Source organism: Bubalus kerabau, chromosome 8 (genome assembly GCF_029407905.1).
Source record: "Bubalus kerabau isolate K-KA32 ecotype Philippines breed swamp buffalo chromosome 8, PCC_UOA_SB_1v2, whole genome shotgun sequence".
NCBI lineage: Eukaryota > Metazoa > Chordata > Mammalia > Artiodactyla > Bovidae > Bubalus > Bubalus kerabau.
Genome location: NC_073631.1, coordinates 117,306,238 through 117,411,125, shown reverse-complemented (window position 1 = coordinate 117,411,125; position 104,888 = coordinate 117,306,238). Strand labels below are relative to the sequence as shown.

The window sequence follows — 104,888 nt, the reverse complement described above, 5'->3', positions numbered from 1 at the left end:
ATGTCTTCCGGTCTCCCAGAAGTGGCTTTGAACTAGGGCAGAGCAGGGCACCCTTGGTCAGTGGGGCCCGACACTGTGTAAGCCAGAGGATGTCTCACCCCTCCACCCAGAAGGTTCAGGCTCCCACTGGTCCACAGACAGGCTGCCTTAGCAGAGCACAGGTTCTGGCTAAAGGAGCTCCCTCTGTGCCTGTCCAACGGGACCCAGGCCAGTGGTCTAAGCCACAGATGGGGAGAGGTCTTTATAATTCACACACACCACCAAGGGATAGAGAATAGGTTAGATGGCAGGTTAAAACATGCATGGACACAACAAGGGAATAGATAACAGGGTAACATACAGACACGAAAAGGACAGGATAACAGGCTGATAGACATACCAACCACAGAGGAATGGGTAAGAGGTTGAGGCTAACACGCACACACCAGTCAGGAAGGACTCGGGAAAAGCGGACAAAGGATGTGAATAAGCAGTATACAGTGGAGCAAACCCAGATGTGTCAATGTACTGGTGGACGATGTTGAGCAGCTGAACACAAATCCACAGGTCGGGGGGCCTCTCCTGCATCCCGTGGAGCTGAAGGTGTGCTCATGCGTGCCCCAGCAATTTCACTAAAGGTGTGAACCTCGAAGGGGGCAAGAAAGGTCCCTGGGATCATTTGGAAATTTGAAGGTGCCTGTCAGAATGACAGAGGGAGGGAAGCCTTCAGTTGGCAGGGCCCAGGGGTATTTGATTCCCTGTAACCGGCATGAGCGTTTGTCCCCTTGTTGTTTAGCTGCTAAGCTGTGTCCCATTCTCTTGTGACTCCACGGATTGTAGCCCGTCAGGCTCCTCTGTTCATGAGATTCCCAAGGCCAGATTACTAGAGTGGGTTGTCATTCCCTTCTCCAGGGGCTCTTCCTGACCCAGGGATTGAACCCATGTCTCCTGCATTGAAGGCAGATACTTTACGGCTGAGCCACCAGGGAAACTGCAATTGTCCCTTGGTTTTACCCATAAACACAGTATTCGTGGGACTTTCCTGGTGATCCAGCGGCTAGGACTCCAGGCTTTCACTGCAAGGGGCTCGGGTTCAATCCCTGGTCAGGAAACTACAGATCCTGCATGCCACTCACTGCTAAGCCAAAATTAAATTAAATTAAATTAAATTTTAAAAAATTAAATAAAAAAAAAAAAGAGGTCAGTGGTTGCCGGGAGTTGGGGCACAGTGGGGAAAAGCAATGAATAGTCAGGGCCCAGAGGATTTTTAGGGCAATGAAAATATTCCATATTTAAGATGCTATGATGACAAATACATATCATTTTATATTTGTCAAAGCTCAACACCAAGAGTGAATTATATTGTAAACTATGGACTTCAGGTGGTAATGATGTGTCAGTATAGGTTCATCAGTTACAAGAAATGTACCATCTGGGGTGGTGGGATGCTGATGGTGGAAGAAGCTGTTTCTGTGGGGCTGGGGAGGACGTGGGAACTCTCTATACTTTTACTCAATTTTGCTGTGAACCTAAAACTGCTAGAAAAAATAAAGCCTATGTTTAAAAAAATAATAAAGGGTTTAATTTTCCCAGTTGAATACAAGGGAAGAGACTTCCCTTCCTTCCTTTTTCAGAATTCCTTTCTCTTTTCCTCATGTATATGCATCAGTTTGACGGCTAAATAAGCCTCTTGCCAGCCTAACACTCTGAAGGTTTTTCCTCTAGCAGCTGGGAGCTATCTCTTTGAAACAATAACATCCCACCTCCCAGGTTCCTGGGAGAAGAAGGGCTTAACTTCAGCCATCACCTTACTCTGAATTGCAAAGCCTATCTCTGGGCATACAGATACGAGAAAATTAGCAATTTTATCGTGAACACACGTGCATGTACGTAATGAGAAAGTCTGCCTGACTGTATGAAGGCTGAGATGTCCCTGTCTTTGCAGTCACTGCTGCAGATTGCCTGGGAGGCATCCCTTTTTGGTTTAATGTCAATAACATGACTATTCTTTCTCTTTAACCTGTATGGACAGGCTTTCTGGGTTGGGAGAGCTTGCTTTTAATTATATTCCACAACAGGACCCCTGTCCAACAGGGCCCGTGCTAGAATGTGTGGTTTGGCCAGTGTGGATGCCTGTGGGGGGCAAGGGTCAGGCCTGGGCCCCCTGGGAGGCCTGCCCCTTGGATGCAAGGTGACATGTGGGTCGTAGTGTACGTACTACACCGCCCGGATGGACATGAGTTTGAGTAAACTCCAGGAATGGTGATGGACAGGGGGGCCTGAGGTGCTGCAATCCACAGACATGACTGAGTGACTGAACTGAACTGAACTCTATCCATCTATTTATCTATATCTATATAGTCAAGGCTATGGTTTTTCCTGTGGTCATGTATGGATGTGAGAGTTGGACTGTAAAGAAAGCTGAGTGCCGAAGAATTGATGCTTTTGAACTGTGGTGTTGGAGAAGCCTCTTGAGAGTCCCTTGGACTGCAAGGAGATCCAACCAGTCCATCCTAAAGGACATCAGTCCTGGGTGTTCATTGGAAGGACTGATGCTAAAGCTGAAACTCCAGTACTTTGGCCACCTTATGCGAAGAGTTGATTCGTTGGAAAAGACTCTGATGGTGGGAGGGATTGGGGGCAGGAGGAGAAGGTGACAACAGAGGATGAGATGGCTGGATGGCATCACCAACTCAATGGACATGAGTTTGTGTGTACTCCGGGACTTGGTGATGGACAGGGAGGCCTGGCATGCTGCAATTCATGGGGTTGCAAAGAATCGGACACGACTGAGCAACTGAAATGAACTGAACTGAACTACACGTGACAGGCTCCAGAGCAGGGGCAGGGCCCCCCGAACCCTCAGAATCCATGACCTCTATTTCCTGAACCTCAAGTGTCTCGTCCATGAGATGGGGATAACACCTGCCCTCCCGAGAACAGCTCAGACCGCTCCCACACCTGCTCCTTGCTGCCCTGTGGAAGCCCCCCGAGGGCCCCCTGCTCCAAATGACGTCTCTTTCCTTCACGCTCCTGTGGGCCCCTTGCCCCAGCTGACCCCCCTGCGCTGTTTCCTGTGTTCACATCTCATCTCCCAGCAATTTGACGGCTTCGCATCTTGTGGCCGCAGTGTTGACTCTGTTCATTCCGCAAACCATCTCTGAGCCTCTCTCATGTGCCAAGAACTTCCATGCCCTAGAAAGCCCCATGCTGAGGCGGGGCTGCGTGTTTCTGTAAACCATCCTTGCCATCCGGGGTGGTCTGGGTGCCGAGCCCTGCGGCCCATCGGCAAGGGCTGGGTGGGGTTCAAGTTGTGGCAGGTGATACTTTGACAGATTGAGGGTGAGCATTGACTGGGGCTGGGAGACGACAGGATTCCGGGAGCAAGACAGAAGAAGTGGAGGCTTCAGGACCACCGCCAGACACGCAGGTGTGTGTGTGTGTTTTGGGGGGTGGGGGGCAGACCAGGGTACTGCTGCGGCAGAAAAGATCCGGTGGGGCTGGGAGCTAAGACCACAGTGTAAGGGAGCAGGACCCTAAGGGGCCTTCCTGGGACAGACCCCCTCCTTCTCCCATGCCCCCTGCCTGCCTCTTGTTTATAGAAAAGCTGTTGTCTCCCAGGCCTCGGCTGAGTCCCAAAAGCCTGGCTCAAGAATTCATGATTGGGGGACTTCCCTGGTGGTCCAGTGGCTAAGAAGTCGCCTTCCAATGCAGTGGACGCAGGTTCAATCCCTGGTCAGGGAACTAAGAGCCCACATGCCCAACCAGAAAAGGCCTATGGATACAGCTGAAGACCTAGCACAGTGAAAATAAATAAATTAACTTTAATTAACTAAGACTCTGATACTGGGAAGGATTGAGGGCAGGAGGAGACGGGGGCAACAGAGGATGAGCTGGTTGGATGGCATCACCGACTCAGTGGACACGAGTCTGCACAAACTCCAGGAGATAGTTAAGGACAAGGAATCCTGGCATGCTGCAGTTCATGGGGTCTCAAAGAGTCAGATACGACTTAGTGACTGAACAACAACAAATTAATTAACAACAACAACAAAAGAATTAGTGATTGGAAGGATGTGAACATGTAGTGATAAAAATGGATAGTAGTTGGGCCAGGAGAACTGGTAAGAATTTGAACAGTACATCAGCCATATGGCAGTCACAGAATCTTTAGTTCCTCCCCGAAGTACCTAGGTAACAGTGTCTGCGCACCTTTCCTGAGTTGTTTTACAGATGCTAAAATCCCCATCAAGTGAAAGAAGTTAACTACTTGATGACCGTGAGCACTGTAGCCCCCAGACCTACTGGAGCCTGAGGACTGATCATGTTACCCCCTGTGACACTGCCCCATTACCTCACCGTCAACCAATCAGAGATTTGTCCCGGAGATGATCACACCCTGTGACTCTCCTCCTCACCTTGCTTTAAAAACACCTGAAACCCACCAGGGAGTTGCAGCCTTTTGAGCATGAGTTGCCTGGTTCTCCTTTGCAAGAAACCTTTCTCTGTGCTAACTCCATCCCTGGCTTTGTCTGGCTTCACTGTGGGTGGGGTACACCAATTTGGGTTGGCCAAGAGAAGAGGGCAGGTGGCGGGCACGGGCTGTCGTCTCTGCCCTCTGGAGCCTGGGGTCCATCCTTCACCCAGAGAACGACTCAGTAACAGGGTGAGCCCGGGTCCGGGTGGGAGAGGGCAGTGGTTGGCTGTCTGGGAAGGCTCAGGGCTCGGTGAGGAGGAGGGGAGCCTGGAGACCCCCGCCCCAGAGTAGGGGCGGGGCAGCAGGGGGCGTGTGGTCCTGACTCAGCAGGGCCAGCAGGCAGGCTGAGCCCGAGAAAGAGTCGGCTTCGGGGGCTGAGCCGAGCCGAGCTGGGCACGGTGACCCCCGTGAGCACCGGGGAGACCCCCCAGACGGGGGCGGGGTGAGTCCCTCCGGCCGGCGGCCCCTCGCGGGCTTAGCACGCCCGACAGCACTAACCAGCCGGCCCAGCAAATCTTTTGTCGGGGCGGCGCTGAGCCAGCAGGGCGCCGCCCGCTATATCTGGGGCCCCCGCGGCCCGCGGGCCGGCACTCCAGGCGGCCCAGGTGCACCATGGCGCAGCGCTCGGGGAAGGTGAGTGCCCGCGGCGGGGCCCTGAACCCCCTTCCGTGGCTCTTGGTGTTCGGGCTGGGGGCTGGGGGCTGGGGGCCGAGGGTGGCAAATTGCTGCTTGGTGCCCTTTGCATCTGACAGCCCGGGGGTAGCCTGGCCCTGGCTGAGCACCTCTGTGATGTGAGGGTTAAGAAGTCTCCCCAACACTCCCTCCAGCCCCTCCAGCAAGCGCTGGCTCTGGGGCTCTAACCCCCACCCCCAGCCAGGAGCAGGCAGTGGTGAGCTGTGAGGGGTGCCTGGGTTGCGGTGGGGGACCCCTGCCTTGCCTTGCAGGCCCTGGGCCCCACTTCTTTCCCTGAGGCTGTTCTAATGTGACTGCTCCTTCCTCAGAATCCGCCCAGGGACACTTGGGACTAGTTCTCTGCACAACTGTTCAGATCTGAGGGGGCCTCTGAATTCTATGGGTGACCAGTTGTCCTTGAATATCTGGGGGTGGGGAGAGCCCTCAAACAGACTTGTGCAGGAAGGAGGGTAAATTTGGACCTCTCCCCTCTTCTCTAGCTCCCTGTCTTTTGGACCCCAGGGGTTACATTCAAGGTTAGTGAATGAGAGTATTACTGCATCTGTCTGCGTGGGCTAGGTTATGCCTCAGTAACAAACAGCCCCAAGAGCTCCCTCCACCACGGTCCACACACCCTCTGTGCTGCAGAGTGACACCCTGACAGCGGCAGAGGCAGAGAGGAGAAATGAGAAGTTTTCAGAGCTTGTGAGTCCACGCACATCCCTCTGGCCAAAGCCTCTGGCCTCACTTAACTCCGAGGGGCCCAGGGAGGCAGTCGTACCATCAGTAACAGCATACATACAGGCTGACCACAGTCCCTGGACCCAGGTAGCATTACTTTGCCAGGCCCCTTCTAGGAGCCCAAAGTATTAGTTGCTCAGTCGTGTCCAGCTCTTTGTGACCCCGCGGACTGTAGCCCACCAGGCTCCTCTGTCCATGGGATTCTCCAGGCAAGAATATTGGAGTGGATAGCCATTCCCTTCTTCAGGGGATCTTCCCAACCCAGGGATCAAACCCAGGTCTTCTGCATTGCAGAGGCAGACTCTACACCTGAGTCACCAGGGAAGCCCCTGAAGAGTTATTGAATGGTCGGAATGTTAGGTTCCTCTGCAGAAAGTGAGTTTGAGGTTGATATGGTTCATGTTTGTTTTTGTTTTGTTTTTATTGAAGTACAATTGACTGACAAGATTGGCTTAGTTTCCGGTGCATAACATAGTGACCGGATATGTTTATCCCTTACCAGCTGATCACTACAATAGGTCTGGTTACCATCTGGTTCAGTGTGAGGACACCCTTCAGTGCTACATCACCATGGAGCACGGTGTCTGAACTGACCGCCGGGCTAGAAAAGCTCCAGATCTAACACATGCATGTCACCCGGAGGAGTGGCCCAGGGCACAAAGGGACGCGGCTACATTGAAAAAACCTGCTTTTGAGCCGTTAATCCCACGCCGGGCCCTGACGTGGCTCTGTTGGATTCAGTCTGTCCGGTGAAGCAGACGGATCCCAGAAACCTGACTTTCTGAAAACAGTATTTGTTTATATGGCAAGTCCTGAGTGAAGTGTTTTCTTTTGGAAGCATTTCTTTGGATGTTGTGTTTTAACGATGAACAAAAATTGAGTTTAAAAACTGCAGTGGCAGTTTGAAAAGAGCCTGTTTTCACAGAGGCCCCTGGACAAAGGGGAAGTGGCTGTCTCCTCGGATCTTCTGAGATTTGTCTGCTCAACCGTGGGCCCCCGGGGTGGGGATGGTGGGGCACTGCGGCTGATCTCAACCTGCCGTCCGTGCGTTCTTTCACCTGATCAAGAGACAGGGTTGAGCACCTAGTGTATGCAGCAGGTCTGGGTCTGGGGACTCAGGGTTCAGTCGGGGTGTTGGGCCCCATGTGTCCATTCCCAGAACTGAAAGGAGAGGCGCACCCAACCCTGTGCCCTCTCACCTGGCTCTTCTAGATCACACTCTACGAGGGCAAGCACTTCACGGGCAGGAAGCTGGAGGTCTTCGGGGACTGTGACAACTTCCAGGATCGAGGCTTCATGAACCGGGTGAACTCGGTCCGCGTGGAGAGTGGGGCCTGGGTCTGCTTCGACCACCCCGACTTCCGGGGCCAGCAGTTCATCCTGGAGCACGGCGACTACCCCGACTTCTACCGCTGGAACGGCCACAACGACCACATGGGCTCCTGTCGGCCCGTGAGGATGGTAAGTGGGCCGGGGTCCTCCACCTGGCCGGCGTGGGGCTGGAGGGCTTCCTGCTGGAGTGATCCAGGGCTCCGTGAGCCTGCTCAAGACGTGTAACAGGTATTGGGAGGGGGGTGACCCTCCAAGCTTTAGGAATGGGTGAGACCATGGGGTCTTTAAGACGGCGAGATGTCCTCACACAGACCTAGCCACTCCCATGCGTGGGGACCAAATCGGAACGCCCCTGGGAGTTTTCATGACCGGGTTTTCAGCAGTATATCAGTTTCGATTTCCGAGGCCAAAATCTTGCTGAATTTTCCACTTAAAACGCTATTGGAAACATCAGAAGTGTGGATTTGCAACCAGATGGGGGAAGCATTCAGCTAAAGTAAGGCTCATGTGGGCCTGGTGTGTCCACCAGGCAGATCACCTTGTAACGCTTTTCGGGAGCCCTCGATGGAGTGGCTGATGGAAGAAGCTTGGGTATCCTTGGCCAGGCAGCGGGAACCAGGGGACAGGACCCAGCAGACGGCTGCCACTTCACAGGGTGGACGACGAGGGGTGTCACTCCTCCTCGGCGAAGGACTGTGTGTGTCTGGTTGTCCCTAGGTGGGGTTTGAGGACTGGGCATTCCCATTCCTTGGGAGTCGCCCAAGTTCAAGTCCTAACCAGCCTGTTGTGAGCTCTGGATGCTAGGGCAGGGACACAGCTGGTTCTGAGGAGCCAGGCGAGCAGCTCATGGGGCATCTCAGGCCTTGTGTCTGCAGGAGCGCCTCCCTGGACGAGCGTCTGAGGACCCCAGGGGAGGGGCCTCCTGAGTAGAAACCCCTCAACCTCTCTCTTTTCCACACTGCAAACCCAGCTGGGCTTCAGCCTCTCAGATTGTAAGAATGCTTTCTTAGGCTTCCTATCAGGTCATGGACATTTGGAAAAAAGGAATTGCCATGGCTGGCCCTGGGTCTTGCATAATGCTATTTGTATGAAAACTATCCCGGGTATCTTTTGAATGCTGTTCTCATAAAGAGCTGTCTTTGGGGCCAGCTCTGGCGTAGACCCAGCCCCCGCCGGCGCCAGAGCCCAAGGGGAGCTGGCCCGCCTCAGGCTTTTGGAAATACAGGGGACTCTTAAGAGGGTATGTCCTCGGCCCTGTGAGCCAGCAGGGATTTCAGCAAATGAGATCTCTTATTTGTTTTAGATTTTTGGCTTCATGTTTTAATAAAAGGTTCTGTTACAGTTTGTAAAATATTATCCTTTAAAAGCTGCCCGTGGCCTGCAGCCCGGGGTGGGGTTGCCAGGGTGGGGCGGGGGGTGGGGGTGATGGGCACAGGAATGCCGTGGTATGTCTGGGCAGTGGGCAGGAGGAAGCCCAGTGCCCCAGGCCGGTCCGAGGGAGGCCGCTGTTCCAGGCGGGCTGGCCCTCTCTGGATCCTGGGTTCTTTAGTTAAAGAAAGAGGAGAGTAGACTGATTTGAGACCCTGAATCTTTTTAAAGAAATAGATGCCTTTCATCCAAACAAATCTTATCTGCAAGTTCTGGGCTGAGGGGCGGGTGTTGGGCTGGGAGGGGGTGGGCACTCACTAGCTCCTTAGCCCAGGAGCTCTTGGGTGCTCCCGGGGCCCTGGGTGAGTTTCTGCTCCCACCCACACATGCTTCTGTGGGCACTCCCTTCACCCTCTTCCCTTCCTTGCTCCCGGTGGGGGCCCGCAGCACGGGGAACACTTCCGCTTAGAAATCTTCGAGGGCTGCAACTTCACGGGCCAGTGCCTGGAGTTCAAGGAAGACTGTCCCTTCCTTCAGAGTCGGGGCTGGAGCAAGAACTGTGTCAACGCCATCAAGGCGTACGGGGACGGAGCGTGAGTAGAACCCACCTGGCTTCTGCCCATGGGTCCCTGCCTGCCAGGGTGGGTCGGACCCCCAGCAGAGGGGCAGCCTGTCCCCTACCCTGAGACCCTTTCCCTCCCTCCCCCAGCTGCCTCCCTGGCCCAGGAAGGCCAGGGTGAGGGGACGTGGGGCTCCAGAGGGCCCCCGCCCACCCACCCTGCAAAGGGCAGGGGGCCCTTTGCAGACAGTCATTCTCTAGGATTGGGCTGGGCTATGGTTTGCTTGAGCCAGGGGAAGCCTGCTCTGGGCAGGGTGGCCCTGCCCACTTGCCCACCCCTCACTGACCCTGCATTGGACCTCTCTCCTACCAAGCACCCAGCCCCACTAGGCGAGCCTCCCTGGGGAAGAGGTACCTCACGGTGGCTCACTTCTGGTGGACCATGTGGCTGAGTGGGTTTTCCCTGCACGCCCTGTTCCTTCCACCAGCCGAGGAAGTCTCTGCGCCCACTGTGCACATCCATTGGGCCAAGTTTCACAGCCCCTGCTCGCACACAAGCTGGCCATCTCCTCCCCATCTACCTGGCTGGGTGGAGAGTGTGTCCCCATTTTACAGATGAGCAAACTGAGGCCCAGAAAGTTATCCCTACCCTGCAGTGAGTGGCCCTGCTGGGATGACAGCCAAGCCTTTGGCTCCAAGTCAGACTGCCCCTGCTCTGGAGCTGGGAGTCTCCCCAGACCTCAGCTCCAGCCCCCAGAAGAGCCCCAAAACATGGGTGCCAGGAGCCCAGCTCTTGTCACAGCGTCTATGGGATCCTTTAAGGCACGGGGTCAGGGTGCCAGGGGTGGTCATGCCAGGAACTGAAGGAAGACGCCCCCCACCTTTCCTGGCATGACTGATGTTGGCTGCTGGGCCCTGGACCCTGGGCCCTGACCCAAAGGTCTTTCAGAAATTCCAGGTTTGCCCCAAGCTGATGGCACCTGGGAATCTGGGGGAGAATTCCAAAACAACCATTTGCTGGCTAAATTGTGTCTTGTGAGGCCAGAGCCATACCTTTGGGTAGAAGATGTCCTGAGCCCTGAGGCTCAACCTCCACTCACTCTCGGGGGTCCCAGGGGCTTGTTTAGAAAAGAAGGCAGGGAGGTAGGAGCTAAGATTTGACTACAGGGACTTCAGGCCCCAGTTTGCCTAAGAGGAGATGAGGCTCAGAGGGGTGAGGGGTCACTGGAGGCTGCCCATGGTGGATGATACCTCTGGACCTGGGCTCTGCTCACTCCCCATGGAGCCTTCATCCTTTGCCTCCTGTGACTTCAATTTGAAAAAGAGATATGTAAGCCTGTGTCCCGGAGAAGGCAATGGCACCCCACTCCAGTACTCTTGCCTGGAAAATCCATGGACAGAGGAGGCTGGTAGGCTGCAGTCCATGGAGTCGCTAAGAGTTGGACACAGCTGAGCGACTTCACTTTCACTTTTCACTTTCATGCATTGGAGAAGGAAATGGCAACCCACTCCAGTGTTCTTGCCTGGAGAATCCCAGGGACGGGGAAGTCTGGTGGGCTGCTGTCTTTGGGGTCTCACAGAGTCGGACACGACTGAAGCAACTTAGCAGCAGCAAGCCCGTGGCCAAGACAAGCTGCCTGATGATGCCCCAGGATGTGTAGTCTGGGTGGGAGGGGCGCGGGGTGGCGGCTGTGGGTCGGGGGCGGGGGCGTGGGGCTGCCATGCCAGGATCTGGTCAGCCCCGGCCCCTGACCCGCTCCCCCGCCGCCACCCTCCACCCAGGTGGGTTCTCTACGAGGAGCCCAACTACCGAGGCCGCATGTATCTGGTGGAGAGGGGCGACTTCCGCAGCTTCTCCGACTGGGAGGCCCCCAGCGCGCGCGTCCAATCCCTCCGCCGGGTGGCCAACTTCTAACCGCCTGCCCACTGAGGTCTGGCCGCGACCAGGAGCCGCACCCCTGGAGGAGAGTCCCCTCTGCCCACCCGGGACCATGGGGAATAAACGTCCTAAAAGCCAAGCGCTGAGTGACTTCTCTGCCCTTTGTGACCAAGGGACAGTGTCGGGGGAGGTGGCGGGGCGGGGCGCCCCAGGCCCTGGAAGGACCGACCAGGAAGGGTGGAGAGGGACGCTGTGAGGCACCCGTGGGGAGAACATCAGGGCGGAGGGGACCTGCAGGTTGTGGAGTCCAACCCTGTCGTTTCACGTGTGAAAAGCCAATGACGCACGAGGGGAGGCACCACCTTGGACCTAGGACGGGATGAGGTGTCTCCTCTACCCAAAATGCCTCCCCGGGCCAGCTAGGGGAGAAGGGGAGGGGGGTCGTGATGGGGGAGGGTGTGATGGGGTGGGGGAGGGGACCGAGGGGAGGGAAGTGATGGGAGAGGGACAAGAATGGAGGGTGATGGGGTGGGGGAGGGGACCATGCCAGGCGGCCTGGTCTGGTCCACTCCACCACCAAAGCCTGACCCAGGGCCCCTGAGTTGGCATCTCTGGGAGAATCTCATAGGGGAGAACCTTCTAAAAGGATGGGCTTGACCGCGGGGGCAGATCACCCCTTACATCCTGTAAGGAGAGAGAAATTAAAGGGCTTGGAAGAAGCAAGGATTGTTGCCTGATCAGGTGGGCTCTGAGGAGGGGAGGGGAGGAGACAGGAGGCGCCTTCAGGGCTGAAAGCCCAGGGCGGGGGAAACCCCCGACTCTCACAGTGCTGCTCAACCCAGGACCGCCACTCTCCTCACCCCAAGGAGAATTCACAGAGTTTCTCTGTACTGTGGGCCCTCTCCAGGGCAGTGGGCCCACCTTGGTGGGCTGGGCTTGATGGGAGGGGCATTCACACACACACACATCCCTGCCAGGGGACAGAGAAGGAGGAACCTGGCCTGGGAGGGAGTGGGGTTTCCAGGAATAAGAGCACCGTGGCTTCCCTGCTGCCTTAGTGGTAAAGAATCTGCCTGCCAATGCAGGAAACACAGGTTCTGTCCTGGATCCGGGAAGATCCCACACGCCTTGGAGCAACAAAGCTCCGCTAAGCGCCACAGCTATTGAGCCTGTGTGTTAAAGCCTAGGAGCCAAAGCTGCTGAGCCCCTGTGCTGAAACGACTGAAGCCTGATCTCCACAGCAAGAGAAGCCACCGCAATGAGAAGCCTGCACACCGCAACCAGAGAAAGCCCGTGTGCAGCGACAGAGGCCCAGCACAGTCAAAAATAAATCAATCAACCGTAAAAAAAGAAGCTCCTGACCCCTCCCCGCCCACACTTCAGTGTCCAGCCTACCCCCGTGCCCTCCCACTCAGTGAGACGACAAGTAAGCTGCTGGAGCCCGGGAGTGACCCAGGTAACGCGCCTCCTGCCCATGGCCGACCGCCAGAGTCCTGAGCTCTCTCCATCTAAACTAAGGACTTGAAGAAACAACCATGAAACTCACCGCAAACCAGTGTAAGACCCTGAGCCCACAATGCCTTGCCACCTGTGAGTCGAGAAGAGGGTTAGCCGAAAGCCATGCTCTTGTTCTCTGCTGGTTTGCTCGGGGAGGCTGTCTCTCTGGTTGAGCTCAGCCATGTTTGTCTTCAGGTGTGGGAGGCCCTGCCTGAAGCCAGGCCCCTGTGCCTGCTCAGCTGGTCTTTCCTGCAACTGTCTGACCCTCAGAGCTCCACACCAGGCCTGGGAGAGGAGGGGTCAGCAGCCCAGCTGGCCCTCAGCCCCGCAGGACCTCACACTCCTTTCCCCAACGTTGATGTTGATGATGCTTCCATTGAAGTTTTTATCTTATGCACTGACTTGATGCCGGGCTCTCTAAGAGTGGACTCTGTGTCATTTTACTTACGTACGAAAGCGAACTCACTCAGTCGTGTCCGACTCTTTGTGACCCCCATGAACTGTAGCATACGAGGTTCCTCCATCTATGGAATTTTCCAGGCAAGAGTACTGGCATGGGTTGCTGTTTCCTTTCCCAGGGGATCTTCCTGACCCAGGGTTTGAACCTGGGTCTCCATCATTGCAAGCAGACGATTTTACTGTCTGAGCCACCAGGGAAGCTTATGTACAATAACACCGTTATTGTGATAAGCTTATTATTGCCACTGCAAAGGAGAGCTAGACACAGACAGGTTAGGCAACTTGCCCAAGGTCACACAGCAGTCAGGGTTCAAACTGGGCCTGGCTCATACCTTCGCTCCTCATCACTCCACTAGACTGCACACACATTTGCATATGTGGGTGTATTTCACAAGAGTTAAGGTAACAGTAGTCCACCCAGCAGCAATCACACACGCAGAACCATAGTCCCTGCGTCACCTCATTCAAACTCCCAGTGACCCGTGAGGAAAGGGGTCAGGAAGAAGCGGGGCCTGGTGTGAACTGGGAGCAAAGCATATCAGTAGGTTCGGGGCTAGGATAATGGAAACTGCTCTCTCATAGCTCCGGAGGCCAGAAGTCCAGGATCGAGATGCAGGCTCCTCCGGCTTGCAGGTGGCCGTCTTCTCCCTGTGTCCTCACCTGGCCTTTTCTCTGTGTTGCCTGTGTCCAAATCTCTTCTTAGAAGGACACCAGTCATATCGGATTAGAGTCCAACCTAACAACCTCATTTTTACATAATCACCTCTTTAAAGACCCTGTATTTCCAAATGCAGTCACATTCTGAGGTTCTAGGGCTTCCCACGTGGTGCTAGTGGTAAAGAACCCACCTGCCAATGCAGGACACCTAAGAGACTCGGCTTTGATCCCTGGGTGGGGAAGATCCCCTGGAGGAGGGCCTGGCAACCCATTCCAGTATTCTGTTCTGGAGAATCCCAGGCACAGAGGAGCCTGGCAGTCTACAGTCCATGGGGTCGCAGAGTTAGACACAACAGAAGCTACTTAGCACATACGCACATCTGAGGTTCCCATATGAATTTCAGAGAGACATGTGGCAGCCCGTAACATGAACCAAATAGCCTCTCTGGACCTCAGTCTCCTGCTCTATGATAGGAGCTCTCATGTCTGTTGTTCTGTATGGTTGCATGTGTGCTGAGTCACTCAGTCGTGTCCTACTCTGCAACCCCATGGACTGTAGCCCACCAGGCCCCTCTGTCCATGGGATTTCACAGGCAAGAATACTGGAGTGGGTTGCCATTTGCTCCTCCAGGGGATCTTCCCGACCCAAGGGTGGGATCCCCGTCTCCTGCATCTCCTTGCATTGGCAGGCAGATTCTTTACCACCGAACCACCTGGGAAGCCCTGTTCCAGCTGTTTACACAGCTGTAAAAGCCAAACAAGTAACTCTGAGAAGGTGCTGTATGAATACTGGTTATTAGCTGTAAGGGACACACTCAAGGTCACCCAGGACCCCGGCAGAGCAAGGGTTAAGGGCCAGCTTGGGGTCTCCACCCTGATCTTCTCTCGGTCCCTTGCTAGGCTGTGTCCTGGACAAGTCACTGCCCCGTGCCTCAGTTTCTCCAGCTGTACAATGGGAATAATCCCTTCCTAGGGAATTAAGGGAGACTCGCCCATGGCCGAGGAGCTCTGTCCAGTCCAGGGACCCTGGGGAGGGGCCAGGCCTCGCAGCCCTTCCGGAGTTCCAGAGGTTTCTCTGAACTCATCCTGCTCCCCAGCACCTCATTAACTGGTGATTTCGGGCCTCAGCGATAGGCCTGTGCTCCTGGGTGACCTCCCGTTCCCCCGGCCCTCTGCTGCCAAACGTGCCCGCCAATCTGCTTCTCAATCTCAGGAAGAAAAACAGGATTCCCAGCAAAATGCTTGTGGGCAGAACTGTAATTTGTCTGAAGTCAGGCCAGGGGGCTGGTGGACCGAGGGCCAGCGCCTTCTGAAGAGAGTCACACATGCTTCACATACTTGCGTCTCCACTCTGTGGCTTGGAGAGCCAGGCTTTCACCCGGCCGTCCCCCGTCCTCAGCCCTCTGACCCTCCCAAGCCCCCTGACCACCAGGAACCGCATGTGATCAGGCCTGTCTCACCCCTGGAAAACATTCCCTCTGAAATCCCCACCGATGCTCTCACCCTCTCCCCACTGTCCCCTCCCCATCCCTGCTGCTGCCCCCGCCCATCCCCACCCTGCCTGCAGGTGCCCCCGCTCCGATCCTGGTGAGTCCCAGGATCCTCTGCGCCCCTGGAGACCAGCCCCTCCGCCATGTTCCCTGAGACTTCCTCCCGTCTCTTCCTCCTGCTGCTGCTGCTGCTGCTAAATCGCTCAGTCGTGTCCGACTTTTAGCGACCCCATGGACCGTAGCCCACTAGGCTGCTCCATCCATGGGATTTTCCAGGCAAGAGTACTGGAGTGGGGTGCCATTGCCTTCTCTGTCTCTACTTCCTACTGCTACTGCTAAGTCACTAAAGTCGTGTCCGACTCTGTGTGACCCCATAGACAGCAGCCCACCAGGCTTCCCCGTCCCTGGGATTCTCCAGGCAAGAACACCGGAGTGGGTTGCCATTTCCTTCTCCAATGCATGAAAGTGAAAAGTGAAAGTGAAGTTGCTGAGTCATGTCCGACTCTTTGCGACCTCATGGACTGCAGCCCACCAGGCTCCTCCATTCATGGGATTTTCCAGGCAAGAGTACTGGAGTGGGGTGCCATTGCCTTCTCCGGTCTCTACCTCCAGGGCTCTGCAAATCTGTGTTCCCCTCGAGAAAGCACAGAGATTTTCAATTTAAAAAAAAAAAAAAAACCTGTTGAATGAGAGAATTTAGCTAAAAAAAAAAAAGTGGTTCCTCAGTTTCCGTTTGGGAAGATGAGAAGGTTCTGGGTGGTGGTGGTGGTGGTGATGGTTGCTCCCGAAAAACTTGAAGGTATTTAATGCCTGGGGCACTGGAAAATGGTTCAGAGGGTGAGTCTTCTGTCCTTACCATGTTACCCCAGTGAAGACACATGATCTTTCTCGTTCCTGGGGGGCTGGGGGCTGTCGGGAGGTAATCTGCATGTAGAAGAGCCTCCAGCATTCCGGAGGACGCCGTGGTTCCACCTGCCCACCCCTCCTGGCGCCTGGGGAGTCTCTCACTCGGTCCCCAGTTCCTCCCCCCCACACCTCCAGTGCCGGTCGGCGGCTGCTGATGGAACTGGAAATGCGGAAGGGGACGGCCGGGGCGAGGACCTGGGCTGAACCCGCACTGCCCGAGCCCCTTCCCTGCCCAGCCACAGCCATCTGGGAAGCCCGATGACCAGAGGGAGTGAGTGCACTGAGGCCTGCGAAGCCCAGACCTGTAAAATGAGCTTTTTGTAAACAGGCTCCTGGCCTCCCTGCTGACTGCGGCTAAAAGCCCTACTCTTCGGAATCAGTGATTGAAAACATCCGAAGAGGAGAACAGACGGTTGTGGAGCCTCGCCCTGGCCTTACCAAGGGGGGCCAGACGGTGGCTGCCCTGGATGGGCCTGTGGGTTTGGAGCAGGCTTTGCTGGACGCTGAGAACAGCCCCTTGGTTGGGTCGCGGGGAGCTGGCTGAGCGGTCAGCGATGAGAACCCTGTTCCTGGCCAGGCGGCCAGCCTCCAGGCTACCAGTGCATGGGAGAGCAGCCATCTTACTAAAAAAAAAAAAAATGAGATGGGAAAGGAATGTGAAGGCATCTTTGGGCTTTTGGAAAAGGTAGAAGGACAGAGGTGAGGCCAGGGTAAGGTGAGCGTCCACAGTGTTCTGTGCAGCAGAGTCCTGCCTCTCGGCCAGAGAGCAGCTCCTGAGTGGGCCCGAGCGAGCTGGGAAATCCGTCCCGTGATGCTGAGTCGGAAAGATAAACCCGTTTCCCAGGAGGAGCTCAGTGATGCCTGGGACTGGGGCCAAAGAGGAATTTCTTCCCCCTGGGTCCTCAGGACCCGTACTGAACATCACAGGCTGCCTTCTCAACAGATCCCCCACACAAAGAAAAGAGCAAGTTTCTTTGGATTTTTTGCTAATCACATCCCACAGGGTTAGGCCAGTGGCATCATGCCAAAGTAAGCTTTCCATGGGGGGAGAAGATTTAACATCACTTGTTTACATAGGAACTTTTAGCAAATTCTAAGAGAATCTGGGGCACTGAAGCAGGGCCTGGCCATACTTGTTCAGTCACTCAGTCATGTCCGACTCTTTTTGACCCTAAGAACTGCAGGACACCAGGCCTCCCTGTCCATCACCAACTCCCGGAGCTTGCTCAAACTCTTGTCCATTGAGTTGGTGATGCCATCCAACCTTCTCATCCTCTGTCGTCCCCTTCTCCTCCTGCCCTCAATCTTTCCCAGCATCAGGGTCTTTTCCAAGGAGTCCGTTCTTCACTTCAGGTGGCCAAAGGATTGGAATTTCAGTTTCAGCATCAGTCCTTCCAGTGAATATTCAGGTCTGATTTCCTTTAGGATGGACTGGTTGGATCTCCTTGCAGTCCAAAGGACTCTCAAGAGTCTTCTCAAACATCACAGTTCAAAAGCATCAATTCTTCGACTAAGATAAGCATACCTTAAAAATATTCTTCTCTTCGTAAGTAGTGTAGGATTTTGGTGTCTGATTTATCACTTAGTTTATAGGTTATAGGATATTAAGACGGTATCTTGATGGGAAGTGAACATGAGTCAAACTCTTGGACTCAGAGCTCAGCCACCCTATCACACCACTTCAGGGCATGTTACACTGGCGGGGGTGGGTGGGGTGTCAGTTGGATTGTCCCCCCGTTGGGAGTGGGGCAGTGCTCGGGTGGTACTCACGGGGTGGTCCCTGGGGCCTTTCTCCTCAGCGACCACTGGGACAACGGTGTTTGTGTGTGAGCCCTGGGCAGCCATGGGCCAAGGGCAGTGAGCACCTTGGATTCACGACAGTTGCTGTGGGTCCAATGAGGCGGTGGTCACAGGGTACTGCTCCCAACCAAGTGAAACTCAAGGTGGGGATTGGACTGTCTCTTGGGAATGATTTCCGGTGCCAGGTCAACCCGGGAGAGGAGGAGGCCGGAGCCAAGTGTACTCACAGCCTCATCCAGACACGCATTCCTCAAGTCCTGGCTGCCAAGAAGCCGGCTTTTCCCGAGTGCTTGACCTTCTTTAACCTGGGTGTTCATCTCTCTTTCACTTGCTATCTTTCCAGTAAATCCCCCTTTCTTGCTTAAACCCACCAAACTCAGTTTCTTTTGCAGCAGCCGAAGAATGCCGACCTCCCCCTCCCAGTCGACCCTTCCTTTCTGCTCCCAGGAAGATAAAGGCAGGTGTGGAGTTAGCGGTCCACTGGACCTGGCCTCCACCTGAAAGGACCTGAAATTCATGTAAATACCATTTGTAGGATTAGCAACTCCAGTATGAATTACCCTTGGCTTCAGAATCCACACAGAGAACAAGCAAATACATGGTTTTGCGGGCAGCTAGAAATCTTCTGGAATGAGTGAAAACAGATGTTGCTAAACCAGGCTCCCCCATTGTCCCTCCAAGTCACACACAGACACACGCGCACACATGCACGCATGCTCTCTAACCAGGGTGCCTTGCTGTGGCAGATGAGGCAGAAGAGAAGAGGCGCCTGCGTGCAGAGGCTCTGAGGTCTCTGCCCCGAGGGTGGCTGTCGGCTTGCTTATCTCATCCCCAGAGAAGTGCTGGGCCAGCAGCATCCACAGACCCTCTTCTGAATATTCAGGGAAAGGCACTCTTGCCAGATGTCCGCCCAAGATCTCTCTGGGGAAATTCTGCGGGACTGGACAGGAAGGTTGACCCGTGAGCCTCCTGTGCATTGGCACAGAGGTGGGCTTACTCCTTTCAAGCCACTGACTCCCTGTCATTTCACGGACACGTCCTTAGACTTGGTGTGAACAGAGCTGAAATCTCAGATCTCCACTCACTAGCTGAGCCACTTTGCTTAACTGCTCGAGGCCCCAGTTTCCTCATCAGTAAAACCAGGAAGATAATACTTACCTTGAGTTGCTGTCACGGAAGCTAAAAGTTATTGAAGTGAAAAAGTGTTAGTCTCTCAGTTGTGTCTGACTCTTTGCCACCCCATGGACTGTAGCCCGCCAGGCTCCTCCATCCATGAGGTTCTCCAGGCAAGAATACTGGAGTGGGTTGCCATGCCCTTCTCCAAGGAATCTTCTCGACCCAAGGATCCAAGCGGGGTCACCGGCATTGCCTGCAGATTCTTTACTATCTGAGCCACCAGGGAAGTATAATTGTACCTGCCTCATGATTGCCACTTGATTATAGTGAAATCATATAAAAATTCCAAAACATAGGAATTTTTGCTTCATGCTATGGGTGTGTGTGTGTGGGTGCGTGTAAAATCTGTAAGAAAGCTTCTACCCTTCTTGGCAATGGTCACTTTCCTATTGGCCGGTGAATACAGAGGCCTGGCTTTATCTCTTCATAATCTGTTGCAGACAAGATGCTGGCGAAGAGTGTGAGTGATGGGTTAGTTTTAGGTAACTATTAATACTTGCAGGAGTTGGCAGAGTTGGCCTGAAACCAGAGATGGCTGCCACCTGCACTGGGAAAATGAGGACGCCGAGGAAGGGGTGTGTGTCAGATATTCCTCCCTGAGGCTGAAATCTGGAACGTAGGGAAAGAGACCCTCACTGCCCCCCCACCCCACCCCCCTTCCTCGCTTAACAGCAAATGGAAGCCTAGTAATTCCACTTCAAGAAGAATTGTGAGATGTTTAATCATTGCATAATGGGAGGGACCCTGTGCTGGGGTCAGAGAAGGTAGAAAGGATCAGACCAGGGCCCTGAAGGAAGGAGAGATGGACCCCTTGGAACAATAGGAAGGTCCCTGCAGGCCCACCGCCCCCCCACCCCCTGCTCCCCCGGCAACAGAGTGGATGCTAAGGCAGCATTTGCTCAGCTAAACTCTCGAGTGGACAATTCGGGTGTTTCCAGTTTGTGAAAACTGCAAATAAAGCTGCTATGAAAATTCACATGTAAATCTTCATATGGATGGATGCTTTCGTCCTCCTGGGTAAAGTAGAATGGATGAGTCATGTGGTAGGTGTATGTTTTACTCTCTAGGAAACTGCCAAACTGTTTTCCAAAGTGATTGTACTGTTTTATATTCTTATCAGATGTGCAGGCATGCCTCTGAGATATGGGTTCAGCTCCAGAGCACAGCAATAAAGTGACTATATCAAAAGAAGTCACACAAATGTGGGGGTCTCCCACTCCGCGTAAAGGTTATGCTTATACCATAGTGTCCTGTGTGCAACAGCATTCTGTTTTTAAAAAGCAGTGGTGGAGTAGTCCTAAGTTGTGTCCGACTCTTGCGACACCATGGACTGTAGCCCACCAGGCTCCTCAGTCCATGGAATTCTCCAGGCAAGGATACTGGAGTGGGTTGCCATTTCCTTCTCCAGGGGATCTTCCGGACCCAGGCAGACTCTTTACTGACTGAGCTACGTGGGAAGCCCCTTTTAAAAAGTACACACCTTCATTTTAAAATGCTTAAAAATACTTTATTGCTGAAAAATGCTAACGACCATCTGAGCCTTCAGCAAGACCTACCTACTAATAACATCGAAGGTCACTTGTCACAAATCAGCGTAATAAATACAATGTCCCCTACCACGAACCTTCAAGTTGTGAATTTTCAAAGATGTGAATGTGGAGCTTACGAACAGAGACCTGACGGAATTGGAGGTCCAGGGAAAGGACGAAGAGAGGCAAGAGATTCACGACGCAGGAGATGGCAGGGAGGTTTTCTTTCTTTGAGGAGGCGCTGTTGGGTTTTGAGGTGCAGGACTACATGAGAGTTGCCGCAGCCGTGCAGAAAGCAGTCCAATGCTACTGTGTCATCGATGATCGGAAGAAAAGAGCTGCTACCCAGACATCAGTGGATCTTTGTTTCAAGAGGGTAGATAGCTTTGGATCCAGCAAGAACCCGTGGCGTCGACTGTCAGGCGTGAGTGACGCTGCACCCCGCTCTCCGTCTCCCGTCGCTGATGACCCTTCAGCTCTACCCTCTCCCACCTCCCCTCCTTCTCCAGTCTAACTCTTCCTGCCTGTTCACGCGGTGCCAGCCCCCATATGCCAGCTGTTGTCCTGGACTACTGTACTTTTCAAGCTACCGAACAGCAAGATTAAAAACGTTTTTATTCTTCTGTGTGTTTGTGTTTTTTTTAAGTGTTATTTGTGTGAAAAGTATTATAGACCTCTTATCGTCAGCACCATGTAGCTGAATGTGTTAGCTGGGTACCTAGACTCACTTTGCTGAACTGAGGAACAAACTGAACTCACAAACATGCTCTCAGAATGGAACTCATTTGTAGGTAGGGGACTTAGTGTATGATAACAATGAAAAAAAAAAAAAAAAAGGAAATATTTTAAGAATTACCAAAATGTAACACAGACACACAAAGGGAGCAGCTGCTGTTGGGAAAATGGGGCCTATAGACTTGCCTGACACAGGGTTGCCTTGAGACTTTAAGTTTGTGAAAAGCAGTATCTTCAAAGCACAGTGAAGGGCAATAGAACAAAGGGTGCCTGTGCATGCAAGTTCATGTTCTGGCCAAAAAGAATTCCTGGTGTGAATAGGCTTGTTCGTTTTAACCATTCAAATATGTGTGTAGTGGCATCTCACTGTGGCTTTAATTTTAATTTCTCTAATGACCCGTGATGTTGAGCATCTTTTCATGTGTTTATTGGTACTCTTCTTTGGAGAAATGTTGTTTAAATCCTTTCCTCGTTTTTAAGTTGGGTTATTTGTATTTTTATTGTTGAGTTGTAAGATTTTTTTTAAAAGTATATTCTGAATACGAAACCCTTATCGGAGATATGATTTGCAAATATTTTCTCCCATTCTGTGGACTGATTTCTCACTTTCTTGATTGTATATTTTGAAGCACAGAAGTTCTAAATTTTGATGAAGTCCAATTTAAAAAAATTGTTTGCTTACATTTTCAATGTCATGTCTAAGAAATTATTCCCAAATCCAAGGTCATGAAAATGTACACCAATGTTTTCTTCTAAGAATTTTATAGTTTTAGCTCTTGTGTTTTAGGTCTTTGATCCATTTTGAATTAATTTTTGTATGTAGTGTGAGATAGGAAGTCCACATTCCTTGTTTTGCGTGCGGCTATCTAGTTGTCCTGGGCTTCCCTGGCGGCGCTAGTGGTAAAGAACCCACCTTCCATGGCAGGAGACATAAGAGATATGGGCTCGATCCCTAGGTTGGGAAGATCCCCTGGAGGAGGACATGGCAACCCACTCCAGTATCCTTGCCTGGCATACCCCCATGATCAGAGGAGCCTGGTGGGCTACAGTCCATAGGGTCACAAAGAGCTGGACACGACTGAAGTGACTTAGCATGCACGCACGCCTCTAGTTGTCCTAGCACCATTTTTTAAAAGCATTGCTCTTTCATTGAATTGAATTTCTCTCAAAAATTAAAATTGAATTTCAACCCTGTTGAAAATGCATTGACCCTACTTGTATACAATCATCTCATCCTCTGTCGTCCCCTTCTCCTCCCGCCTTCACTCTTTCCCAGCATCAGGGTCTTTTCCAATGAATCAGTTCTTCTCATCAGGTGGCCAAAGTATTGGAACTTCAGCATCAGTCCCTCCAGTGAATATTCAGGACTGATTTCCTTTAGGATTGACTGGTTTGATCTCCTTGCTGTCCAAAGGACTCTCAAGGCTGAATGTTAAATCAACTTTGAATTCCTGGAGTAAATCTCACTTGGTCTTAATGTTGTATGGTTTTTTATATATTGCTAAAGTTTATTTTAGAACTTTTGCATCTATGCTCATGATGACTACTGGTATGTAATTTTATTTTCTTATAATGTCTTTGATTTCGATAACAGAGTAATACTAGCCTCACAGGATGAACTGAGAAGTACCCCTTCCTCTTCAATTTTCTAGAAGCATTTGTAGAGAATTGGTCTTTTCTTCCTTAAATATTTGGTACAATTTCCCAGTGAAGCCATCTGGACCTCAAGTTTTCTTTGAGGAAAGGTTTTAACTACAAATCCCACTTTTAAAATCAGATCAGATCAGTTGCTCAGTCGTGTCCGACTCTTTGTGACCCCATGAATCGCAGCACGCCAGGCCTCCCTGTCCATCACCAACTCCCGGAGTTCACTGAGACTCACGTCCATCGAGTCAGTGATGCCATCCAGCCATCTCATCCTCTGTCGTCCCCTTCTCCTCCTGCCCCCAATCCCTCCCAGCATCAGAGTCTTCTCCAAGGAGTCAACTCTTCACGTGAGTTGGCCAAAGTACTGGAGTTTCAGCTTTAGCATCATTCCTTCCAAAGAAATCCCAGGGCTGATCTCCTTCAGAATGGACTGGCTGGATCTCCTTGCAGTCCAAGGGACTCTCAAGAGTCTTCTCCAACACCACAGTTCAAAAACATCAATTCTTTGGCACTCAGCCTTCTTCACAGTCCAACTCTCACATCCATACATGACCACAGGAAAAACCATAGCCTTGACTAGACAAACCTTTGTTGGCAAAGTCATGTCTCTGCTTTTGAATATGCTATCTAGGTTGGTCATAACTTTCCTTCCAAGGAGTAAGCGTCTTTTAATTTCATGGCTGCGGTCACCATAGACACACGCTATTCAGATGACATTTTCTTCTTGGTGGAGCTTGTATCTTTTGCGTTTCTTATGTATGGAATTTGGTGAGTTCTTGGATCTGTGGATTTATAATTCTCATCAAATTTGGAAACGTGCAGCCATTATTTCTTCAAATATTTTCTCTCTTCCCTTCTTCCCTCGTCTTCAAGGACTCCTTCTTGTTGTTCAGTCCTTAAGTCGTGTTTGACTGTGACCTCATGGACTGTAGCCCACCAAGCTCCACTGGCCATGGGATTCTCCAGGTAAGAATGCTGGAGTAGGTTGCCATTTCTTTCTGCAGGGGATCTTCCTAACCCAGGGAGCAATATATAAGGCTGCCTGAAGTTGTCCTACAGATTGATGATTTTTGCATTTTTTGAATTCTTTTTCTCTGCTTTTTGTTTTGGATAGTTTCCACAGCTGTATCTTCAAGTTTGCTAATAGTTTATTCTGAAATGCCTACTCTGTTGTTAACTCCATCCAGTGCTGCTGCTGTTTAATTTCAGACATTGTTTTCATCTCTAGACATTCAGTTGGGACGCCGTGCTTCTACATCACCTCTTGAAAGCCTGGAACCCAGTTGCAATAACTATTTTCATGTCCTTGCTGCACCACTCAGCCCCGTACAGTGGGGGTTGGGTACACCCCTTTCCCACCTCGGAGAGTTTCCTCCCATGCCTGAGTGGATCTGTCTCCGGCTGCAAATGGAAGAGGGGCCTTCCGTAGATATCCAGGGGTCTCTGCTCTCTGGGACTCTATCCAGTTAGCTCTAAGCAGTTCATTCATCCTGGACGCTCAGCTGCTTCTGAAACTCAGGGAGTCCACTGGGCTCAATCCAAGCTCCCCCTTCCTGTTCTGAGGTCTGGAAATTCTCTCAGAGCAGTAAGTGGTCCTCTCGCAGAACTCCCCTCATTTGTCCCTGTCTCTCAGGAATTACTATCCTTTATTGCCAGGTGCCCAGTGTCTTGCAAACTGTTGTTTCACATACTTGATGTTTGGTTTTTGGTTGTTTTGGGCTTCCCAGGTGACGCAGTGGTAAAGAATCCTCCTGCCAATGCAGGAGATAAAGGAGACTCAGGAAAGTTGGGTTCAATCCCTGGGTCAGGAAGATCCCTTAGAGGAGAAAATGGCAATCCACCCCAGTATTCTTGCCTGGGAAATCCCATGGTCACAGGAGCCTGGCGGGCTATAGTTCATGGGGCCACGAAGAGTCAAACACAATGCACGCACTGCTTCTGGTTGTTCCAGGTAGCAGGCGGGAGACTAAATCCCATCCCTGTTTCTCTGTGTGGGCCAGACTTGAAGTCAAAACTAGAGAATTCTGAAAGCTCTTTCAAAACCGTCTTCCCTTTGTCTTGTTAGCCTCTGATATTTCTCTGAAGCTGCCAGGAATAGTCTGTGGGAGAGATAAAGTGAAATTTGGAGGGCTGGGATATCTTCCAGCTGGCTTTGAAACTTCAGCATAGCCATGTCTTTGCTAACACAGCCCTGGTGAGACACCCAGGAAAGAACCAAACGTTCCAGTACCGGATGTGGGGTGAGCTTGGAAAGCCGTGGGTTTGTCAGGTCTCTGAACCTCCCTCAGGGCCCATCTCTGAGTGGCAGCTCTCTTACCCAGAAGGCCTGACTCCTGACTTTTCGGGCCAGCAGTTAGAAGCCGTGGCCAAGAGTGGCCTTGTACAAAGGAAATTTTCTTGGCGTGAGAGGGGGATTCGGTCTTTTAAGCCTGCTTCTTTTAAAACCTTGACCCTTTCTGGAAGGGACAGTGACCCCTTGGAACAGATTGGATGCATGGCGCCCTGGGAGTGATGGGAGTGGGGAGTGGAGTCTGGTGGTCCAGCTCAGCACCCTTGCTCAGAGACCAGGGACTCTCTGATGTCTCTTGCTGGTCCCATCCTTCTCTGGACCCTGGCAACACTCCCAGCCTAGGACACGTGTATATACGGCGTTCTAACGGTGTATGGGCTTCCCAGGTGACTCAGAGATAGAGTATCTGCCTGCCAGGGAGACGTGGGTTTGATCCCTGATCTGGGAACATCGCCTGAAGGAGGAAAGGGCAACCCACTCCAGCATTCTTGCCTGGAAAATCCCATGGACAGAGGGGCCCAGCGGACTACAATGCATAAGGTTGTAAAGAGTCAGATACAACTGAGCACGCAATGCAAGGGTTTGTGGCCATGTTTTATTCTCCAAATAATTTTAATTCTCTGGCTAACATTAATTATAATAGTAATAATACTGCGGCTTCACAAAACCCTCTTTTTTTTTTTTTTCATTGACACAGTATGTTTTGTGTTTGTGTGTGGTAAAATACCCGCAATAAAAGTTACCATTGTAACTACTTTAAATCCTTCAAAGTACCTTCACATTGCTATGCAACCATCACCGCTCTCCACTTACACTTTTTCACCACCCTGTATCCAAACCCAGCGCCCATCTGCCTTTCTGGCTGCCCGCAGAGGCAGCAAGTCATTGAAAGAAGTCATTGAAAGAAGTCAATGAAAGAAGTCATTCTTTCTTGCAGGTGGGATTGTGGCTTTTTGTGTGGCGTGTATCTGGGCGTCCCCAGCATAGAGTGGCCTCCTCCATGGCTCTTAGTGCCAGGAGTCCCCTGCCAATCTTCAGGAAATCTTCCTGTTTTTTCTGTAAGGTCTCTGGGCCCTTGGAGGGGTCTCTGGAAGACAGTTAAGGACATAATGTTTCAAGGGAATTAGGCATTGGTTTTTCCAGTAGTCATGTATGTTTGTGAGAGTTGGACTATAAAGGCTGAGCGCCAAAGAATTGATACTTTAGAACTGTAGTGCTGGAGAAGACTCTTGAGAGTTGGACTGCAAGGAGATCAAACTAGTCCATCCTAAAGGAAATCAACCCTTGAATATTCATTGGAAGGATTAATGCTGAAGTCTCCAATACTTTGGCCACCTGATGCAAAGAACTGACTCATTGGAAAAGACCCTGATGCTGGGAAAGATTGAAGGCAGGAGGAGAAGGGAATGACAGAGGATGAGATAGTTGGATGGCATCACTGACTCAATGGACATGAGTTTGAGTAAGCTCCGGGAGTTGGTGATGGACAGGGAAACCTGGCGTGCTGCAGTCCGTGGGGTCGCAAGGAGTTGGACACGACTGAGCGACTCAACTGAACTGAACTGAAGGCATTGTTTTCGGACTTTGCCACCTTCTTGCACTCCTATTAGATTTGGGCAAAGTTCACCAAAGCAGAGTCTGTAATGCTTGACCTGGGAAGAGAAGCCAACTCAGGACAGCATCTTTATTGCACATGCACACACCCAGACACCCCACCCCATCTCACACACATGTTCTCCCCACCCCCATAAGGAAGTAGACGGGCTTACTTACCCTGTACCGGTGGGGGGGCGGGGGGACCACTTTGTGCCAAATCAACATTGGGGGAAGGGGAATAAAGGAGAAGGGCAAGTCTCAGCTTGGACAGAAGAAGATGGTGAGGCGAGCAGTACTGGACCTTGGCCTGCGGACGTTGCGTCAACATCAGCAGCCTTTCTGAGTGGGCTCTGAAACTACGCCTCCCACCTTGCTCACTAATAGGTGGCCCCCTGAGAGTTGAACTTTTCTCAAACCCTAGTAGACAGGCTCCTTGAGGGTGTGGCCATGGTCATCTCACCCTGCCTTGGACCTCCCCACTTCTTGAACACCCCCCTCCTCGGGTGTCCAAGATAACAGATGCCTCTGCAGACCGTTTGGGTCTCCCCTGACTCTTTTCCTTTGTCTTCTCACTCTTTATTTATTTTTGTTTGGCTGTGCCTGGTCTGATTGCAGCCCTCAGAATCTTTGTTGAGGCATGTGGGATCTAGTTCTCTGTTACTGTTGTTCAGTCCCTACGTCGTGTCTGACTCTTTGCAACCTCACGAATTATAGCACGCCAGGCTCTCCTGTCCTTCACCGTCTCCATCTCCCGGAGCTTGCTCAAACTCATGTCCATCGAGTAGGTGAAGCCATCCAACCATCTCGTCCTGTTGTCTCCTCCCTCTCGCCCTCAATCTTTCCCAGCCTTGGGGTCTTTTCCAATGAGTCAGCTCTTTGCATTGGGTGGCCAGAGTACTGGAGCTTCAGCTTCAGCATCTGTCCTTCCAGTACGGGGGCGCCCGGCATTGGGAGTGTGGAGTCTCAACCACTGGACCTCCAGGGAAGTCTCTGTCTCCTCATTCTTCACCTCATCTTCCCCAAAGGCTGCAGCTCCCAGGCATGCCCATGACTCCCGCCCTCTCTCCTCAGCCCCAGCAGTAGGCCATACCTGTACAGCCAGATACCATTAGTCTTCACATCTGCATGTTGTAATGGCCCCTGTAAGGACGTGGGTCCCAAAGTGAACTCGTGAGCAGCCGGTAGAAGCATCTCTGAACCTGTGTCACCGGCCACCGTCTACCCCGTCTCTCTGTACAGTGGGGACCCCCAGAGTCCTTCCTTCCTCCCAGTGGGCATCTCCTTTCTGAAGAGTCCACCTTGGGAACATCCCTGCCCTTTCCACCTTCGTCTCTCCTGATGGTGCCCAGCAGCCTTCTTTCTCCTCCTTTCAACCCACCCCACCAGTCTTTTCCAACAACTTTAAATCTCATTCCAAAGCCCCCTCCCAGACCCTTCACTGGCCCCTGTCTCTTAGGAAGTAAATTCCCTCTACTTAAGCCTAGCTGCACAGTGATTCAGAAATTTGGGTAAAGAAAGAATGGGTTTCCTCTGGTTTTGACCAGTGGAGAATAAATGGCCCAGTGCTCCATGGGATCCCATTCTGGGGTTTTCTTTCGGAGTCTGGACACGGTGAATCATTGGGAGAACGTCTGGAGGTCATGATGAGGGTTGGGTTTCTAAAGCCACCTCACTCCCCGCCCCGCGTCCCCCAAATCACACAAACACAAATCCGATCTGAAATTTTCCGGGCTGGATTCTCTAAAGGGACCCAGAGAGTTCGGGAAATCCTGCTGCCTCTAGGACCTGGAGGATCCGAGTGTGTCGGGGGTGGGGGGGCGGGCGGGGAGGTTGACCCTCCCCGCCCCCCGCGGAGCCGGCGCCGGAACTGCCAAAGGGGAACTGGCAGACCTGCGCTGCAGGGGGCTGCGGCCGGCCGGGGTTGCCGCGGGGACGTGGGATCCCGGCCGAGACCTCGGGGGACCGTCAGAGGCTGCCGATCGATCCTGGGGACGCTGGGCACTCCCCGTCCCCTTGCGGGACTTCCTTAGGATTCGGAATTTGCACGCGATTCCCCAGTTAAGGCGAACTAAGGGCGCTCTCCAAGGAGGACGGACCCCAGGTCCCCCAAGAGTGCCTCTGCAGGGTCCTTAGGGTCCTCGAGGAGCCTGGAGGGAACCAACTTTTCGCGGGCCTGAGTGAGCTCCCCGCGTGCGCGTCTCCCCAACCCCGACCCTGCAGTCCACCCTCTTCTCCTCGTTGTCCCGGCCTTTGGTCCAGGCAAGGGTGGCGAGGGCTGGAGCCCTGAGGCGCGCGCGGGCCGGGCAGCCCGGACGATCGCACGCGGAGCGGTCCGCAGCGTCCCCGGGAGCAGGCGCGGGGACCGCGGGCTAAGGTCTGTCCTGAGAGATCGGGAGCGGCGGTCGGGGTGGGTGCTGCGGGAGGGCAGGCCCGAGAAGTGGGAGGGGACAGGTTGAGGGGTGGTCTCTGAGGAGGAGCCTGGCTGGACTGTATTGTTCGCCACTCGGCCGCCCGGAGCGCGCGGCTCTGGCCGAGGAGGGCGCGTGGGGCGCTTCACTCCCCAGGTTCACCGGTCCCCAGCGCCCCGCGCTCTCCAGCGCGCCCCGAGACAACCGTGCGCAGGTGGGTGCGGTCTCCCCCGGGGGGCGCGGGGCTGGAGGCTTTCCGCGCCGGTGGAGCTGCGGCTGCTTCGCTCTCTGGGACGCAGCCCCCGGCGAGTCAGCGGGCCGGGAGGCCGGGTGGGCGCACGGTAGCGAGGGTCCCCCACCTCACCCGCGCCGGGTGCCTCCGCAGAAGCCCGGAGCGGAAGGCCCCGCGATGGCCTTGGGACGCAGCCGCAGGGAACCGCCGCGAAGACACCGAGGGGCCCCTCCCTAGCGGCGCGCAGACTCCTCCGAGGGCCCCCCTCCCACCCGCGGGATGGGGGGCGGAGGGTCTGCCCTGAGGGTCTGCGCCGACCACCGCGGGGGCATCAACTGGCTCAGCCTGAGCCCCGACGGACAGCGCCTGCTGACGGGCAGCGAGGACGGCACGGCCCGGCTCTGGAGCACCGCGGACGGCACGTGCTGCGCCCTCCTGCAAGGTAGACCCTTCCGGCCGCGTCCTCCGACCGCTCGCTCTGCCCTCCTGTCCGCCGCTCGCCAGCCTCTGACCTGTCCGCAGACCCCTTCCCCCAAGTCCAGCGCGCACCCACCTTGGACTCTCGTGGAAGAGCCCCCCGGGGGGGTGAGGGTGGGCGTGCAGAGAGGCCGCGATCCCAGCCAGCGAGGCTAGGGGCGCGGCGGCGAGGGCGCAGTGTCCGGTCAACACCTGGGTGAAACCACTTCCGTCCCCGCAGTGGTGACAAACGGAAAGAAAACCGCCCCTCTGCCCCTTGAACTGAGTGTCGCCCTGCCTTCTCTCTCGCTGGCCTTGTGGCCTGTGGCCGCACGTTTCCTGTCCCCGAGCCTTTGGACACAGCAGGGGCTGGGTCGGCGGCCTGGGCACTGCGGCGGCGGGGGTGCTGTCTGCACGGTGTAGTACTCTTGGCCCATTTGTGCAGGCGGGGAGACTGAGGCACGGAGTTAATTACGTAGCTTGCCGGCGATTTACGCAGCCCCACCCCGCGAGGAGGGGCAGAGTCGAAAACCCCCTCCCTCAGGCGACCACCCGGCCCTGCTCGCTCTCTCTCGCTGCTTGGTCTCATATACTATTTGGAAACGCCGCGAAACAGCAGGAGATACACTTCGGCTTAAGTATTGCTTCATAAAAGAGCCCTGCGGATACACCCGTGCCGATTTATATTTGTGTACTTACTGGTGGGGAGGTGGATTCCCACCCCCCCGGGGGGCTGTCACATGCCTGCAGCTGCGGACTGCCAGCCCCTCCGCTCTCCGAGCGAGCGGCCCCTGTAGCCCCTGGCAGAGGCACCGGGCTGCCTGCCGTGCGCGCGAGGTTGTTTGTCACCACGGATTTTCCACCACAATCAGCAAATCCTGGGTGGCCGGCCTGCCCCCTCCCCGCACCCCAACCTCCTGCAGGCCCGGGGAGGAAATTAGCTTCAGGACGGGCTGGTCCTGCCCCTGCTGGTTTTAAACAAGAGCAGTGGAGGGGTGCCCTTTGGGGCTGCCTGCTCTTTGGGAGGCGGTGTGGATAGTGGGGAGTCAGCCACCACTCGGAGACAGTCACACACTTGGCCAGACGTAGATCTGTTAGAAAATTTAAATCCAGTTGGTATTGTTTCCCAAGCATGACACTTTTATCTGGAGGGCTTTCAGAAATGCAGATTCCCACGTCTGGGTTTCACTGAGCCCTTGGGGTGGGACTCTAGAATTGGCATTTCTTTCTTTATTTTTGGTGGTGTTGGCCTTCCCAGGTGGCCCTAGTGGTAAAGAACCCACCCGCCAAGGCAGAAGACACAGATTCCATCCTTGGGTCGGGAAGATCCCCTGGAGGAGGAAATGGCACCCCAGTCCACTATTCTTGCCTGGGAAATCCCATGGCCAGAGGAGCCTGGCGGGCTACAGTCAGCGGGGTCGAAGAGAGTCAGACACGACTTAGCACACACTCAAGCCGGGTCTTCCTTGCTCCTTGCGGGCTTTTCTCAGGTTGCAGCGATCGGGGGCTACTCTCCAGCTGTGGTGCTCGGGCTTCTTGCTGCTGTGGCTTCTCTTGTGGGGGAGCAGGGTCTCTAGAGTTCGGGGGCTTCAGCAGTAGCCCTGTGACATGCGCGATCCTCCCGGACCAGGGATCAAACCCGTGGCCCCTGCATTGACCGGTGGATTCCTCACCACCGGGGCCCCAGGGAAGGCCCGGAACTGGCATGTCTGACACACTGCAAGGTGGCTCTGATGGTCGGCTGGCCTGGGGAGCCCTGGGCCTGAAAGCCCTTGTAGGAGCTCAGTTTATAGGCCGGTTTCTGCTCCGGCAAGCTCCGGTCCTTTCAGGAGTGATTCTGGCCTGATGGGCACCTGGCTTTGCCCAGGGCCCCCGTCCTTGCCCCAGCCCTGCCCTGCCATCCTCACCCAGCTCTGTCCTGGTAAGTCCCCCGCACACCCTCTTTAGTGGCCCTTCCGGTGGCTCACCCCCACAGGCCAGCAGCACTGCTTTTAGTGAGGTCACCTGGACCCTCTGACCAGGGGCTCGTTGGGGGCCGTCCCCCCGACAGGAAAATGCTGTCAAATGAGATGACTGCTGCCAAGATCCTTTCCATCATGATGGAGTCGTCTGTTATAAAGGTTCGCACTTCAAGAATTGTCAGGGACAGACGGGACTTTCCTTTTCCCACAGTTGCACTCTTTGACTTGACTTGTAAGAGACTCATTTTGAGTTTATGATGATCCTTGTGTGCACCCCCGCCTCATGGAAAGCAAGGACTTGCCAGCTCCACCCCCCACCGTAGGATTTTTTTTGGATCAGTGAAGTACTAATAAGATGCCCTGAAATTTTAGTTTCCTATATTTTATCAACACTCTTCTAAGTACATATGTTCTTCTGTTATTAACCCTTACAATTATGAGGTGATTAGACTTGACACCAGTTTATTTATTTTATCTATGGGCTTCGAGGCGAGGCTTATGGGACCCTACTTCCCTGACCTGGTACTGAACCCACGCCCCGGGCAGCAGATGCTCGGCATCTCAACCGCTGGCTGCTGCTGCTGCTAAGTCGCTTCAGTCGTGTCCGACTCTGTGTGACCCCGGCAGCCCACCAGGCTCCCCCGTCCCTGGGATTCTCCAGGCAAGAACACTGGAGTGGGTTGCCATTTCCTTCTCCAATGCATGAAAGTGGAAAGTGAAAGTGAAGTCGCTCAGTTGTGTCCGACTCTTAGCGACCCCATGGACTGCAGCCTACCAGGCTCCTCCATCCATGGGATTTTCCAGGCAAGAGTACTGGAGTGGGGTGCCATTGCCTTCTCCGCTAGACCTCCAGGGAATTCCCTGTTTATTAATTTTTTAGGCTTTATTGAAGCATAGTTGGTTTACAATGTTATGTTAATTTCTTCTATACAGTAAATTGACTCAGTTGTACATATATAGACTTAAATATATTCCTTCTCATTTTCTTTTCCATTACAGCTTGTCACGGAATGTTGACTGTAGCGCCTCTGCTATACAGCATGGCCTTGTTGAGCTGTCCTGTATATGATAGTTTGCCTCCCCGATCCCAAACTTCCATTCCTGCGCTCCTCTATCTCCTCTCCCCTTTGGCAAACACAAGTTTGTTCTCTGTGTCTGCGAGTCTGATTTTGGTTTCATAGATACGTTGATTTGTGTTGTATTTTAGATCCCACATATAAGCGGTTGCATATTGTACTTGCTTAGTCTGATAATCTCTAGGTCTATCTATGCTGTTGCAAATGACATTATTTCATTCTTTTTTAAAAAAAAATTTCTAGGCCATGCCCCATGGCATGGAAGTGCAGAGTCTTAACCACTGGACCTCCAGGGAAGTCCTATATTTCATTCTTTTTATGGCTGAGTAAGATTCCATTATATGTATGTACCACACGTTTACCCATTCATCTGTCGATGGACACTTAGCTTGTTGCTTCTTGGCTGTTGTGAACAGCGCTGCCATGACGACACCAGTTCATTGATGAGACAGACAGGAGGTGCAGATATTTACCCACCTGCTGCACATTCTAAGTGTTTTGTGCATACTCACCTCGCAAGGCAAGTACTCTTGTCAACATCCTTGACCCACAGTGTGGTTGCAGCGCTTGTCCAGGGTCACACAGCTGGATGGGAAGGCTTCTCGCCCTTGGCCCTACTCTTGCCAGGACAGAGCTGTAGGACAGCCGTGCCCTCCTGGGGCCACGCGGCTGGTCAGCGGCAGCCTGATCCCTGGAGGTCTCCTGACTCCAGATCCAGGCTCTTTCCACTCCCATTATGGAAGGTGCCTCTTCGAGGTGGGGATTGGCGCCCTGCACAGCCCTGGGCCCATCGAAGGCAGCGAAGGGGCAGCCCGCTGGGGCACCCTCCTGGGTTTGTTGGGCAGAGCAGACTGGGTTGGCAGCTCCTGCCTTGTGTTTCCTTCCGCAGACAAGCTCACAGCGGCAGAAGCAATTGGGGGCCAGAGGCTGTTCTGTGAATCTTGCAGGGTTTAGGGAGCCTGTGCCAGGGGGTGGGAAGAGCCAGGCAGTACCTGGTGACACAGAGGCTCAGCGGGCACACTGTCACCCACGGGGACCCCTGGAGACTAGGCTGCAAAACCAGTCCCCTGAGCTTCCCTCCCACAGCAGCTCTGCCCCCGAGAAACTGTGAACCCCTGGACTGGCTTTCAAATGTAATGGTGAGCTCGCAGTGAGAGAGAAGGCTTAATTGCCTTCTGTAAAGGGAAGAATTGTTTTTACTGTAATTCTTCCCCTTCGCCTCTTTTTCTCCTTTAGCCTTTGGTTGCCTATTTCTTTGGGGCACTTCACGGGATCAGAGGGACCAACAGCGTTTCCCCCAGTGGCGGTTCCTATCCTGGTCTGTTCTCACTTAAGTAAGGGACTGAGCCTGAGGTTCCAGCCCATGATTACTGTTCCCCTGCAAGCTTCCTTCTAACAGCACCTTTCCACGTGATGGGGGTGGTGATTGTTTTCTGTTCCGTGTAGACAAACAGCACGCTCCTATCTACTTGTGGGCGCCTGCCCTTCTAGATGACCCCTACTTGCTACCAGGGAGCAGAAATTTTCGGACCATTGATGGTCCAGAGCCTGAGCTTTGGAGCCAGGCAGCTTGGGCCTGAATCCGGTTACATAACTTTTCAAGCCTCAGTTGCTTTATCTGTGAATTGGGGATGATAAGAATAGTTACCTAACCTCAGAGGGTCATGGTGGGCACCAAGCCAGTGAATATAGAGCTCCTGGTTCCTTGCATGTGCTGACTTACCCTTCACGCACAAAATTAGAAACAGCATCCCCTGGGCCCTGAACTGTGCCGGCTCCAAAGCTCTTCCGCATTTGCTTCTCACAACCCTGTATCATCCCATTTTGTAGATGAGGAAACTGAGGCTAGCCCTCCCTCTGCGCTCCTCCCTGTGAGTCCCCTCACCTGCCAGTCGGCTTGACTGCACTGGGTGCCTGTGCCGGATTCAGAGGTGCCAGAGACTCGGATCCCAGCCCGGGGAGTTTGCAGATTGGATTGCTTAACTGAGGGGCTGTGTGCTTGAAGTTCAGATGAGTAGGAACTCGGTGAGCTGGGCTAGTCAGGGTTCACTTCTTGTCTGAGGTGGGCCCGGAACTGAGACAATTTTTAGTTGTTATAAAAATAAAACATAACATAAAGTTTACCATCTTAACCATCTTTAATGTCCAGCTCAGAGATACTAAACTTCAAAAATGTCATGCAACCATCACCCCACCACCTCCAGGACTTTTTCATCGTCCCCACCGAACAACAACCCCCCTTCTCCCTCCCCAGCCCCTGGCTCCCACCATTCTGCTTCTTCCTCTGGGAACCTGACTCCCGTGGGTTCCTTGTGTAAGTGGAATTTGTCTTTTTATATTTTTATTTTATACATATTACTTTCTCTTTTTGTGATGGGCGTGTTTCCCTCCGCTCAGTGTCCCGAAGGCTGTGACACGGGGCAGAATGTCGCTCCTTTTGAAAGCGGAACCCTCTTCCCTCGTGTGGATCTAATTCATCTTCATCCGTCACCCACCCTCGGACACTTGCACTGCTTCCGCTGACTTTGTGAATGATGCTGCTGCAAACCCAGGTGTGCAAATCTCTCTCCCAGGCCCCGCTTTCCCTTCTTCTGGGTGTGTACCCACAAGTGGGATTGCTGAGTCATCTCATACGTGCTTTTAAAAGGGCACGTAGGCGCCCAGGGGAGACATTCAGACAGAAACAAAATTGTTCTTAGCTTTGTCCCGGTCAAGGAAGCGTTCCGTAAAAAAGCAGCCCTGGATTTTCAGCACGGAAGGGAAGGAAGCCCACACTGGTGACTCATTCTCCAGCTCTGTGGAGACCTCCGTCCTCGGGAGGAGAGCTCCCCCATGGGAGCGGATCAAGGAGAATAGGATGGGAGCAGACAGCAGTTTGGTCGAGGTTGCGGGACCAGAGAGGCTGGGGCTGAGGACGGGCACTGAGGTGGCAACAGAGACCAGCGCGGGGGTGAGAGCCTGGTGGGGCATGTGGCCCACGCCGGGGTTCCCCGTGGCTTTGTCAGACCCCGTCCATTCCGGCCAGAGCTTCCGTGCTCCGGCAGCAGCAGGAAACCAGCGGCCTCTCCCAAATGGTCACTCACGGAGTTTCATGAAGGGACTTTGGCAAATGTGGGCAGAGGGTGGGAAACCGCAGAACCTGGGTCTCAGCGGGGCTGACCCTCCCCAGGCGGCCGTGGAACGGAGAGGGCTTCATCCAGGGAGGCAGGACCCTGGTTTGTGGGCCTCGGGGGACATGTCCTGAACTGGAGGCCCCTCCTGGAGCTCCCGACTGCCTGAGCCCTGATGGCAGTGGGGAGTGGGGGGACAGGAAACCCTCAGAGAGAGGGGACAGGGAGCCCCCAGGGGGGACAGGGAGCCCAAAGTGGGTATAGGGAGCCCCTGGGGGGACAGGGAGCCCACAGTGGGGATAGGGAGCCCCTGGGGGGGACAGGTAGCCCCTGGGGGAGACAGGGAGCCCACAGGGGGTATAGGGAGCCCACAGTGGGGATAAGGAGCCCACAGTGGGGATAAGGAGCCCACAGTGGGGATAGGGAGCCCACAGTGGGGACAGGGAATTCACAGTGGGGACAGGGAGCCCACAGTGGGGACAGGGAGCCCACAGGGGGGATAGGGAGCCCACAGGGGGTGACAGGGAGCCCACAGGGGGTATAGGGAGCCCACAGTGGGGACAGGGAGCCCACAGTGGGGACAGGGAATTCACAGTGGGGACAGGGAGCCCACAGTGGGGACAGGGAGCCCACAGGGGGGATAGGGAGCCCACAGGGGGGGACAGGGAGCCCACAGGGGGGATAGGGAGCCCACAGGGGGGATAAGGAGCCCCCAGGGGGGACAGGGAGCTCACAGTGGGGGACAGGGAGCCCACAGTGGGGATAGGGAGCCCAGGGAGGGGATAGGGAGCCCGGAGTGGGGACAGGGAGCCCGGGGTGGGGGGCGGGACAGGGAACCCCCAGGGTGGGGGGCTGCAGAGAGCAGCTTGGACAAGGGCAGGGGGCCCCACTGCACAGACGGAAGACTCCAGGGGCATCAGAGCTTGTCATGCTGAGCTGAAGGCGAGTTCAGCAGGGCCATGCCCGCCCTGGGCCCCTCTGCCCCTGCAGACCCTGGTCTCCAGTGGGGTGAGCTGCTCCTGCCCATGGAGGGGTTACTTCAACTCTGAAGCCCCCAGCATGTCCAAGGGCGTGCGAGCCGGGAGGCCGGGAGGGCCAACTACCTTGGCAGGAAACGCTGAGCCTCAGCATATTCTCTTGAACAAAATAACCGCATTTTATCTGCATTCTGCAGCCCTTCAAAAATATTTATTTTTCGTTTGGCTTTCTTGCTTATTCTGCACAATTCCAACAGCTCGTGGCCGAGGCTCTGTGGTCCCCGGGGACGCGAGGGCCCCTCCCGCCTGCATCCTCGGTGACCCTGCCGGGGTGATGGGGCCCTGTTGTTGCTTGGTGGCTTCTCGTCTGTGGGTTACAGCCAGGGGCTTGCTCACAGTCCCCAGGACCCCGGTGCGGCAAGGACTCCAAGCCCGGAGGGCTCCCTTTGGTGTGAGATGGGCGTCTGGTGCCGGAGAAGGGGCATGTGCATGGAAGAGTCTTGACCGCTGCAGGGACCCCCGCCAGCCCAGCAGGCCCCCGAGAGGGTGGAGGATCAGCCCGGCCCACCTTCAGAGATGAGCTTTTCCATACTGAGAAACTTGTTTTCGTTGTTACCTCTTTTCTTCAAGCCTTTGTTTATACTTCTGTTGATTTGCAGTCAAGTGTCCATCGTGGTTTCAACTTCTACAAATCAGAGGAGCGGCCCCACTCTCACAGTCTTGGTCAATGACTACAGTTCCATCGAGCCGAGGTGCCAGCCTTGGGATTTCAGTGCTTCCCTTGGTCTGGTTGGTGGGTCCACTTGCGCTCTGCCTTCCTGCTGTCCGATGCTGCTGAGAAGGCACGGAAGGAGCTTAGATTTTGGACTGGGAGTGGTGCCCTGGGGGAGACTTTCCTAGTCTTGGTGGGCTTTGGGGGACCCCTGTCTCGGAGCTGAGTGCTCCCAACCCCTCCTGACGGCAGATCCGGTCTCGAGGAGAGCGCGTTGACAACCCTCAAATATTATATAAACATTTTGGGGTTGGCAGAAAGCTGGGCCGCGTTTTGCCAAACACATTTTGCCCTCGACTTTTAAACTGACGTGCACTTTGATGGAAACAATCTCATGTTTACTTAATTCACAAACGTTGTTTTCCTAGAGGCCTGGTATATGCTATCCAAGAAAATGTTTATTTCTTACTTTACAAAAAAAATTCTGTTTCTTAGAACCCACGAAGTTGGGTTCTTTCAAGAGTAATTAAGCTTGAACCCCAGGCCAAAAAAAAAAACGTGAGAATCAGTTCGAAACTGCTCAGGAGGATCTAAATCCTTGTCTAATTGATACCAGACATTGAGAGGAAATTTTAAAAATCGGGTCAAAATCTTTAATGTCATAAACACATCCCTCACATCGTTCTTGTTTTGAGTTCATCACTCGCCTTGTCTGTGACATTGCTCTGAGGTCTCACATTCCTTTGATTCCATTGATTTTTCTGGTCCCTGAATTCTCCTCCAGTAGAGTCAGCTTCAGTTTACTGTTGGATGTGGTTATATTTGAGATGGAAACACTTCTCTTTTTTTTTCTTTTAAACTTTTATTTTTTATTGGGGTATAGCCATTAAGGGCTTCCCTGGTGACTCAGGCAGTAAAGAATTCGCCTGCAATGCGGGAGACCTGGGTTCGATCCTCTGAGTCAGGAAGATCCCCTGGATAAGGGAAGGACTACCCACTCTGGTATTCTGGCCTGGAGAATTCCATGGACAGAGGAGCCTGGTGAGCTATGGGGTGGCAAAGAGTTGGACAAGATTGCAGCAAATTAGCAGGCCCGCAAACCTGATAAACAAACTATGTTGTGCAAGTTTCAGGTGAACCTCGGAGGGATTCAGCCCTGTACATACAAGCAAACGCTTACCTGGAAAACAGGCTCTTTTGTGTCCAGGGATCAAGGATCCCCAGGGCTGTATAATAAGGCTCACGGCGTAAAGATCAACCCCACAGCCAGGGTGAGAGCTGAAAGATCAGAGAACTGCCCCGTAAGAGCGATGGCCAGGTGCACTTGGCGAGACCCCGGGCTACATGGCTCTTGCTCCATCCCAGACCTCTGCCCTCGCTCTGCCTGCTTCATCCACCTTCTCTACTGAGTGCCTGAGTCCTGGCCCCGGGGCCCCTCCTGCTTGGTGTGTGCCATCTCCTTGCTCAGACACTTCCTCTTCTCTGGACGGACACCGCAGAGACCCTTCCTCACCCACCACACCCGGCATCTGTTCTGCTGACCCTTGTCATGCACTGTCCCTGCACCCGTCACTCTTGGCCAACTGTCCCTCCTTCTGGCCTGGCTGCTCTCCTGGAAGGCAAGTTGTTATTCAGTCATGTCCAACTCCTTGTGACCCCATGGACTGCAGCACTCCAGGCCTCCCCATCCTCCACTATCACCCAGAGCTTGCTCAAACTCATGTCCATCGAGTCGGTGATGCCATCCAACCATCTCATCCCCTGTCCCCTTCTCCTCCCACCTTCACTCTTTCCCAGTATCAGGGTCTTCTCCAATGAGTCAGTTCTTTGCATCAGGTGGCCAAAGTATTAAGAGTTTCAGCTTCAGCATCAGTCCTTCTAATGAATATTCAGGACTGATTTCCTTTAGGATTGACTGGTTGGATCTCCTTGCAGTCCAAGGGACTCTGAAGAGTCTTCTCCAACACCACAGTTCAAAAGCATCAATTCTTCAGTGCTCAGCTTTCTTTATGGTTCAGTTCTCATGTCCATACAGACTACTGGAAAAACCACAGCTTTGACTATATGGACCTTTGTTGGCAAAGTCTTTGCAGGGGACATGTCTTACTTATCCCTGCATCTGTACCTGTTTCCTGTGGGTGCTGTGACTGATGATCACACTGGATTTCCTTGAAACAAGTTTATTACGGCACAAGTCTGGAGGCCCAAAATCAGTGTCACTGGGACAAAATCCAGGTGTCTGCGGTTTCCTCTAAAACCTGCAGGGAGACCGCGGTTACCTTTCCAGCTTCTGGCGGCTGCTGCATCCCTTGGCTTGTGGTCTCATTGCTCGAGTCTTCAGGGTCAGCAGCCACACGTCTCTGCTCCTTCTTCAGCATGCCTTCTCCATGTCCTGAGCCCTCCCTCTGCCTTCTTATGAGGATGCTTGTGAAGGCATGTAGAGCCCATCCTGATATCCAGGATCATCTCCCCATCTCAAGGTCCTCCTTAATGAGTTGCATCTGTAAATGTGTCTTTTTCCAAGAAAGGTAACATTTCTAGGTTCCAGCAATTAGGAACCAGCTCTCTTTGGGGCCCGTGTTCTGCCTACCAGGGTCTCTCCCCAAACGTAAGGACAGCTCACAGCTAGCGTTTACGCACCCTGTGCAGTGGCCCCGTGACTCAGGCAGCGGCACTCTCCCCATTTCAGGTGAGGAAATCGAGGCACAGAGAGGGAAATATAACATGGGGCTCGTTGAATGACTGAGTAAATAAAAGGAGCTGAAAAGTTTGAAGAAAAGGAGGGACTTCCCTGGTGGTCCAGTGGCTAAGACTCTGCACTCCCAGTGCAGGAGGCCCAGGAACAAGATCCCACGTGCTGCAACTAAAACCCGGCACAGCCAAGTAAATAAGTAAATAAATATTTTCTTTTAAAAAGACTAAAAGAAGATGGTTAAGAAGGAGGAGGGAAGCAGAGGAGTGAGGAAGGATTCCGGGGCAGGCTGAGTGCTCCCTGAATTGCTCCTGGCTCCCCACGATTCCTGAGAGTCTCCCAGAATTACAGCACTGTTTTGAAGTGCTGGTCCCTTCTGGACTCAGCCCAAACTGCCCGCAAGCTGCTTTCTTCCCTTCCTTCGCATCTCAAACACGCTCAGGGAGCAGGCCTGCCCCGCAGCACTCACGTGTCCTCCCCTCGTCTGCAGGACACGAGAGCTACGTGACCTTCTGCCAGCTGGAGGACGAGGCCGCCTTCACCTGCAGCGCCGACTGCACCATCAGGAAGTGGGATGTGCTGACCGGGCAGTGTCTGCAGGTGTTCCGGGGACACACGTCCATTGTGAACAGGTCAGTGGGGCCGGGGGGTGAGGACTGGGGACCGAGATGTAGGCTGTGGGGCCCCTGCCCTGGAGGAACTTAGCTTCTGTGGGGAGCACCTGTGGACGTGTGGGGAGGTGGCCAGGAGCACAGGGCAGTGGAAGCCCCAGGACAGAAGTGTCCCCGGGCGTGACAAGTGCCAACTGCCCAGGGCTGCAGGTGTGTGTATGTTGGGGGTTGGGGGGGGCAGGTTGGGAGGCGGAGATGTGGACAGGGAGGCATCACCAAGCCTTAGACTAGTGCCTGGACATCCTCGCTGGCCCTACAGCACAACCGCCCCCAGCCGGGTGCAGGGAAAGGCCTTGGAGGCTACAGCTCCTACCGATGGGAGCAGATTCCAGAGGAAACAGTTTAATTGGTGCCTGATGCTGGACTGGGCACTTGGAGGAGGAGCAGAATGGGGCTTGTTCTGCAGAGGGAGTCGAGGGTGTTTTTCAACTTCTCCTTTCCCTGTTGCTGTTGAAAATATCCCAGCCGCTCCTTCTCACAGAGGTTTGAGTTTTTCCAAAAACGTATCGAGTTTGGGTCTGAGCTGAGCCATGGAAATTCCTTGCTGATCAGATCGGCTGGACAGTATTTCTATAACTTGGGGCCGTCTCAAACCCCTCCCCCCTGCCCCCTGAGGGACTGCCTAAAAGTAGCTGGAGTCTGGGCACCTGCCCTTGGGCCCTCCTGACCTCAGGGGCCAGGAAGGGTGCCTCTTTGGGGAGTTAACTAGGCGAAGAATGTGCAACCAGGAGCTATGGGGCCGTGGTTGCAGAGGACAGGGAGCAAAGGCTGTTTTCAGCCAGTGTGGGCTTTGCGGAGCCTGGGCCCGGGTGGGACCCGTCTAGCCGGCTGGTCCGGCACACAGCGGGTGGAAATGGTGGGCCGGTTTGGTCATTGACGGCCCCCGATGGACGAATGCTCACACAGGGCAGGAGAAAGGCCAAAGTGTCACACTGACTCAGGATGGTGCTGAGAGGAGAAGGACCCCAGTGCAGCTGAGCTCTGATTCCCCTCCCCCAAGCCGCCACCCCCCTTAGCCAGAGCAGGTGGGGACCAGGGACCTGGGAGGCCAGGCCCGGCCAGGCAGGGGTGGAGGAGGGCTGGGATGAAGACTTGGGTCTCAGCTACTGCTGGCCTCTGCCCAGCCTGCTGTCCCATTTATTTATTTAAATATATATCATCATCATCATCATTATGCTCAGTCGTGTCCGACTCTTTGAGACCCCGTAGACTGTAGCCTACCAGGCTCCTCTGTCCATGGGATTTTCCAGGCAATAGTACTGGAGTGGATTGCCATTTCCTTCTCCAGGGGATCTCCCCAACCCAGGGCTTGAACCTGGGTCTCCCACATTGTAACAGACGCTTTACTGTCTGAGCCACCAGGGAAGTCCCCCTTTTTATGGTTTTGAACCTTGAGGAATCCTCGTTCTCCAACCAGGGATCAAACCCGGGCTCTCGGCAGTGAGTGTTCAGAGTCCTGACCACTGGGCCGCCAGGAAATTAATTCCCAGCAGTGGTCTATCTCGAGAAAGAAGTCTGTGACTGAGGAAGAGTGTGGGCCTGGGGGCAACTCCTCTTGTGAGGCTGGGTGCTGCTGGAAGGGCCGACAGAGGAGGGGGCAGGTAGAGAGGGTCCCATCTCAGGTGGCCAGCCAGCCCTGACTGTATCCAACCGCTCCTCAGAAGTAAAAGTGGAAGTTGCTCAGTGTCTGACTCTTTGCAACCCCATGGACTATTCAGTCCCTGGAATTCTCCAGACCAGAATACTGGAGTAGGCAGCCTTTCCCTTCTCCAGGGGATCTTCCCAACCCAGGGATGGAACCCAGGTCTCCTGCAGGCAGATTCTTTACCAGCTGAGCCACCAGGGAAGCCCAAGAAGACTGGAGAGGGTAGCCTATCCCTTCTCCAGCAGATCTTCCTGACCGAGGAATCGAACCAGGGTCTCCTACATTTGCAGGTGACTCCTGAGAAATACATCTGCACAGAAATTATGCTCTGCTGAGCACACATGTTCACAGGCAAACACACGTATGCACTCAAGCACAGACACACACACACCCAGAGACTCGTTTTGAGCAGTTGGCTGTTCTGAACATCGCGGGTGCGTGTTTGCCTTGTTACACAGCTGTGCTCACAAACGTTCCGTGTCCCTGGGTGAGGACGTGGACTTCGCTTCTCATGGTTTCAGAGCAGGGCCAGGTGTGTGAGCTTCTGGGGACACCGGCCTGGCCCAGCGTCCCTACCATCACAGGCCTCTCAGGCGGGACTCAGGCCCCCGGGACGTCACCCCCGGTGCCAGGTCATCACTTGCCTTTAGAAGCACCCACACGGTGAAAAACCGCACCTCCCGGCATTAGGGAAGAAGCCGGCGCCTATTGAGAGTGTGCAGGCTACTTCCTTAACGACTCGTGGGTGGGAGGACCATCCTGGGTGAGAGGCGGGCGGAGGGTCTGCTCCGCTCCATGTCCATCTCTCCCCCTGCCTGTGCTTGGCTCACAGGCCAGACCTTTTTACAGTTTTAACGTTTACATTTTTTGGCAGCACGGCATAGCACGCGGGATCTCAGTTCCCTGACCAGGGATGGAACCGTGCTCCCTGTAGTGGAAGCTCGGGGTCAACACAGGACTGCCAGGGAAGTCCCCAGGCGAGACCTTTTGAAAGAGGGGGCGTGAGATGACTAGCCTGCATACCTGATAGACAGGAGGCCCCCACTTGCTGCAACTAGAGAAAAGCCTGCAGCAACGAAGATTCCGCACAGCCAATACATAAATCAACTTTAAAGAAAAGAGGGGTCACAAGGTTCCTCTGACTCTGTGGTGGGGGGTCCTGACCCCTCTGTCCCCACATAGATGACACACCCCATTCCAGCTTCAGGCAGCTGCCTCTGGGGGTGAGTGTGTAAATTAGGGTCCGCTCTCATGCCCTGTGAAGTTACACACAGAGTTCTAGTGTATTTTCTGCAGAGAAATGCTTAGCGTACATCAGAACAGGAGTAAGAATCAGGAATATTTACTGCTTGGGAGGCTCTGCTCCCCCATGACCTCCCCCAGTCGCCTCACTGTCCCTTGAAAAGGGGGTTCGAGATTCCCTGGCCTTGAGATTTTTCTCCGACTCGTGTCTGCCGATCGCTGGGAGCATTTCTGGTTTCTCATCCATTCTCCTGGGCTCATTGAACATGTCAGTCACCAGTCACAGGGGACCCCGTGCCGGCCTGCTGGGCAGCCCTTTGCTGCCTGACCCCTGACCCTTCCCGTCTCACCACCAGGATCCTGGTCGCTGACAACCAGCTCTTCAGCAGCTCCTATGACCGGACGGCCCGCGCCTGGAGCGTGGACAGGGGGCAGGTGGCCCGGGAGTTCCGGGGTCACCGCAATTGTGTGCTGACCCTGGCCTACGCCGGGGCCCCCTGTGTGGAGGAAGCGGTGGCTGGGGGCCTCCTGGTGACAGGCAGCACGGATGCCACGGCCAAGGTGTGGCAAGTGGCCAGCGGCTGCTGCCATCAGACACTGCGGGGCCACACGGGCGCCGTGCTCTGCCTGGTGCTGGACGCGCCGGGCCGCACGGCCTTCACGGGCAGCACGGATGCCACTGTCCGCGCCTGGGACATCCTGAGCGGCCAGCAGCTGCGCGTGTTCCGGGAGCACCAGGGCTCCGTCATCTGTCTGGAGGTGAGACCTTCCTGACTGCTGGGGGCCCCCCGGCACCTTCCCCGGGTCAGGCTCCAAGCGGCAGCCCACCCTGTGTACCAGTCAGCTCAGGCTGTGTAACAAAGTAACCGCAGATGGGGCAGCTGGAACAACAGAGACTGGTTGGCTCACCGCTCTGGAGGCTGGAAGTCCAAGAGCAGGGTGTGGGCAGGGTCGGTTTCTTCCGAGGCCTCTCTCCTCCGCTTGTAGATGGCCCTTCTGTATCCTCATGTGGTCTTCCCTCTGCATCCGCATTTCCTCTTGTAAGGACACTCGTCACACTGGCTGAGGTTCCACCCTAGTGACCTCATTTTAGCTTAATTACCTCTTTTAAAGTTGTTGTTGTCCAGTTGCTCAGTCGTGTCCGACTCTTTGCAACCCCATGGACTGCAGCACGCCAGGCTTCCCTGTCCCTCACCATCTCCCAGAGCTGGCTGAAACTCATGTCCATTGAGTCTGTGATGCCATCCAACCATCTCACCCTCTATCGTCCCCTTCTCCTGCCTTCAGTCTTTTCCAGCATCGGGGTCTTTTCCAGTGAGATGGCTCTTCGCATCAGGTGGCCAAAGTATTGGAGTTTCAGCATCAGTCCTTCCAATAAATGTTCAGGGTACTTTTTTTATTCTTACATCTATCTTGGCCATGCCTCATGATGTGTGGGATTCTAGTCCCCCAATCAGAGATCAAACTTGCGTCCCCTGCCATGGAAGCGTGGAGCCCCAACCACTGGACCACCAGCAGGTCCTAATTGCCTCTTTAAAGACCTGTTTCCAAATATGTCACATTCACAGGAACAGGGTGAGGGCTGTTGTTCACACGTGAATTTTAGTTTCCTTCCTTGTGAGATGAGGATCAGGTCTACCCACAAACAGTGGTCTCTCCATGCATGCTCAGTCACTTCAGTCGTGTCAAACTCTTTGAGACCCCATGGACTGTAGCCCATCAGGCTCCCCTATCCATGGGATTCTCCAGGCAAGAATACTGGAGGGGGTTGCTATGTCCTCCTCCAGGGGATCTTCCTGGCCTGGGGCTTGAACTTGCGTCTGCCTGTGTCTCCTGCATTGCAGGTGTATTCTTTACCCACTGAGCCACCTGGGAAGCCCAACTGTGGTCCATAATTCCTAAATCCAGAAGTTCCCCAAAGAAATGAAGTTTTTTCCTTAGCCTTGGCATCAAAACTCACTTGGTGGCAAAGCCTGGCCTGAACAGACATGAGACTGGTGGTGGGTCAGCTCATCCCACTTCCTGGGAATGCACGCATACACTTTGCTGTGGAAGCATGCGTGTGTTCCTCGAGTCCAAAAGCTCCCGAAACACCTCGGGCCCTGTGGTCTGGATCAGGGATCCTGGACCCGGAGCTGTATCTCCCCTCGGCGGTCATGAGGATTTCCTGAGTTGACGCAGACACGGTGCCTGCCATGGAGCCTGTTCTTGACACCCGTCAGCCCATGATACTTGCTCTGGAGCCTCTGGGGATGCGCTGGCCACACTCAGTGAGTGCATCTGCTGGATGTGGTCCCTCCCTCTGTCAAAATATCAGGGTCTGGGTGTTCCTGGTCCCAGTTGTGGCCACGGCCTCTTCCCTTCTCCAGGCTGGTTCCTGCACCCGACATGAGCAGGTTGGGGTCCAGGGCTTGGTGACACTGAGGCTCTAGGAGCCACCAGGGCAGCGATGGGGTGTGCTCGAGGTATCAGGAAGCAGCATGCGGCCGTCCCCTGGAGAGCCAGGCCAGGAGGCCCGATTTTGGGTTCTGGGGGTGAAGGGCAGCCCTGGGACCTCAGGACCAGTGGAGTAGAGAAGGTCTTCACTCTGCTTGGACAGAATGACCTCTGACCCTGGTGAACCCCAGAGTGGCCGTGTGTCTTTGGTTGTATTAACACAAATGGTGTCTTTCTAACTCAGATCCTGCTTGAGGGAGACTGGTGATGGGGGCGTGGGTGCTGAGCTGAGAGTTGGCTGCCTGGTATCTTTTTTTAATTAAAAAAAAAGTTTTTTTATTGGAGTCTAGCCCCCTGGGGGGCTGCCCTGTGTACACTGTGCCTGGTCAGGTCCTTCTGTGTGTGGAGATAAACTTGTGGCCGCCTTTTCAAAGGTTAGGAGAACAGATGAACCTGCCTCTGAGCCATGGGCCTGCATGGATATTGTACCCACCGTAGCATCCTCCACCTGCAGCCCACTCGGAACTTTCTGGGAGCAGAGGGGGGGCCCGAGAAATCGGCCAAGCCCCGCGGGGCCTCTGCCTTTCCTCTTCACTAGGGGACGTGTATCCTGGGTCAAGCAAGCCAGCCCTAGAGAGTTCCAGAAGCCAGGTCAGGGTGGAGCCAGGTGTGCACGGGCCTCCTGTGGAGAAGGTGGGCCAGAGCAGAGGCCAGGGCTCACTTCCAGGTAGCAAATTCAAGGTCAAGCCCGCCGACCACCAAGGGGGACTGCTCCCTTACCCCCACTCTTCCTAGAAGCTCCCAGGGTCTGGGCTCGGGCAGGTGGTCCTTGTGAAGAAAGAGAAAGTGGGGAGTCTTTCCTGTCCCTTCATATGTTATGCTTTTTAAATTTTTCATTGTGAAACATTTGAACCATGAAGCATAGCAGACACTAAGACAGACTCTATGTAGCCGCCTCTTGAAATGAGATATTAACACTCTGTCATGCTTAGTTGATACCTTTTTGAAATACTTTGTTTTTTTTTATATTTAACTTTTTAAAATGTAATACACACAAAAGTGTACAAAATGGATCACAGTACTTCATGTCTTTTTAAAGAAATATTTCAAAGACAGCCAGACAGGGACAGGAAAGGCGCTGTTGAGTGTGGGGCAGTCCAAGGGCGATGGGGTGCCTGCCTGACCGTCCGGGGCGTCGTTGGGGGCACTCCGTTCTTTTTCTGAAAAAGCCCCTGGGTAGGGGGCGTTTGGGGGCAGAGGTTGCTGTTGCCTTATAGGTGTATGTTCCAGCCCCTAGGTTCGACCAGGCTGCCGACATGATTGAATTGATCCTCACGATGGAGGTTAATTTTTCTCATTTGGTACACGAGGAGACGAAAGCTCAGCGCGGGTTAAGCAACTTGCCCAGGGTCTCCCAGCCGGTAGGGGTAGAGGCAGGATTTGAACCCAGGACTGAACGTGTAGCCTGGGCTTTTAACGAGCAGCTTTTCAGGGCGTGTCAGGGTCACACGATGCTCTGCACCTGGCCCTGCGCACCGCCTGGCCCGGGGGATTCTCTCCCGCTGCTCTGGTACAAGGCCTGTCATGAGCCGAGGCGAGGGTGAGGCCTGCTCCCCCACCCAGGGCCATGGGTGCAGACCCCCAGGCCTGCGGGCCTCGAGCTGCCCTCCATTTGGGTGATCACCCCACAGGGAGACGGCCTCAGGTCCTGTCCCTCGGAGCTGCCTTGGCCGCCGGGAGTCTCGCGAGACCGGCCCTTGAGACTCGCCCTGTCAGGTCCCTCCTGCTGTCTCCATCTGCCTGCTGGAGCCTCCCTGGTCTCCCCTGCTGCCCCCCGGGGGTCCTTTCAGGAAACCAGCCCAGGCGAGCCGTGAGGCGTCCGCCAGCTTGTCAGCCTCTGGGCTTGGGGTTTGTGCTTTGAAAGTGTGCTGCTTGGTGCTTTCTTTCTTTTTTTTTTCTTTAATTAATCATGTGTTTATTTTCAGTTGGGTCTTTGATGCTCTTTCTCTCACTGCGGTGAGCAGGGGCTGCTCTTCCGTTGCAGGGCACGGGCCTCATTGCAGTGACTTCTCTTGTTGCGGGGCGCAGGCTCTAGGGCAAGAGGGCTCAGGAGTTGTTGCTTATGGGCTTAGTTAGAGGAGAAGGGGACGACAGAGGATGAGATGGTTGGATGACATCACCGACTCGATGGACATGAGTTTGAGCAAGCTCCGGGAGTTGGTGATGGACAGGGAGGCCTGGCGTGCTGCAGTCCATGGGGTCGCAAAGAGTTGGACACGACTGAGCAACTGAACTGAACTGATGGGCTTAGTTGCTTCATGGCAAGTGGAACCTTCCCGGACCAGGGATCAAATCCGTGTGCCCTGCATTGGCAGGCTGATGCCCATGCACTGCACCACCAGGGAAGTCCCTGCTTGCTGGTTCTGGGGCACATGCGCCAGGCCCCGCATCATCAGGACCCCTGCTTTGAGCAGGAGGCGTCCTCCCTTTGCCATAGCCGCTGTGGACCCTCCGTGCCTCCTTTGTGGACTGGAGGGGGCAGAGGTGTGGAGGCCATGGGGCTCAGATGCACCACTGGGGTCTCCGCCTCACACACTCCCCTTGAGAGGTCTGGGAGTCCCAGTGGGCAGTCTGGAGAGTATAGTCACTGGAGGTCTGGGGCTGCCTCTGGGAGGGACACAGCGGCGGGGTACAGTCAGGAAACACGGGGGCCAGTGGCGATTGGCTTGGGGGGCAGGAGGCAGATGGTGCTGGGCAGCATGAGGAGGGGCCCTGGAGGGCGGATCTCCCATAAAGAATGAGGGGGATCTGCTTGGGAGCACCTCCCGGGCAGAGAGGACTTGTAAAGGGGAAGATGGTGTGTGTCCAGGGTCCTTTAGGGACAGTGGGGACACAGGAGCCTGGGGAAGCCGGCCACATCCCAAACTCCGTGTACAGGGTTCGGGGGGCACCCGAAAGGCCGAGAGCAGGTGGGGCGCCAAGCGGGAGCCCTGCCGCCATCAGTGCTGGCACAGACGGAGGGAGGACGCGGGTGAGGTTCTGGATCCTGCTGGAGTGCTCGGGCAGGCAGATGTCACCTTGGACCTGTCCTGGGGGAGTGGACGCCAGTAGGAGAAGCCAGAAGCCAGGCTCTGTTGGCCGGGCCGGTCATAACCCCAGTAGGACTGCAGGGCAGGGCCTAGGAGGCACAGGCCAGGCTGGTTGCCCACTTGGTCCACAGGAAACCCCCCGAAGCCTCTGTCTTAGCGACTTGCCCAAGGCCAAGTCTGACCTGTGCGGTGGCTGGGGTGGGAAGACGAGGTGGGCCAGAGTCCTATCCTCTGGGATTTAAACTAGGTAGGGGCCATTGAGTCAGGAGTGGGTTGTGGCAAAGTCAGGAGCGTGTGCTCCGGCCCACCACCCATTGCCCCCGGAGAAGGGCCTCCTCTTCCCTAAGCCTCCAGGGGTTCCAGGCCCCAGCAGGGCAATCCCTGGCTCTCTCCGGGGCTTGTCGCCTGGCCCCCATCCTCCTGGGCTCTGCCACGTGGAGGAGACCTGGTGCCATAGCCAGCTAATGGCAGCTGGGGACCCACCCGCCGGCGCCTCCTCATGCCCCCCTGCCCTTGTCTCCCCAGCCCGTTCCTCACCTCCTGCAGCCCCCACCAGGGGTGTGACTGCCACTCCAGTGGGGGTGGGGGGGAGCACACGGGAACTGCGGAAGCCTGTCTCCAAAGGCGGGGGCCAGGACCCCGTGATGGCCCCTGGGTGTCCAGCTCTGGTCCCAGCAGAGGGCTACCTCACACACGCCACAGCCAGTCAGGGTATTTCTAGACCTTTCTCTCTCCTGTGTGCCCTCCCTGGAGCGGAAGTCCAGCGTGAACGCCCTACCCTGGGAGCCCTTTTCTCAGCTGGGACAATCCTGGGACCTACAGTAGCTACAGGTGGATTCCCATGACCTCTCCAGGGGCCAGGCTGTTCTTCAGTAGGAAACTGCTAACGAGAAACGCCTGGGGGTAATGCCGGCAGCGGCAGCAGACATTTCCTGGCCCCTGCAGTTACGGTGCTGAGTGCTGCGTGGTTGGGTCTGAGCCCCATGAGGAAGGGGCTGGCGTGGTCCTCACTGTGGGTGAAGCGGCTGAGAGCAGAGTCAGTGACTTGGCCAAGGGCCAGTGAGGCTCTGCAGCCGGATCTGTCTGATGCCTGCAAGCCCGCCTGACCCCCACTGCCCTGCAGAGGAGGTGGGAGGTGGGCAGCATGACCTCAGGCACCAGAGTGGGTGAGCGGGTGGGACCCCCGGGCAGGGGCATTTCTGGCTCATCCACAGTTTCTCCACTAAGACCTGCACGTGCCCCTCCCTGCTTACACACAGAGGTTTGGAGGGGCTTCTGAGCCGGCCCACTGTGTCCGGTGCCAACCTTCCCCCCTCCCCCCGCCCGCAGCTGGTAAACCGGCACGTGTACTCGGGCAGCGCCGACAGGACGGTCAAGTGCTGGCTGGCAGACACCGGCGAGCGCGTGCGCACGTTCACGGCCCACAGACACAGCGTGAGCGCCCTCAAGTACCACGCGGGCACCTGTAAGTGACCCCATGCTCCCCAGAGCCCTGGCCTGCCTGTCCCGTCGTGCCTCACCCCCTGGCACGCCCACTCATCCAGGCCTCTCTGCTTCCGCTGACTCCATTCTATCCTCCTCGAGCCTCGGCTGTAGCTCAGTTTGGGTGGCGGCCAGGAGTGGCAGCCGTGCCTCTTTTGTGCACGTTTGTTCCTCCAGCCAAAGAAGTTCCAAATAAGCATGTGGGGGCCTCTCCCCACCTTTGCCCACCAGGATGTACAGCGACCTGCGTGTTCAGAGAACCTCATGTTAACAGCGGGTCTCAAGGGCACATTCTAATTCCTGAGTGAGAGTGACACTGCTTAACTCCTGCCAGACTTGAGGGGCACATGGGTTTAGCTTCACTTGACATTAGGTTTGACTACAGATAAGAGGAAATCCAGATAACAGGGAACTTAAATGAGATAGTGGTTTATTCTTCCCTCATGTAGAAGAATTTTAGAGACTGGTGATCTAGGCTGAAATGGATGGCTTCACAAAGTTGTTAGACACCCAGTTTCCTTTCTTCACTTTGCTTCATCATGCTTAGTACATATCATCTATCTTTAAGGGGGAACTTCGTGGTTCAAGAGAGCTGCTGGTGTGCCAGCCATCATGTTTTAGGCAAGCGGGAAGAAGAGGAGGAAAGGGCAAAAGGATATGTCTTCTAGATGAGTAGACCCCTTTAAAGATCTTTTCTGGAAATTCCACCCAAAGACTTCTGCATACATCTCTCTGACCACTGCCTATAAAAGAGACGGAATAATAAAACCTCTTACTGGGGATACTGCTGCCAGGACTAATCAGGGTTATTTTGGAAGAAAAGAAGGGTAGAGTGGCTTACTGGGTAGTCAGCAAGCACTCGGTCCCACAGATCTCAGACTCATATCTGGGCTTTCCTGGCTCTCTCCAAGAGGCTTGCCATGTTTACACCCAGAAGACAGGCATCGTGCTGGGAAAGCAAAACGCACAACGCGGGGCCCCACGCTCCTGGACATTCTTTCCTAAAACGATCCCCAATGTTATATTTTCCCATCAGCACCCTCCTTTTCCCAGTTATTCTCTCTCTCTCTCTCTCTCACACACACACACAGCAGCAGCAGCAGCCAGAAGCCAGCCCCACGGGGAGCTGAGCCTGAGAACCGTCCTTCCAGCGCAGGGATGAGGGAGCAGACTGGGCTGGAGGACGACTCACAGTGGAAAATTCAAGTGGACTTCACAGCACAGGTGTTAGATGAAGATAGAATGGATTTCCAAAAATAGTGCCCAAGATGCCCTCAGGACTTAGGTGTGTGATGCACAAAGATAATTTTTCCCGCCCTCCTGTTTCTGTGTCCAAAGCTCTAAGTGTGATTACGGCTCTGCTCCTGCCCGTCTCAAGTTTATAGAGAAGAACGTTGCCCAGAGCGCCTCCCTGTGGCAGCAGCTGGAATGAAACCTGCCGCTGCAGCAGATCCCATAGACGCTACTTGCTCGCTGCCGGCTGTTAAGTAACTTGGCCGTTGGTCTTTGCCATCAGGCTGCAGGATAATCAGACCAAATTCCAGACCCTCTTCCCACACTCAGGATGCCCAGTAACTACCTGCATTGGTGGAAGGGGCGGCGGGAAAGGAACTGAAAAGGCCGGCAAACAAAACTTCCCTTTCAAGCCCACATTCACTGGTAGCTTTAGCAGAAAACCTGGGAATGGCAGGTGACCCAGGACGTGGGATAAGGAATAGACAGTCCAAGAACAGGGAGTCCCCGAGGGTGCTTCCTGCGGCTCACTCAGGCTGCTGGGTGGCTGGAGCAGGTGGTCTGGGTACCACACTCAGGGGCACTTCCTGATGCAGCCAGAGGTCCTCTGGCCAAGGACGACTAGGAGTTGATGGAAAAGGAGCCCAGCGCCCTTGTCCCCAGGTGGGACAACCCAGACACGGGCCACCCCTTCTTTCAGGCACCCCAGCAGTCACCTACCTGCTCACTAACACACCTGCACGGGGAGTCCTTCCTGTTTCTCTCCCCACGTCTTGGAATGCCCTGCCAGATGAACTATTTGCATTCAAGTCCTAGTGTCAAGGTCAGCCGCCGGGAGAGCCCAGGCTAAGGTAGTAAGTGGACAAGGGAGTGCTTGTCCTCTGGCTAGTGCTCTCAGTGGGATCCCTAGCCACCACCAGCATCACTTGAAGCTGGCTAGCCTGGAGGGTTCTCAGGCCCCACCGCAGACCTCCTTAAATCAGAAACTCAGGTGGGCCAGCCATTTCTGTCTCAACAGGACAGGGCAAGCTGACCCGAAGCCCAAGGGCGGTGGGCCGCCTCAGCCCTGCAGAGCCGGCTGCGGTCCACATGGGGCGCCCGGGTCCCCGGCTCCCCACGCTGACCTTGAGGGAGTCGTACTAAAGATAGTGAAGGTGCCACCTCCTTCCTTTCAAGGGGCTTGGGCTGTTTGCAATTACGACATGCCTGGGAGGCGAGCGGACGGGGCCGGGAGAGGGTCTCCGTCACTCTCCGTCCCCCTCGGCCCCCCGCCCGTCCACGCCCCCCGCGCCCCGCCCCGCAGAGCCCGGAGGGGACGAGAGCGCGAGGCCAGCGGCCCCGTGTGTTCACAGTGTTCACCGGCAGCGGGGACGCCCGCGCGCGCGCCTTCGACGCCCAGTCCGGAGCGCTGCGGAGGGTGTTCCGCGGCCACGCCTTCGTCATCAACTGCATCCAGGTAGGCGCTCCGCTCTCCCCCGGGTCCGCGGCTGGTTGGCAGTGGTTGGTGGAGCGCCCGCGGAAGGGAAGGGCTGAGGGCCCCCACCCCACCCTCCCGGCAGCCGCGCGCCCCCGCGGGCAGAGCCTCCCCGGGCCGAGGCCCGGGCTGAGCCTTCCGCTTCCGTCGGCCAGGGCGGGCCGCGTACAGGCGAGCCCGGAGCCTCGGGAGGAGCCGGGTGGGGGCGGCGGGGCGCCCCCCGCTGCCGGCCGCCCACTCCCCGCGCCCGCAGGTGCACGGCCAAGTGCTCTACACCGCCTCGCACGACGGCGCGCTGCGCCTCTGGGACGTTCGCGGCCTCCCGCCGCCACGCGCCGCCGCCCCCAAGCGCAGCCTCTCGCGACTCTTCAGCAACAAGGTGGGCTGCGCCGCCGCCGCCGCGCCCCTGCAGCCGGCTTGAGACGCCCCGACGGCGCCCCCCCCCCGACTCCGAACCACGAGGAGGGGGCGCGCCGCCCGTCCCCCGGACCCCGAGGGCAGACTAGCGCGGCGGGTGGTGCTTCGCCCCCGCGCCGTTGGCCTTCCGAAGCCCTCGCCGGGCCGCCCTCCCTCCATCCGTCCCTCCCGGGACCCTCCCGCGACTCTCAGGGTCTCCAGCCGCTCAGGCTCCGGGTGCCCGAGGTCCCCGGAAGCCAAGTCTTTTCCTGCTGAGCCAGACGGACGCTTTAAAAAAGGCACGGATTGGGGTTTTCCCCTGGCGGTCCAGTGGTTCTGACTGTGCACCTTCACGGTCGGGACCCTGGGTTCGATCCCCGGTCGGGGAGCTAAAATCCCACAAGCCGCGCCCAAGACAGAACCCCACGGACTGTCGTTATTTTGGCAGATTGTCCGCTTGTGAAGGATGAAATATAGGTCCTTGAAAGTGCCTTGTGCATCACCTTTTGTTCTGCACACTGAGTCCCGCTCCCTCTCAGAGGGCAGGAGAGTGCCCGTGAAGCTGGGGCCTGGCCCACCCCCAGGGGTGAAGTCCTCTGTCCCTCCAGTGTCACTGCAGTGTCCCTGAGTCGGGGGGTGGCAGGAGGGAGGCCAGGGGGCAAGGAGTCAGCCCCTCGGTCTGCCTGGGTGACGGCAGGGACCCGCTGCTCCTCCCGCCAGCACAGAGGCGACCCCTTCTCTCAGGTGTGGACAAGGCAGGCCCTGGGGGTGTGCAGGGGAAGCCCCTGCCAAGAGGGGGTGAAGGGAGAAGTGGGGCTCAGGCTCTGAGAGCGGCCCCCTCACACCCGGCAAGGGCCCTCTTCCAGCCCCTCCGCTGGTGCCCAGTCCACATCCATGGTGCCCTCCAGGCCTGGCCCCGGCTGGCCGCTGTTGCAGGAAGAGGAAATGCTGCAGAAGACAGAGTCCGCCCTTGAAAGCTGAAAAGTTAAAGTGAAGTTGCTCAGTCCTGTCCGACTCGCTGCGATGCTATTTCTTGTAGCCCAGCAGGCTCCTCCGTCTGTGGGATTTTCCAGGCAGGCAAGAAATCTGGAGTGGGTTGCCATTTTCTTCTCCAGGGGCTCTTCCCCACCCCTGGGATGGAACTCAGGTCGTCCACATTGCAGGCAGACTCTTGACCCTCTGAGCCACCAAGGAATCCCCTTGAGAACTGAGCACCTTGCTAAAGGTGAGCCTCCCCAGGCAGAGGCAGCCCCTGATGCAGAGAGGTGTCTTGATGCCAGATGCAGCCCGGGGTGCCCAGGTCCATGCCTGGTGGGTAAGGACGCTGACCCTCTGGCCACATGAACAGATAACAGTACTGACTCCAGGGGTGGTAGAAAGCATGGTGCTACCTCTGACTGTGCTCTGCGCCACACCCCCAAACTCTGGGAAGCCACGGGCCTTGCCAGAACAGGCTGGCTGGTGAGAAGGACCCGCAGAAGCAGCATCACCCCACCTTCTTCAGGTGGGACGCGGCACCCAGGAGAGGTGAGGGGTCCCTGGGCGCTGCCCGCCGGGTCTGGGAGCTCTCACTTCCTAGCGGTTTTCCAGGGCCTGAGGCTGCAGCTGCCAAGGACAGGCCCTCCCAGTCCTGAGGGGCTTTCCGGGAAGCTGAAGTTCATTCCAGGGAGAGCGGGCAGAGAGAACCCCCTTGAGTACCTGCGCTGATGTTTATAGTCACCTTCTCGGACTGCGTTGCTGGCAGAGGCAGCGTGAGTGACCAGATGCTCACTCCTTGGTGCTCACAGCTGCTGCTGCTTTCCTGCCTGGACACCGTGCACACACGGCGTCTTATCCAACCACATGCATCTTCCCTCACTCTACCCTGAGAAACAGCCCCTGGGCGCAAATCCTACAGTGGGCTGCAGCATTCGTTTTCCTCCAGCCTCCCTCTCCAAGAGTTAGAAATGGAAAACTATTTTGCATGTGTACAGCATGATATATTTGGGTAAATTTTATTTCAGTAATTTGTGTGTGTGTGCACATGCTCTCCTTGGTTTGGGCATCAGGGTGATGGTGGCCTCATAGAATGAGTTAGTCTGGAGGTGTTCCTTCCTCTGCAGGAACAGTTTGGAATAGTTTCTGAAGGATGGGCTTAACTCGTCTCTAAATGTTTGGTAGAATTCGCCTGTGAAGCCATCTATCTCCTCATGGACTTTGTTCAGTGAGTTCAGTTGCTCAGTTGTGTCCGACTCTTTGCGACCCCATGGACTGCAGCACACCAGGCTTCTCTGGCCTTCACCATCTCCCGGAGCTTGCTCAAACTCGTGTCCATTGAGTCATGATGCCAAAAACATTTGGTTGGGTGTTTTTAAAATCGCAGATCCAATTTTAGCGCTTGTAAGCAGTCTGTTCGTATTTGCTGCTTCTTCCGGCTCAGTCTTGGGAAGCTGCACCTGAGAGGCTGTGCGGCTCTTCTGCACCTGAGAGGCTGTGCGGCTCTCCTGGACTCTCCTGCACCTGAGAGGCTGTGCGGCTCTTCTGGGCTCTCCTGCACCTGAGAGGCTGTGCGGCTCTCCTGCACCTGAGAGGCTGTGCGGCTCTCCTGGGCTCTCCTGCACCTGAGAGGCTGTGCGGCTCTCCTGGGCTCTCCTGCACCTGAGAGGCTGTGCGGCTCTCCTGGGCTCTCCTGCACCTGAGAGGCTGTGCGGCTCTCCTGGGCTCTCCTGCACCTGAGAGGCTGTGCGGCTCTCCTGGACTCTCCTGCACCTGAGAGGCTGTGCGGCTCTCCTGCACCTGAGAGGCTGTGCGGCTCTCCTGGGTTCTCCGTCTTATTCCTGTGCAGTTGTAGTCGTCTCTTACGGTCCTTTGAACTTCTGTAACTTTTCCTTTTTCATTTCTAATTTTTACTGATTTGGGCCCTCTCCCCTTTTTTCTTGATGAATCTGGCTAAAGGTTGATCAATTTTATTGAGTAATTTTCATTTCAGCAGCCTAAGGCGGCTTTGCTAGATGTTGAGGAAGCTATAAAGACCAGATAACCACAGGTTGTTTCTTTGCCTTTGGTAAAATATCCTTGCCTCTGATAAATCCCTTTAGTTGGGCAGGGGAAGGACAGGAAGTACTTACAGGATTTATGGGCGGGAAAACAGGGACAGGGCATGGTGGTGTCACCAGAGCCAAGAGCAGGCAGAACTTCATGTAGGTGATGGGATCGGATCTGACCGCGGGCAGCACGCTCTGGCCACAGTGCCCGCAGCCTCTGGCTGACCCCTTGGCCCACAGGCCTGGCCATCCCACCCCTGCTTGGAGCCCTCCACGGCCCCACTAACGTCTGGACCCCTGCCTGCCTTTCAGGGTGCTCTGTAGTTGGACTCAGCAATCTTTCCAACCTCAGTCTCGCACCCTCCGGTGGGCTTAGGACAGCCCCTGTGACTTCATGAACATGGCACACTCAGCCTGTTCCACCCCAAGTGGAATCTCATTTGTCCCACATCCGCAGTGTCCTTTCCCTCTGACTCTCCAAGGAGAACCACCCCCTAAAGCCCGTCTCCTCTGTGATTTCAGGCTCAGCACCCTTCCTCCTGTTTAACAGCTTTTTCATCACAAATGTCCTTTGCTCTTTCCCTTGCATCCCAGAGCAGGGAGCGATGCTCGATCACCGCCTGTCAGGTGTCACATGACCAGCTGGCGGCACAGCCAGGGCTAAGGCCTGTCAGCACGTGCAGATGGGCAGCCGTGCTGGTGGACAGCGCACACCCCGCCGTCCTGAGCTCCAGAACGGGCTTCTCTGTGTCTCCTCACACCCAGGTGGAGCGCGAGGCCTGCCAGTGTGGCTTGGCTTCCCTAGCCTTTGCCATGATCAGCAGCTGGGGAAACGAGAAGCCACACCCAGCCATGCCCAGGGCAGTACCTTGTGAACCAAACGCTACAACCCAGGCCCCAAATCCAAGCCTGACTTGGTCCTACATGAGGCTGGGACCCCCTCACGGTCTCGGCCATCAGGTGAGGAAGCGCCCCCCACCACCCCCACTCCCTCCCCGTGACCCAGAGCCTCTGTACACTTGACCTTTTAGTAACAGTCACTAATGATCCTCATGGGAAGTCAATGGAAGCTGACATCTCAAACCTAAATGGAGCTCTAGATCACCCGGATATTGTCATCACTCAAACAGTTTGGGAATTTGAGTAACTTACCGCAAAGTTAGGCTGACAATTTTGGAATGTATCTTCCGTCTTTTATTTTCACCTGTATCATCCATTTTTGAAAGAACGACAAGAAAGGATTTCCACCCGTTCACACTAGCCTGCTGTCCAAGCTTTATGATTTCTGAAACAGCGGAAGCATTTCAGCCAGCCCCTCAACAGCAACTGTGTGACCCATCTGCCCTCAGTTGTGGAGCTTCCAACTGGCCAGGAAGTCTTGGGAACACACCTGGCGTGTGTTTCTTTCCACACAGGCTTCTCCCGGCTGTGCCCTGGTGCTGCAGAGGGTCTTCATTTAATAACACGTTTACAGAGGAAGGCATGGTCAACTCAGAACGGTTACTTGAGCCGTTAAGAGGCTAGTAACTACATACCTTTAGAAAGAGTCTTCTGTATTATACCCAACCCCCCCACAAAGAAATGGAGAAAATAGATTTTAAATCTCTGATAGGCATCTCAGCCAGCAATGGATTTACTATGCAGCACTGCATCTGAGAATGCTAATTAAAAGTAAGTTGCTTTGGTTGGCATTTAAGACTTTCCTGTTTAATAAAAGATTTTATATCTGTAAAGAAGAATTCTGAATATATATACATTCTGAATTTCCACCCGGAATTTCAAGTGCCTACTTTGCTAAGTGTTAGTTGCTCGTCGTGTCCAACTCTTTGTGACCCCACGGACTGTATGGAGCCTGCCAGGCTCCTCTGTTCATGGAATTCTCTGGGCAAGACTAGTGGAGTGGGTTGCCATGCCCTTCTCCAGGGGATTTTCCCGACCCAGGGATTGAACCTAGGTCTCCCACATTGCAGACTCTTGACTGTCTGAGCCACTGGGGAACTTCTACTTAACTAAGCTAAGCACAAAAAGCACTGCTGTTTCAGGCTGAAGGCCTCTGTCATAGTCTTGTGTGGCTGCTATAGCTGACGCCTTGTCTCTAAAAGGCCCCCAAAGCGGTTCAAACAGTTGGGGATCTAAGGGACACGTTCAGGAAGCGGCAGAGGGTGAAGCAGGAGGCAGGGCTGTCGTGGGAAGGAGGAGACGACCAAGCAGTGGGTTCCAGAGGGCAGAAGCGCAGGGCGAGGGGAAGAATGGGAGACACATCCACCTCTCCCTCCCTAGCCGCTCTTCCTGCAGCCCTCCCCGGGAGCCACACGAGCAGGGAGGGTGGCGCTCAGGCCGCAGAACCTGAAGGCAGCGGGCGACAGTAAGGTCAGGCCAGAGGCAGCTCAGTTCTCAAGGCCACCCCTGGGGACCGGCACCCTGTCCCACCCCCCATCTCTCACTCTCTACATCCCTGTTCCCTACCTGCCCCTCCTACACCCGAGAAAGCAGCACTCTGCAGCAAAATCAGTAAAAAGGAAGAAGAAGAAGATCTGCATTACACCTTCAAAACGATAGAATATTTATAAGCAGAAACTTAAAAGTTATTTCTATTCATCGCTTAGTTCTTCTTTGCTGCCAACTTTATGTTCTCTACATAGGATAAGTACTCTGCAATAATAATCTCCTCGTCTTCCAGAGTTGAGTCAAGGTAGTCTTCTTCATGTTCTGGGATGTCTTCCAGGATCTCATTGACAGCCTCTGTCTCCATGTCTTCGTCTGTTGAGGCACTAGAGGTGCCTGCAGTAAAGAAGCGTGGGCATGGAGAGCTCAGGGAGAAGAAGAGAAAGGCGCGTCCATGAAGAGACTGAGCTGACCCTCAGCTCCACCTTCACTGGCCACAGTACCAAGTGGCACACGGGGCGGGCGTCTGGGGACGCCCTGCTCAGGCCCCGACGAGGCACCCCCTCCACCCGCCGGCTCCCACTTGGTGCCCCCAGACCCCGGACCCACCTGCAGAGTCGGACGGGGATGTGGATGGTGTGGACGAAGAGTCTTCTGCCGAGAGCTGCAGGTCAGGAGGAAGTCTCCCTTCATTGTGGACCAGGGTCTGTGCCGCCAGCTGGACGTTATCCCTGAACACCCTCAGGGCCGCCTTGGCTGCGACCTCATCGAAGCCCATGTATACCAGCTGGGGGAACAGGGAGGAAGCGGCTCTGCAGAGGGCCCGCCGCACAGAGCGGATGCGCCCCCCATGCGGGGCCAGGGGAGTCTGATCCTGGTGGAGAGGGTATGGGGGGAGAAGTTTAAAACCCACTGCACGCCTGGACCACCGGCTTCCTGTGCTAATGGGCGCATGGGGAGGCTTGGGAAGGAAGGAGGGGGAGCTGGGCCAACTGTGTGGGGCAGTCACCTCGGAAAGCAGCCAGCTCAAGCCAGAGGAGGTGCTGTCCGTCTGCCTAGTGACCAGCTCGCTGGTTAAGTGTTGCCGGCAGGCCAAACCGGACAGTCACCACAGTGACACCCTTGCAGGTCACAGGCAGGGAGATGGGCGGTCAGAGACGGGTCAACGCACAAAGTGTACAGAAGCGGAGAAAGCCGAAGAACACCTTCGTGTTGCTTCCTGGGTGTCCTACTCTGAAGGGAATGCAGTGCTCTGCTTCCTCAGGGCGGGCCTGGTCACACCTGGAGCCGCAGGAGCCAAGGACTCGGCCCTGCCGGGCCACCAACCTTGTCCCCCCAGCCAGGCCCACGCGAGGCGGCACCTGCGGAGGGGGCACGGTGCACCTTCACTTACTTGGTCAATCTTTTCCTGAGACGGACTTTGTTGACGGTTGTTGCTTTCCGGAGCTGAATCATTTAACCACCACATCTGAGGATTATGGAGAAGAATCTAAAAACACACAGGAATACCCTTTGCTCATCACTAACGTGTGCTCAGTCCCTCGGGCGCAGACTGCGCACCCGTCACGTGCTGAGCAGACACAGCTGTAGGACGCACAGACAGGTGCAGCAAAGTGTGGTGAACGAGGCCAAGGGTGCTGTGGGAGCAGAGAAAAGGGACCCGCGACCAGGCGGGGGCTGGGGAGGAGGCTGCTGTTCAGAGAAGGCTCCTGCCAAGGGGCCCGTCCGAGTCGAGGTCTGAAGGATGGACAAGATTATTCAGGCAAAAAGGTCTCATCTGAGGAACCAGGAAAGGGTTTGAGAGAGAGGGCAGGAGGATCCCAAACAGAAACAGACATTTTGTTAGAGCTTACTAGCCTTAGGGATGACAAGGTCATAAAAAGCTACAAACAGAAAGCTATCAAAGCAGTCCAGGGTAGCCTGCTAAGGTCATTTCTCTCTGGAAGGTGACGTGCTGTAGGTTTAAAATGTCATGGAGAAGAGCAGAGGTCTTCAGACCTGGATTTCTGTCACATGATACTTATTCTCAACCTTGTAAAGCTCTTTTGGGGAATTTCCCTTTTAACCTAAATAGTTCTACATTCATCAAGTGTATTTTTGCCCTATTTGTCTAATTAAAGGAAAAGACCCTGATCCTGGGAAAGACTGAAGGCAGGAGGAGAAGGGGACGAGAGAGGATGAGATGGTTGGATGGCATCACCGACTCGATGGACATGAGTAAGCTCTGGGAGTTGGTGATGGACAGGGAGGCCTGGCGTGCTGCAGTCCATGGGGTCGCAAGAGTCAGATGCGACTGAGCGACTGGACTGAACTGACTATATAATTAAAAACTGGTTTTGAGCCCCATCAGTCCACTCCGTGTATTCGAAATATTTTTTATTTCTCTGAGAAGTCAGAGAAATGAAAGTGCTTCAGCACTTCAAGCTGCCCCCACTTCTCCTCCATCTGCTGGGCCCCCTCCCATGGTCCCCACCACCCAGCCTGCAGTCCTGCTCCCCCAAGATGCTGGGGGTCCCACACGATTGCTCTGATCCCACTGTGCTCTCCACCCATCTGTGGGCTCCCCAAGGGCAGGCGGGGGCTTCACCCCGCTTTGCCTGTTGAGAATCAGCATAATGCCTGCCCTCATTAAGTACTCGTCTGCTCCGTGAACACAAATCAGGAAGGATATGGACCCAGGCAGAGTTATACCACTCATCTGGACCCCAAGCTTCTGAGTCACTGCTGAGGATTTCTTTAAAAGGCCCCGTTGCCAACATGTACTACTGACGACATAATAAAATTAGATATTCAAATAAAACATTTTAAGTCAAAAAAACTACACTGAAACTTCAACCACCTTCCTCTTCTTCCAAGTTTACTGTGAAGCTCCTTCTGTTGCAACCAGAAACCTCCCCCGAGTTCTCGCCCTAGGAAGCCTGCCGCATCAGGGACGTGCCCCCAGCTGGATGGGGTGCACCATTCCGGCTCGGCCACTGGGTGTGAGAGCGAGACCTCTGACCCTTGGATCCAGAGCAGGAATGAGGAGGAGCCAGACCACAGCAGTGGGGCTCCTGATGCCATGAAGGACCAGAGAGCCGCTCAGATGAGAAAGTGGAGGAGAGAGCACCTGGGCCGGGAGCCAGGCTGCTCTGAGAGCCCAGAGGCCAGGGAGCGTTACCTTCTGGGCCTCCTCCAGGTTCCCGCTGGCCTGATGGAGTGCCTGCCTGGCTGCTCGCATGGAGTAGCCCATTCCTTTCAAATGGTTAATGTTCTCCAGGCGGCGTTTTTTCTTCTCTCTTTCCTCCTTTTTTATTTGGTCCAGTTCCTTTAGGAAAACAGCAAAGTCACCGAGTTAGGGATTGCGATTTTGTAGATCAGTGTCGTCTCCTCTTCCCACCTCAGTCCTAATCAGAATTCTGAACTCGTTTTGAAAACAAGTGTCACTTTATTTTTATGCATGTATTTAAAAAAAGATTTTTTTTTTTTTGCATGGATTTATTTTTTTGGCCAAACTGTGGGGCTTGTGGGATCTTAGTTCCTCGACCAGGGACTGAACCCAGCATAGGCAGTGGAAGTGCAGAGTTCTAACCAGTGGACTGCCAGGGAATTCCCACAAGTATCATTTGAAAAGGATTTCTGCTGCTTAAAAAACATAAAATGAGTTTGAAAACCACTAATTGAATCCAGCCTCATCATTCTGCCAATGAGAAGACAGAAATCTCTCAAGACAGCTGGGTGACCCGGTCAAGGTCATCACTGACCGCAGAGCTGGGAGATGGCCTCTTGTACATTCTAGACGTGGTCGGTCCTTGGCCCAACGTGGGGAGGACAGCAGAGAAAACAGCCTTTTCTCCTCTGATGTATCTGTTCCTACCTCCACGGCTCAGCCCAAGCACAAGGGTGGGTCCCTTCTACATTCTCAGAGCAGGAGCACAGCTTCACCGCTCAGGAAAAGAAGGGAATCCTCGCCCCAGACCAAGCATTCCCAGCTGGCAGCAGGACCAGGAGGATGGAGTGACTGCCCCAAACGTTTCCAGAGATGAAGACCACCCCCGCCTGTATGCTCCTGTTTACAGCACCAGAGAACCTGCCTGTGAACGACCGGGCCGAGACAGCCACGCGGCTCTGCAGCCCGGCGCCCCACTGCACCTGGACAGTGTCCGCACCCCTACCACATCCTCTAATGCCTCCCAGGCCATCTCCCCACTCCAAGGCCTTCTGCACAGGCCCATCATCTCCCGCACCTACTCAGAACCCGCAGCGGCCCCCCCTTGAACCCAAAGAGGCAGCCCAGCTCCCAGACCCCAGCTCCGTCTCCAAGCTGACCTCTCCTGCTTCCACACAAATCCCACCCAGGCCAGCAGAAGTATTCTTATTGCTTACAATTCAACTTGCATTCACACGCACACACCGTGTTAAATGCCTTTACCCTGTTTCATCCTCTGCTTTCAATTCCAGCTTCTTCCATTTATATTTCAAAGGCTAAGAAGAATGAGGAAGCTTTAAGCAGAAGAAGATGCTGCCAGCCAGCCAGCAGGCATGGGCCTCAGGCCTCCGTTCTCTCAGAGCTGACACAAAGCTGGGGCCTCAAAGGAGACTTTCCCCTTAGTCACAAATGTCTATGTCAGTTCTCTTTTAACCACACAGATCAGATCAGATCAGATCAGTCGCTCAGTCATGTCCGCCTCTTTGCGACCCCATGAATCGCAGCACACGAGGCCTCCCTGTCTATCACCAGCTCCCAGAGTTCACTCAGACTCACATCCATCCAGTCAGTGATGCCATCCAGCCATCTCATCCTCTGTCATCCCCTTCTCCTCCTGCCCCCAATCCCTCCCAGCATCAGAGTCTTTTCCAAGGAGTCAACTCTTCGCATGAGGTGGCCAAAGTACTGGAGTTTCAGCTTTAGCATCAGTCCTTCCAAAGAACACCCAGGGTTGATCTCCTTCAGAATGGACTGGTTGGATCTCCTTGCAGTCCAGGGGACTCTCAAGAGTCTTCTCCAACACCACAGTTCAAAAGCATCAATTCTTCGGTGCTCAGCCTTCTTCACAGTCCAACTCTCACATCCATACATGACCACTGGAAAAACCATAGCCTTGACTAGACAGATCTCTGTTGGCAAAGTAATATCTCTGCTTTTTAATATGCTATCTAGGTTGGTCATAACTTCCCTTCCAAGGAGTAAGTGTCTTTTAATTTCATGGCTGCAATCACCATCAGCAGTGATTTTGGAAGCCGAAGAAATAAAGTCTGACACTGTTTCCCCATCTATTTCCCATGAAGTGATGGGACCAGATGCCATGATCTTAGTTTTCTGAAATGTTGAGCTTTAAGCCAACTTTTTCACTCTCCACTTTCACTTTCATCAAGAGGCTTTTGAGTTCCTCTTCACTTTCTGCCATAAGGGTGGTGTCATCTGCATATCTGAGGGTATTGATATTTCTCCCGGCAATCTTGATTCCAGCTTGTGCTTCCTCCAGCCCAGCGTTTCTCATGATGTACTCTGCATAGAAGTTAAATAAACAGGGTGACAATATACAGCCTTGATGAACTCCTTTTCCTATTTGGAACCAGTCTGTTGTTCCATGTCCAGTTCTAACTGTTGCTTCCTGACCTGCATATAGGTTTCTCAAGAGGCAGGTCAGGTGGTCTGGTATTCCCATCTCTTTCAGAATTTTCCACAGTTTATTGTGATCCACACAGTCAAAGGCTTTGGCATAGTCAATAAAGCAGAAATAGATGTTTTTCTGGAACTCTCTTGCTTTTTCCATGATCCAGAGGATGTTGGCAATTTGATCTCTGGTTCCTCTGCCTTTTCTAAAACCAGCTTGAACATCTGGAAGTTCATGGTTCACGTATTGCTGAAGCCTGGCTTGGAGAATTTTGAGCATTACTTTACTAGCATGTGAGATGAGTGCAATTGTGCGGTAGTTTGAACATTCTTTGGCATTGCCTGCCTTTGGGATTAGGATGAAAACTGACCTTTTCCAGTCCTGTGGCCACTGCTGAGTTTTCCAAATTGGCTGGCATATTGAGTGCAGCACTTTCACAGCATCATCTTTCAAGATTTGAAATAGCTCAACTGGAATTCCATCACCTCCACTAGCTTTGTTCATAGTGATGTTTTCTAAGGCCCACTTGACTCCACATTCCAGGATGTCTGGCTCTAGGTGAGTGATCATACCATCGTGATTATCTGGGTAGTGAAGATCTTTTTTGTACAGTTCTTCTGTATATTCTTGCCACCTCTTCCTAATATCTTCTGCTACCATTTCTGTCCTTTATCGAGCCCATCTTTGCATGAAATGTTCCCTTGGTATCTCTAATTTTCTTTAAGAGATCTCTAGTGTTTCCCATTCTGTTGTTTTCCTCTATTTCTTTGCTTTGATCGCTAAGGAAGGCTTTCTTATCTCTCCTTGCTATTCTTTGGAACTCTGCATTCAGATGCTTATATCTTTCCTTTTCTCCTTTGCTTTTCACTTCTCTTCTTTTCACAGCTATTTGTAAGGCCTCCCCAGACAGCCATTTTGCTTTTTTGCATTTCTTTTCCATGGGGATGGTCTTGATCCCTGTCTCCTGTACAATGTCACGAACCTCATTCCATAGTTCATCAGGCACTCTAGCTATCAGATCTAGGCCCTTAAATCTATTTCTCACTTCCACTGTATAATCATAAGGGATTTGATTTAGGTCATACCTGAATAGCCTAGTGGTTTTCCCTACTTTCTTCAATTTCAGTCTGATTTTGGCAATAAGGAGTTCGTGATCTGAGCCACAGTCAGCTCCCGGTCTTGTTTTTGCTGACTGTATAGAGCTTCTCCATCTTTGGCTGCAAAGAATATAATCAATCTGATTTCAGTGTTGACCATCTGCTGATGTCCATGTGTAGAATCTTCTCTTGTGTTGCTGGAAGAAGGTGTTTGCTATGACCAGTGCGTTCTCTTAGCAAAACTCTTTGCCCTGCTTCATTCCATAGTCCAAGGCCAAATTTGCCTGTTATTCCAGGTGTTTCTTGACTTCCTACTTTTGCCAGTCCCCTATAATGAAAAGGACATCTTTTTTGGGTGTTAGTTCTAAAAGGTCTTGTAGGTCTTTGTAGAACCATTCAACTTCAGCTTCTTCAGCCTTACTGGTTGGGGCATAGGCTTGGATTACCGTGATACTGAATGGTTTGCCTTGGAAATGAACAGAGATCATTGTCATTTTTGAGATTGCATCCAAGTACTGCATTTCAGACTCTTGTTGACTATGAGGGCTACTCCATTTCTTCTAAGGGATTCCTGCCCACAGTAGTAGATATAATGGTCATCTGAGTTAAATTCACCCATTTCAGTCCATTTTAGTTTGCTGATTCCTCGAATGTCGATGTTCACTCTTGCCATCTCCTGTTTGACCACTTCCAATTTACCTTGATTCAGGGACTCAACATTCCAGGTTCCTATGCAATATTGCTCTTTACAGCATCAGACCTTGCTTCTATCATCAGTCACATCCACAACTGGGTACTGTTTTTGCTTTGGCTCTATCCCTTTATTCTTTCTGGAGTTATTTCTCTGCATCTCCAGTAGCATATTGGGCCCCTACTGACCCTGGGAGTTCCTCTTTCAGTATCCTATCATTTTGCCTTTTCATACTGTTCATGGGGTTCTCAAGGCAAGAATACTGAAGTGGTTTGCCATTTCCTTCTCCAGTCACAGCTACGTCCAGGCAAACGAGTGCACATCTCTTAGGAAGGCTGCCACGCTGCCTCTCACAAGCCTTTAACACGTCAGTGCTATAAGTGACCTCGGTTTCATTAGTCTGTTGCTTTTGCCAGATGAGAAGCTGGCCTGAACTCAGGGCCATGAAGTACAAGAAAGCAAACTTCTAGGCATCATATATTACCCTCTACTCAGTGAGATGCTCAGACTTAGAGCTTCAGGAGCCGAGAGGACAGCAGATTCACTGGAGCTCACATTCCATGGGCCTCGGAGCTACTCTTCCCACCAGCTACCCTAGCGTGCCCAAGGGTATGGGAGGCTAACCAGCTCCCCAGGGAGGCCCTGACGCACCTAAGTGAGGGAGACAGGTGCAAACCACTCAGGCCTTGGCATGCCCCTGGCCATGGCAACTGGCTCCAGGCAGCCAATCAGTGAGCAGCTCAGGTCTCTGAGGGCCCTGGGAGCCGCTCCTGCTGTGACGGAATGACCCTGCTAACACGGAGGAGGTGGAGAGACAGAAACCAGAACTCAGGACAGGGGGAAGCACCCCTAAAACTAACCTGAAACCCAGCCCACCTCTGGCTTTCACATTTAAGCAGGCCAGTACGCTTCTCCTGCACCCTCTCCACTGGGTGTTTAAGCCAGTCTGAATTTGTTGCCTGAACCCAAAAGCATCCTAACTACACAGTCAATGGGTGGAAGAGCGAGCAAGGTCAACTGTTACATATTTACACCATTGTTTTTATCTTCTCCAAGGGCTTATAGTTTAATTCATTAAATGCACATCCGATAGGACACCACTATTTAAAAAAAAAACACTTGTTTTTGCTTCTTATAAAAAGTTAGGAAGTGAAGTGGTAACTTTTACCACTTTTTATCTCTTGGCTTTTCAGAACCTTCTGTAAAAACTCAGAATGCTGTTCTCATATGGGAATTAGAAAGTACAGGAGAAAACCAAAGCCTCAGTTTAGGTTTTGCTAACGATGTGACCCATGACCCCAGAAAAGTCCACCCCTGAGCCTGTTTTCCTCATTTGTAAAACCAGCATATTAGACATAGTAAAAATCCTTCCAACTTCCCAAATCTTAAAATTTGTTTTTCAAAACTGTACGTATTTCTGTTTTAAATGATTATAATTTTGAATCTTTGCTTTTATAACATATTGTTAATTGCTTGTATGATTTGACTCATTTTTCTAGGCAAGAATGACATCCTGAACTGTAACAATGACCCCATGGAAAACACAGCCCCCTTTAAAATGGTTTCCAGAAATACACTATGCGAGAGAGAGAGAGAGAGAGACTGTTTGACTACAGTCATTAAGACTACAGTTACGAGCGATCTGCCACCACAGCAAGACTAAAACAAAGGAAACTGTACTGTCTGAAAACTGATGCAAGAAAAAAGACAAATTTTTCTCCTGACTTCCCAGTCTGCAGAGATAAGGACTCCCTTGCTAATAATGCCTGCCATGGAGCTGTCTGTCTCTGTTCTGTCCTACCCAAGAGCTGAGGCACTGTGGGGTTGCACCCAAAGGCACAGGCCTCACCAAGCGCTGCCAAGACCACGTTACGGTACCTCTCTGCGGTTGGCGATGTGGACAGCCGCGTGGTCCACGTTCCCGTCACACGCCCTCAGGCCAAGCCGAGCTTCCTGGGCACTAAATCCCAACTGCATCAGATTGTGAACTTTGGATGGATCAGTATATAGCTCTTTGAAGAGTTGACGTGCCTACGGACAGAGAAAAATACAAGGATCGTGTAACCATGAGCAACATTAAAGCTGAACACAAAGCTAACACTTAAAGGAAACTGGGCTGTACCCAATGTGAATTAGTTTAGATAAAAAGTCTCAATGTGACCTACTGTCAACCACTGCGAGTGCAAACAGACAACACCCTCTCTGCTCACGGGACTTCCACGCAGGGTAACAGGAGAAAATAGGCCAAGGACCGTGGGAGGGGCTGGGATCCATTTCCTCCTCTTTTTCTGGTCATGAAGTCCCCTGAAGTGGAGCTGGGTGCAGCCAATGGCCTTGGCTCGCCCTGGACTCTCCTGCGCCCTCTGCTGGCCGGAAGAGGCTCTGACAGGAGCCACCCAACCCGCTCAGCCAGATGAGGGCTGGAAACTTGGAGCCAGTAAAAGCCATTGCCTCTGTAAGGCTTCCTTATTACAGCATCCTGCCTGCACTCACAGATACAAGTATGTTCAGGGCGGACATGCAGGAGAGGGAAGCACACACCACTAAAACAGCGCAGGTGAAGGCGGCTCCGACTTTGGAGCCTCTTTTCTTACCTTGTTGAGATATTCATAAGCCTCCTCACCATTTCCACTGTGATAATTTCGGATGCCTTGAAGCAAGTAAAGTCTTAAAAACAGGACTTTCTCTTTTCCACAATTTCCCTAAAATTATTGGGAGAAAAAAATTATAAAACTATCTAATTTCTCATTATAGGTCTATAATACATTTATAATTCCCTTCATCTCTACAGGGGCAAAATGGCGTTACTAAACTGTTTCTATCTTCCCTGCTGATGATGGCGAAAGTAAAGCTCGCAGGGGACAATGGCACTAACATTGTCCCACAGAACCCCCATCTCCAGGCACACAGGCCAGGGGCCCCACTGGGCAAGATGAAGTATGCAAAATCCCAAACCAGGAATATCTTGTGTTGCCCTGTGATTCCCAAGCAGAGACCCATGGAAATCACCTGTGAAAAGTCCTTATTGTAAGCCCAGCTTTGGAGCCATGACTCACTCACACGAGCTGATCCTGTTCAAAGTGTTTGTTTTCTGCATTTAAATCTTTCATAAAATTCTACTTAATACAGCCACCAGCTCTCTCAGTCAGGGTGATCCATGGGGTTGTGTGACTAGAAAACTGTCACTTCTGGGCTAAATGCTGCATAGACCGAAGTCATAGGCTAACTTTAAAATGTTTATCAATCCCCTTAAAATATAGGGGACTTATATAAGGGGACTTCCCTGGACTCCTAGTGGTTAGGACACTGTGCTGCCAATGCAAGGGGCATGGGATGGAGCCCTGGTTGGGGAATTAAGATCCCATATGCCCCCATGGCATGGCCAAACAATACAAAAATAAAATAAAAGAGCTCGTTGCAAAGTACTATCACTGAATCATCTTTGGCAGCAGTCTAAATACTTTAGCAGGAATAAACTCAAGTTCTAGAAAAGGGCTCACTAACACCTAAAACGAGTTACAGCAACGTACTTTTATGTGGAGCAGCCTCTGGTGATTTTCCCCGTAGCACTTTCTAAAGCACTCCTGGGCCAGCTTCAGCTTCTTCTCGGCGTCGTCCAGGCACTCCAGCTGGCCCAGGCGGAAGTAGCACCACACTATGTCCAGCTGGAGCACCGCGTAGTTGTCCACCGTGTCCAGCAGCTCTGTGCAGCACTCGCTGCCAAGAGACAGGACGTGGCATCACTGGTGAGTAGCTTGACAAGCCCTTTTCTGTGAATTACTGGAATTTTTTTCCTCCGGTTGTTGGTGTATTTCCAAAGACTAAGACAGAGATCCCAATGTTTTTAAAGGGAACCCTACGTATAATCTGAATTCTTCCAATGAGCAAAGAAAGCAGTGAGGGTTCAGAAACAGAAGCTCAACATAATCTGCCTTGGGAGGGGGAGAGAAGGACAGACGGACACACACACCCTTGCTATGTGGGGAAAGAGGCCTGGCAGGAAGCGGAAATAAGGGCCATTGGGTCAGTACTCCTCAGCAAACATGGGGAGACCATGCTTTACAGCGGTGGTTTCCAACTCTGACTGCAAATTAGGATTACCAGGATGTGAGGAGGTTTTGTTTCCTTTTCCATTTGTTTTTGTCTTAAAAAAAACAACAAACGGATGCTGGGACCCCACCAGATCAATTATAACAGAACCTCTGGAGGTGGGGCCTGGATGCTGTGTTTCTAAAATCCTCCTCCTGTTGTTGTTTGGTTGCTCAGTTGTGTCCACTCTGTGTGAGCCCCTGGACTGTAGCCCACCAGGCTCCCCTGTCCATGGGATTTCCCAGGCAAGAATGCTGGAGTGGGTTGCCATTCCCTTTCTCCAGGGGATCTTCCCAAGCCAGAGACTGAACTTGCACCTCCTGTCTCCTGCGTTGGCAAGTGGGTTCTTTACCACTGAGCCACCAGGGGAGCCCAAATCCCCCTAAGTGATTCTAATACACAGCCAAAGTGAGAATCAAGGCTTTAAAAAGCACACCAAAAAAAAAAAATCTCCCCTTATATGAATGCCTCAACTGATGAAGACTGGCAAAGGCATTCATGTCCGGTCACATTAAGGTGGGAGGAAAGCAATCCAGAAAAATGCCAGGCTCTGAATGCCTAGCTGATCTTGGGGCCCAGTGCTGAACCCAGATACAAAGGGAGCAGACACACCAGGCGATGGAGGGCTGACGCAGATGGACTTTGAGATTACTTGACTTCAGACTGTGATTATGTTAGAAATTCATAATGCAAATCTAGATCTCAAGTTTGAACTCCCTTCGGCAAGAAAGTAAAACATATGGAACCATGCATGACACATCCACAAACTGTGGAGATCTCATCTGTTTCTGCTGGTCTCCTACTAAAAATCAGACTGTTTCATATCTTGCCCATCAAAATCTGCTTGGGAAAAATAAAAAAACAAAAGCGCTCTGTCATTTACTTTAAAAAAAAGCATTAGTCTCCTAAGCGGAACGCTTACATGCCAAGGTACACACTGGATGATCCATTAGGGCATAAGAATAACTGCTCAGGGCAGGGTTTTCCTATTTACTTGTGGCTGCTTTGCTGGATCATTTCATCTTTGTGAATGTTCTGTAACATACACACCATCTTTTACACACACGCGCACACACACAGCTGTTTGACCAGGTGAGGGGCACCTTCTCCTGAGAGAAGAGTCTCTGCTTCGCCTGAGAACTTGACATTGAGGGGAGAGGAAGAAGTTCATGGGCCCTGAGTGGTCTAACCTTCCACTCCAGGTGAGACGGACTGATCTACTTGTAGACACCTTGCGTTTCTGGGAGAGCCTTCCCCGCCATCCTCAGGAAAGCAGCTGGCATTTAGCACGGCTCTCCAAGTCCCACCCGTGTGAAGAGGCTCACTCGTGTAACGCACTGAGAGCAAGGACAGAAAGTGCCTCCCTCCTTTCAGTTAAAAATAAAATCGCCAATACAAGTCTGACTCAGGACAGAGTGTGTATGCAGCCAAAACCAAAACCAAAACACAGGCACAGGACTCATGTAAAGAAGGTCACTTCATTCTTTCAGTTTTAAAAAAATAACACATTTTATTCACATAGCAGCCTTATTATAGGAGATGATATCACCTTATATAATAATTTTGAAATTGTTAGCACTACATTTGAACTTGATCATGTCACTCAGAAATGTAATGCCTTGGTATAAAATTAGGTCTTAGAGTATGTTTTATTGATTTTGCTTTAGTAGCCTTAAGTCGATAGCCAACAAATTTTCATGTTAAAAACATTAAAATCAATGTATAACATTGATTTAAATAAAATATACTGAGCCTCGCTTTAGAAAAATTAAATCACATTTGGGCTTAAGTCAGTTATTTAATAGAAATCTACTATATTTCCCTTAAAAGTTTCACATTTTTACATGAAGGTATTAATTTCAAGAAAGGTAAGCTAAAGCTTGAAAGTGAAAATGTTAGTCACTCAGTCATGTCTAACTCTTTGTAACCCCATGGACCGTAGGCCACCAGGCTCCTCTGTCCATGGGATTCCCCAGGCTGGAATACTCCCCAGGCAAGAATACTGGAGTGGGTAGCCACGCCCGTCTCCAGGGGATCTTCCTGACCCAGGGATTGGACCTGGGTCTTCCGAATTGCAGGTGGATTCTTTACCATATGAGCCACCAGAGTAGCTTAGTATCTCCTTTTTTTTAAAAAAAGGAAAGTTGGCTAAAAAGTCATTTATAGTTTTGTTACTGGCAGCAAGGAACTGGATTGTGTGCAGTTTTTTTTTTGTATTTCTTGTGCTTGGGTTCAGTGTGTGTGTGTTAGTCACTCAGTCATGTCTGACCTTTGCGACCCCATGGACTATACCCCACCAGGCTCATCTCTCCATGGAATTCTCTAGGCAAGAATACTGGAGTGGGTTGCCATTTCCTTCTCCAGGGGATCTTCCCGCCCCAGGGATCGAACCCAGGTCTCCTGCATTGCAGGCAGAGGCTCTACTGTCTGCGCTAGTAAGTACCGTGAATTGTTGCTCAGGATGCAGTTAAAACACCATGTAAGGTGGTGGTGTGACGCCTTGTTAGGTGAGACCAGAGCAGTCTGGAGGGCGAAACAAGTCCTCCTTCTGCTGCCACGCCCCACTGAATTCTCTATGGGGGGACGGCAGAGCCCCGGGCTGCCCTCTGCACTCACCATGCTGTCCCTCAGGCAGCTCCCTCCTCCCTGAGCTCCAGCTCGTGCACTTGGGGGAGACCGGGAGGCCCTTAGTGGGTTTCTCCTTCCCACGCTGAGGTCTAGGAACGCCAGGCAGTGAGCTGAAACCATCCACAGGCCCCCCGCGTTTGTTTCCCCACCTCAGGGACCACTGTCCTGCATCGCCAGAAAACCACTGTTTGTATACAGTTTGCCCCATGTCTCAGTTGAGGCAGGGGAGAGGAAACCCAGTCCCTGTCACTCCACCCTGGCCAAGAGCAGAACTCCCCTTTCTAGTTAAAAATGGGAGAGAAGCTGCTCTCAGGCCCGCTATGCACCATGCCCTGAGATGTGCAACAGAGAGCTGGGAGAGAACTCGAGCTACTCGGAGAAGGCAGGAAGACGTCACTGGGGAAAGGAGACAGGGGACGTCTCTTCCGTCTCCACGCTGCCTTGGTTAAGAGTGGATCCCTTTGACGAAGAGAGGGAACTCGCACAGGAAGTATGCTAGTAAGCTGGCCTGAATAAACAGATTCCCCAGAAAACAACATTTTTTACTTAAAAAGGCACTGATAATTATTACTGGGTTATTATATCTACTTCTCACTGAACATGTGAATGTACTGTGAACTGAAAAGAGAGTTGTTATTGTTTTTCAAGGGTTCCCTGAGACCTGAAAATGATTTTAAGGGTTTTTCCAGGGTTAAAAAAAAAAAAAAGGCCCATACAGACACATCAAGATCAACCATGTCTTGATAACTGCTGAAGATGAATGCAAAGTCTATGGGACTCATTATATTAGTCGCTATTATTATGTATGTTTGAGATTTTCCATAACAAAAAGTTAGAAACAACTGTGGAAGGAAATAAAAAATGTATCGGAATTTAATGACTAACTTACAGGCTGCACTGCCTGTAGCAGAAGAGAATAATGCTGACGCTCACATAAAAGCAGAGACAAAGAGGCAGGAGAAGAAAACGGCAGAGGCACCAAGGCCCCGTTCTGGTTACTTCCCTGCCTCCCAAATATTTTAGAAAATAAATCCCCCATTCTGCCTACGTTTAAGCTGGTTCACTTAAAACGCAAGGTGCTACTTGTACAGCTGACAAACTAAAAATACCATTTATCTTCTTGAAGTATACTGTATATATTGGGAACTTCTCAAAATGGAAAAGAAGATACCACTAAAGCCATTACCTTTTGACCATTGCAAACATCAAGTCTATCTCTCAAATGTTTCATCTGCCTGGATCATAGTGTCTCAGTATCATTTCCCATTAAGAGGCACCAGAGAAAGTGCTGGGGCAGGAAACAGCCAGGGTGAGTCTGGACCAGCTTTGGACAACAGAGAGTACAGAGACCACCGCATCAGGGCAAAGGGCTGCAGGACCACCTGCCCACTGAAGATGGCCACCACAAGCACTGAGCCATGAGCTCATATTGACACTTAAAAAAAAAAAAGGCAGGGACGCCTCACCAGTGATGTCATCTTTAGAAGATGCTAGGGAAGCCATTCATTTACTCTGAAAACAAGAAAATAAGGAGAAAGAACCAAGCATTTTGTTCTGTCTTTCTGTACAAACTGTACCTCAGGAGAACCAAGCGACTGAAGAGGGACAGTATTTTTCAAATGAATTCCAGCAATAAACGCAGAAGGAATAACGAGCTATCATTATTCTGAGCCCCTATGAAACAATGGATTTGGAGAATGATCACCAACGTGTATACCAAAACCATCAGGCAAAAGGCTGACGGGGACTGTAGAGTCAGTTGTAGTTCAGGTGGGCAACACATCGTAAGAAACAGACATGAAATCCTACGTGCTTGTTGTAAAAAAAAATTAGCGCATAAGTTTATAAAACTCTTTAGCGATCAATTAGAAATACAATGGGGAGAAAGAGTTCACCGGTCAGTCTACATCATAACTATTCTTTCACATGAGCCATCTTGGGGGAAGCCTGAAGTCTGGGGTGCACGGGGGTGGGGAAGGTGCTGTGTGGAACTGCCGCCCTCCTCCAAACTGGCATCCACCAAGGACAAAAGTGCCTACCAGAAATATTTGTCAGCGTCCAACAGACATGGCAAGGCTATTCCATATTCTTTTCTTTTCAGGAAAGCTCTGCCCTTCTCATGATATCCCATAGCTAACATAAGGGCCTAGGGAAAAATAAGGATTTAAAAAAACATCACTTTAAAGTATAATAAAACAAATTATATTAAAAGCATATTAAGTCTAAAGAAATAAAAGAACGTGAAAACAAACAAACCCAAGATCACAACCGAATCTAAAAGTCAAAATTAAGGAAAACAGAATTAAAGCTTCATCTCATTTAAACACTGAAACAAGAACTCCATTTAGTGAGTCTGTCCCTTTGAGGGACACTTAATGTGCCTGTCCCTTTGTTTCCATCAGTTTATTTTAGTATCTGCTGATCTGGGTCTATTTCTAGTATCCATAAGACTAAACATATTTTAAAGAAGCCAGTAACAACTGTACCCTTTTTAAAAAGAACATTCATTCATTCATTTCACTTTCTATTCCTAATTGGGTTTTTCTCTGAAGAATTTGTCAACTGTAGCATTTCTGAAACAATTTTTGTAAGACGATCCATATTTCCTTAAAATTCATTAATATTTTTAGATTTGAATTCATACATAAATATTGTTAAGGTTTTCCACAAAGATCTAAATATTATTATTTAATACGAGAATATAATACTTGCAGTGGGAAAATAATTACCATAAAAAAATCAACTGAGAGTTACAAAGTTCTCTTATTAAAATTTAACTTTAAACAATGTAACCCATACAGTGAAACCTACTCAAAAGTGTCCTTTAAAGACCAAAAAATTAAAATCAACATGACCCACAGCCACTAAAGCTTTTCATGTAAGAAGCTACTGGATTCCAGCTCAGAGACTGATCTCACGGGCCAAGTTGCAGAGGTGGCTAGAAAGACCCCCTTAGATACGCTCCACGGTAAAGCCGCGTCCCCTTACTCCAATTAGAGAGCGGGGCTGCAGGGCCAGAGGGAGGAGGCGGAAGAACCATCTGTCAGGCTCTTCCACCCACCCCCTGGGGCGTGGGGCCTCGAGGAAGAGGAGCTCCACCTTGCACTGCCGCAGGAAGCCACCGCTCCAGGACAGGGAGGTCCTGCCATTCCCGCCGAACTCACTGGGTGGGCCAGCAGGATCGTAGGTGACATTCTCTGTTTATCAACTGGAGACAGAAAGCTGTTCCTAGTCCTTTATGTAACATTCCAAGACAAAATAGGTAGAATCCACTTCTGTTCTGACAGCAAATCAAAGAGCAAGCCACACGTTTCTTACAGAACTTACCTTTCTCTCTGATGGAGGGATTCTGATTGATCTGCCCGTCTGGTTAGCTATGTCTAAGTATGGTGTGGCTTCCGGATCCACCACCATCTCAGCTGCAAAAAGCCAAGAGGAACTCCATTAGTTCAAGGTTAAAAAGCAGTGATGGGGGCATAAAAAATGTGAGACTGTTGGGAAAGAAAGGCCAATGAGAACTGTGATACCCCCAACTCTCCACCCCCGAGCCCAGCCCATTCTCGCCGCCCCCTTCGAGGACTTGAGCAGAAAAGTCTGAAGCACTGTGCACCTCTCTCCGCAAGGATCTCCAGTCCTCTCTTAGTCCTCTGAATTCTTTTTTCTTCTAGCTTGGCTTCATTTCGCTTTTCTTCTTCAACCTGGACGTTTTTTCTCACGTCTTCTTCAGACTGTTTTAGTTCCAGAACCATAGCTTTCACGTTGTGGGTCACTCCCTGCTCCTTAAGTGTCTCCCCTGTCACAGTCAGAAACGCATGTTGTAAAGAGTCAGGAAATGCACCGGGTAACAGGGCATCTTCTCTGTCGCATGGAATTCTCCAGCCTGCATTAGCCCTTGCAGACCACATGCCACAACTGCTGAATGTGTTTAAGCCTGGTTGTGTAACTGCATTAACTGTTAAGCATGGGTTAAAAATCAGTCAGTGAAATGAGCTGACTATATTAATCCTTTTCAATATTCTTTATTCTCATCCTAAAATCAAACCAAAGCAATCACTGTCTGAGAATCTACTCTACAGAGAGCACTCTGCTAGGCAACATAAGAGGAAAATGAGGAAGTCCCGCAGGTGAATTCTCCTACCTCCAGCTAGAGGCATAATCCAGTTCTCAGCCATGGGCCAGGAGCCAGAGTGCAGGAGCGCGCTGGGAGAGGGGATTTACTGAAGTGGTAAAAACAAATACCTTGGGTTCCATCCCTTCTTAACCCTGTGGCCTGAATAAACCACTTATTGTCCATGTTCTCAGACACAAGATAGGAGTAAAGACAGAGGTGGAAAGTCAATGAAACAGAATGAAAGAGAATACTAACAAAATCAAAAGCTGGCTCTATGAAAAAAGTTAATCAAACATACAAACCTAACAAAAACAAAGTCAAAATGCAAATAAAATGAAAAAGTGTAAATACAGATCAGAAACATTATAAAATAACGAAATAATATTATGAACTACAAACATAAATTTGAACATTTCTGGAAAACTCTACTTGAACATACCTTCATAGACATACATATACACATACATACAAACATACATATACGTATTTAGAAACTCAACAACCATTCTAACATTTATGCTGAAAAATAAAGATCCATCAGTGGCCAAGTTACCTTGATAAAGAAGAGCCATGAGGGATACTCATCTTACTAGATTTTAAAACTAAAGCCACAATAATTAAAAAACACACAAACAACTCTATAGGTAAATGAAAAGAACAGAAAGTACAGAAACACGGCCCTAATAAGGGGACACCAAAAAATAAGCGTGTTTACTGAAGACACGTTTAGTAGGGGCAACCCACTCCAGTATTCTTGCCTGGAAAACCCCATGGATGGTAGAACCTGGTAGGCTACTGTCCATGGGGTCGCAGAGTCAGACACGACTGAGCGACTTCACTTTCCCTATCGGGAGAAAAATAAAGCTGGAACCTAGCTTTTACATATAGAGAGGGACTCTGAACAGATAAAGACTTCATATAAGAAACTGTAGAAGACTATCCACATGGTCCTGCGGTTGGGAAAGAACTTCTTAAAACGCCAACAAGGCGAAAAACTGCTGGATCTGATGACATCAGAATCAAAGATTTCTACACAACGAAGGACACCACACTCAGAACCAAAATAGAGACGAGGCGCCAGTGAAATGCTCCCTAAAGCAGGCCACAGGAACGGCTGGCAGGAATGCTGGAAAGAAAGACCAGGGCTGGGCTGGGGAGGCCGCATTCCAACCAGGCTGGGATGTGGACCTCTCTCTGGAGGCCACGGGAACCTACTGGAAACCAAACAGACACAGCACCTGCCTGAACTGCTCCAGAAGCTAACTGGGCTCCCCAGTCCATTCACGTCCCCTTCATATCCACTGCCCTACTGCAGCCAAAGTGACCTCTGAAACACAAATATAATTGTGGGTCACTCCCCAGCATCAATGGCTTTCCCCCTCCCTAGAGAGAAACACTAATATGAATGAGATTCGAACCCAGGCTTTCTCAGCTGTACTATGGCATTGTGAGCTGGATAAGTCTTTTAATACTTATTTTCATTTATTTATTAGCTGTGCCGGGTCTTAGCTGCGGCATATGAACTCTCAGTTGTGGCATGTGGGATCTAGTTCCCCGATCAGGGACTGAACTCAGGGCCCCCGCGTGGGAAGCGCCGAGTCTTAGCCACTGGACCACTAAGGAAGTCCCTGTATAAGAGCTCTTCTGCGCCTTGATGTTCAGCACCATCCCTGGTCTCCTCCCATTAACTGTTAGGAGCACAGCCTCCTCTGGCCCCCTGCTACCAAGTCATGACAACCAAAAATGTCTCTATGCGTGTGTGCTAAGTTGCTTCAGTCCTGTCTGACTCTTTGTGACTCTATGGACTGTAGCCCACCAGGTTCCTCTGTCCATGGAATTCTCCAGGCAAGAGTACTGGAGTGGACTGCCATTTCCTTCTCCATGGATCTTCCTGATCCAGGGATCAAACCTGTGTCTCTGACATCTCCTGCATTGGCACTGGCAGGCAGATTCTTTACCACTAGCACCACCTGTCTCCAGACATTGCTAAATGTCCCCTGCGTGGCAAAATCACCCTTGGTTAAGGACTACCACTATTAGCTTTACCACGTGGCCTCTGCCTGCTCCTCCATCCTTAAGAAGCACTAGTCTCTCCTCACCGTCCACATTCAGAGATTCGCCAGACCTCTCCAATCCCTCAAGTTCACACGACAGAGCTCTGCCTGAGGCTCTCTGCGGGAATGCTCCCCGCCGCAGCCCCTGCCGTGCTCACTCAGATAGAGAGAAGTGCCATCTCCCTTGCAGCACACCCTGACTCCCGTCCTGCAGCATCCCATCAGACCTCCACTGATCATCAGACTCTAAAATAACTGGCTTTACATTATACATATGATAAAGCCACCCCAAATTTTGGAATAGAGGAAGAGTGAAGGGGAAAAAGATACAAAGTCAGTATTTCTCTAGTAACTTGATTTTACAAATTCTGCATACTGTGCTGTAACATACCTAGTTGAAGTTGTTTCTTATTTATGACAATTTTGATGTAATTTTCTTGAAATCCAAAGGTTTCCGCTATTCTGTAAAATAAACCAGAGAACTATAGATAACCCAATTTGTTATGCATTATCCACTAAACAGATTTTTACTGTGACAGCTATTTTAGACATTCTTCTCAGAAACACCCAGTATTCCACATTTCTGATGCACAAACATTACTTCAGATAGAGCGAGCTTACTAGATGGCTATTTGAAACTGTGTCAGAGACCATGTCCTTTGGTAAACTACCTGTTTTACTGCTTGGTTCCTCGTGAAGCACAGACCATGGGTGCTGTGTATCCGTTTGAACAGGAGGGCCCTAGCGGCAGGAGAGGAGAATACCCATCCCCGACACCTCCTGTGGTCTCCCTGCAGGAGCCCCTAACGGGGCAGTTGTTCATACAATCTTCCACTCACTATGTGCTGAGTGGACGAGGTTTCCTGAACCCAGCCCTAACAGCTGTGATGCAGACCAAAGAAGAAAACGAGGAAATCAGCTGGGGAGACACAGACTGCCCAGCCCTGGAGGCAATCAAAACACTTACCACTGAGAAATGTGCAAGGAGATCAAACAACTGACCAGGTTTCAAAAGTCAGATTTTCACTAGAATGTGATGGGCCGGTATTTTTTTTTTTCTTTTTACAGATGGGCCAACAACCTGAAACTGGCCAAACTACTTCAATGAACATCACAGCAAGCCATTAGTGCATTAAGGCATAAAATTCAAAACTAACGACCTGGCCAGTATCAGGCTGCCTCCTATTTCTATCACTTACTGATTCAAACATGGACCAAGTACACGCATCCAGGGTTCCCACCTGCTCTCAAGTCACACTGCGAAGTAAAGGAGACTGGTACAAGTCCTGGCTTTGCACTTAAATGCCAGTGTGAGCCTGAACAAGCCCTTCAGCCTCAAAGCCTCAGTTTCCTCTCCACTGCGAGACGAGGCTCACATCTGCCTCACGGGGAGGACCAAACGAGCAGGTGTAAGGGAGCTGAGCGCCCCTGGGCCACAGGCACATGGATACTTACTTAGACCTCAGTTCTCTGCCAGTGATGTGCAGGTGGGTCTCCAACAAGTTTTTCCTATCCTGTATAAAAATAAGACAAAACGCACTTGAACTTGACACTTTTGGGAATTGTTACCCTGCCTATAAAACCAGGCCAGTTGATATCAGATGATGTAAAAACACTCAGGTCTCTCTGGGTAAGGACTAAAAGAACGCGTGTCTGGCAGGAAGCTACTGAACAAAACCTGCCCTTGACCCGGAAGTCCTCGTGGGGGCAGCAGTGTGGCCCACAGGCCGGGCTTCCGCCTCTGGGGGCAGGTCTGCTGGGGGCGGGGCAGGTCCTGTTCTGCTCCAGGGCTCTGCCTCTGCTCCACGAGGACCCACTCACAACCTCGGTGCCAGGACCACCTCGGCGAGCACCCACCGCAGCCACCGAGAAGGGAGCGGCAGGACAGCTTTTGGCACCTCTCCTTCCCCAATGGCTGGGCTTCAGAAGGAACTATGGACTCACTAGGGCCACCAAGGACAAGATCGTGCAAATCACCTGCTCGGATTCCACACTCACCAATCAGCTTTCTGATTGGTGGTCTGCTGTCCCAGGTACTTGGTACTGGCAGCTGCTGCTAAGTCACTTCAGTCGTGTCCGACTCTGTGTGACCCCACAGAGAAGAGTCTGTATATACACACTGCCTTTTAAACTCATGAACTGGCGTTCTGAGGTAGATACATATATAAGGTCCTTTTTCTCATTAAGTCCTTTATTCTTCCTAGAAATTTTTAACAGCTTTATAGGGATGTAACTTGCATATCTTAAAGTTTCCTGTTTAAAGTATAAGAGTCGATGGTTTCTGGTGTGTTTACAGACAGCATTTTCGCCACCTCCTCACCAAACATGCCCTATCCTCCTACTCCCTCCCGCTTCCCACCCCAGACAACCATGAACTGTTCTTTCTCTATGGATTTGCCTACTCTAGATATTTCATATAAAAGGAACTACACAGTATGTGGTCTTTTGTGTCTGGCTTCTTTCAAAACGTTTTTGAGTGTCGCAGAGTATCAGTACTTTGCTCCTTTCATGGCTGAGTAACTCATTTTATGGGTGCACCCCATTTGTCCACCAGCAGGCATTAGGGCTGTTTCCACCGTAGGCCACTGTGAACAGAGTTTTTGTACAGTTTTCACTTCTCTTGAAGTAAAACAGCTGGGTCACAGGGTAATCCTGATACACACTTATTTTCATTTCTTCTGAGAATAACGAACCCTTCTCAGTCCTACGTGGCAGCCCCCTCTGGGTGCCCTGCCTCCGTGACACTTCTGGACTTCAACTCCTGAGGACGTGCCCAGGACACAAGGTGGCTCCATGCACAGCAGCCCTGCCTGGGCACTCAGCTGACCGTGCTCTGGCTCCATCAGCAAAGAAAAAGAAAGATGAACTCCTGTGTGATGTGTCCTACTGTCTACTGTTTCAGAAAATCTGAAGTAATCTTTTATTCCCCATTTTTGCTAAACGATTGTTCAAACTCTAGAAAAGGCAAGACTGTGATGCATAGCTCTGTGATGCCTGGAGCCCAGACTACCTTGTAGATGCTCCAGTTTTAAGAATCCATAAAATTAACTTTTAGGTTTATTAATGTTCAATATGTAAAATAACTTAAAAAAATTTTATCTTTGGATTGTAACTTCAAAAAGAAAGAACTCATTATTTCTTTAATCACGTCACTAAGGTAACTGAGCATGAATAACTATGTAAATTTGGGGAACCTACTCACTTTTTTTAACCGTGCAGGTAGAAAGACTTCAATTGTGGCAATTCCTGTTGTTTTATAGTGCTCATTTCCTGTGCCACGCTCGATTGCTTTGCAACGTATTTCGTCCATTATCTTTTCTACTTCATTTTCACAACATTCTAGCTTGTCAGAGTACTTCTTAGCAAGGTCCTATGAAGAAAAATTGAAGAAAAAAAAAAAAAACCCACAGATCAATACAGTACTAACTCAAAGAAAAGCAAAATACACAGCAGTGCACACAAGAACCTAAGGCGAAAGCACCGACGAGCGGCGTTCAGCCCTGTTACAGTGAGATCCAGACAGTGGCTTGACATCTTGAGAGGCACAGAGTTTAGAGGATCCAGGAAAAAATAAAAACGAAGGGTAGGAAAACAGGCTCCCTAGAGAAAGTGAAAATAGTTGGGATTACGCTGGGGGAAAAGAAAGGCAGGCGGCAACTCATGTGACTGCAGTACACGTCAGTACAAGAGTGCCTTGAGGAGCACTGAGCCATTCACCGCCGCAGAGCGCGGGCAAACGTCTTACCATTCACCGCCGCAGAGTGCGGGCAAACGTCTTACCATTCACCGCCGCAGAGTGCGGGCAAACGTCTTACCATTCACCGCCGCAGAGTGCGGGCAAACGTCTTACCATTCACCGCCGCAGAGTGCGGGCAAACGTCAGTACAAGATTGCCTTAAGGAGCACTGAGCCATTCACCACTGCACAGCGCGGGCAAAAAACAAAAACAGAAAAGCTTCTACCTTTTCTAATTTGTGAGAACAACTCAGCTTAGATGATGGTCTAAGTATGTATTTCTAATAGGGGAGATGTTCTTGATATATAAAAGTTACAAAGCAGATCAGAGTATCTTTTTAAAAAATTAATATAAACCTATTTATAATACACACTTTAAATAAACAATCACATAGGAAATGACTGGAAGAAAACACCAATATTGGTGATATGTATAATGTATTTTTGAAAACACACTCTTTATCATTTTTGTAGTTAATTATATACATACAGTTTTTTTCAAGAGTATACATTATTTTTAATCTCTGGAAAACACAGAAGCCTTTTCAATAAGAATACTCCAAAAAAACTTTCTATAATTCTCTAGAAAATATAAACATAATTACCTTGTGAAGGTTTTTTTTTACCCCTTCTGACACCAATCAATTCTGACACCAACTGGATATTCTACAATTCAACTCTGTCACGAACGATGGAGTTAGTGAATCAGAGGCAGACGCCACAGGCTAAGGGCTCAATCCCACAGGTCTGCCCTCATTTCAGGCAGCAGGTAAGCAGGTCCCCAGGTTGCCCACACTTCTGTCTGACTGGGCTCACAGCTGAGGGTTCCTACAAGCCCCGCCCCTTCAGGTTTGGCAATTTGCTAGAACAAACACCACAGAACTCAGGAAAATGCTCCCCTTATTTTTAGAATTTATTATAAAGAGAAGGAATGAACACCCAGATGGAGGTGCACGCATGGCAGAGCCCGGAAGAGTCCCGACAGGACCAGAGGACTCTGCTGCCTGTGCTGTGCTCCTCTCTGGCCAACGGACGCATCTGCCCATGTGGAAGCCCGCGATCTGTCACTTCAGGGTTTTTACGGAGGCTCCATGATACGGACATGATTGACTGAATCACTGCCCACTGCTGACCAGTGGGATCTCCTCTGCCCTCTGGCCTCCCCAGAGGCTGGAGCGGGGTGGGGCTGAAAGTTCATGCTTCTGATCAAAGTTTGGTCTTGTAGGCAAGGAGCCCATCCTGAAAGCCCCCAGCACCTTTGTGCTGTGCTTAGTCGCTCAGTCACGTCCGACTCCTTGTGACCCCATGGACTGTAGCCCGCCAGGCTCCTCCGTCCATGGATGCTGCAGGCAAGAACACTCGAGTGGTACCCTCCTCCAGGGCATCTTCTTCCCAAACCCAGGGATGAACAAGGTCTCCTGCACTACAGGCAGATTTTATGCCCACTGAGATACCACAGAAGCCCATTAACATCAGTACTTACATCCAATAAACAGCAGCCAGGTGCTGGACACATATTCTCTCAGACACTCACAGCAACCTAATCATGGAGGTACCACGGCCCCCGTTTCATAAGTGATGAGAGTGGGACCAGAGACCTCCCGCAACTCGCTGAGGCCCACAGGCAGCGGCAGAGCTGCGCCTGCACAGCTTGACCTCAGAGCCCAGGCTCCCTCCTCTGGTCGGAGCCCAGCTAAGCAACCAGGGTTCCCTCTGGGCAGGAGAGCACAGGCCGGGTCACCAGGGTACCCGTGCTTGCCTGACTCAACGGGGGTAATTTTCCCGTGGGACAGAGGGCCTTCTCGAGGATGCTAATTATAGCCCTAATAAAACAGGTTTCGCTTTCAATTATGAGCTATCTTCAAGTGCACTGGCTCCCACAAGTCAGCATTTCCTTACCCCTCAGCCTTTAAGTGGTCAGGGTCTGTTAAAGATATTTATATGAGAGGAACGGCAAATTTAAAGGAATCCTTCAGTGAATCCTTTTGTAAATTAGAAAATAAAAAAAAACTGAACAGGAGCAATCAACATTCGACATCTCCAACCCCTCTAAATCTCTACTCTCTGCCAGTCGGCTTCCACATGGACATTCTGAAGTTCTTGTCAAAATCGTTCAGTGTCTCCACCTCCCCAAACCCCTTCCTCAATTACCTGAACTTGACCTGTCAGCAGCCAGGAAACAGCAGACTCTCCAGCCTCCTCACTTGGTTTCTACACCCTTTCCTCCTTCCTTCCACCTCGACTGCTCCTTCGCTGCCCCTTCCGCCTGGCTCCTGTCATCTCTCCAAACTCTAAACACCGACAGGACTCAGCCTTCAGACAACTTTCCTTCCTCTACTTGTTTGCTTAGTAATGTCAGCCAGGCTCACTGCTTCAAGCCACACCTATACACCACCAACTCGCTCCAGAATACCTCTGGCCGATACCTCGACCTTGAACTCTCAGACTTGTTTTGCCCAAAACTAAGCACTTGGTCAGGTGATGGAAGTAAAGTCCGATGCTGTAAAGAGCAATATTGCATAGGAACCTGGAATGTTAGGTCCACGAATCAGGATAAATTGGAAGTGGTCAAACAGGAGATGGCAAGAGTGAACGTCGACATTTTAGGAATCAGTGAACTAAGATGGACAGGAATGGGTGAATTTAACTCAGATGACCACTATATCTACTACTTCGGGCAGGAATCCCTTAGAAGAAATGGAGTAGCCACCATAGTCAACAAAAGAGTCCGAAATGCAGTCAGTACTTGTATGCCATCTCAAAAACAAAAGAATGATCTCTGTTCATTTCCAAGGCAAACCATTCAATATCACAGTAATCCAAGTCTATGCCCCAAGCAGTAACGCTGAAGAAGCTAAAGTTGAATGGTTCTATGAAGACCTACAAGACCTTTTAGAACTAACACCCAAAAAAGATGTCCTTTTCATTTTTGGGACTGGAATGCAAAAGTAGGAAGTCAAGAGATACCTGGAGTAACAGGCAAATTTGGCTTTGGACTACGGAATGAAGCAGGGCAAAGGCTAACAGAGTTTTGCCAAGAGAACACACTGGTCATAGCAAACACCCTCTTCCAACAACACAAGAGAAGACTCTACACATGGACATCACCAGATGGTCAACACCGAAATCAGACTGATTATATTCTTTGCAGCCAAAGATGGAGAAGCTCTATACAGTCAGCAAAAACAAGACCGGGAGTTGACTGTGGCTCAGATCATGAACTCCTTATTGCCAAATTCAGACTGAAATTGAAGAAAGTAGGGAAATCCACCAGACTATTCAGCTATGATCTAAATCAAATCCCTTACAGTTATACAGTGGAAGTGACACACAGATTCAAGGGATCAGATCTGACAGACAGAGGGCCTGACAGGAGGCGGGGATCAGGACCATCCCCAAGAAAAACAAATGCAAAAAGGCAAAATGGTTGTCTGAGGAGGCCTTACAAATAGCTGTGAAAAGAAGAGAAGCGAAAGGCAAAGGAGAAAAGGAAAGATATACCCATTTGAATGCAGAGTTCTAAAGAATAGCTAGGAGAGATAAGAAAGCCTTGCTCAGCGATCAATGCAAATAAATAGCGGAAAACAATAGAATGGGATAGAGATCTCATCAAAAAAATTAATTCCCTAGTGGCTCAGACAGTAAAGCGTCTGCCTACAACATGGGGACCCAGGTTTAACCCCTGGGTCGGGAAGATCCTCTGGAGAAGGCAATGGCACCCCACTCCAGTACTCTTGCCTGGAAAATCCCATGGACGGAGGAGCCTGGTAGCTACAGCCCATGGGGTTGCAAAGAGTCGGACTCCACTGAGCGACTTCACTTTCACTTCCAAGAAACTTAGATACCAAGCGAACATTTCATGCAAAGATGGGCACAATAAAGGACAGAAATGGTATGGACCTAACAGAAGCAGAAGGTATTAAGAAGAGATGGCAAGAATACACAGAAGAACTATACAAAAATTATCTTCATGACCTGGATAACCACAATGGTGTGATCACTCACCTAGAGCCAGACATCCTGGAATGTGAAGTCAAGAGGGCCTTAGGAAGCATCACTACGAACAAAGCTAGTGGAGGTGATGGAATTCCAGTTGAGCTATTTCAAATCCTGAAAGATGATGCTGTGAAAGTGCTGCATTCAATATGCCAGCCAATTTGGAAAACTCAGCAGTGGCCACAGGACTGGAAAAGGTCAGTTTTCATTCTAATTCCAAAGAAAGGTAATGCCAAAGAATGTTCAAACTACCGCACAATTGCACTCATCTCACACGCTAGCAACGTAATGCTCAAAATTCTCCAAGCCAGGCTTTAGCAATACGTGAACCGAGAACTCCCAGATGTTCAAGCTGGATTTAGAAAAGCCAGAGGAACCAGAGATCAAAATGCCAACATCTACTGTACCATCGAAAAAGCAACAGAGTTCCAGAAAAACATCTACTTTTGTTTTATTGACTATGCCAAAGCCTTTGACCTGTAGATCACAACAAACTGTGGAAAATTCTTAAAGAGATGGGAATATCAGACCACCTTACCTGACTCCTGAGAAATCTGTATGCAGGTCAAGAAGCAACAGTTAGAACTGGACATGGAACAACAGACTGGTTGCAAATTGGGAAAGGAGTACATCAAGGCTGTATATTGTCACCCTGTTTATTTAACTTGTATGCAAAGTATATCATGCAAAATGCCAGGCTGGATGAAGCACAAGCTGGAATCAAGATTGCTGGGAGAAATAGCAATTACCTCAGATATGCAGATGACACCACCCTTATGGCAGAAATAGAAGAAGAACTAAAGAGCCTCTTGATGAAAGTGAAAGAGGAGAGTGAAAAACCTGGCTTAAAACTCAACATTCAGAAAACTAAGATCATGACATCTGGTCCCATCACTTCACGGCAAATAGATGGAGAAACAGTAAAAACTGACAGACTTTATTGTTGTGGGCTCCAAAAGCATTGCAGACGGTGACTGCAGCTATGAAATTAAAAGACGCTTGCTCCTTGGAAGAAAACTTATGACCAACCTAGAAAGCATATTAAAAAGCAAAGACATTACTTTGCCAACAAAGGTCCGTCTAGTCAAAGCTATAGTTTTTCCAATAGTTGTGTATGGATGTGGGAGCTGGAAAGAAAGCTGAGTGCTGAAGAATTGATGCTTTTGAACTGTGGTGTTGGAGAAGACTCTTGAGAGTCCCTTGGACTGCAAGGGGATCCAATCAGTCAATTCTAAAGGAAATCAGTCCTGAATATTCATTGGAAGGACTGATGCTGAAGCTGAAACTCCAATACTCTGGCCACCTGATTCGAAGAGCTGACTCATTGGAAAAGACCCTGATGCTGGGAAAGATTGAAGGTGGGAGGAGAAGGGGACGACAGAGGATGAGATGGTCAGATGGCATCACCGACTTGATGGACAGGAGTTTGAGCAAGCTCTGGGAGTTGGTGATGGACAGGGAAGCCTGGTGTGCTGCAGTCCATGGGGTCACAAAGAGTCGGACACAACTGAGTGACTGAACTGAAATGAGTGCTTGGTCTTCCTCCCCATCTCCTTTGGGCTGTCCTATTTCAGTTTATGGCCACTGTACTCCACCAGGAGCTCAGGCTCAAACTGGGTGAGTCACCCTCTTCCCTCTCTCATTCTCCACATCCAATCAGCCTGCAAAACCTGCTGGCTCTCCCTGGAAATATATCCAGAGTCCAGTCACTTCTCGCTACGTCCATGGTGACTCTCCTGGTACCAAACGACTGCTGTTTCTAAATTAGCATACTGCAGCAGCAGCTGATGGTTTCCCTTCTTCTCTTGCCCCTTTTATCAACCTCACCACTCGGGAATTCCAAGGGTGTTAGCAGCTCTGTGCCAGGACCTGGGGACAGAAGTCACAGCCCCACCTAGTTCCCAAGCCAAGAGATTGTAACAAGCAAATTCAGAAGAAAAGGTGTGCAAAGAGAAGGTTTGCAAAAACTGAAAACAAAACAAAACACGGGAGTCCTGTCAGGAACAGGAGAGAGAGAACTCCAAGACCCTGACACAGCAGTCACCTCCCAAGCGCATCACTGTGTCATGGCACAGGACGACGCGATGCCCTCCTGAGAACCCTTACTCCCTGACAGAGGTTACACTGTTTACCACAATACACTCAGACTGAGAAAACAAGAGGAGTATGTTCTAGGACATTCCAACACAGTGAGATTTCACTCAGAAATTATTATAATGTTCTTCAGCTTAGAAAGGCAAGCCAACCTCAGTTTCTAGAAATTTCACTTAGAAAAAGTGAGGCTATTTTTGATGAGACCAAAAAAAACTGACGTACAGTTATTAGGAAAATGTAATTTGGAAAAATGAACAGATAGCCAATAGTGTAAACAAAGCTAGGGAGGGAAACAGTGTTCCGCAGCTGAGCACGCTAACCAGGAGGGCAGAGAATGGTCCGAACACCAGCCAGGAACATGCCACACAGGAACCTTCTGCCTCTGGCACTGCCCCACCAGCAGGAACACCCAGATTAATCATTGTATTACGTGTATTACATTGTATTACATTGTATTAATGTATTGTCTAATGCTTCACTGTGAAGCATTAGAAATGGCACATGCCAAAAGCATCAGATAAACATTCTCATATAAATAAAATCTTCTTAAACAAAAATAAGCTTGCCAACTGCTAGTAAAATATGGGAACCTGTTTATCACCATTGTTTCTGGTTATGCCGAAAGCCTACCTGTTTGTGCCTGGCAATTTCTGGTGACTTCAGAATCTTACTTACCAAGGAGACTTACAACACTGCTAATTAACAACATCTTAAAAGAGAAATACCTTCAATGCCAAGCCAACTTCTTTATTTTCATCTGTATATGGAGGTTTCCAAAGTTGAATTTTGTCTTCCCTTAAAAATTGGGTCAATTTTGATTGGAGATACTTCTTTTGTGCCATCCTTGAAAGCAAAACAGTGCATCAATGATACTCCGCGCTACATTTCAAAGTATCGCGTAAGTTACCCAACACACTGCTGAGTAAGCAAGAGGTCTCCTCCATGCCTCCCTGTCCCGTTTAAAGTACTTTAGACTAGGTTTTAACTAGCTCCAAACTTCTCTAAGGAGAAGGCAATGGCACCCCACTCCAGTACTCTTGCTTGGAAAATCCCATGGACGGAGGAGCCTGGTAGGCTGCAGTCCATGGGGTCGCTAAACGTCAGACATGACTGAGCGACTTCACTTTCTCTTTTCACCTTTATGCATTGGAGAAGGAAATGGCAACCCACTCCAGTGTTCTTGCCTGGAGAATCCCAGGGACGGGGGAGCCTGGTGGGCAGCCGTCTATGGGATCGCACAGAGTTGGACATGACTGAAGTGACTTAGCAGCAGCAGCAGCAGCAAACTTCTCTAAAAGATATGTATATTACATGCAAACTGAAATATGTATCTTATATCCAATTATATATGTTACATAAGAATACATGTTTCAAAGTTGCTAATATGTAGTAACTAAGTAATTTTTCTATTTCTTGGGTGTGTTGTGTGTTTTAGATAGCTACTGCTACTGACTGCTAAGTCGCTTCAGTTGTGTCTGACTCTGTGCGACCCCATAGACAGCAGCCCACCAGGCTCCCCCATCCCTGGGATTCTCCAGGCAAGAACACTGGAGTGGGTTGCCATTTCCTTCTCCAATGCATGAAAGTGAAAAGTGAAAGTGAAAAGTGAAAGTGAAGTCGCTCAGTCGTGTCTGACTCTTAGCGACCTCATGGACCGCAGCCCACCAGGCTCCTCTGTCCATGGGATTTTCCAGGCAAGAGTACTGGAGTGGCTAAGTCATCTCCAAATCCTTTGCGACTCCATGGACTATAGCCCACCAGGCTCCTCTGTCTATGGGATTTCCCAAGCTAGAACACTGGAGTGGGTTGCCATTTCCTTCTCCAGGGGAATCTTCTCAACCCAGGGATTGAACCCACATCTCCTGCATTGGCAGGCGGATTCTTTACCACTTAGCCACCAGGGAAGCCCCTTCTATTTCTTAACCTGCTATCACTCTCTAAGAGGAAAGATAAAATAAGAAAGATAAATCCTTACAGTAGCAAACTTAAACAACTCAACACAGTGGCTCTGTGGTAAAGAATTTACCAACATACAGTGGCTCTGTATGTTGGCTATTTTAACACAAAAGAGCAATCACCCTGGCAGGTAAATATGAAGAAAAGCTAGCTTGAACGATGAACTATCAATAATATACATTTTCTATATCTGAAATTTTAAAATTGAAAATTTAGGGAGTTTTCTGGTGGTCCCGAGTTATGACTCTGTGCTTCTAATGCAGGGGGGCTGGGTTCCATTCCTGGTCAGGGAACCAGAGCCCACATGCCACACAAAGTATCTGAATGCCACAACTAAGGCCTGGGCCCACCAAAATAAACAAATATTTTTAAAAATAATAGAATTAAGTTAAAAATTTAGTGTTTACAGTGCTAGAAAAGTTTTGCATGATATTTTCTGATAGAAGCATAAAAGCAGATCAACACGTCCTATTCAAATCAATACTGGCTGGTCATCATTTTACACATGAAAAACCACAGCCCAAGTTTGTAAAATGACTCGCTCAAGGATGAAAGATTAGGCAGCACCTTAACTAGTCCTGGGACTTGTGCCCACAACACTGGATCACTGCATTCTACCGTCCCTCACAAAGTTCCTGCTGCTTCTCTGTCCTGGGCTCACACAGCAGCGGAGTCTTTCCCGCCTCCTTCACCAGCACTAGCACCTCAAAGGTGGGCGAGGCTGCCAGACAGTGAAACAGCGATGGGGCCGTGCAGCCAAGTCAGACGAGCAGTGAGCAAAGTCAAAGGTTGTTAGCCCCTGAAGGACGGAGACATGTTCCAGAGAGCGAAAAAGTAGGTAAGATTTAACATAACCTAGATGCGCAACTTTCTTTTTCCTATTCAGGGCCTGTATTCCACACTCCTCAAAACTCAATTCACCTGATTTCTAAATCAAGTTTGACAACTTAAGCGTATTCTGTAAGCAAGTACTTTAAAAAGAAAGTTCAAATCCACTTTATATCAATTTGGGGGCAAGAAAGAGGGTAATCAGGATAGGGGGGAGAAGGGAAAAAGGAGAAAACACATCAAAGAGGGGGATGTATGCATCCAGGTAACCTAAGAAAGAACCCCAGATTTTCAAGCACTAATAAACCGCTTCTCACACATAAAATTGGACTGTAGTCTGCCAGGCCCCTCTGTCCATGTAATTTTCCGGGCAGGAATACTGGAGTGGGTTGCCATTTCCTTCTCCAGGGGATCTTTCTGACCCAGGGATCAAACCCACATCTCCTGCGCCTCCTGCACCGACAGGCAGATTCTTTACCACAGAGCCACAGGGGAAGTACTGCTCACAAATGTTCAGAAATTCACAATTACGTATCACTTGTGAGCTGATGGTAACCATTTCAAGGGCCATTCACGGAAGCCAAGCTATTTTAGAAGGCTGAATGCACAGCCCTCTGTAACCCAAGTAACTACCAAGCGGAAGTCTCAAAGAATTTCCTAAACCTAGTGTGTGGTTCACACTCCACCCACCAGCAAATACACAACAAGAAGGGTCTCTAGTCCACCACTTAATGTTTGAAAAAAAGATTAAACCATTGTCTTGAAACTTACAAAACTTCACTCATGGGCAACAGAAAAAAACGAAGATATGTATTTTAACTCAAATCAAAAGGGGAAATGGTTTAATAAATCAGTTTTCAATGTTAACTGGAAAACTGAAAGTTTCAGGCGTGCCACGCAATGTTCGGTGTCACGGCCCCCGTCAAAAAGCAGAAATTCATTAATACCCTTGCTCTAAACCGAAAGTGAAAGGGCATAAATCATTCCTGTAACATTTCACTTTCATTTTTAAAATAAATCGATCTACGCTGCCTTTATCCAGAGGTTTTCAAACATATACAAACACACACATACTTATTCAAAATACACTACTTTTTCTCTCAGACTATTCCAAGAATCCTCTATTTAAAAATAAGAGTGTGGGAAGACGTTGAGAAACATACAGAATCAGATCGTCACGGCTAGAGAAAATAAACCGCGTTTTCTCATTAAACAGCAAAGAAAATCTGTCTTTGATAGCACATAAATCCCAAATGGCATATTTGGAAAAACAATGTTACGACTCAAGCTTTTTGTATGGCTAGTGAGTAATTTTAACATATACATATGTTTCTCTGCCTCCCTCCAAAAACATTTCAATCTTTCGTTTTAAATACCCACCACCCACGTCAGTCCAGAGAAAACCCAGGGCCGGGCCAAGGGCCCGGCACGTCCAGAAGCCCCGACCCGCCGCCCCCGGTCCCGGCCGAGCCTCCGCGCAGGACGCCCACCTCCCGCCGCTGCCCGGGCGGGGTCGGCGTCGGGGTCACGCCCGGGGGGAGATGGGGCGCCGGGTGGCTCCACTGACACCCGGGTCAAAGACCAGACGTTCGGCCGCCAACTCCTCACCTGCGCCACAGCCGCGCCAGCCGCGACCCGCCGAGTGCCCGGATGCGGCTGCGGCCGCCGTTTATTTTCATTCCGGGTGAGGCCGGCCCCGCCCCCGCCGCCGAGGCCGCCGCCGCCGGGCCGCCCCGCCCCGCCCCCGAGCGGCCGAGAAGCAGGGGTGTGGGCGGGGCTAAGAGGGGGCCAGGCGGAGTTGTGGGTAGGCTGTGGGCGGGGCTAAGGCGGGAGAGCGGGACACGGATGGGGCGCAGCTGGGGCGAAGGGCGGGGCGAGGGGGCGAGGCGGAAGGGCGGGGCTGGGGTGGGGGCGGGGCTGGGGTGGGGGCGGGGCTAGAGCCTTGGGGGATCCGATGTAGGCGGGGCAGAGGGCACGGCGAGAAGGAGCCTGGGCGCTGACCGCCCGGGGGACTTGCCGGGGGTCGGAGGCGGGGCTGGCGGGAAGACTCAGCCCTCAACCCTGGGGACCAGGGGCCGTGCCCCTGAGGACCAAGCCTGTGTTTACCTGACTTCTGAGGAAATTGAGTTTGACTTCGTTCCTCCAGAATCCTCGAAAGAGGCCAGAGCACCTTGCACAAGCCCCTTCTCCCCCCACGGCGGGAAAGTCTGGACTGAAGTGCAGCTGGGTCCGCCCCTGCCCTCCCACTCCCATCCCACCCCCGGACTGGGCCTAACGTGATGACCCCTCTAAAAGTCCATCCCTTTTCATCCTTCCGTGCATCACCCGGCCCTGGCCTCCGCTTTGGTGAACTTCCCGGCCCCCCGCCCTCGTACTTCTCTGCTGGTTTTGCTGGCCCTACTGACCCTGTCTCCACATGCTATTGCTGACAGGACCTGTGGCAATCCGCCTGCTCCCGAAGCGCTCTGCCCCGCACCCCGCCCTGGGTCTGGTGTCTAGGTATGGACATAAGACAGGAGTGTCTAGAACTAATGGAGCGCAGAGCCCGCTGGTTGAGCACAGGTCATAGCATAGCTTCCAGAGATGGTTAGATCCGCGTTTGGTAAGACCGGACCGAAGAATGGGAAGACAAGATAGTGCCCACGGCAGACCCCAGAAGCTTCTCGCTCGGATGAGACTGTTGGTCCTTCCATTCCAAACCCCAGGCCCGAGCTCGCTTGGGCAGAACGTTAACCAAATCCAAGGCCCATCCTGGGACCTGCTCTAGCACTGTCCTGGGCACTGCACGTGGCAACTGGCTTCAGCCCTGGGGACCTAGGCAAGCTGCCCAGCCTCCACCTCACCCCGGAAGATAATATCAGTGCCCCACCCTCCCATTTGCCCCAGCGCAAACACTTCCTGAAACCAAGTGTTGGGTCTAGAATCACTCCAGGAGCTGCAGACTGTCTGAAAGAGGCTTTGCAAACTCTCTGACACCCTCCACAAGGAGAGGGAAGCACGACCCCTGGGGGAAGAAGCCTTGGGTTGAGATGTGTGCCTAAATCCATTTTAGGGGAGAGAAATGTGTGCAAGGAGATCAAACCAGTCAATCCTAGAGGAAATCAACCCTGAATATTCATTGGAAGGACTGATGCTGAAGCTGAAGTTCCAATACTTTGGCCACCTGATGGGAAGAGCCAACTCATTGGAAAAGACCCTGATGCTGGGAAAGATTTCAGGCAGGAGGAGAAAGGGGCAACAGAGGATAACATGGTTGGGTGGCATCACCCACTCAATGGACATGAGTTTGAGCAAACTCCAGGAGTTGATGATGGACAGGGAAGCCTGGCGTGCTGCAGTCCATGGGGTCACAAAGAGTCAGACATAAGTGAGTGACTGAACAACAGCATGTTCCCAAAGAGGCCCTGTGTGCCCGTTTTCCTGGCCTCCACGCGGAGGACTCTGGCCACACCACAGAGCAATTTCTGTTCCCGTTTTTTCCTCCTCTGATGTGCAGATGTTGTCCACTGGCCCAGCAGTGCTTATTAGGAAGCTGGCTGATTTCTGTGTCTTTCTGAATAGGAGTCTTGTGGCTCTGCAGCCTCCTTGGAGTACACGAACACTTAGAAATCTTTGAAATTAAAGTTCTTCTCCTTGGGACAAATCAACTTCTTAGTTAAGGCAAAAGACAAACAGCCAAATGGGGGGAAATGTTGCCTTCCATTTCAAAACCATACTTGAAGAACTCTCACAATTTGATTAAAAAAAAAAAAAAGACCAAAGCAGAAAACTGGGCAAAAGCTACTAAAATATGATTCACTGAAAAGGAAATAGAAATGCTTTGTAAATATGCAAAAAATTACTCATCTCGTTCATGATGAGACAGTAAATATAAATTAAAACTACACCCAGGGACTTCCCTTGTGGTCCAGTGGTTAAGAACTTGCCCTTCAGTGCAGGGAATGTGGGTTGATCACTGATCAGGGAACTGAGATCCCACATGACATGGAGGAACTAAGCCCACATGCAGCAACAAAGAACCAGTGCAGCCAAAAATTTTTTAAATAAATACACTTTTAGAAACCATACCAAAATTTCACTTTTTACCTCTCAGACAGAAAAAGATGGATAACATGCTATGATGACAAGGCTCTGTAGAAATAGTAATCTTCATACCTTCCTTGTGGAAGGTTATGTTGGCACAATTCTTAAGAGGGCCATTAGCTGAGACTGGTGGCTCAGATGGTAAAGAATCTGTCTACCAAGGCAAGAGACACAGATTTGATTCCTGTATCAGGCAGATCCCCTGGAGGAGGAAATGGCAACCCACTCCAGTATTCTTGCCTGGAAAATCCCATGGACAGGGGAGCCTGGCGGGCTACAGTCCATGGGGTCACAAGAGTTGGACATGACTGAGCATAGAGCACACACACATAGCATATCTATTAAAACTAAAATCCACATTCTCTTTGACCCAATAATTCAACTTTTCTTGTTCTGACTATTCTTTACTAATCTGCCTCCTTTCTGTTATTCCTTATACTGACATTTAGTGACTTCAACTGCAATTTCTTGAGATGACGAATTCTTCTTAAATTGTGTTTGCATTTTGGTTGCTATAGGTTTTGTGGTGATAAAGAATCAGGGGACTTCTGCATAACTGGTCTTACTTCTGATGGAATAAAACCAGAAAATCCTTAAACATTCTTTGCATGACCATGAGATTTAACACTAAATGTTATCAGTTCTTCCTAGAAAAAACAAAAAGAAACAGTAAGTTTTGGCAGTTCAGCTTTATTTATAGTTGTTTGGATCAGAACAATATAAATGCATTGGGTTAAATTATGTACTTAACTAATTTTTTTATAGATGGGAAGATGGATTTTAAAAGAAAATAACTTCATTCTTGATTTTTTCTATTTATAAATGGAAATTCCCGAGTGGTTATAAACTAGAATTTGAGGGGAATTTGAGTGATGATTCACACTTTGGTCTTGCAGGTTTTCAGTTTCACTGCTATTTGGAGATGTGGTCTTTTTATTCAGCATCTTGGCTAGATGAAAAGAAAGTGGAAGGAGCAGAGAAAACAAGCAGGTGGACAGGGAGCTTTGCTCCCATCTGATTGGGAATACATAATTTCCTTCATCCTTAAAAATGATAGAAGCTGTAAAAAGGTATGGAGAGATCCGATAAGAGAGTTACCCCGATGCTCAGGAAACATGGGCTGGGAAGATGGGTCTCAGGTCCTATTAGAAAGTGTAAAACAGTATTATAGTTCAAAGACCCTCCAACCAGCCACTGTTCGCCATCCTCCAGTGAATACCATGGTCATGCAGTATCACATAGGAAGATCAGCATGTCTTCTATAAGCTCTGGGGATAGACTCTATCCCAGTTTTTCAGGATACTGTTTAAAGGAGTAAGGCTGAATTTGTTAACTCCCATCTGTAAGAGAGAAAAAAGCAGCATCCAGTGCCTTTGCCCTTTTCCACCAGAAGTGTCCCTCCCTGCTCTAGACGGGGGTGGAGACAGGTCTTCCACCTACGCGTCCTTCCCTGGCCAGAGTTAACCTGTTCCTTACCAGCACAGCTGTCCCATCATCATCCCTTCCCATTCTACCACCGAGGTGGGGTGGAGATGCATCAGGGATAGACCTGATGGTATCCCAGATTGATGTCCAATTCCTCACCATTAAAACCTTTGCCTGCCTCTGAAGTCACCCAAGGTGCAATCAGAGTAAGCTTCCAGAATGCTTCCCAAGCTAAGACTGCCAGGAGAAACATTCATCTCCTGGATTCCTGTGCATGGTCCTGAGTCTATTCCTGACCACAATAAGACTGATAAATCATAAGGGGACCAACATAAAACCAAGATGTCCCTTCCGAGCATCACCACACCTGTATAAATGATAGCAAAAGAGATGGTGAAGGCCCGGCCAGTGAGGAAAAGGTGATTTTTGTCTTCAAGTTATTAGGGCCAGTCCTTCCAGGTTCATTTCCACAGATTCAACAGAAAGAATATCTAAGGAGTTGAGACAAAAGCCACTGGAGAGCCTTCTCTGGTCCACTAAGAGCTAGTGTTACCAAAGGAAGAAACCTGCTGTACTTCCAATCTGAGTAACTTTTAGCCTGAAAGATGCTTTTGGAGCTAGAGCTCCACCTACCTTCCAAACATGCTCCTGTTGTAAATCTCAACCAGGCTAGGCGCTTCCTGCGGAGAAGGCAATGGCAACCCACTCCAGTACTCTTGCCTAGAAAATCCCATGGACAGAGGAGCCTGGTAGGCTGCAGTCCATGGGGTTGCTAAGAGTCAGACACGACTGAGCGAATTCACTTTCACTTTTCACTCTCATGCACTGGAGAAGGAAATGGCAACCCACTCCAGTGTTCTTGCCTGGAGGATCCCAGGGACGGGGGAGCCTGGTGGGGTGCCATCTATGGGGTCGCACAGAGTCAGACATGACTGAAGCGACTTAGCAGCAGCAGCAGCAGCAGGTACTTCCTGACTACCAATCTAAGCTTGGGCTCTAAGTCAAAGTGCATAGTAACAGCATAGTTCACAAGTCCCTTGAAAGTTTATGATTCGACAGATTAGGTTAGTAGTTTCAGTTTCTAAGGCAGTTATGAAATGGTCAAAGAGACCAGGAAATGTTGACTGAGAAAGGAAAATTCAGTCCACATGCTTTGCCCATTTCTGGCCGCTCCCCTCGCAGGGATGTTGGATGCCTCTTGGCATCGGCAGGTTGGTATAAACCCCCCACAAGGCTCCCCTTTTGGGGCTGCCTTCAGTCATTACGAGGCATCGCAGAACTGCAAAGCAGGGCTTAACGCTCGCTTCGTGGTCAATTCTATGTCTTTTTGATGCTACTTTCACAGACAGGCACACCGTAGAGTTAGTAAAGTACAGCAGAAAATGTGTGTAATAGGAGAACAAAGAACTAGAGCTCCAAGCATCCTTACCTGTCTTAAAGATCCCAGATGAGCCACCATTATGAAAGGTTGTGGCTGCAAGCTGTGAGCTATGCCAGGATTTGTGACCTCCAGAGAAGAGGATTTCAATCTGGGGCCAGAGTCGAGGCTTGACTACTCAAAGTTTTTGTGTAATAAAGTTTTATTAAAGTATAAAAGTGATAAGAGGAAGCTTCTGACATAGATATCAGAAGGGAACAGAAAGAGTGCCCCCTTTGCTAGTTTTTAGCAAGGAGTTATATATCTGTTAGCAAGTTTCTAATCAGATAAAGTGAAAGTGAAAGTCGCTCAGTTGTGTCTGACTCTTTGTGACCCCCCCTGAGTTATACAGTCTATGGAATTCTCCAAGCCAGAATACTGGAGTGGGTAGCCTCTACCTTCCCCAGGGGATGTTCCCAACTCAGGGATCAAACCCAGATCTCCCGCATTGCAGGCAGATTCTTTACCAGCTGAGCCACAAGGGAAGCCCAAGAATACTGGAGTGGGTAGACTATCCCTTCTCCAGGGGATCTTCCCTACCCAGGAATCGAACCGAGGTCTCCTGCATGGCAGGAGAATCACCTGCAATGATAAAGAATCACCTCAAAATTGAAAGAGTTGCATCATTCACTTTGAGATAGCATTGGCAGAAGGTGAGTCATCCCCAGCCATAAAACAATTGACATGGATCTTAAAGAAAGGCAAATTTCCAAGCAAATGCATAGTTTTATTAACATAGCTTAAGAGAACATTTCTTTGAGGGAAAATGCATAGGTTAGCTCAAGGTTTGAGAAAAGTTAAGTTCAGGCAGAGGCAGGTGTTGTCATGACAACACAGAATTTAAAAGAAACCTCCTTTTAATTTTGTATTAAGAAGTAAAAAAAAGTGTCTGCCACTTGCAGTTTATTTCCTCTGCTTGGAGACCCCTAGCCTTCCCACTTGTTACCCTCTCACAACCTTCCACCTGATCAGATGCACACAGCTATTTCACAGCTCTAACTGTAGGTGACTAATAGCCACACAGAGTTCTTGATCTATAACTAAGCAGATTCTGCCCTTTAAGGTAGAGGTTCAAATGTCTTGCCTCCCACCCTGTGGAAAACCAGATTTACCTCCATTTTCCATTCATTTCAGCATTCTTTTCCTTTCCTCCATATGAATCTGTGCTTCTTGGAACCATATAACATCTGCTTAGTTCACTCACGAGTTCAATAAAATCTTCAACATATGTTCATTTTTATATGTGAATTGAGTCATGATTTTACTTTTTTCTGAAACTTACCTTTTAACACTTTTTATGCCAATGATAAAAGATGGCAGCAGCACCTCCAGGCATTGTTAGTGGTCCAGGTGAAAAGAAAAGGGAAAGGCTAAGAATGAAAAGTATGTCAACTAACTCTGCGCATTTTTATCTGGAAAACCATAGCTTATCCAGAAGCCCCCACCCCTTAGCTTCCTCTCACTTTTGACTGATTAGAAAAAAAAAAAATGTCTCCTAGTCATTCCTAGGAGACTGTGGTGCTGGAGAAGACTCTTGAGAGTCCCTTGGACAGCAAGAAGATCAAACCATCAACCCTGAATATTCAGTGGAAGGACTGATGCTGAAGCTGAAGTTCCAATATTTTGGCCACCTGATGCAAAGAGCCAACTCACTGGAAAGACCCTGATGCTGTGGAAAGATTGATGTCAGGAGGAGAAGCAGGTGACAGAGAGTGAGATGGTTAGATGGTATCATTGACTTAATGGACATGAGTTCGAGCAAACTCTGGGAGATTGTGGAGGACTGGGAAGCCTGGCATGCTGCAGTCTACGGGGTTGCAAAGAGTTGGACATGACTTAGTGACTGAATGACATTGCTGACTCGTGGAATCTAATATATGACACAAATGAACCTATCTATGAAACAGAAGCAGAGACACTGAGAATAGACCGGTGGTTGCCAAGGGGGAAAGGGGTGGGAGAGGCTCAGATTGGGAGTTTGGGATTAACAGATGCAAACTGGTATATATAGAATGGATAAATGACAAAGTCTTCCTGTATAGCATAGGGAACTATATTCGATATCCTATGGTAAACCATAATGGAAAAGAATATGTCTATATATGTATAACTGAGTCACTTTGCTGTACAGCAATAATACAACATTGTATACTGCACTTCAATGAAATGAGTGAATTCAACTATCCTTCAGTGAAAAATAAATTTAAAAAAGAAATCTAGACTTCGTAGTCTAGGAGATATGAAAGCTTTTCTTATTTCATTTGCAAAAGAGTGGCAGGATAGAAGGGCATAAATAAGACCAATCTGATGACCACTTGCAGGAAGGACTAGAGGGAGGGGTCTGGAGGGCATTGCAATGATTCAGGTAGGAAGAGATATAGATGTGGCTTGTAGTAGTTCGTGGACTACTACTGGATGCAGATGCTCTGGATGGGGAAACATACAGTATTTGATGACTACTCAGATGAAAGAAAATAAAGGAGCAAGTCAAGTTCTACGATCTTAAAATTTTTTTCCTCATGTAATTTCACATGTAGGCAATGTAACTGAATTCATGGACTCTGATGACATTGTTCAGCGGCTTTTATCCAGTCCCATGGCTTTAAATAGCATCTTGACCTTGATGGCTCTTGTGCCAGTGTTTTTAGTTTTTAGGTATGTGTTTATATATGGACTTCCCTGGTGGCTTAGACAGGAAAGGATCTGCCTGCAATGCCAGAAACCTGGGTTTGATCCCTGAGTCTCAAAGATTCCCTGGAGAAGGGAATGGGTACCCACTCCAGTATTCTTGTCTGGAGAATCCCATGGACAGAGGAGGCTGGCGGGCTACAGTCCACGGGGTCGCAAAGAGTTGGACATGACTGAGTGACTGATACTTTCACTTTCGTATGTTTGTGCATGCACTCGTGCTAAGTCGCTTCAGTCATGGCACTTCAAGTCGCTTCAGGGCTTCCCTGGTGGCTCAGCTGGTAAAGAATCCGTCTGCAATGTGAGAGACCTGGGTTTGATTCCTGGGTTGGGAAGATCCCCCAGAGAAGGGAATGGCTACCCACTCCAGTATTCTGGCCTGGAGAATTCCATGAACTGTATAGGCCACGGGGTCACAAAGAGTCGGACATGACTGAGTAACTTTCACTCACTTCGCTCTCAAATTGTTATGGTATTTAGATATCATTGCATACATAAGCCAAGAGTGGCATAATAGTTTCATTTTAAAATATGTTAGTATCTCCACTAAATTTGGAGTTGCATTCTTTAGAGTCTTTTAAGTGACGTGACAGTCAGTCAGTCGTGTCTGACTCTTTGTGACTCCATGGACTTGGAATTCTCCAGGCCAGAATAATGGAGTGGGTAGCCTTTCCCTTCTCCAGAGGATCTTCCCAACCCAGGGATTGAACCCAGGTCTCCCACATTGCAGGCAGATTCTTTACCCACTGAGCCACCAGGGAAGCAAAAGCTATGTGGGAAATTGAAAACTGTGAGGGGTGCCTTTGAAGACACCACCTTGCCAAACTTAGTAATCATCCTGAGTTCAGGGCTCCTTCTTGTGGTGAGATTCAGAATTCGTGTCTGTCGAGGACAGACACATGCTCTGAAAATGCCATTTTCGGCAAGCCACACCATCCTGGGTTCATTTCCTGGCATTGGTGTGTATAGATCGTGAACCCAGTAGGGGTTCAGCTCACCTGTTGGTAACGGACCATCATGTCCCATCATCACCTTGGCTCCCCTCCTCTCAAAAGCAGGAAAAGATTTCACTCCTCTACCCAAGCTCAGAATCAAATAGAAGCGAGAAAAGCACCCTACACACCTCACCAAGCAGGTTGTTTGATGATCATTCATTCATTTGCCACACGTTAATTCAGTACCTACTATGTACAGGCATGATGCGTGGTGATCTAGGGCAGGTCGCCATCTGCTAGTAGAATCTACCCTCTTCTCTTTTAAAAAGCTTAAAGAAGTTCTCAAATAAAAGAGAAACCCAGCAGTAACTAACAACCACAGGTTTTCACCACCCCCCCAAAAAAAAGATTAAAATGGTCCCAAACATTTAAAAAGACATTCAACCTCTCTGGGCTTTCCAGGTGGCTCAGTGGTAAAGAACCTACCAATGCAGGAGGTGCAGATTTGACCCTGCAGTTGGAAAGATCCCCTGGAGGAGGGCATAACAATCCACTCCAGTATTCTTACCTGGCAAATCTTGTAAACAGAGGAGCCTGGCGGACTGCAGTCCATAGCGTCACAGAGTCAGACAGGACTGAGCATACATGTGAAATGGTTAACGGCTAGGCAGGTCTCACTAGGGAGGCCAGAGGTCCCCAAGACCACAGGAGGAGACAAGTGGCAGGGAACTGGTTTTTTTCCCTGCACTTCTTTCCCCCGCTTTAACTCCATAGGAAAGTGAAAGTGAAAGTCGCTCAGTCATGTCTGATTCTTTGTGACCATACAGTCCATACACTCCAGAACACTGGAGTGGGTAGCCTTTCCCTTCTCCAGGGGATCTTCCCAACCCAGGGATGGAACCCAGGTCTGTCGAATTGCAGGCAGATTCTTTACCAGCTGAGCCACAAGGGAAGCCCAACCCCCGTAGGAGGCTGCTTTAATTCTGTGTTGCTATGACAACAATCAGGTCTGCCTAAAAGTAACTTTTTTGCAACCTGGGAAATGCACTTCTTTGTACTTTGCTGGTGAAAATAGAAATTGGTACAAAAACTTGAGGGAAAATGAAAACTATTAAGGTTTTTTAATTAAGTTCATATCTTTTGACTTGTTGATTTCCCTTTTAAGACTATCGTCATGACCCTGGCCCCAGCCTGCTCCTGGGATTGTCAGGACTTTGCTAAGACTTTGATTATACATCCCCAACCATGCTCCGCCCCCATTTTGGGGGGCCCTGCCACATGGCATGTGGGATCTTTGTTCCCTGACCAGGGATTGAACCTGCACCCCCTACACTGGAAGTATGGAGTTCTAACCACTGGCCTTTCATAGAAACCCAGCCACGCCCACTTTTGAAGACCAGCCTCTTAGGGCTCTGCTCCCAACACTTTTAGGTGTGGAGAATGGAGAGGGGATGTGGTGCTGACTCTGCCACCCAGATGCAGGGGCTCAGGCTGCCCTGACCTCTATCCCTGGCCTCCTTCCCCACCCCATCCCCACACACTGGGGAGAAGGGCTTGAACTTGACACCCAGGAGACCTGTCCTGTAGGCCTCAATTGTCCTCCTGTCCACAGGGGAGTAGACTGAATGCCCTTCTAAGTTCCCCAGCTTTAACCCTACTTCTACCCTCAAGGAATTTATAATGTAGGAGAGGAGGCACTAATGGCAAAGAATCCACCTGCCAATGCAGCCATAAGACACGTGGATTTGATCCCTGGGTCGGGAAGATCCCCTGGAGGAGGGCATGGTAACCCACTTCAATATTCTTGCCTGGAGAATCCCATGGACAGAGGAGCCTGGCGAGTTACAGTCTGCAGGGTCGCAAAGAGTTGCACATGATTTAACATGTACGCGCAGAAGAGGCAAGCAATATACCTTAATGCATGGGGACATTGAACGCTGCGAGGCAATAAAATTTTAAATATATATATAACTTT

The 104,888-nt window shown here is 51.2% G+C and overlaps 3 protein-coding genes and 2 long non-coding RNA genes across 15 annotated transcripts; 2 read left to right on the top strand and 3 right to left on the bottom strand.

Annotated features, from left to right (window-relative positions):
* The first annotated feature begins 4,344 nt into the window (after positions 1-4,344).
* Positions 4,345-11,146, top strand: CRYGN (crystallin gamma N). 5 transcript variants are annotated; one of them, XM_055589622.1, is made up of 5 exons: positions 4,345-4,645; positions 5,629-5,664; positions 7,082-7,330; positions 9,107-9,162; positions 10,911-11,146. In XM_055589622.1, the coding sequence occupies exons 1-5, from the start codon at positions 4,448-4,450 to the stop codon at positions 11,041-11,043; spliced, it is 672 nt and encodes a 223-aa protein (XP_055445597.1). In that variant the 5' UTR covers positions 4,345-4,447; the 3' UTR covers positions 11,044-11,146. The 5 variants fall into 5 exon arrangements, with proteins under 5 accessions (XP_055445597.1, XP_055445595.1, XP_055445596.1 ...); XM_055589620.1 differs by having other exon boundaries at positions 4,417-4,645; positions 9,017-9,162; XM_055589621.1 differs by lacking the exon at positions 5,629-5,664 and having other exon boundaries at positions 4,421-4,645; positions 9,017-9,162.
* A 14,670-nt stretch (positions 11,147-25,816) lies between these two features.
* On the bottom strand, positions 25,817-30,534 carry LOC129659679 (uncharacterized). Its single transcript, XR_008718176.1, has 3 exons — positions 29,983-30,534; positions 26,690-26,845; positions 25,817-26,280 (listed from the first exon to the last, which is right to left on the bottom strand). It is a non-coding gene; the product is annotated as an uncharacterized LOC129659679 (long non-coding RNA).
* Positions 28,707-54,208, top strand: WDR86 (WD repeat domain 86). 3 transcript variants are annotated; one of them, XM_055591303.1, is made up of 7 exons: positions 28,707-29,411; positions 29,583-29,871; positions 40,904-41,045; positions 44,328-44,730; positions 50,826-50,961; positions 53,564-53,667; positions 53,939-54,208. In XM_055591303.1, the coding sequence occupies exons 2-7, from the start codon at positions 29,709-29,711 to the stop codon at positions 54,104-54,106; spliced, it is 1,116 nt and encodes a 371-aa protein (XP_055447278.1). In that variant the 5' UTR covers positions 28,707-29,411; positions 29,583-29,708; the 3' UTR covers positions 54,107-54,208. The 3 variants fall into 3 exon arrangements, with proteins under 3 accessions (XP_055447278.1, XP_055447280.1, XP_055447279.1); XM_055591305.1 differs by lacking the exons at positions 53,564-53,667; positions 53,939-54,208 and adding an exon at positions 52,070-52,640; XM_055591304.1 differs by lacking the exon at positions 28,707-29,411 and having other exon boundaries at positions 29,553-29,871.
* On the bottom strand, positions 48,705-50,257 carry LOC129659680 (uncharacterized). The gene is made up of 2 exons (XR_008718177.1): positions 50,034-50,257; positions 48,705-49,585 (listed from the first exon to the last, which is right to left on the bottom strand). It is a non-coding gene; the product is annotated as an uncharacterized LOC129659680 (long non-coding RNA).
* A 5,435-nt stretch (positions 54,209-59,643) lies between the features above and the next one.
* On the bottom strand, positions 59,644-94,099 carry NUB1 (negative regulator of ubiquitin like proteins 1). 5 transcript variants are annotated; one of them, XM_055591297.1, is made up of 15 exons: positions 93,974-94,099; positions 90,307-90,424; positions 82,959-83,126; positions 81,212-81,270; positions 80,148-80,218; positions 77,202-77,384; positions 76,919-77,010; positions 75,631-75,737; positions 70,405-70,591; positions 69,469-69,576; positions 68,753-68,905; positions 62,650-62,796; positions 60,883-60,978; positions 60,099-60,363; positions 59,644-59,885 (listed from the first exon to the last, which is right to left on the bottom strand). In XM_055591297.1, exons 1-15 carry the CDS (start codon positions 94,042-94,044, stop codon positions 59,707-59,709), a joined length of 2,004 nt encoding a protein of 667 aa, XP_055447272.1. In that variant the 5' UTR covers positions 94,045-94,099; the 3' UTR covers positions 59,644-59,706. The 5 variants fall into 5 exon arrangements, with proteins under 5 accessions (XP_055447272.1, XP_055447275.1, XP_055447273.1 ...); XM_055591300.1 differs by having other exon boundaries at positions 60,099-60,276; XM_055591298.1 differs by having other exon boundaries at positions 60,883-60,957.
* Between the last annotated feature and the right edge of the window lie 10,789 nt (positions 94,100-104,888).

Excerpts from the sequence above, each read along its gene's own strand:
- CRYGN (XM_055589620.1), top strand. The coding sequence starts at position 4,448 with ATGAGTTGCCTGGTTCTCCTTTGCAAGAAACCTTTCTCTGTGCTAACT. Across the intron at positions 4,646-5,628 it reads GAGAACGACTCAGTAACAGG|CTCCCTGTCTTTTGGACCCC; the intron begins GTGAGCCCGGGT and ends CCTCTTCTCTAG. Across the intron at positions 7,331-9,016 it reads CCTGTCGGCCCGTGAGGATG|CACGGGGAACACTTCCGCTT; the intron begins GTAAGTGGGCCG and ends GGGGGCCCGCAG.
- NUB1 (XM_055591297.1), bottom strand. The coding sequence starts at position 94,044 with ATGAAAATAAACGGCGGCCGCAGCCGCATCCGGGCACTCGGCGGGTCG. Across the intron at positions 81,271-82,958 it reads TACCTGCACGGTTAAAAAAA|GATAGGAAAAACTTGTTGGA; the intron begins GTGAGTAGGTTC and ends ATTTTTATACAG. Across the intron at positions 80,219-81,211 it reads GGCAGAGAACTGAGGTCTAA|AATAGCGGAAACCTTTGGAT; the intron begins GTAAGTATCCAT and ends TTTATTTTACAG.
- WDR86 (XM_055591303.1), top strand. The coding sequence starts at position 29,709 with ATGGGGGGCGGAGGGTCTGCCCTGAGGGTCTGCGCCGACCACCGCGGG. Across the intron at positions 44,731-50,825 it reads GCTCCGTCATCTGTCTGGAG|CTGGTAAACCGGCACGTGTA; the intron begins GTGAGACCTTCC and ends CCCCGCCCGCAG. Across the intron at positions 53,668-53,938 it reads TCGTCATCAACTGCATCCAG|GTGCACGGCCAAGTGCTCTA; the intron begins GTAGGCGCTCCG and ends CCGCGCCCGCAG.